The 144,179-nt window shown below is 38.2% G+C and overlaps 6 protein-coding genes across 12 annotated transcripts; 2 read left to right on the top strand and 4 right to left on the bottom strand.

Moving 5' to 3' along the window:
* Positions 1-58,862: 58,862 nt before the first annotated feature.
* LOC104090526 (large ribosomal subunit protein eL28z-like) lies at positions 58,863-61,289 on the top strand. The gene is made up of 4 exons (XM_009595638.3): positions 58,863-59,000; positions 59,099-59,267; positions 59,963-60,126; positions 60,988-61,289. Exons 2-4 carry the CDS (start codon positions 59,120-59,122, stop codon positions 61,105-61,107), a joined length of 432 nt encoding a protein of 143 aa, XP_009593933.1. The 5' UTR covers positions 58,863-59,000; positions 59,099-59,119; the 3' UTR covers positions 61,108-61,289.
* A 1,453-nt stretch (positions 61,290-62,742) lies between these two features.
* LOC104090525 (small ribosomal subunit protein uS8my-like) lies at positions 62,743-65,470 on the bottom strand. The gene is made up of 3 exons (XM_009595637.4): positions 65,245-65,470; positions 64,190-64,350; positions 62,743-63,143 (listed from the first exon to the last, which is right to left on the bottom strand). The coding sequence occupies exons 1-3, from the start codon at positions 65,372-65,374 to the stop codon at positions 63,045-63,047; spliced, it is 390 nt and encodes a 129-aa protein (XP_009593932.1). The 5' UTR covers positions 65,375-65,470; the 3' UTR covers positions 62,743-63,044.
* Positions 65,471-66,443: 973 nt separating this feature from the next.
* LOC104090524 (ubiquitin carboxyl-terminal hydrolase 6) lies at positions 66,444-79,202 on the top strand. Of its 2 annotated transcripts, none has more exons than XM_009595636.4 (18): positions 66,444-66,556; positions 68,536-68,681; positions 68,842-68,877; positions 68,963-69,070; positions 69,755-69,855; positions 70,527-70,653; positions 71,123-71,182; positions 71,293-71,360; positions 71,569-71,619; positions 73,779-73,887; positions 74,411-74,499; positions 74,807-74,876; positions 76,997-77,077; positions 77,195-77,290; positions 77,456-77,501; positions 78,396-78,515; positions 78,611-78,685; positions 78,857-79,202. In XM_009595636.4, exons 1-18 carry the CDS (start codon positions 66,547-66,549, stop codon positions 78,910-78,912), a joined length of 1,449 nt encoding a protein of 482 aa, XP_009593931.1. In that variant the 5' UTR covers positions 66,444-66,546; the 3' UTR covers positions 78,913-79,202. The 2 variants fall into 2 exon arrangements, with proteins under 2 accessions (XP_009593931.1, XP_009593930.1); XM_009595635.4 differs by having other exon boundaries at positions 66,446-66,556; positions 78,381-78,515.
* Positions 79,203-80,261: 1,059 nt separating this feature from the next.
* On the bottom strand, positions 80,262-83,702 carry LOC104090523 (probable pectate lyase 4). The gene is made up of 4 exons (XM_009595634.4): positions 83,243-83,702; positions 81,913-82,268; positions 81,340-81,475; positions 80,262-80,823 (listed from the first exon to the last, which is right to left on the bottom strand). Exons 1-4 carry the CDS (start codon positions 83,672-83,674, stop codon positions 80,596-80,598), a joined length of 1,152 nt encoding a protein of 383 aa, XP_009593929.1. The 5' UTR covers positions 83,675-83,702; the 3' UTR covers positions 80,262-80,595.
* A 1,029-nt stretch (positions 83,703-84,731) lies between these two features.
* On the bottom strand, positions 84,732-92,986 carry LOC104090522 (serine/threonine protein phosphatase 2A 55 kDa regulatory subunit B beta isoform-like). Of its 4 annotated transcripts, none has more exons than XM_009595630.4 (14): positions 92,515-92,986; positions 89,668-89,771; positions 89,478-89,576; positions 89,043-89,162; positions 88,308-88,520; positions 87,578-87,669; positions 87,361-87,479; positions 87,099-87,222; positions 86,745-86,868; positions 86,085-86,153; positions 85,902-85,993; positions 85,742-85,819; positions 85,582-85,652; positions 84,732-85,456 (listed from the first exon to the last, which is right to left on the bottom strand). In XM_009595630.4, exons 1-14 carry the CDS (start codon positions 92,636-92,638, stop codon positions 85,320-85,322), a joined length of 1,566 nt encoding a protein of 521 aa, XP_009593925.1. In that variant the 5' UTR covers positions 92,639-92,986; the 3' UTR covers positions 84,732-85,319. The 4 variants fall into 4 exon arrangements, with proteins under 4 accessions (XP_009593925.1, XP_009593927.1, XP_009593926.1 ...); XM_009595632.4 differs by having other exon boundaries at positions 88,317-88,520; XM_009595631.4 differs by having other exon boundaries at positions 88,314-88,520; positions 92,515-92,985.
* Positions 92,987-111,906: 18,920 nt separating this feature from the next.
* Positions 111,907-118,470, bottom strand: LOC104088075 (ABC transporter C family member 8). 3 transcript variants are annotated; one of them, XM_018768056.3, is made up of 13 exons: positions 118,315-118,470; positions 115,914-117,865; positions 115,513-115,833; positions 115,328-115,414; positions 114,625-115,239; positions 114,331-114,495; positions 113,759-114,053; positions 113,451-113,665; positions 112,938-113,243; positions 112,758-112,821; positions 112,426-112,665; positions 112,201-112,324; positions 111,907-112,069 (listed from the first exon to the last, which is right to left on the bottom strand). In XM_018768056.3, the coding sequence occupies exons 1-13, from the start codon at positions 118,382-118,384 to the stop codon at positions 112,063-112,065; spliced, it is 4,461 nt and encodes a 1,486-aa protein (XP_018623572.1). In that variant the 5' UTR covers positions 118,385-118,470; the 3' UTR covers positions 111,907-112,062. The 3 variants fall into 3 exon arrangements, 2 of the variants coding, with proteins under 2 accessions (XP_018623572.1, XP_033509834.1); XM_033653943.2 differs by having other exon boundaries at positions 111,907-112,324; XR_684470.4 differs by lacking the exons at positions 111,907-112,069; positions 112,201-112,324; positions 112,426-112,665; positions 112,758-112,821 and having other exon boundaries at positions 113,006-113,243; positions 113,451-113,559; positions 113,634-113,665.
* Positions 118,471-144,179: the final 25,709 nt, after the last annotated feature.

The following is a 144,179-nucleotide window of genomic DNA, read 5'->3' as shown; positions in this document are numbered from 1 at the left end:
GGGAAAAACAAAACAATCAAGACAAGTACACAAATAGGAAAATATCAACAAGGGCACTCCCGAGGTACCGCCTCATAGTCCCAAATCATAAATAAGTTCACAATATTTCTTTTCCCTATATCACCGCGAGAGCCTTCACATTTACAATAATAACAACAACAATAACAACAACAACCCCCCAGTAAAATCCCACTAATGGGGTCTGGGAGGGTAGTGTGTATGCAGACCTTACCCCTACCCCGAAGGAGTAGAGAGGCTGTTTCTGAAAGACCCTCGGCTCAAGAAAATAAAAAGACAAAAGGACAAAAGGAGATAATATTAGTATCACCACAACAATCATAGGAAAAATAGGAACACCATGAAATCCAAAAGAAAGATGCAAAGCAAAATCAATAGTAGTAAATAGGACCTCCACTGAAAAGCGAAATAGTAAAACACAACATTGTCACTAGCTATCTTAGACAAAAACCCTACCTGGCTAGTCCCACAATGGTACGAAGTAAGGCAAGACTCAACTACCTCCTAACCTACAACTCTAATACTCAACCTCTACATTTTCCTATCAAATGTCATGTCCTCAGAAATCTGGAGCCTCGCCATATCCTGTCTGATCACCTCTCCCCAATACTTCTTAGGTTGCCCTCTACCTCTTCTCGTGCCCTCCACAACCAGCCACTCATACCTCCATACCGGAGCATCCGGGCTTCTCCTTTGAACATGTCTGAACCATCTAAGCCTCGCTTCCCGGATCTTATCATCAATGGGAGCCACGTGCACCTTCTCCCGAATAACATCATTCCTAATCTTATCTATCCTAGTGTGCCCGCACATCCACCTCAACATCCTCATTTCTGCTACTTTCATCTTCTGGATATGTGAGTTTTTAACGGGCCAACACTCAGCCCCATACATCATGGCTGGTCTAACCACCGCATACATCTTCTGGATATGTGAGTTTTTTAGTATCGGTGGCACTCTCTTGTCACACAGGACTACAGATGCTAACCTCCACTTCATCCATCCTACCCTAATACGATGTGTGACATCCTCGTCGATCTCTCTTCCCCCCTGGATAACCGAACCAAGGTACTTGAAGCTGCCTCTACTCGCGATGACATATGATTCAAGCCTCACATCCATGCCCACTTTCCCCGGCTCAGCGCTGAACTTACACTCCAGGTATTCCGTCTTCGTACTGCTCAGCTTGAAACCCTTAGACTTAAGAGCCTGTCTCCAAACCTCCAACCTCTCGTTAACACCGGCTCGCGACTCATCAATCAGAACTATGTCATCGGCGAATAGCATGCACCATGGCACATCCCCTTGAATATGGTGTGTTAACGCGTCGATCACCAGGGCGAATAAGAACGGACTGAGCACAGAACCTTGGTGTAACCCCATTACAATCGAAAAATGCTCAGAGTCGCCTCCTACCTTCCTAAACTGAGTCTTAGCCATATCATACATGTCCTTAATTGCCATAATGTAGGGAATCGACACATTGTTTGCCTCCAGGCATCTCCAGAGAACTTCTTTAGGAACCTTGTCATATGCTTTCTCTAGGTCAATAAAGACCATGTGCAGGTCCTTCTTCCTCTCTCTGTACAGTTCCACCAACCTCCTAACAAGGTGTATAGCTTCTGTAGTCGAACGACCCGGCATGAACCCGAACTGATTGTCTGATACAGACATTGTCATCCTCACCTTCCCTCTCCAACACTTTCATGGTATGACTCACTATGATGACCCATAATGTCATCTTTAAATTTAATAATTAATGCTATGTTCTAAGACCTTGAAAAGCATTATTTATCATTCCTCGACTTGCGCGCGCAGTCCGTAAAATTTTCTGGAAAGTTTTTATATGGATTAAAATATGAATTAGAGCTTTAAAACTCAATTCAGTTGACTTTGGTCAATATTTTGAGCAAACGGACTCGAATCAGTGTTTTGACAGTTCCGATAGGTCCGTATCATGAATTGGGACTTGGGCTTATACCCGGAATCAAATTCTGAGGTCCCTAGCCCGAGATATGGAATTTTGATGAAAAATTAAAAGTTTAAGTTCAAATAGTGACCAGATGTAGAATTATGTGCAAACGACCCCGGAATAGAATTTTGATGATTCCAACAGCTCTGTATGGTGATTTTGAACTTAGGAGCATGATCGGAATTTTATTTGGAAGTCCGTAGTGAAATTAGGCTTGAAACGGCTAAAATAGAAATTTAAAATTTGGAAGTTTGACCGGGGACTTGACTTTTTGATATCGGGGTCGGAATCCAGTTCTGAAAATTTTCACAGTTCCGTTATGTCATTTATGACTTGTTTGCAAAATTTGAGGTCAATCAGACTTGATTTGCTAGGTTTCGACATCGAATGTAGAAGTTGGAAATTTTAAGTTTCATTAAGCTTGAATTGGAGCATAATTCGTGGTTTTAGCGCCGTTTTATGTGATTTGAGATTTCAAATAAGTTCGTATGATATTTTAGGACTTGTTGGTATATTTGTTTTAGGTCCCGAGGGCCTCGGGTGAGTTTCGGATGGTTAACGGATCAAAAATGGGACTTAAACTGCTGCTGCAAAAGCTGCTGCAAATTTTCTTCTACTGTGCAATCGAGCCCAAAAAGCGAAGGCCAGAAATCAAGCACAGAAATCAAGCCCAAAAATCTAGCCGAGGATCGAAGGAAGGCTCGAGATCCATGATTGAAGGCAGGCTCGAGAGCCATGATCGAAGGCAAGGCTCGAGGGCCATGATCGAAGGCAAGCTCGAAGGCCACTGATCGAAGGCCCAGGATCGAGGGCTATGACCAAGGCCAGAAATCAAAGGCCATAAAGATCGAAGCCATGATTGATAGGCAGGATCGATGGCTGTGATCGAGCCCCAGGGTCGAGGGCCATGATCGAAGCCATGATCGAAGGCCATGACCGAGGTCCATGATCGAGGACCATGATCGGACTTCCCATGATCGGACTTCCCATGATCATACTTCCAATGATCGGACTTCCCATGATCGGACTCCCCATGATCGAACTCCCCATGATCGGACTTCCCTTAATCGGACTCCCCATGATCGGACTCCTCTGATCGAGGTCGAGGATCGGACTCTATGATCGAGGTCACCCTGTACAGATCTGTAAGTTATAAAAATAGGGGGGCTTCGTCCCCTTTCGCCATTTTTAACAACTTGGAGCTTGAGCAGAAGCGATTTTTGACAGATTTTCAAGAAAAAACATTGGGGTAAGTGTTCTTAGCTCAATCTTGGTTAGATTACCCGAATCCATCACTGTTTTTAATATTTAATTGGTGATTTAAGTTGGAAATATTTGAAAACCCTCTTGGATAGATTTGAGGATTTGAGGGTCGAATCGTTATTGGAATTTAGTCATTTTGGTATGGTTAGACTCGTGGTTGAATAGGCGTTCATATTTCGTAACTTTCGTCGGATTCCGATATGTGGGCCCCACATGCCATTTTTGAGTTAATTTCGGATTTTTATTGAAAAATGTAGTATTTTCTTATAGAATTAATTCTATAATTTTTGTTGGCTGTATCGAATTAATTATGACTAAATACGAGTCGATCGGAATCGGAAAATCGAGGAAAAAGCATACTACTTGGTTAAATTGGAGCAAGTCGAGGTAAGTGACTTGTCTAACCTTGTGTGGGGAAATTTTCCTTAGGATTGGTATTGATTGTAATGTGATGAAAGTCGTGTACATGAGGTGACAAGTGTCTACACAGACTAAATGTGAAGGATTATATTTTTAAATTGTTAAGATCACTGTTGCATATTGATTAAATTATTAAATCTTGTTATATTCTCCATCATTGATTTGAGTTGTATACTTTAAATTTGCTTGATCTTTTCTTGCTAATTGTTTTACCTGTTTAGTTGAAACTTGGTTTCTTTTATTCTGTGCATTATTTGAAATTGATATTTTTTAATTTAAATATTATTAATATGAAGTATTTGACATTTTAAATTTGGTATTGAAGCAACGTATTAAAGATTTTAAAATGTTATTTTGCCCAATTATTTATTCCTGAATATTTGTGTAAGATTTTCGTACTCATTGTGATGGAGCCGTGAGCTCTTTATTGTGAGAAAAATATATATATTATTGATGATTTACTTTGGCATGAGCCGTGAGCTCTTTATTGTGGAAAACATTGTTGTTGAATTATGATGGCAAGTTAAATTATTTGAGCACCTGAGGTGCAAATTGTGATATATTGTGATATTGATATGCATGCGGTGGTATAAGATCTGGGTATTGAAATGCATGCGGTGAGATAAGGGTGACTTGATACGCGTGGCTAGTAGGGAAAACTACTAGAAGTCATGCGGTATGATAAGGTTGACTAAAACATGGGATGCTATTTCGGGAAAAATAATTTCTTTAAAATTAAATGTGAAGGCTCCCGTGGTGATATAAGGAAATGAGATATTGTGAATTTATTTATGATTTGGTACTACGAGGCGGTACCTCGAGAGTGCCCTTGTTGATATTGATTTATGGCCGCATTTGCCTTTGATTATTTGTTATGATTTTCTTGAAGTTGAACGGAAAGTTTGTTTTGTTTCCACGAGATATTAATTGCAATTATTTGGTGTCATTAAGTGTGACATACTACTTGATTCATTTCCATAGTCATTTTATTTTATTATATTGTTAAACATTTTACCATGAAGTTATTATTTTTCAGTAGGGCCTGACCTGACCTCATCACTACTCTACCGAGGTTAGGCTCGGCACTTACTGGGTACACTATGGTGTACTCATACTACGCTTCTGCATATCTTTTTGTGCAGATCCAGGTACATCTTACCAGCCTAGACGTCAGTGAGTTACCTACGTACGGAGACTTTGAGGTATATCTGCCAGCGTTCGCAGACTTCGGAGTCCCCTTCTATCATTTTTATGTTACTTCATTATTTTCTTTAGACTTTGTTATATAGAGACATTAAAGATAAATTCTTAGAAGCTTGTGACTTATTTCTACCGGGTTTTGGGAGTTGAAATTGTTTGAATTGTATTTTATTTATTTCAGATATTTATTATTATTCCGCATTGATAGGCTTACCTTGTCTTAGAGACTAGGTTCCATCACGACATCCGACGGAGGGAATTTGGGGTCGTGACAAGTTGGTATCGGAGCACTAGGTTCATAGGTGTTATGAGTCGCAAGCAGGTTTAGTAGAGTCTTGCGGATCGGTACGGAGATGTCTGTACTTATCTTCGAGAGCCTATGAAAATGTTAGGAAATATTCATTTCTTTGATTCCTTATCGTGTGCATTTATTTACTTCAAAGTTTTGAATCATTGTCTTTCTATTCTCTCACAGATGGTGAGGACACGCACAACTGGATCCGATGATCAGACACTCGTGCCCTATGTTGGAGTCGCAAGAGGCCGGGGTCGGGGCAGAGGCCGAGGAAGACCACGTGGTGCAACCAGGGCACCTGCACGAACTGCTGCACCAGAGCCACCAGTAGTTCCAGTTGGAGAGCAGGCACCTGAGACGCCTGTTACTACTCATGCACTTCAGGAGACTCTTGCCCAGTTTTTGAGCATGTTTGGCACTGTAGCTCAGGCAGGGTTAATTCCACTTGCTCCTGCCACATCTCAGGCCGGGGGAGGAGCACAGACTCCTGCTGCCCGTACTCCAGAACTACGGGCCCAAGTTGACCATGGCCTAGAGTTTATTCCAGTACAGCCAGTTGTCCCAGTTCGACCTGAGATTAGGACAACAGTTTTAGAAGGAGAGCAGCTCAGGCTCGAGAGGTACAAGAAGTACCACCCCCACACTTTCAGCGATTTAGCTTCAGAGGATGCTCAGGGATTTCTGGAGGAATGTCACCGTATCCTTCGTACTATGGGTATTATCGATTCCAGTGGGGTTTCTTTCACGGCATTCCAGTTTAGAGGAGCAGCCTACCAGTGGTGGCGGGCATATGAGTTAGATAGTCCCGCTGAGGCATCTTCACTCACTTGGACTCAATTTTTAGATATGTTCTTAAGGGAGTATGTTCCTCAGAGTCTTAGAGATGCATGGCGCGCAGAGTTTGAGTAGTTGCGCCAGGGTTCTATGACTGTGTCAGAATATGCGGTCAGATTCAGTGATTTGGCTAGGCATGCACCAGCCTTAGTTACTACTGTTCGAGAGCGAGTTCGCAAATTTATTGAGGGTCTTCACCCTAGTATCAGATACAGTATGGCCCGAGAGCTAGAGATGGACATCACATACAAACAGGTGGTGTCAATTTCTAGGATATTGGAAGGTATGCAGACTCGGGAGAGGGAAGAGAGGGAAGCTAAGAGACCCCGGGATTCTGGCACATATAATAATTCTCGTGCCCCAGTTGCAGCCCGTCATGGTAGAGATTATGTGAGCCATCCTATTCATTCAACACTTCCAGCTTCTAGTGGTATTCCGGCTACTCCCAGACCTCAGGTTCCATATTATGCACCGCTAGTGTCTTCTGTACCTCCTGTACAGGGTTCTTTCAGCGGACAGTCTAGTCGATCAGGCCCGAGCCAGTCCTAGTAGCCACGTCCTCCGAGGGCTTATTTTGAGTGTGGTGACACTCGTCATATCATAAGGGATTTTCCCAGACTTAGGAGGGGTGCACCTCCACGGATTTCTCAGGCCTCACCTATTCCACAGGGTCCTCAGGCTTCTCAGGCCATGATTACTGCACCAGTTGCCACTCCACCTGCACAGCCAGCTAGAGGTGGAGGTTGAACTGGTAGAGGTTGCCCTAGAGGGAGAGGCCAGGCCAGATATTATGCCCTTCCTGCTAGGACAGAGGTCGTTGCACCCGATTCTGTTATCACGGGTATTATTCTGGTCTGTCATAGAGATGCATCAGTCTTATTTGATCCAGGCTCCACTTATTCTTATGTGTCATCTTATTTTGCCCCGTATTTGGGCGTATCACGTGATACCTTGAGTTTTTCTATTTATGTATCTATACCCGTGGGTGAATCTATTATTATGTAACATGTGTATCGGTCGTGTTTAATTATTATAAGTGGTTTTAGGACCAGGGCCGATTTATTATTGCTTAGTATGGTGGATTTCGATATTATTTTGGGCATGGACTGGTTGTCGCCCTATCATACTATTATTGATTGTTACGCTAAGACGGTGATGTTGGCTATGCCAGGTCTACCGCGGCTAGAGTGGAGAGGTACCTCGGATCATGTTCCTAGCAGGGTTGTTTTATTTCTTAAAGCTCAACGAATGGTTGAGAAGGGGTGTGATGCGTATCTGGCCTATGTAAGAGATGTTAGTATTGATACTCCTAACGTAGAGTCAGTTCCTATAGTAAGGGATTTTTCCGATGTATTTCCAACGGATCTTCCAGGTATGCCACCCGACAGGGATATTGATTTTGGCATTGATTTATTACCGGGTACTCAGCCAATTCTATTCTACCATACCGTATGGCCCCAGCAGAGTTGAAAGAATTAAAAGAACAGTTACAAAAATTGCTAGATAAGGGTTTTATTCGGCCCAATGTATCGCCTTGGGGTGCTCCTGTCTTATTTGTAAAGAAGAAAGATGGTTCTATGCGGATGTGCATTGATTACCGCCAGCTGAACAAGGTTGCAGTGAAGAACAGGTATCCATTGCCACGTATTGATGACCTATTTGATCAGCTTCAGGGTGCCAGAGTGTTTTCTAAGATCGACTTGCATTCAGGCTATCATCAGTTTAAGATTCGGGAGCCAGATATCTCGAAGACTGCTTTCAGGACTCGGTACGGTCATTGTGAGTTCCTTGTGATGTCTTTTGGGCTGACCAACGCCCCAGCAGCATTTATGCACTTAATGAATAGTGTATTTCATCCCTATCTTGATTATTTTGTCATTGTGTTTATTGACGACATTCTGGTGTATTCCCGGAGTCGGGAAGATCATGAATAGCACCTGAGGACTGTGCTTCAGATTTTGAGAGAAAAGAAGTTATATGCAAAATTTTCAAAGTGTGAATTCTAGCTTGATTCAGTGGGATTTTTGGGTCATATAGTTTCGTGTATGGGAATCAAGGTAGATCCGAAGAAGATTAAAGCAGTGCAGAGTTGGTCCAGACCGTCTTCAGTTACGGAAATCTGGAGTTTCATTGGTTTGGCAGGGTATTATCGCCGATTTGTAAAGGGTTTCTCTTCTATTGCTGCATCTATGACCAAATTGACCTAGAAGGGTGCTCCGTTTAGGTGGACCGAGCTGTTACAACCCAAAATTCGCATACCATAGATCACGTCGTAAGTAGTCGATGTAAATCCAAGAAGATATTATCTTTGAGATGATAATAAGTTAATCCTATTGGTCTTAAACGATACAAGGGTGTATAAGAGTGGTTAACAAGTATTTGAAGTTAAGCTAATCAAGGATGTTGTAACCCGTATTTTCGGATAACACTAGAGGTGATTAACTGTCCCAAGAGGTCTTGTTTTAATGTATTTGAATCATATAATATCCGCATCATAAGTCTTGAAGTCAAGCGAGTTATGAAATAAAAGTCGATAAAAGTTGTCGCAACTTAGGTTTATAATTTTACTTAAACTTTAGGTCAAATGTTACTGCATTTTACTCCCAATGTGCTTGGAATTATGGGGTGATCTACCTATCAAATTGAAGATCTATGAGTCTAGTTTCCAACGCATTAAACCGTTCGTCGATACGATCTCGGAATAGAGAGATATTCGCGTTTTCGCGAGAGTGCGCCAAGCTGCTCTCTATGGGGCCCACAAAGGCGGTTTAAGACATTTGGACATATATAAGATAACTCAACCCCGTTTTAAGTCATTATTTTTCAGTATATTCAGACCTTATAACCCTAAAAACATTCTCTCAAGGTTCTCTCATGATCCAAGACCCAAACAAAGGGCAAACAACACAAATCAAATGTCGGGAATCCCGTGGTGCTAGTAAGTTTCTTGTTTTTCTTGTTGTTGCTGATTTTTGTGTTGTTCCAGCTCGTGTGGGAGGTTGTTTTAAGTGCTTTATGTTCTGTAAATACACCTTCAAGTTTTTAATATCAACCCTAGGTGATTTCAAGTCTTCTAAAGTAATTCTAGTGCCGAAAAACCCGAATTAATTGCTAGTTTCGCTTCCTTGTTCTTGTGGCAGAATTGAAGGGATATTTCGTGGAAAATTAAGGTCAAATTGGAGTTGTTCTTTCTGTTTAAAGGTGAGGAACCTCTTACTCTATATATATTTAAGATTATCCAAGTTGCAGCTAAGTCGTTGAAGCTAGAACTTGTGAAATATATATCGAAAAGCTTGGTAGTAATGTTGTTGGTTGGTGGACTGTTTTGGAGGCTCAATATGATTATTAATGATGTTTTTTGGGCTGTTTGGTGATTGTATTGACTTTGTGGGAAGTCATATAAATAGGGGAGGTGCTGTCCGTTTCATCGTAAAATAGGTTGTGGTCGATACATAATAGTTACGACGCTTAAACGATAATGATAGTGTCATTTATCTTATTGTAGACTAAGGAGTCGTGATATTTGCATAGCTTGAGGTTGGGCAGTATATACAAGGTATGTGAGGCTATCCCCTTCATTCTTTTGCACGACTCCAATTGTACATAATGTAATGAACGAGCTCCCAAAGATACTCTACTCTTAGAAGCTAGCAGTACTTACATTGCTGCCCTTCTTATGAAACGATTGATATTGATGTTACTTCTCTTATTCTTATATTATCAATGTTGTTGGTAGTTCCTGATTCTTATAAGATTCTTGATGAAGAGTTAATCCTAATAACGTGTACGAAGGATACCGACCTTACGTCACTCCGAAAGGTTCAAATTATGATTCCAACGAGTCCAGCATGCATCATATATATGTATCTATTTTACTCTACCGAGCCGCGCTATAGTCGGCCGGGTATGGCACCTATTGTGCAACCACTGATCAGTTGGGTTTTACCGAGCTCCACGTGGCCGGGTACGATTCTACCGAGCCCTATGATGGCCGGGTACGTTTTACCGAGCCTATTATGGCCGGGTACGATATGATGATGGTGATGCCCACAAAGGCGTATGTTTTAAAAGTTTATGTATATATATGTATGTATCATGTATTTCATGTCAGTAGCCCTCAGAGGTACCCAGATGTCACAGGTTATATATTCTCTATCCATGTTTACATTACTGTTCTTACTTATGCTTTCTTGCCTCACATACTCAGTACTTTATTCGTACTGACGTCCTTTTTATTTGTGGACGCTGCATGTCGTGCTGCAGGTCCTGATAGACAGGTAGACGTAGCTCCCCCACCACAGTAGGCTGTCCAGTTCAGCGGTTATTGGCGAGATCCCTTCTCCGGACTTGCCGTGGTCTTGGTATGCATTTTTGTTATAGACCTTATGGGTATGTCGGGGCCCTGTTCCGGCAATGTTGTAGCACTTATGTTCTTTTAGAGGCTCATAGACAGGTGTCGACTTATGTATGGTTTAGAATGCCTTTTCGGCTGATTTTTGTTGTATAGTCTTTCATGGCATCATGATAGCTCGTACCTTATATATAGTTTCTTGACAGTCTTGTCGTCCCATGTTATGTATGTTCATGACATTATCTTTCATTGTTGGATGTTCATGATCCATGTCTACTATTTATATTGATCTTGTCGGCCCTTAAAGATAATAAGGAAGGTTAGATAAAATGTACGTTGGTGCTCGGCAAGTATGGCCCGGGTGCTAGTCATGACCCTCCAGTTGGGTCGTGACAAACTTGGTATCAGAGCAAGTCTGTCCTAGGGGTTGTCTATGAGCCGTGTCTAGTAGAGTTTTGATTATGGATGTGTAGCGCGCCACATTTATAATCAGGAGGCTACGTGACATCTAGGGTTGTTACCTTCTTCCTGAATCTAGATCGTGCGTAGAGTTGAGTCGTAAGTGTTCATATCTAATATTCACCTTGTTTTCTTTTAGCGATGCCTTCGACTAGGAAGCAAGCGATTAGTAAACGGCTTGATACAGCTGTAGGAGAGGGTAACATTCAGGTGCCTCCAGCCATAGCAGGCCAAAGTGAGCCTCAGAGTGAGATGCCGTCTCATACCTCTCTGTCTCCTCCAGAGGATATTAGGAGGCACCCAGTACATCCAGTTCCTCCGTCTGGCACTACAGACCACGATATGCGCAGTGCAGTGCAGTTGTTGAGTAGCTTAGTAGCTGCTCAGGCTCAGAGGCAGAATACCGGTGCTGCTGATAAACCGGTTAGTGCAGGAGTTCGTGATTTTATTAATCTAGACCCTCCAGTGTTTACCGGATCAAGCCCCAAGGAGGACCCGCAAACATTTATTGATCAGGTTCATTGTACATTGCGTGTTATGCATGCTAGTGATACAGAGGCAGTAGAGTTGGCTTCTTATCGGTTATGGGATTTAGCGATTTTATGGTATGATAGTTGGGAGAGATCTAGGGGTCCGAACGCTCCTCCAGCCGTGTGGAAGGAATTTTCTGAGGCCTTTCTTCATCACTACTTACCAGCTGAGATACGATGAGCTAGAGCTGATAAGTTCTTGAACCTTCGACAGGGTAATATGAGTGCATGAGAGTATAGTATATAGTTTGATTCTTTATCAAGGTATACTCCCCATATGGTGGCCGAGATGAGTGATAGGGTGACCACATCTGATAAATGAGTGCACAACAGCCTCCTTGGTAGAGGGCATGGATATTTCCCGTATTCAGGCTTATGCCCAGACCCTTCAGGATCATAAGTTATATGCTAAGCTCTCTAAATGTGAATTCTTGCTGAACTCAGTAGCATTCCTTGGCCATGTGATATCTGATGAGGTTATTAGTGTCGACACTCAGAAGATCGATGCAGTGAAGAATTGGCCGAGATCTACAACACCGTCAGAAGTCCGCAGCTTCCTGGGGCTAGCAAGATATTATAGGCAGTTTGTAGAATGGTTTTCCTCTATATCAGCACCATTGACTAAGTTAACACAAAAAGCTACCAAGTTCCAGTGGTCTGATGCTTGTGAACATAGTTTTCAGGAGCTAAAGAATCGATTGACATCCGCGCCAGTGCTCACTCTCCCAGAAGGAACAGAAGGTTATGTGGTATATTGTGATGCCTCAGGTATAGGTTTGGGGCGCGTATTGATGCAACGTGGGAAGGTGATTGCTTATGCATCAAGACAATTGAAGAAGCATGAAAAGAATTACCCGACTCATGATTTGGAATTGGCTGCAGTAATATATGCTTTGAAGATATGGCGGCACTACTTATACGGCGTCCATGTTGACATCTACACAGATCACAAGAGTTTACAATACATCTTCAAGCAGAAGGAGTTGAATTTGAGGCAGCGTAGGTGTCTTGAATTACTGAAAGACTACGACATCGAGATATTGCACCATCCTGGTAAAGCCAATGTTGTGGCAGACGCTCTCAGCCGTAAGTGAATGGGAAGCTTAATACATATTGAGGTAGGTAGACAAGGGTTGACCAAAGAGCTTCACCAGCTGGCTAATATGAGAATCAGATTGTTGGACTCTGATGACAGAGGTGTTACTGTACAGAATACAGCAGAATCATCTTTGGTAGCTGAGGTAAAAGCACGGCAATATGAAGATCCTACCTTAGTAAGATTGAGAGAGGGAATTCAGCAGTGTAAGATTACAGCTTTCAAGATCGGAGGAGATGGGACACTGAGATACCAGGGCCGATTATGTGTACCTAGTGTGGCAGGGTTGCGAGAGAAGATTATGATTGAGATTCACCAGTCCCGATATTCTATCCATCCTGGCTCGACAAAGATGTATCATGACGTTAAGGAGCAGTATTGGTGGGATAACATGAAGAAGTCTATTGCAGAATTTGTAGCCCAGTGTCCTAATTGTCAACAAGTAAAGATCGAGCATCAGAAACCCAGTGGATTGATTCAGAATATAGAGATTCCGACCTACAAATGGGAGGTGATTAATATGGACTTCATTATTGGATTACCTCGCTCTTATCATAAGTTTGACTCCATCTGGGTGATAGTTGATCAACTTACAAAATCTGCCCATTTTCTGCCAGTTAAGACAACTTACACGGCTGAAGATTATGCGAAGTTGTATATCAAGGAGATTGTTAGGCTTCATGGTGTGCCGGTATCTATTATATCAGACCGAGGAGCTCAATTTATGGCTAACTTTTGGAGGTCTTTTCAGAAGGGTTTAGGCACACAAGTAAATCTCAACACTGCATTCCATCCGCAGACTGACGGACAGGCTGAACGTACCATCCAGATGCTTGAAGATATGCTACGAGCATGTGTTTTAGATTTCAAGGGAATTGGGATGACCATCTGGCACTTATAGAATTTGCCTACAATAATAGCTACCATTCCAGTATTAAAATGGCCCCGTATGAGGCACTGTATGGGAGGAGATGTAGATCACCAGTTGGATGGTTCAAAGTCGGTGAGACAGAATTATATGGGCCAGATTTGATTCACCAAGCCATTGAGAAGGTGAAAGTGATACAAGAGCGACTGAGGACGGCACAAAGCAGGCAAAAGTCTTATTCCGACGTCGTGATCTGGAATTTGAGGTTGGTGATTGGATTTTCCTAAAGATCTCGCCGATGAAGGGTGTTATGCGTTTTGGGAAAAAGGGTAAGTTGAGTCCGTGGTATATTGGGCCGTACAAAATTCTTCGACGAATTGGACAGGTTGCTTACGAGTTAGAATTGCCATCTGAATTGGAATTTGTCCACCCGGTATTCCATGTATCTATGTTGAGGAAATGTATTGGAGACCCTTCTCGGGTCGTCCCTATCAAAGATGTACAAGTTACAAAGGATCTATCATATGATGAACTGCCAGTGGCTATATTAGATCGACAAGTCCGCAAGCTGAGAACAAAGGATGTAGCTTCCGTGAAAGTATTATGGAGGAACAAGAATATAGAAGAAATGACATGGGAAGCAGAAGAGGAGATGAAGTCTAAATACCCTTACCTATTCCAGAGTGAAGATAACGAGGATGCCGGGGGAAAGAAGGACGCATTATAAGGTGAAACGGCTCTATGAGGTAAGCAATAGCTTGTGAATACTCTTTTTTTAATACAAAATGGTGATATGCAGATAATGTACATATCCATAATGCTTTGTATAGTCTTGTAAGGCCATAGGTTGGGTTTAACTGCTTGCAAGTTTGGCTAGTGTCCATTTTATGGGGGAAACTCAGCCGGAAATCTCCGTCGGAATCCACGATGAGTTAGACACCCCATAAACCCTTACATTCGAGGACGAATGTTCCTAAGGGGGAGAGGGTGTTACAACCCAAATTCGCATACCATAGATCACGTCGTAAGTAGTCGATGTAAATCCAAGAAGATATTATCTTTGAGATGATAATAAGTTAATCCTATTGGTCTTAAACGATACAAGGGTGTATAAGAGTGGTTAACAAGTATTTGAAGTTAAGCTAATCAAGGATGTTGTAACCCGTATTTTCGGATAACACTAGAGGTGATTAACTGTCCCAAGAGGTCTTGTTTTAATGTATTTGAATCATATAATATCCGCATCATAAGTCTTGAAGTCAAGCGAGTTATGAAATAAAAGTCGATAAAAGTTGTCGCAACTTAGGTTTATAATTTTACTTAAACTTTAGGTCAAATGTTACTGCATTTTACTCCCAATGTGCTTGGAATTATGGGGTGATCTACCTATCAAATTGAAGATCTATGAGTCTAGTTTCCAACGCATTAAACCGTTCATCGATACGATCTTGGAATAGAGAAGATATTCGCGTTTTCGCGAGAGTGCGCCAAGCTGCTCTCTATGGGGCCCACAAAGGCGGTTTAAGACATTTGGACATATATAAGATAACTCAACCCCGTTTTAAGTCATTATTTTTCAGTATATTCAGACCTTATAACCCTAAAAATATTCTCTCAAGGTTCTCTCATGATCCAAGACCCAAACAAAGGGCAAACAACACAAATCAAATGTCGGGAATCCCGTGGTGCTAGTAAGTTTCTTGTTTTTCTTGTTGTTGCTGATTTTTGTGTTGTTCCAGCTCGTGTGGGAGGTTGTTTTAAGTGCTTTATGTTCTGTAAATACACCTTCAAGTTTTTAATATCAACCCTAGGTGATTTCAAGTCTTCTAAAGTAATTCTAGTGCCGAAAAACCCGAATTAATTGCTAGTTTCGCTTCCTTGTTCTTGTGGCAGAATTGAAGGGATATTTCGTGGAAAATTAAGGTCAAATTGGAGTTGTTCTTTCTGTTTAAAGGTGAGGAACCTCTTACTCTATATATATTTAAGATTATCCAAGTTGCAGCTAAGTCGTTGAAGCTAGAACTTGTGAAATATATATCGAAAAGCTTGGTAGTAATGTTGTTGGTTGGTGGACTGTTTTGGAGGCTCAATATGATTATTAATGATGTTTTTTGGGCTGTTTGGTGATTGTATTAAATTTTGGGAAGTCATATAAATAGGGGAGGTGCTGTCCGTTTCATCGTAAAATAGGTTGTGGTCGATACATAATAGTTACGACGCTTAAACGATAATGATAGTGTCATTTATCTTATTGTAGACTAAGGAGTCGTGATATTTGCATAGCTTGAGGTTGGGCAGTATATACAAGGTATGTGAGGCTATCCCCTTCATTCTTTTGCACGACTCCAATTGTACATAATGTAATGAACGAGCTCCCAAAGATACTCTACTCTTAGAAGCTAGCAGTACTTACATTGCTGCCCTTCTTATGAAACGATTGATATTGATGTTACTTCTCTTATTCTTATATTATCAATGTTGTTGGTAGTTCCTGATTCTTATAAGATTCTTGATGAAGAGTTAATCCTAATAACGTGTACGAAGGATACCGACCTTACGTCACTCCGAAAGGTTCAAATTATGATTCCAACGAGTCCAGCATGCATCATATATATGTATCTATTTTACTCTACCGAGCCGCGCTATAGTCGGCCGGGTATGGCACCTATTGTGCAACCACTGATCAGTTGGGTTTTACCGAGCTCCACGTGGCCGGGTACGATTCTACCGAGCCCTATGATGGCCGGGTACGTTTTACCGAGCCTATTATGGCCGGGTACGATATGATGATGGTGATGCCCACAAAGGCGTATGTTTTAAAAGTTTATGTATATATATGTATGTATCATGTATTTCATGTCAGTAGCCCTCAGAGGTACCCAGATGTCACAGGTTATATATTCTCTATCCATGTTTACATTACTGTTCTTACTTATGCTTTCTTGCCTCACATACTCAGTACTTTATTCGTACTGACGTCCTTTTTATTTGTGGACGCTGCATGTCGTGCTGCAGGTCCTGATAGACAGGTAGACGTAGCTCCCCCACCACAGTAGGCTGTCCAGTTCAGCGGTTATTGGCGAGATCCCTTCTCCGGACTTGCCGTGGTCTTGGTATGCATTTTTGTTATAGACCTTATGGGTATGTCGGGGCCCTGTTCCGGCAATGTTGTAGCACTTATGTTCTTTTAGAGGCTCATAGACAGGTGTCGACTTATGTATGGTTTAGAATGCCTTTTCGGCTGATTTTTGTTGTATAGTCTTTCATGGCATCATGATAGCTCGTACCTTATATATAGTTTCTTGACAGTCTTGTCGTCCCATGTTATGTATGTTCATGACATTATCTTTCATTGTTGGATGTTCATGATCCATGTCTACTATTTATATTGATCTTGTCGGCCCTTAAAGATAATAAGGAAGGTTAGATAAAATGTACGTTGGTGCTCGGCAAGTATGGCCCGGGTGCTAGTCATGACCCTCCAGTTGGGTCGTGACACGAGCAATGTGAGGAGAGCTTCCAAAAGCTCAAGACAGCTTTGACTACAGCCCCAGTATTGGTATTACCTACAGGTTCAGGGTCTTATACTGTGTATTGTGATGTGTCGCGTATTGGTCTCAGCGCAGTGTTGATGCAAGACGGTAGGGTGATTGCCTACGCGTCCAGACAGATAAAGGTACATGAGAAGAATTATTCGGTCCATGACCTTGAGTTAGCAGCTATTGTTCATGCCTTGACAATTTGGCGGCATTACTTATACGGTGTCCATTGTGAGGTCTACACCGATCACTGGAGTCTACAGCATCTGTTTAAACAGAAGGATCATAATTTGCGGCAGCGGAGATTGTTGGAGTTGCTTAAGGATTATGATATCACCATTCTCTATCATCCCGGGAAGGCCAATGTATTGCCCGATGCCTTGAGTCGTAAGGCGGAGAGTTTGGGCAGCTTAGCATATTTACCGGTAGCATAGAGGCCTTTAGCCTTGGATGTTCAGGCCTTAGCCAACCAGTTTGTCAGGTTGGATATTTCCGAGCCTAGCTGAGTTTAGGCTTTTGCGGTTTCTCAATCTTCTCTTCATGATCGTATCAGGGAGCGTCAGTATGATGACCCCCCATCTGCTTGTCCTTAAGGATACAGTTCAGCACGGTGATGCCAAAGAAGTCACTATTGGAGATAACGGTGTATTACGGATGTAGGGCAAACTATGTGTACCCAATGTAGATGGCTTGTGTGAGTTGATTCTCCAGGAGGCTCACAGTTCGCGGTACTCCATTCATCTGGGTGTTGCAAAGATGTATCAGGACTTGAGATAGCACTATTGGTGGAGGCGGATGAAGAAAGATATAGTTGGGTATGTAGCTCAGTGTCTAAATTGTCAACAGGTAAAATATGAGCATCAACGACCGGGTGGATTGCTTCACAAGTTAGAGATTCCAGAATGGAAATGGGAGCGGATCACTATGGATTTCGTTGTTGGGCTCCCACGGACTCAGAGGAAGTTCGATGCAGTTTGGGTGATTATGGATAGATTGACCAAGTTAGCTCATTTCATTCCTATGGTTACTACTTACTCTTCGGAGCAGCTGGCTCAGGTCTATATTCGCGAGATTGTCAGACTCCATGGTGTACCGGTATCTATCATCTCTTACCGGGGTACACAGTTTACCTCACAGTTTTGGAGGGTTATACAGCGAGAGTTGGGTACTCGTGTGGAGTTGAGTACAACATTTCACCCTCAGACGGACAAGCAGTCTGAACGCACTATTCAGATACTAGAGGATATGCTTCGTGCGTGTCTGATAGATTTGGGGGTGCTTGGGATCAGTTCTTACAACTTGCGGAGTTTGCCTATAACAACAGTTACCAGTCGAGAATTCAGATGGCTCCGTATGAGACCTTGTATGGTAGGCAGTGCCGGTCTCCAATGGATCGGTACGAACCGGGCGAGGCTAGACTATTGGGTACAGACTTGGTTTAGGACACCTTGGAAAAGGTTAAATTGATTCAGGATCGATTTTGTACAGCCCAATCTAGACAGAAGAGTTATTTGGATCGGAAGGTTCAAGATATTGCATTCATGGTTGGTGAACGGGTCTTGCTTCGTGTTTCGCTATGAAGGGTGTGATGAGGTTCGGGAAGAAGGGCAAGTTGAGCCCTAGGTATATTGGACCTTTTGACATTCTTGAGAGAGTTGGAGAGGTGGCTTACAAACTTGCACTACCACCTAGTCTTTCTGCGGTTCATCCGGTATTCCATGTTTCTATGCTTCGGAAATATCATGACGATCCGTCTCATGTGTTAGACTTCAGTTCGGTTCAGTTGGACAATGATCTATCTTATGTTGAGGAACTAGTGGCTATTTTAGATAGGCAGGTTTGAAAGTTAAGGTCAAAGAACATTGCTTCCGTGAAGGTTCAGTGGAGGGGTCATCCGGTCGAGGAGGCAACTTGGGAGACCGAACATGATATGCACAGCCGTTATCCACACTTATTCACCAGCTCGGGTACTTTTTCTAACTCCGTTCGAGGACGAACGTTTGTTTTAGAGGTGGAGAATGTGATGACCCAAAATGTCATCTTTAAATTTAATAATTAATTTTGTGTTCTAAGACCTCGAAAGCACTATTAATCATTCCTCGACTTGCGTGCATAGTTCGAAAAAAAATTTCGAAAGTTTTATGTGAAAAAAAATGGATTAAAATATGAATTAGAGCTTTAAAACTCAACTGAGTTGACTTTGGTCAATATTTTGAGCAAACAGACTCGGATCAGTGTTTTGACAGTTACGATAGGTCCGTATCGTGAATTGGGACTTGGGCGTATGCCCGGAATCAAATTCCGAGGTCCCTAGCCCGAGATATGGAATTGTGATGAAAAATTAAAAGTTTAAGTTCAAACAGTGACCGGATGTATAATTATGTGCAAACGACCCCGGAATAGAATTTTGATAATTCTAATAGCTCTGTATGGTGATTTTGAACTTAGGAGCGTAATCGGAATTTTATTTAGAAGTCCGTAGTGAAATTAGGCTTGAAACGGCTAAAATAGGAATTTAAAGTTTGGAAGTTTGACCGGGGACTTGACTTTTTGATATCGGGGTCGGAATACAGTTCTGAAAATTTTTACAGCTCCGTTATGTCATTTATGACTTGTGTGCAAAATTTGAGGTCGATCGGACTTGATTTGATAGGTTTCGACATCGAATGTAGAAGTTGGAAATTTTAAGTTTTATTAAGCTTGAATTGGAGCATAATTCGTGGTTTTAGCGTCGTTTTATGTGATTTGAGATTTCAAATAAGTTTGTATGATATTTTTAGGACTTGTTGGTATATTTGGTTGAGGTCCCGAGGGCCTCGGGTGAGTTTCGGATGGTTAACGGATCAAAAATGGGACTTAAACAGCTTCTGTAAAAGCTGCTGCAAATTTTCTTCTGTTGTGCAATCGAGCCCAAAAATCAAAGGCCAGAAATCGAGCGCAGAAATCGAGCCGAGGATCGAAGGCAAGCTCGAGATCCATGATCGAAGGCAGGCTCGAGAGCCATGATCGAAGACAAGGCTCGAGGGTCATGATCAAAGGCAAGCTCGAAGGCCAGTGATCGAAGGCCCAGGATCGAGCGCTATGACCAAGGCCAGTGATCGAAGGCCATAAAGATCAAAGCCAGGATCTATGGTTGTGATCGAGCCCCAGGGTCGAGGGCCATGATCGAAGCCATGATCGAAGGCCATGACCGAGGTCCATGATCGAGGGCAATGATCGAGGACCATGATCGGACTTCCCATGATCAAACTTCCCATGATCGGACTTCCCATGATCGGACTCCCCTTAATCGGACTTCCCTTAATCGGACTCCCCATGATCGGAATCCTATGATCGAGGTCCAGGATCGGACTCCATGATCGAGGTCACCCTGGACAGATCTGTAAGTTATAAAAATAGGGGGGCTTCGTCCCCTTTCACCATTTTTAACAACTTGGAGCTTGAGCAGAAGCGATTTTTGACAGATTTTCAAGGAAAAACATTGGGGTAAGTGTTCTTAACTCAATCTTGGTTAGATTACCCAAATCCATCACTGTTTTAACATTTAATTGGTGATTTAAGTTGAAAAAATTTTAAAACCCTATTGGATAGATTTGAGGATTTGAGGGTCGAATCGTTATTGGAATTTAGTCATTTTGGTATGGTTAGACTTGTGGTTTAATGGGCATTCATATTTCATAACTTTTGCGGATTCCGAGACATGGGCCCCATGGGCCATGTTTGAGTTAATTTCGGATTTTTATTGAAAAATGTAGTATTTTCTTATAGAATTAATTCTATAATTTTTGTTGACTGTATCGAATTAATTATGACTAGATACGAGTCGACCGAAATCAGAAAATCGAGGAAAAAGCATACTACTTGGTTAAATTGGAGCAAGTTGAGGTAAGTGACTTGTCTAACCTTGTGTGGGGGAAATTTCCACTAGGATTGGTATTAATTGTAATGTGATGAAAGTCGTGTACACGAGGTGACAAGTGTGTACACGGACTAAATGTGAAGGATTATGTTTTAAAATTGTGAAGATCATTGTTGCATATTGATTAAATTAATAAATCTTGTTATATTCTCCATCATTGATTTGATTTGTATACTTTAAATTTGTTTGATCTTCTCCTGATAATTGTTTTACCTATTTAGTTGAAACTTGGTTTCTTTTATTCTGTGCATTATTTGAAATTGATTTTCTTTAATTTAAATATTATTAATATGAAGTTTTTGACATTTTAAATTTAGTATTGAAGCAACGTATTAAAGATTTTGAAATATTAATTTGCCGAATTATTTATTCCTGAATATTTATGTAAGCTTTTCGTACTCATTGTGATGGAGCCGTGAGCTCTTTATTGTGAAAAAAATATATTATTGATTATTTACTTTGGCATGAGCCGTGAGCTCTTTATTGCGGAAAACATTGTTGTTGAATTATGATGGCAAGTTAAATTATTTGAGCACCTGAGGTGCAAATTATGATATATTGTGATATTGATACGCATGCGGTGGTATAAGGTCTGGGTATTAAAACGCATGCGGTGAGATAAGGGTGGCTTGATACGCGTGGCTAGTAGGGAGAACTACTAGAAGTCATGCGGTGTGATAAGGGTGGCTAAATCGCGGGATGCTATTTCGGAAAAAATAATTTCTTTAAAATTAAATATAAAGGCTCCCGCGGTGATATAAGGAAATGAGATATTTTAAATTTATTTATGATTTAGGACTACGATGCGGTACCTCGGGAGTGCCCTTGTTGATATTGATTTATGGGCGCAGTTGCCTTTGATTATTTGTTGTGTTTTTCTTGAAGTTGAAAGGAAAGTTTGTTTTGTTTCCACGAGATATTAATTGCAATTATTTGGTGTCATTAAATGTGACATACTACTTGATTCATTTCCATAGTCATTTTATTTTATTATATTGTTAAATATTTTACCATGAAGTTATTATTTTTCAGTAGGGCCTGACCTGACCTCGTCACTACTCTACCGAGATTAGGCTCGAGACTTACTGCGTACCGCTGTGGTATACTCATACTACGCTTCTGCACATCTTTTTTTGCAGATCCAGGTACATCTTACCAGCCTAGACGTCAGTGAGTTACCTGCGCACGGAGACTTCGAGGTATATCTGCCAGCGTCCGCAGACTCCAGAGTCCCCTTCTATCATTTTTATGTTGCTTCCTTATTTTCTTTAGACTCTGTTATATAGAGACATTAAGGATAAATTCTTAGAAGTTTGTGACTTATTTCTACCGGGTTTTGGGAGTTGAAATTGTTTGAATTTTTTTTTTTTTTTTTAGATATTTATTATTATTCTGCATTGATAGGCTTACCTAGTCTTAGAGACTAGGTGCCATCACGACATCCTACGGGGTCGTGACACTCAGTAATTTAATACCCCTATAATTGTTACAACTCCGGATATCACCTTTGTTCTTATACAAGGGGACCACCGTGCTCTACCTCCACTCATCCGGCATCCTCTTCGCCTTAAAAATAACATTAAACAACCTAGTCAACCACTCCAAACCTGCTCTCCCCACACACTTCCAAAATTCCTCCGAAATCTCGTTCGGTCCGGTCGCTCTGCCCCTACTCATCTTACGCATAGCTCCCACGACCTCCTCAATATCGATACACCTGCAGTACCCAAAGTCACGGTGACTCTCGGAATGCTCCAATTCGCCTAGCACAATATCCCAATCCCCTTCTTCATTCAGAAGTTTATGAAAGTAAGTCTGCCATCTCCTCTTAATCTGGGCATCTTCCATTAATACTCTACCATCTTTGTCTTTGATGCATCTCACTTGGTCCAAATTCCGAGCCTTCCTCTCTCTCAACTTGGCCAATCGGAATAACTTTTTCTCCTCGCCTTTTTTCCCCAGTTCCTCATACATACGACCATAAGCCGCAGTCTTAGCCTCCGTGACTGCCAGCTTAGCCTCCTTCCTAGATGTCTTATACCTCTCCATGCACGCTCGCCTCTCCTCCTCATCTATGCTCTACACTAACTTCATGTACGCCACCTTCTTCACTTCCACTTTACCTTGGACCACTTCATTCCACCACCAGTCTCCTCTGTGCCCACTAGAGACGCCCGTCGAGACTCCTAACACCTCTTTCGCAACCTCCCGAATACAATATATTATCGCTGACCACATAGTTCTCGCATCAGCACTACTCCTCCAAGCTCCCATAGCCGACACATTATCCTTAGTTAAGGCTCCCCACCTGATTCTCGGTCTTCCTCGAGTAGACCTTTTCCTCCTCTTTAACATAATACCAACGTCCATCACCAAGAGCCTATGCTGCATCGCGAGTATCTCACCCGAAATCACCTTGCAATCCTTGCACAGCCCTCTGTCACACCTCCTGAGGAGGAGATAGTCAATCTGAGTCTTCACCACCGCATTTTGAAAAGTAACCAAATTCCCCTCCCTCTTCGGAAAGCTATAGTTGGCAATCACCAACCCAAAAGCCTTAGCAAAGTCCAACAACGATGTATCTCCTCCGTTCCTCTCCCCAAAACCGAAGCCTCCATGCACCTCGCCATAACCACCTGCATTCGACCCAATATGCCCATTGAAATCCCCTCCTATAAATAGCTTCTCAGTAGACGGAACCTGGCGCACAATCTCATCTAACACCTCCTAGAAGCATCGTTTAACCTCCTCATCTAGGCCTACATGCGGAGCATAGGCGCTAACGACGTTTAGGGTGCACTCTCCAACCACATACTTAATAATCATCAATCTATCATTCACTCGTCTAACCTCGACCACAGACTCTCTAAGTTCCCTATCCACCAAGATGCCCACTCCATTCTTACCTTTCTGGACTCCTGAGTACCAAAGTTTATACCTGTTTGTGTCCTTCGCCCTCGACCCTACCCACCTTGTCTCCTGGACACACGCTATATTGACCCTCCTCTTCTGGAGGATCTTTGCCAACTCTATAGACTTACCCGTCAATGTACCTACGTTCCCTGAACCAATTCTCAACCTATAGACACCCTTGTTCCCTTTACCTCCCTTGCATCCCGCCCCACCCCCTAACCCCTTCCCTACCTCCCAGCCCACCCCCCGTTCCCCCCGAGGACATGACATCACTCGACCATCCTAGACCACAGCCACTATACCTATGGCAGAGTAAGGGGAATCACTATCACACACAAGGCAACAGACCAAACCAGAAGAAGACAAGTTGCAACTACAGGCACACTAATACGGTGAATAAACTAATACGAACTAAGATGACAGCAATTTAACTAACACAACAAAGGGAAACTGGAAAACGGGAGGTACCAACTCCCGCGAGTAGAACCTTGGAATTGTCTTGGATAAAAGGATAAAAGGCAGCTGACCCAATATTAACAAATAGCAAATTCTAAGCAAGAACAATAGAACCTGAAGTCACAACGAGTGCCGAGAAAGGTGTTGTCCACAGCAGCTATGTTTTGGAAGTTCCCGCCATCTTCGCCCGAGGCTCGCTGAAAACTTATCTCAGCCACCACCGCCGCTAGGCTAGGTCAGTGCGCCAGAAAATAGGGGGACGGGGGTGGAAGAGACGAGCTATAGGAGAGAGAAAGAAGGGAGAAGAAGAAAAGGGAAATATAAAGGGGGGAAGATCTGGAAAGCAAAATGGGGGGAGGGGACAAGAAGACAAGAAAGAAAGGGAAGTAACGGGGAAGAAGAAGAAAGCATGAGAGAGAAGGATGTGAAAAGAAGACAAGGGATGGGGTGGGGTGGGGTGGGGGTCTTACCTGGTCCGGTGGTCGCCGGAGGTCCGGTGATAGGGATGTTGGAGCGATCAGAGAGAGACGTTAGAGAGAGATTCATTAATATTTTCATTTCAGCCTTCACATTTAGTTTAAAAGAAATCACTTTTTTCCGAAATAGCATCCTGCGTTTTAGCCACCTTATCACACCACATGGCTTCTAGTAGTTCCCCTACTAGTCACACGTATCAAGCCCACATTATCTCACTGCATGCGTTTCAACACCCAGACCGTATACCACCGCATGCGTATCAATATCACAATTCGCACCTCAAGTGCTCAAATATTTCAACTTGCCAAATAAATAGTCAACAATATTATTTTCCACAGTAAGGAGCTCGCGGCTCAATCACAATATATACAAAAATATCAATAAAATATTCGGGAGTGAATAACTCAACAAAAATAATATTTCACAATTTAACAATTTGCCTCAATACCAAATTAAATGTCAGATACTTCATATTTTTAATAATTCAATTAAGAAATTCAACTTTCAAATAATGAGCACAGAATAAAAGGAACAAGGCTTCAACTAAACAGATAAAACAATTAGCAGGAAAAGGTAAGGCAAATTTAAAGTATCAAGGTAGACCGATGATGATGAGTATAACAGGATAAAATAATTTAATTAATATGTGACAGAGATCTACGCAATTTAAAGCCAGAATTTTCCAAATTTAGCCCGTGTGCACACTCGTCACCTAGCGTACACAACTTTTAACACATCACAATTATCATAACAATACCAATCCTAAAGGAAATTTTCCCCACACAATGTTAGACAAGTCATTTACCTCGACTTGCATTAATTCAATCCACTAGTAGGCTTTTTCCTCGATTATCCAATTCCAAATGACTCGAATCTAGTCAAAACAATTAATTCGATGCAGTCAATACAAGTTATAGAAATTACTTCCATATGAAAATACTAATTTTTCCAACAAAAATCCGAAATTCCACTCAAAAATCGCCTGCGGGGCCCACATCTCGGAACTAGACAAAAGTTACAAAATATGAACGCTCATTCAACCACGAGTCCAACCATACCAAAATTACTAAATTTCGATAACAATTCGGCCCTCAAATCCTCAAATTTAACCAAGAGGGTTTTCTAAATTTTTCAACTTAAATCACCAATTAAATGTTAAAAACAATCATAGATTCGGGTACTTTAACCAAAATTGAGTTAGGAACACTTACCCCGTTGTTTTTCTTGAAAATTTCCCAAAAATCGCCTCTCCCCGAGCTCAAAATCATTAAAAATGGAAATTCATCCAATTTTTAAAACTTACACATTCTGCCTAGGCATTCCTTCTTCGCGAACGCGGCCATTGCCTCGCGTTCGCGAAGCACAAAAATGTTACTGCCCAATTTCCTTCTTTCGCGAACGCGAGGGTCCTCTCACGAATGCAATGACCAGGAATCCCAGGCCTCCGCGAACGCAGAGCCTCACTCGCGAACGCGTAGGCCAATGCGTGAGGTCCACCCCCTGCCCTCTCTCTTCTTTGCGAACACGGCCACCTTCTCGCGTTCGCGATGCACCATCTGCCCAGACCTTCGCGAACGCGAAGAGCAATTCTTCACCTTCCACCGGTCCTCTCGCGAACGCGTAGGCCAACGCGTGAGGTCCACCCCCTGCCCTCTCTCTTCTTTGCAAACACGGCCACCTTCTCGCGTTCGCGATGCACCATCTGCCCAGACCTTCGCGAACGCGAAGAGCAATTCTTCACCTTTCACCGGTTACCCTTTGCGAATGCGGGACTTCCTTCGTGAACGCGAAGAAGGAAACCAAAGCTGGACACCAGAAATCCTTCAACAGTCTTCCAAGTCCAAAATTGATCCGTTAACCATCCTAAATCAACCCGAGGCCCCCCTGGGACCTCAACCAAATACACCAACAAGTCCTAAAAAATCATACGAACTTAGTCAAAACCTCAAATCACACCAAACGACGCTAAAACCACGAATCATATCCCAATTCATGCTTAATGAAACTAAAAAATTCCAACTTCTACATTCGATTCCAAACCTATCAAATCAAGTCCGATTGGCCTCAAAATTTGCGCACAAGTCATAAATGACATAACGGACCTATGAAAATTTTTAGAATCAGATTCTGACCCCGATATCAAAAAGTCAACTCCCCGGTCAAACTTCCAAACTTAATTTTTTTCCTATTTTCGTCATTTCAAGCCTAATTTAACTACGGACTTCCAAATCACAATCCGGACGCGCTCCTAAGTCCAAAATCACTATACGGAGCTATTGAAATCATCAAAACTCTATTTCGGGGTCGTTTACACATAAGTCAACATCCGATCAACCTTTTCAACATAAGGTTCCAGTCATGAGACTAAGTCTCACAATTCCTTCCGAAATCACACCGGACCCGAACCGACTACCCTGGCAAGTCATATAACAGTTATAAAGTACAAAATGAGTAGTAAATGGGGGAATGGGGCTATAACTCTCAAAATGACCAGTCGTGTCATTACAAGCGAGGGGATAAAACCGAGGATTGCATCGCCTTAAGAAAGGAGGTCGTAAATATGCTACGACAGGGACACCTCAAAGAGTTTATAAGTGACCGGGGAAGGATAAACATTGCCAGAGGTCGTGAACAATATCAAGGACTGCAAAAACCACCCTCACTGACCCGCACCATCCACATAATCATTGGCGGTGGTGACGATGCTTCCATCAACAGTGTGAAGTTCACCACAACCCACAAGATTAAACGGTCGATCACCCACGAATGATATGATGAACTCAAAGAAAGTATCATCTTCGATAAGTCAGATACCAACGGTTTAGTTTTTCCTCACTATGATGCCCTTGTTATCACTTTACGAATTTTAGATACCGATATGAGATGCATTATGGTTGACAATGGGAGTGGCGCGTGCATTTTCCACCCTCGAGTACTTGCACAAATAAAACTCAATGATAAGATAATGTTGCGCTACATCACGCTAACAGGTTTTAAAAATGCAGTGGAGCGAACATCCGGCAAGATCACACTCCCCGTCCTGGCCGGTGGTGTCACTCTGGAAACCACATTCCATATCATGGACCAGGACACAACATACAACGCCATAATAGGGCGACCATGGATATACACCATGAGGGTCATCCCCTCCAGCTTGTACCAATTCATCAAATTCCCAACTCCATGGGGGATATTCAGTATATGAGGAGAACAACGCATATCCCGAGAATGCTACTGCATCGCTCTAGACTGCACAGTCACTCAACAGATGAAAGACAGAGAAAAAGAGGCATAGCAATCAACATGGTCGGGGTCGATGTGCGATGATAGCGAAAATGTCATCAGAGACCCTGATACGGTCGAAGCAGTTGGATCGACCGCAGAAGAACTCGACCCCGTTCAATTAGACAACAACGACCACAGCAAGAAAGCTTACATCGGCTGCAAGCTTCAGGAACTAGGTACATTTCGTCAATTCTTAATTGCTAACGCAGACTTGTCTGCTTTTAGCCATGCAGATATGCTAGGTATCCCAAAGGAAATCGTCACGCACAAGCTAAACGTCAATCCATTCCATCCCTCGGTGAGGCAGGTTAGGTGTCACGACCCAAAATCTACTATAGGTCGTGATGGCCCCTAATGCCGCCGTCATGCAAGCAAGGAAGAAGATTTACAATTTTAAATCCATGAAAACGTACAGCATTTGTAGTTTATAAAAGAAATGGAAGTCGATAATAATATACGAAACCGTAAGATCAACTAGTATAATCCCAAAACTCGATGTCACAAGTGCATGAGCATTTTCTAAGGAGTACAATAATAATACAACATCTGTCCAAAATGTAAATAAGATATGATAAAATAAATAGTACGATGGAGACTCGGTGGACTGCGATGCGTAGCATGGATTACAGCTCACATAAAGTCTCCTCAACATATGCGCCTACGCGCCAAGATGATCACCAAATGAACCTGTCAGATCCTACATATTTAGTGCAGAAGTGCAACATGAGACATAAATAAACGCATACCCAGTAAGTATCTAGCCTAACCCTAGAGAAGTAGTGACGAGGGGTCGACATCGACACTTACTAGAGGTCCAATAAAATAATATAATAATTCATAACAAATATGAAGTGCACATCGATAGTGGGGTAAATCTGTAAATTATATAATCTTCCAAATATTTCTTTTAGAGTATGAATTTCTCGATCTTGTATTCTACCTTAACAACTCAGAAAATGTCAAGTTCCAATATCAAATACATAAGAAATACCATATTAAATATCCGGCATCAGTGGAAAATTTATCTCGTGAATAATCAGGCTGTTAGCAATATAACGCACGATTCTGCCGAGGCCATTCGGCCCGATCAAGAATAATGTGTACACTACTGAAGGTCGACCGATACGAACCATAGATGCATCTATTATACTGTTGAGGCATTCAGCCCGCTCCACAAGAAAGGAAGGAAGTTACTGAATTACGAGACATATGCTTACAATGCAGTACATGAGCACAAAATGAATATAATCTTTACCGTTTCTCAAATAACTCGCCAACAATTCAAAGTGTTAAGGCTCGGCCTAGTATACATATATTTATTTCTAAATCAAATTCAGTTATATAACTTTAATTAATTAAGCCAGCAGAACGGGTTCAGATAATTCAATTATTCCATGATAAAGTCCTAAGTCTACCCGGACATAAACATGTTTTAGCTACGTATGGACTTTTGTCATCTCGTGCGTACTTAGCACCCACAACTAGTTGCACATAACAATAATTATCACCTAAGGGGTAGTTTCGCCCTCACAAGGTTAGACAGGAAACTTACCTCGCCCCGAAGTTCCATGACTGGCTCCAACGCCTCTCTGACACCTCAACTCAAAGACAAATGATCCGTAACTAGTCAAACAATGTGCAACTCAATCAAAATATACTCAAATGCTTATAATTAATCAATTCATAAAAGTCCCCAACTCCGCTCTAGAAGTCAATAAAGGCAACCCTTGGGCCCACTTGCCCGGATTTCGAATATTTTCGAAGATAAACTTACCCATAATGCCACGAACTCAAATATATAATTTATTCCAAATTCCATGTCTAATTTCGTGGTCAAAATCTAAAAATACTAATTTCTAGGTTTTTTACCGAAATCCTAAATTTTCTACAAATTCCCATGCCTAAATCCATATATAACCCATGTATTTAACTCACAATGTGAAGAAATCACTTACCCCATAATAGATGATGAAGATGGCACTCCAAAATTGTTCCAAAATAGGCTCTCATGGACGAAATGAAGTGGAATTGGGCCAAACCCTCGTTTTAAAAGAACCACACAGCCCAGCCCGACCTTCGCACCTGCGGAACAGTAGCCGCTTCTGCGGCTCCACTTCTGCGAAAGCTTCCTCGCAGGTGTGGTTTCCCCCAAGTCTAGCCTTTTCCGCTTCTGCAGTCATCCAACCGCAGGTGCGCATCCGCTTTTACGGAAATCCTCCGCACCTGCAAACTCCCCAGCTCGAGCACCACTCCGCACATGTGCACCCATGACCGCACCTGCGACTCCGCATGTGCGCTACATCACCTGTACCTGCAATCATCCAGCCCCAGGACCACTTCCGCTTTTGCGCTTCTCCGCCCGTATCTGTGGGCCCACAGGTGCGGCAAATTCCTCGCACTTGTGAATCCCATCCAGCCTCACTCCCTACTGTTTCTACGACCCCTGGGCCACTTCTGCGACCCCTGGGCCGCTTCTGCGGTCTCGCACCTGCCTCCATAACCTTGCAGGTGCGATCGCATCAGAAGCCTTACGCTTTAGCAGTTCTTCCAAGTCCAAACTCGATCTGATTTGCACCCGAGGCCCCCGGTACCCCATTCAAACATACCAACACATCCCATAACACGATACGGATTTAGTTGAAACCTCGAATCACCTCAAACAACATCAAAATTACAAATCGATGATCGAAATCCTTCTTTAAACTTTCAAACTTCGACGAACGCGTCCGAACTATACCAAAACATTCCGGAATAATACCAAACTGTGCGTACAAGTCACGAATCATGATACGAACCTATTCCAAGGCTCAGAACATCAAACGGACATCAAAAACACCAAAGTCCACTTCAAACCAAACTTAGGAAATTCTAAAGCCTTCCAAATGCCAACTTTCCACAATAAGCACCGGGTGATCCGATACTCAACTCGAACATACGCCCAAGTCTAAAATCATCATACGAACATACTGGAACCTTTGAATCCTGATTCTGAAGTCGTTAACTCAAACGTCAAACCCTAGTCAATTCTTCCAACTTAAAGCTTCCGAAATTAAAATTTTCTTTCCAAATCAACTCTGAACTTCCCAAAATTCAATTCCAACCACACATACAAGTCATAATACTTGAAGTGAAGCTACTCAAGGCCTCAAACCGCCGAATGACGTGCTAGAGATCAAAATAACTGGTTGGGTCATTATAGGTTAGGCGTAAGTTCAACTTCGAAATTAATGATGCGGTACGCGAAAAGGTAGAAAAACTATTGGAAAACAGCTCCGTCAGGGAGTCGAAATACCCCAATGGGTCGCCAACGTGGTCATGGTGAAGAAGAAGAATGGAAAATGGAGGATGTGCATAGACTTTATAGATTTGAACAAAGCATGCCCCAAATATTCATTCTCGTTACCCCATATTGACCAACTCATCGACGCAATGGCCGGGCATGAACTACTAAACTTCTTGGACACCTACTCGAGCTATAATCAAATCCTCATGGAAGAAGAGGATCAGGAGAAAAACACTTTCAACACCCATCAGGGGACGTACAGCTACAAGGTCATGCCCTTCGGGTTGAAAAATGTAGGGGCAACTTACCAAAGGTTAGTGACGAGGATGTTCAAAGACCAACTCGGTAAAATGATGGAAGTCTATATAGATGACATATTGGTCAAGTCCAAAAGGAAAGAGGATAACATCGACCATCTAAGAGAAACCTTTGACATACTCAGACGGTACAGAATGAAATTGAATCCTGAAAAGTGTGCATTCAGTGTGGCCTCGGAAACATTTTTAGGTTTCGTGGTGTCACAGCGAGGGATCTAGGTCAACCCTAACCAAATCAGAGCCAACGAAGGAATATTAGAACACCTAACCACCAAAAAATAGGTTTAGAGGTTAAGTAGTTGTATCACCGCCCTTTCAAGATTCATTTCGCGATCATCAGATAGGTGTCACAGATTCTTCGGCGTACTCAAGAAGGATAACGACCTCCAATGGACTTCTGAGTGCATCCAAGCCCTGAATGAACTAAAAACATATTTGTCATCGCCACCATTACTTTCAAAACAAGAGTCGGGGGAACGTCTCCTCTTCTACCTCGCCGTATCCGAAGTAGTTGTGAGTGCAGTCCTGGCTTGAGAAAATAAAGATACGCAGTCTCCCATCTATTACATTAGCAAAACACTAGTCTACACCGAGACGAGATACCCTCACCTCGAAAAACTAGCTCTAGCCTTAGTCGTAGCTTCATGAAAGCTTAGACCAAATTTCCAATGCCACCCCATCTCGATCGTCTCGACTTTCCACCTAAGAAGCATTTTACATAAACCCAGCTATCGGGCAGGTTGACCAAATGGGCCATCGAACTGAGCAAGCATGATATCACATATCAGCGCGAACATCGATGAGGTCACAAGTCCTTGTAGACTTTGTCGCCGACTTCAGCACAAAAATAATGCTCGAAGTTGAAAAAAAAGTCACCCACGACTCCACGCTTCTCCCCAAATACAAGACCTCTGGGTCCTGTACACTCACGACGCGCCCAACATGTCAGGGTCCGGACTGGGACTCGTACTTCGAAGTCCCAACCGGAAAAATGATTCGTCAATCCATAAGGTGCCCGGACATGACTAACAATGAGTCCGAGTATGAGGCCGTAATTGCAGGGTTGAGACTATCACTCAAATACGAGGCAAAATGTCTAAGACTACGTTGTGATTCTCAACTCGTTGTCAACCAAGACACAGGAACTTTCCAAATCAAGGGACAAAGGTTGCAAAAGTACCAGACCGAAATCTGCAAGCTGATGCCCGAGTTCGACGAATGCTAGCTCGACCAAATCCCCCGAACACAGAATACCGAGGCAGACGGCCTCACCAAATTAGTCGCGGCCACCAAAAACATTGCAACCGAAGACATAAATGTAGTCCACCTTCTTAACTCATCGATAGACCTAATCGAGGTAAGAACCATAAACCTGATTTGGGACTGGCACAACCGTATTGTCACATATTTATAGGACGGCGTGCTCCCAGATGATAATAAAAAAGCCAAGAAACTGAGAATGCAAGTGGCAAGGTATAGCATCATCCATAACGACCTGTATAAGAGAACGTACGGCGACCCTCTAGCGAAATGCTTGGGACCAAATCAGACGCGACGCGTTCTTAAAGAGGTCCACGAAGGCCATTGTGGAACTCATTCCGGCAATCAGGCTTTGGTCAGATGCCTCATACGGGCATGTTATTACTGGCCCACCATGAAAAAAGAGGCCGCAGGCTTCATGAAAAAATGCGAGCAATGCCAAAAGTATGCCCCAATGATTCACCAAGCAGGCGAACATCTTTACTCAGTCACTTTCCATTGACCGTTCATCAAATGGGGAATGGACATCATAGGCACCCTCCCGGCAGGATGAGGTAACGTACGATTCCTTTTGGTTTTGACTGACTATTTCTCTAAATGGGTAGAAGCAGGAGTATTTGCCCAAATACGTGAACAGGAAGTGATCGTCTTCATGTGGAAAAATATTGTATGCCGATTCGGCCTCCCCAAAGAGATCAGCTGCGACAACGGATCCCAATTTACAAGAAAGAAAGTCGCTGAATATTTTGAAAAATGGCATATAAAAAGAATACTCTCAACACCATATCATCCTGCGGGCAACTGATCCCGCCCAAATCACACCTCAGTTTATGGTTGTGAAGCGATCGATTGCAATAATACCTAACTAGGAGTCGAGATCGAATCCACAGAGAGCGTAGATGGGATTAGGTATATATTCGGACTAAGCACGTAAAGTGTCTAAGATGCACTACCACAAACTATGTTTTGATTCTACTTCTAAATTATGCTACGGTTTGCAAATGTAAAGCTAGAGAATAATATTGTTGGTGTTGTTTTTCAAGTATTTAAAAGATCTAGGGTTGTGACTTACACCTAGGTGTTTGGCTAACGGGGTGTGGGCTTTAAAGCGGGTTTTGTTGGTCGGGGTGTATTATAGCAATCAACATACAATTACACACTCAATACCTCTCGGTAATAGAGTGGTTTTGCCCAATTTGACTTTCTCAAGTCCAAATGGGTAATGCACAAAACAGTTGATAGATGCTCAAGTCGGGTTTTACTATCTCTAGATTCAACCCTTTAATTGGGACGATCAATTTCTTGAGTTCATCCCAATTTCTTGTTGGCCAAGTTTTCTTAGACTAAGTCTCTCTTTCTCAAGTAGAGACTAAGTCAAATAGGCTTGAATCAATATTTGCAACCATTAATTCTACAATTTTAACAAGAACTATGCTAAATATTACACACACACAACCATAAACAAGTCCTAAATCAAACACCCATTAGGTATCCACACTAGGGTTGGGTCACAACCCTAGCTAGAAATTTAGCTACTCATAATGGGTGATGAAGAAAATAAAGAAGAAAAGATGATTAAACTCATATTTAATGATGAATAAATGAAAATCCAATGTAAAATTGACAAGCTATGATAAAGTTTCCTAAACAGTAAAGAAAAATGGCTCCCAACTTTTTGATATTCAAAACTTGACCTAATTTCGTGAAAGTAGTCTATTTATACAAAGCTGGAATTTTCGGACAAAATTGCCCTTTAGGAGGTTCTGCGGTCGCACAATTCTGCGTACAGTCCGCACTTTGCTGCAGCTCTTGATAGGAGTGGTTTCTGCGGCCACACTTCTTGAGTTCTGCGGACCGCACAATTCTGGGTGCGGACGCACATCTTGAGTTCTGCGGACCGCACAATTCTGAGTGCGGCCGCACATTTGATTCTACGGCCGCACAATTATAGTGCGGTCTGCAAATCTTGATTGTCTTGAATTCCCAACTCTCTGAACCTTGACTTTTGCGGCCGCACAATTATTGTGCGGTCCACACTTTGCATTGCAGCACTGTCAAATTTTCTTTTTGTTCTGCGGCCGCAGACAAAATTCTGCGATCCGTACTTTAGCCTTTTTGCTTGATTTTTGTCCTTGTTCAAAATCACTTCTTCTTGAGTTGAATTTCATCACTTTGGCTCATTTTCCAATACTCCTACAAGTAAGCATATTTCATCAGTTTTCGAGAATACCATTAAGAATTTTTGAACTAAAACGAAAGTCAAAAGGAGCAAATAAGTAGTCAAAATCCCCACTTATCAGCAACGGACAAGCATAGTCCTCCAACAAGTCGATACTGAACATCACGAAGATAAAACTTGAAAACGCCAAATGGCTGAGGCCAGAAATATTACCAGAAGTACTATGGGCCTACCGAACAATGCCGAAGACAAGCACATAAGAGACACCTTACTCATTAGTCTATGGGACTGATGCAGTAATACCGGTCGAAATCAGGGAGACCAGCCTAAGATACTCCCACGAGAGCTTACCAGGGAATAACAAAAGCAGAAGGCAGGAGCTCGATGAAGCCGAAGAACGAAGAGATATGGCCTACGTAAAGATGATCTCCCCAAAACAACAAGCAGAACGCTATTATAACTAAAAGGCATAGGTCAGGCCACTCAAAGTAGGGGACTACGTGCTTAAAGCTAAAACACAAGCAACGAAAGACCCACGGGAAGGTAAACTGGGAACAAATTGGGACGACCCATACAAAATCACGGCAACAACGAACAAAGGGTCATTCCAACTAGAAACAATGGAAGGAAAGCTACTACCAAACAACTGGAATACTACCCACCTCAAGTACTTCAATTTTTAAGAAATAAAGCGTACCCCAAGTCGTACTCTTTTTCCCCTCACTTGAGTTTTTCTCCCAATTGGGTATTCTCAAGGAGGTTTTTAACAAGGCGATGAAGGGGACACTTCAGGTCGAAGTCACACGGATGAAGGCACAAGATATCTAGTTTATTGCCCAACCTCTCAAGATTTCTCCAAGCTGACCAATGAAGGGACAAGATAAGCTGGGACTAGAACGCTAGCCAATGCCCGAAAAAAGATGTAAATTTCTCCAAGTGTATGAATGCACGACCCAATTCTCCCTCCGTAAGATGCCGTGACGGCACCTAGTCTCTTTGATTAGGTAAGCCTAACAAAGATGCGGAAATAACAAAAATGGAAACAAAACGTAACAACTAACTGTAACAGATAACTAAATAACTGATAACAATGTCGCTCGGTATTTACAATAACCAACACTCTAATAATACACAGTATCCCCAAAACCCAGAACATCATAAGTCACAAGCTACAAAAGGAAACTAGTATCTCTATAAAACAGAGTCTAACAAAAGAAGTACAGAAGGTAAATGGCGTAGGAGAGAATAAAAGGGGACTCCGAGGTTTGCGGACGCGATAGATGTACCGTGAAGTCTCCGTACAATAGTAAGTACTCTCAACTAGTGGCGGGGCTCATAAGAAGCACATGGATTTGCACACAATACATGTGCAGAAGAGTAGCATGAGTACACCACAATGGTACCCGGTAAGTGTCAAGCCTAACCTCGGTCGAGTAGTGATGAGGTCAGGTCAGGCCCACTGGTAAATAATAAATAAGGTAGGAGAATATACAGTATAATAAGAGACTAGAATTTAACAAAAGGAAACATAGCAAGGCTGAACAGTACAACACACAGGGGTAAACAACATGGGATATCCCGAGATACCATCTCGTAGTCCCAAAATAAATATGCAGGGAGAACTCCCGAGGTACCGCCTCGTAGTCTCAAAAGTAAATATACAAGGAGAACTCCCGAGGAACCGCCTCGTAGTCTCAAAAGTAAATGTGCAAGGAGAACTCCCGAGAAACCACCTCGTAGTCTCAAAAGTAAATGTGCAGGAAGAACTCCCGAGGAACCGCCTCGTAGTCTCAAAAGTAAATATGCAAGGAGAACTCCCGAGCAACAGCCTCGTAGTCTCAAAAGTAAATGTGCAGGGAGATCTCCCGAGAAACCGCCTCGTAGTCTCAAAAGCAAATGTGCAGGGGAACTCCCTAGGAACCGCCTCGTAATCTCAAAAGTAAACACACTGCTCAAACTGATAAATATAACAGTTAACAACAAGGTTCTATAGTTATACTGATAAAGAACAAGGAAAAATAGGAAATCAACTAGGCATGCTTCACAGAGTTCAAATAAGCAGTTAAAGCACGTAGACATGCGATATTAGACTAAACAGATTAACTACACATATTGGGATAACTTAAATAAGAATGAAAACAGACTAATACTCATTTAAACAGTATAACTCAAATTGAAGGAAAAACAGGTTGCTACTCAGTAAAATAAATCGGGTTTTACAACAAACAGCACGTGTACGTACTCGTCACCTCACGTACACGGAGCTCACATATCACAACAGTACCAAATCCTAAGGAGATTTCCCCCACACAAGGTTAGACAAGCCACTTACTTCGAACCAAGCTCAATCAATAGGTAACAATGCCTTTTCCTCGAATATCTGACTATGAATGGCCCAAATCTAGCCAAAATCAATTACATACCATAAATACAACTATAAAAAATTAATCTAATTAATGAAATCAAAGCTAAAGCAAGAAATTAAAAAATCGCCCTAAAAAGCCTCCCCGGGCCCACGTCTCGGAATCAGGTAAAAGTCATAAAATATGAACACCCATTCACTCATGAGTTCACTCGTACCAAAATTATCCAAATCCGACGTCAAAATCTCAATCAAAACCCAAAATCTTAGTTGAAGAACTTTTTCCCATTTTCCCCAAAAATTCAACCCAAATCCGAAATTAAATGATGAAATCAACCATAGATTAGTTGAATATAACCATAAATGAGTTAAAAATCATTACCCAAAAGTTTTCTCTGAAAATCCATCAAATAATCGCCCAATCCGAGCTCTCAAAGTCCCAAAATCGAAATGGGAAATCAACCCTCGAAATTCTATTTTCTACTCAGCAAACTTGCTTCTGCGAGCCTTCGCCTGCACCTGCGAAAAACTCATCGTAGGTGCAGATTCCACTTAAAAACTCAGCGTCCACTTCTGCGATCAAAGGGTCGCACCTGCGTGTGTGCACCTGCGGACCCATGTCCGCTTCTTCGGTCTTCTTCCGCCCATGCGGGTCGTTGAGCGCTTCTGCGGGAATCACAGATGCGGCACCTCCTTCGTACCTGCGACCCCAGGCAACTCCTCTCCTTTTCGCTTCTGCGCTTGCCTCTTCGCACTTGCGGTCTCCCCACCGCTGGTGCGAAAACACCAGAACTCATATAGCTTCAACAATTACATAAGTCCAAAACTCAATCCATTAAGCATCCGAAATAGACCCGAGGCCCCCGGGACCTCAACTAAACATACCAACTAGTCCTAAATCACCATACAAACTTAATCGAACCCTCAAATCACATCAAACAATGCTAAAAATACGAATAACCCTCCAATTCAAACTTAATAAACGTGAAACTTCAAATTTCTACAACTGATGCCGAAACCTATCAAACTACGTCTGATTGACCCCAAATTTTGCGCACAAGTTATATTCAATATTACGGAACTACTCCAACTTCCAGAATCGAATTCTGACCCCCATATCAAAAAGTCCACTTGCGGTCAAAATCTCCAAAAATTTGACTTTCGCCATTTCAAGCCTAAATGAGTTACAGACCTCCAAAACACAATCCGGACACGCCTCTAAGTCCAAAATCACCCAACGGAGCTAACGGAACCGACGAAACTCCATTCTGGAGTCCTCTTCACACAGTTCCGACTACGGACAAAAATCCTAAGACTTAAACTTCCATTTAGGGACTAAGTGTCCCAAAACACCCCCAAAAACTAAAACAAAACCTCCCAGCAAGTCACATAAGCTGAAATAGATACGGGGAAAGCATTAAATAGGGGATCGGGGATATAATTCTCAAAATGACCGGCCGGGTCGTTACATCCTCTCCCTCTTAAAACAATCATTCGTCCTCGAACAAGTATAGAGACATACCTGAAGTGGTGAAAAGATGAGAATAACGGCTGCGCATATCCTGCTCGGTCTCTCAAGTCGCCTCCTCGACTGGCTGACCCCTCCACTGAACCTTCACTGAAGCAATGTTCTTTGAACTCAGCTTTCGGACCTGCCTATCCAAAATCATCATTAGCTCCTCAACATAAGATAAATCCTTGTTCAACTGGACTGAGCTGAAATCCAACACATGAGACGGATCATCGTGATACTTTCGGAGCATCGAAACATGGAATACTGGATGGAATCCTGCAAGACTGGGAGGCAAGGCAAGCTCATAAGCAACCTCCCCAACACGTCGCAACATCTCAAATGGGCCGATAAACCTTGGGCTCAGCTTGCCCTTCTTCCCGAACCTCATAACGCCCTTCATAGGCGAAACCCAGAGCAAGACTCGCTCTCCAACCGTGAATGCAACATCGCAAACCTTTCGATCCTCATAACTCTTCTGTCTGGACTGGGCTGTGCGAAGTCGATCCTGAATCACCTTCACCGTATCCAGGGCATCCTGAACCAAGTCCGTACCCAATAATCTAGCCTCGTCCGGCTCGAACCAACCCACTGGAGACCGACACCGCCTACCATATAGAGCCTCATACAATTCCATCTGGATGCTCGACTGATAACTGTTATTATAGGAAAACTCTGCAAGTGGCAAGAATTAATCCCAAGAACCTCCAAAATCTATCACGCACGCACATAGCATATCCTCTAATATCTGAATAGTGCGCTCGGACTGACCGTCCGTCTGAGGGTGAAATGTTGTGCTCAGCTCCACTAGAGTACCCAACTCATGTTGTACGGCCCTCCAGAATCGTGATGTAAACTACGTACCCCGGTCAGAGATGATGGATACCGGTACACCATGAAGCCGGATGATCTCGCAGATATAAATTCGAGCCAACTGCTCGAAAGAATAGGTAGTCATCATAGGAATGAAATGAGTTGACTTGGTTAGCCTATCAATAATCACCCAAACTGCATCAACCCTCCTGGCCGCTGATGCTCATACTTCACCCGCTGTCAATTTAGACACCGAGCTACATACTCCACTATGTCCTTCTTCATCCTCCTCCACCAGTAATGCTGCCTCAAGTCCTGGTATATCTTCGCGGCACCCGGATGAATGGAGTACCGCGAGCTGTGAGCCTCCTCGAGAATCAACTCACGCAACCCATCTACATTGGGCACACATAGCCTGCCCTGCATCCTTAATGCACCATCATCCCCAATAGTGACCTCCTTAACATCACCGTGATGAACCTGTCTTTAAGGATAAGCAGATGAGGGGTCATCATACTGACGCTCCCTGATACGATCATAAAGAGAAGACCGAGAGACCACACAAGCCAATACTCAACTCATCTCAGAAATATCTAATCTCATAAACTGGCTGGCTAAGGCCTGAACATCCAACGCCAATGGCCTCTCTGTTGCTGGTAGATATGCTAAACTCACCAAACTCTCTGCCTGGCGACTCAGAGCATCGGCCACCACATTAGCCTTTCCCGGATAGCACAAAATGGTGATATCATAGTCCTTAAGTAGATCCAACCATCTCTGCTGACGCAAGTTAAGATCCTTCTGTTTGAACAGATGCTGCAAACTCCGGTGATCGGTGTAGATCTCATAAGGGACACCATACAAATAGTGCCACCAAATCTTCAAGGCATGAACAATAGCTGCTAACTCAAGGTTGTGGATAGGATAGTTCTTTTCATGTACCTTCAGTTGTCTGGACACGTAGACAATTACCCTACCGTCCTGCACCAACACCGTGCCGAGACCAATCCACGATGTATCACAATATACAGTATAAGACCCCCGAACATGTAGGCAATACCAATACTGGAGCTGTAGTCAAAGCTGACTTGAGGTTCTGAAAGCTCTCCTCACACTCTTCTATCCACCTGAACGGAGCACCCTTTTGGGTCAGCCTGGTCATAGGTGCTGCAATATATGAGAATCAAAAAGACGGTAGTACCCTACCAAACCAAGAAAACTCCGGATCTCCATAGCTGATGACGGCCTAGGCCAACTCTGCACTACTTCCACCTTCTTTGAATCCACCTTGATCCTCTCACTCGATACAATATGACCCAAGAATTTCACTGAGTCTAGCCAAAACTCACACTTCGAAAATTTTGCATATAACTTCTTTTCTCTCAAAGTTTGGAGCACAGTCCTCAGGTGCTGCTTATGATCCTCCCGAGTCCGGGAGTACACCAGAATGTCATCAATAAACACAATGAGGAATGAGTCAAGATATGGCCGGAACACACTGTGCATCAAGTACATCACAAGGAACTCGTAGTGGCCATAACGAGTCTTGAAAGTAATCTTCGGGATTTCTAGCTCCCGAATCTTCAACTAATAGTAGCCTGAACGCAAGTCAATCTTGGAAAACACCCTGGCACCCTGTAACTAATCAAACAAGTCATTAATATGAGGCAATGGATACCTGTTCTTCACTGTAACTTTGTTCAGTTGGCGATAATCAATGCACATACGCATAGAACCATCATTCTTCTTCACAAATAAGACAGTAGCAACCCAAAGTGACACGCTGGTCCGAATGAATCCCTTATCAAGCAACTCCTATAACTGGTCCTTCAATTTAAGATGAGCCATACGATATGAAGGAATAGAGATGGGCTGAGTGCCCGGCAACAAATCAATGCCAAAATCAATATCCTTGTCGGGTGGCATGCATGGAATATTAGATGGAAACACATCTGGAAAGTCCCTCACTACTGGAACTAACTCAACTGTAGGGGTATCAATACTGACATATCTCACATAAGCTAGATACGCGTCACACCCCTTCTCAACCATTCGTTGAGCTTTAATAAATGAAATAACTCTGATGGGAGTATACTCTAAGGTACCTCTCCACTCTAATCACAGTAATCCTGGCATAGCCAGCGTCACGGTCTTAGCGTGACAATCAAGAATAGCATAATGGGGCGACAACCAGTATATGCCCAAGATAACATCAAAGTCTACCATACTGAGCAATAATAAATTGGCTTTGGTCTCAAAACCATTAAGAGCAATCAAACACGACCGGCACACGCAGTCCACAACAAGAGAATCTCCCACAGGAGTAGACACATAAACAAGGGAACTCAAAGAATCCCAAGATACGCTCAAATACAGGGGAAAATAAGAGGACACATAGGAATATATAGAGCCTGGGTCAAATAATACTGACGCATCTCTATGACAGACCGGAACAATACCTGTAATGATAGAGTCGGAAGCAACTGCCTCTGTACGAGCCAGAAGAGAATAATATCTAGCCTGGCCTCCCCCTCTAGGGCGACCTCCACCTCCCCGACCTCCACCTCGGGCTGGCTGAGTAGGTGGGGCGGTAGATGGTGCTGGAATCATAGCTTGAGGACCCAGTGGAGCACGCTGTGCCTGAGAAGTCTGTGAAGGTGCACCCCTCCTAAATCTGGCGGGTGTCGCCACACTCAAAATAAGCCCTCGCAGAGCGTGGCTGATGTGACTGGCTCGGGCCAGGTCTGCTGGACTGACCGCTAAAAGCACCCCGTGCAAGAGGTGTACTAGACACTGGCGGTGCATAACATACCTGTTAATCGGGCCGGGCTGACCCGTTTACAGCCCGGTTCAGCCCGGTACTGTAGCGTGGGGGCGGGCTGGGACGGGTTGGGCGGGGAGCAGGTTTCAAATGAACAGTTTTTTGATACCGGTGCACCGGAACCCGCTAAACCCGTTAACCCGTTAACGGGATGTTAACGGGCTACAGCCCGGTTTAGCCTGTTTTTTAACTTTTTTTTTTAATGGACCAACTGAAACTCCTGATATTGACACTTGTATTTCTGATCTACACAAACATTTAGAAACATTATATAATTATTATGCTAATATTGTTGATGTTTCTTCTGCTGTAGATGCAAATATTCCTTTAAGTTCAGTATCAACATCTGGGACCAGTGCTTTGGATGATAATGATGGTGTTGAAGATTATTTGATTTGGTCTACACTAGGGGAGCATCAACAAACCAGTAGCAGAAATATTGGTGAACTTCAATTCTACTTGCAAAAGTCAGCAGAGCCCCGCACAAAGGAATTTCTGCCACTGGGTTGGTGGAGGAGCAACTCAAATAAATTTCCTGTTCTTTCGGCCATGGCTCGAGACGTGCTAAATGTGCCGATTTCAACAGTCGCATCAGAGAGCGCATTTAGCCAAGCAAGGCAGCAACTAGGAGATACCCGTCATTCATTGGGTAGCAACGCTTTGGAAATTCTAGTGTGCTTCAGAGATTGGATAAGATCATAACGACGAAATCAAGGGCGTGACGAGGTAGATGAAGCGGAGGACCAAGAAATTGGAGATATAATGGTTTATGGTACTGATTCAACAAATGCCGGAAACCAAGAACCTCATGTTGACATGGATGAACTTACAAAAATGATAAAAAGTATGTGATGTACTATTTTTTTTTTATAATTGTTGCAAACTTTTAAATTGCAAGTTCAAAAATAACAAAATCAAAAAAGAACTTGCAACTTAATTTGAAGTATTATATATTATTCAATAAAAATATCAAATGAAAGTCTTCAAGCTTGATCCTTACATATTGCCTATTGGTCTTATTAAATAATTTTTTGTAGCCACTTACTTTCAAATTTCAATTTTAAAATTATAAAATTCAAATTTCAAATTTAAAACTTTAAACTTCAAAGTTTAATTCTAAGCCTTAAAAGTTTTCAAACACTTAAGTATCAATAACATTGAATAAGAAAAATAAAATTTACTTTTAAAAAAAAAATTCAATGGCCCGCTAACAGCCCACTAACAGCCCGCTAACAACCCGCTAAACTCGAACCCGGACGGACAAAAAAAACCCGAAAAAATACAGCCCGCTAACAGCTCGCAACGTTAAACGGACGAGCTATTTTTTTTTGTGTCCAGCCCGCCCGTTAAACACCCATAGTGCATAATAAGGCTCTTGGAGCCTAGAAGGGACCAGAATACCACTGGCGGCTGGAAGTGCTAAATGAACGGGGTGACTCACATAGCCCCTACCATGGCGAGCTGCTGAGACACGAGCACCAGAATAAGAACCAATCTCTCGAGACCTCTTGGCCTCTATCTCATCTCTATCCCGGGCAAGCATGCCCTCTAATCTCCTAGCAATATTCACAACCTGCTGATAAGAAATATCCATCTCCAACTCCCTGGCCATACTAATCCGGATACTGGGGTGGAGTCCCTTAATAAACCGTCGAACCCTCTCTCGAATGGTAGCAACCAAGGTCGGTGCATGTCGGACCAAATCACTGAAAAGGACTGCATACTATGACACAGTCATAGCACCCTAGCGCAGCTACTCAAACTCCACGCGCCATGTGTCCCTGAGGCTCTGAGGGACATACTCTCTCAAAAATATATCCGAGAACTGAGTCCATGTCAGTGAAGCTGCCTCAGCCGGACTACCCAACTCATAAGCATGCCACTACTAATAAGCTGCTCCTCTAAGCTGGAAGGTGGTAAAAGAAACCCCACTTGTCTCCGCTGCGCCCAAAGTATGCAGAATACGATGACACTCCTCCAGAAAACCCTAAGCATCATATGTAGCTAATCCGCTGAAGGTAGGTGGGTGGTACTTCTTGTACCTCTCAAGTCTGAGTTATTTCGCCTTAGAAGCGGTTGTCCTAGTCTCGTGCTGAACCGGAGCTACCAGCTACATCGGTATAATCTCTGGGACTTGGTCGGCCTGAACCCGCTACTCTGGAGTATCAGCGACGGGAGTCTGTGCTCCTCCCCAGGCCTGAGATGTGGCAGGAGCAAGTGGAATCAATCCAGCCTGAGCTAAGGTGCTGAACATGCTCAGAAATTAGGCTAGAGTCTCCTGGAGGGCTGGTGCAGCAACAGGTACCTCAGGTGCCTGCCCTCCAGCTGAAGCTACTGGGGGCTCCTCTGTAGCAGCTCGTGTGGGTGCTCAGGCTGCACTGCGTGGACGTCCTCAGCCTCTACCCCGACCTCGGCCTCTCACGGCTCTAGCAGGGGGCACGGGTGCTTGGTCATCAGATCCGTATGTACCTGTCCTCACGATCTGTGAGAGAATAAAATAGATAAGTTTATAATTTTGAAATCAACAATTTTGCACTACAGGGAATCAAATAAGTGAAATTTTCCTACAGTTCCATAGCCTCCCGAAGATAAATACAAACGTCTCTATACCGATCCGCGAGACTACTAAACTATCTTGTGACTCATGATACCTATGAACCTAGAGATCTGATACCAACTTGTCACGGCCCAATTCTCCCTCTGTAAGATGTCGTGACGGCACCTAGTCTCTACGACCAGGTAAGCCTGACAAAGATGCGGAAATAACAAAAATGGAAACAAAACTTAACAACTAACTGTAACAGATAACTAAATAACCGATAACAATGTCGCTCGGTATTTACAATAACAAACACTATAATAATACATAGTATTCCCAAAATTCGGAACATCATAAGTCACAAGCTACAGAAGGAAACTAGTATCTCTATACAACAGAGTCTAACAAAAGAAGTACGGAAGGTAAATAGCTTAGAAGAGAATAAAGGGGGACTCCGAGGTTTGTGGACACGACAGTAAGCACTCTCAGCTAGTGGCGGGGCTGATAAGAAGCACATGGATCTGCACACAAAATATATGCAGAAGAGTAGCATGAGTACACCACAATGGTACCCAGTAAGTGTCAAGCCTAACCTCGGTCGAGTAGTGACGAGGTCAGGTCAGGCCCACTGGTAAATAATAAATAAGGCAGGAGAATATACAGTATAATAAGAGACTAGAATTTAACAAAAAGAAACACAACAAGGCTAAACAGTACAACACATAGGGTTAAACAACATGGGATATCCCGAGATACCGTCGCGTAGTCCCAAAATAAATATGTAGTGGATAACTCCCAAGGTACCGCCTTGTAGTCTCAAAAGTAAATATACAGGGAGAACTCCCGAGGAACCGCCTCATAGTCTCAAAAGTAAATGTGCAAGGAGAACTCCTGAAGAATCGCCTCGTAGTCTCAAAAGTAAATGTACAGGGAGAACTCCCGAGGAACTGCCTCGTAGTCTCAAAAGTAAATGTGCAAGGAGAACTCCCGAGCAACCGCCTCGTAGTCTCAAAAGTAAATATGCAGGGAGATCTCCCGAGGAACCGCCTCGTAGTCTCAAAAGCAAATGTGCAGGGAGAACTCCCGAAGAACCGCCTCGTAATCTCAAAAGTAAACGCACTGCTCAAACTGATAAATACAATAGTTAACAACAAAATTCTACAGTTATACTGATAAAGAACAAGGAAAACAGAGAATCAACTAGGCATGCTTCATAGAGTTCAAATAAGCAGTTAAAGCACGTAGACATGTGATATCAGACTAAAAAGGACAACTATACATATTGGGATAGCTCAAATAAGAATGAAAACAGACTAATACTCATTTAAACGGTATAACTCAAATTAAAAGAAAAAAAGGTTGCTACTCAGTAAAATAAATCAGGTTTTACAACAAATAGCCCGTGTACGTACTCGTCACCTCACCTACACGGTTCTCATATATCACAACAGTACCAAATCCTAAGGGGATTCCCCCTCCCCCCCCCACAACCACCACAAGTTTAGGCAAGCCACTTACCTCGAACCAAGCTCAATCAATCGGTAACAATGCCTTTTTCACGAATATTCGACTCCGAATGGCCCAAACCTAGCCAAAATAAATTACATACCATAAATACAACTATAAGAAATTAATCTAATTAATGAAATCAAAGCTAAAGCAAGAAATTAGAAAATCCTCCCAAAAAGCCTCCCCGGGTCCACATCTCGGAATCGGGTAAAAGTCACAAAATATGCATACACATTCACTCATGAGTTCACTCGTACCAAAATTACCCAAATCTGACGTCAAAATCTCAATCAAAACCCAAAATCTTAGTTGAAGAACTTCTTCCCATTTTCCCCAAAATTTCAACCCAAATCCGAAATTAAATGATGAAATCAACCATAGATTAGTTGAATATAACCATAAATGAGTTAAGAATCGTTACCCAACATTTTTCTCTGAACAATCCCTCAAATAATCGCCCAATTCGAGCTCTCAAAGTCCCAAAATCGAAATGAGAAATCAACCCTCGAAGCCCTATTTTCTGCCCAGCAAACTCGCTTATGCGAGCCTTCACCCGCACCTGCGGAAAACTCATCACAGGTGCGGATTTCACTAGAAAACTCAGTGTCTGCTTCTACGATCAAAGGGTCGCACCTTCGTGTGCGCACTTGCGGACCCATGTCCGTTTCTGCGGTCTTCTTCCGCTCCTGCGGATCGTTGAGCGCTAATGCGGGCATCGTAGATGTGACACCCCCTTCACATATGCGACCCCAAGCAACTCCTCTCCTTTCCACTTCTGTGCTTGCCTATCTGCACTTGCGATCCCGCACCTACGGTCTCCCCACCGCAGGTGCGAAAACATCAGAACTCAAATAGCTTCAGCTATTGCATAAGTCCAAAACTCAATTCGTTAAGCATCCGAAACACACCCGAGGCCCCCGGGATCTCAACCAAACATACCAACTAGTCCTAAATCACCATACGGACTTAGTCAAGCCCTCAAATTACATCAAACAACGCTAAAAACACGAATCACCCTCCAATTCAAACTTAATGAACTTGAAACTTTAAATTTCTACAACCGATGCCAAAACCTATCAAACCACGTCCAATTGACCCTAAATTTTGCACATAAGTCATATTCAACATTACGTACCTACTCCAACTTCCGGAATTGGATTCCGACCCCAATATCAAAAAGTCCACTACCGGTCAAAATCTCCAAAAATTCGACTTTTGTCATTTCAAGCCTAAATGAGTTACAAACCTCCAAAACACAATCCGGACACGCCCCTAAGTCCAAAATCACCCAACGGAGCTAACGGAACCAACGAAACTCCATTCCAGAGTTGTCTTCACATAGTTCCGACTACAGACAAAAATCTTAAGACTTAAACTTCCGTTTAGGGACTAGGTGTCCCAAAACACCCCCAAAAACCAAACCAAAACCTTCCGGCAAGTCACATAAGCTGAAACAGATACGGGGAAAGCAGTAAATAGGGGATCGAGGCTATAAATCTCAAAATGACTGGTCGGGTTGTTACAATGAACAAAACACAAATGCATGAAGTTTATTTTTATTTCTCCAGATATACAACCAAGGCAACATCGCCTTAAAGTTCACAATATCGACAAATGTCGCACCTAGAGACATATCTAACTAAACGTATATTATATTCGACCTCATTCGAATTAACACCTAACTGGCCCTTGGCCATAATTAAATAGAGGTTTATATTCGACCTCATTCAAATTAACACCTAAACTGGCCCCCGACCATACCAAAATAGGTTATATTCGACCTCGTTCGAATTAACACCTAACTGGCCCTCGGCCATAACCAAACAAAGGTTATATTCAACCTCGTTCAAATTAACACCTAAACTGGCCCTCAGCCATAACAACATAGGTTATATCTGACCCTATTCGAATCAACACCTAACTGGCCCTCAACCGTAATTAAACTTAAGATGTGTTCAACCTCATTCGAGCTAAACGATTACGGCCAAGAAAATCAAAAATCATATAAGCACGAACCAAAGAAAAAGAATCAGGTACAAGTAAAAAAGTCGGTATTTCATACTTAAAATATTTTTACAAAGGCTTGTAAAGACGTTTACAAAAAACACACAAGTTTGCGGCAAAATAAGTTAAAGAACAAGAAAAACTATTGGTCACGACCAGGACCACCAGTGCCATCGGCTTAACCATCTACCCATTCACCATCACAACCGCCCTTAGGGTACGCGTCCTCGTACCAGGCGCCCTATTCAATCTGATCCATATTCGCGTCCCTCTCATCGTCACCAGCCTCCGGCATAGCAGGATCATATCCGCAAGTGATTCGAGCTTCACGGGCCTTAACACGAGCATCTTCAAGGGCGTCCCCAGGAACAGACTTTGCCACATACAAATCTTGAAACACGTCAAATTGGGCCTCAATGTGAATCTATTCCTCGTACAGGCCCCAGGGAACATTTGGGAAATCTGAAGTGTGAGAAGACGACGGTCGTGCAAACATCTGAGCCTTCTCGGCCTCTAAGGCGACCACCTGGTCTTGAAGGAGGGAGTTGCTTTTCTCCAACTCCCCAATACTCTCATCAAGCCGCTCTTCTTTAAGCTTGGCCATATCCAAGTCATTTTCTCGCTCAGAGTGAAGAATATGGATCACTACCTCCAAAGCTTCTACCTTCCTTAGAGCCCCCTGAACGAACAAACTTAGATTTCTCACGGTCCTCTGCCTTCTCGGCAATCTCGCCGCTTAGAGCATCCGCTTTGAATTGCCACTCCTCAAGTTGGGCGCGCAGAGAAGCCACTTGGGCTTGAAAGCAGCCGCACTAGGCTTCGACCCTCATGCTAACCTCAAGCTCTTCCTCTTTATTTCTTAGCGTCCCATCGAGGACGCTGCACTTTTCGATGACCCTCACCAGCTTGTCATCCTTCTCCTTCAGTTCATCTCGAAAAGCCTGGAAATTACCGCTCTCACCAAACCGCCAACAAATTTCCTGATGCTTGCCACGATACTCACGGTATTTTTGCTTCAACTTCAATAAAATAGCCTTACGCCGCTCCTCTTTTCGGGCGCTTTTAATTTCCAAGATCACGGTCTAGAAAAAAGAAAGAAAACAGAGTAAGAACAAAGCCTAAACATTGAGGATAACGAACAGAAGTGTCGAAAAAATTACCCTAAGAGCGAGGCCGACTATGCTCCTTAAAAGGTATAATCTTTTAGCTCTTGGAGAGTTCGACTCTCCACATCGGAAGAAAGGGGACCGAGGGCAGAAACCACATTCTCAGTACCTTTTAATAAATCCTGATCCATGGGGATCGCAATAGTCTGCGTGGACCCCTCCAGTCTCACCTCCAGTTGAGTAAATCCCTCCTCCATCATCCTCATCTCGCCAGCATCGAGATCAGAACCCGTCTCGTAGCCATCCTCGGTAATGCCTTTGCGTCTCTCCTTAGCCAATAAAGAAGCATCGTTAGCCGGCTGCGAAGTTGACACTCCCTCCTGCCGTAAATTATCAGAAGCCATAGCGGTCGGCCCTTCGGCTCCTACCGCTGACATCAGAACATCAGATGTCAACTCGACGTCGTCCTCGAGTGTTATGGTCGTCGTCTCACGGATGATAAAATCATCTTGTGATGAATCCACAGCTCGGGCGACCCCATTACCAACTTCCACCGATCTCCTCTTATGGGGAACCAAATTCCCACTGCTCAGCCCTCTTCCTGGTCCATTAGACGTTACAAAGGCGAAGACGGAAGCTCCGCTATCAAAATATCCGTAGGCGGAGAAGAAACCGATGTTGAGGCAGCAGTAGATGGGACTGACGACCGATCAGACCTGGCCGCGATTGAGAAAGGAACAAAGGCAAATGATCGAGCAGGTCTAGCCGTGGCCACATCGGGAATAGACACCGAAGATGAGGCAACCTTCCTCTTACGAAACACAGGAGGAGGAACCCTCGGCCTCCTCGAAGATCCTCGGGCTAAAAAAAAAAACCAAAGCAAGGTTATCACCACCACCAAGAGCAAACTACAATAAGTAGGCGACCATGAGGCCAAAACAGCAAAAACATATATAGAGAAACTCATCGGCCAAGGAAGGAGCAGGCCCGAACTTATTGAAAAAGCCCGACCACAGCAAATTCCCACGATGTGAGGCAGAATCTGGCCAATCCAGTCAGAAATATCTTCAACCAAAATGAGGAGGCATAGTCGTGGCTGCACAAGGAAGAGATAAAATTTCAGAGCCTACGACTAAAGCAGACAGATCAAATGTTTTAACAAGAGAAGAATAAACACTTACGAGTGTAGTTCCAAGTCTCAGGGAAGCCATTCGCGTTGCCACCACGTCTTCGGTTTTGACAAAGAAGAAGTTGTGTCAGAACTAACGACTTTCCTTGTCGTCCATCTTCACCACCAGGCATTTGCCTCCCCGATGGCGAAGGTTCAACATTGTTCCCCTATAGAAGCTAGGGGCGAAGAGATACATCAGATGTCGGAGTGTGATCTCGACCCCATCTAACTCCGCGAATTTAGTAAGCATCCTGATGAGCTTGTAGATATATGGGGCGAGTTGAGCCGGGCACACGCCATAGTAGCGATAGAATTCCTCCGCCAATGGGAGAAGAGGAAGAGCGTAGCCGCTCTGGAAGGGATATGCATAAAACGCGCAATACCCGGGGAAATGGACTTGTACCACATCACGCCCTGCTGGGACCAAATCCATAGTTGAATTTTGCCCTAAGCTCTGCTAGGTCGGCCCCTTTCATAGACGACTCAGAAACCTCAGGCTCGTCTTCAGGCGCCTTCGAAAGATCATACCTAACTTTCTCGCTACGAGGAATTATTTCCTTCACCGTAGGAAAGTTCTAATCTTCAATGGCGACAAAGACGCCATCAGCGTGAGGAGGCATAAATACCGCCAAAGGGACATGGTCAGTTCCCACACTAGAACCAGATGATACATTAGCTATATTTTCAATGAGAAAGAAGGATTAGAAGCAACGGGAAGCATTAAGACCAGGAAAAAAGACACACAGCGAGGGAGAAGAGAGAAGAAATCTCAAGGTTTTGATGAGGAAAACACGTAAAGAACAAATGAATACCATCGCATCTCTATTTATAAGAGTTCGGGCACCAAAACCAAAAGATTATCCCATCATTACCCAGCACTGGAATCGAAACCGCAGCTCCAACTAACAGTCACACGAATAACGACACAAAGCATCGGGAAAATACGCCATAATGACGCATGATGTCGTGACGTCATTCTAGCGCAGAAACGACGCAACCCCAAAAGTTGCGGCTCTCGAAAGGCCACGTTGCCGGCTCATCCCAAGCTTAACTGCCTGACCCACTCATCTACTTTCCTCGACCATAACCAACAAAGTCCGCTCATCAAGGTCTTCTGAGGACGGCCTCAATAAGCGGATGGACTAACTGTATAGGTCAAAATCTACTACGGAACATTTAGGGCGACAAAGTATTGAAGAAAAATCAGTAGAGGTCGATGAGGAAATGGCGAAACTCGTGGTCGGGATGCTTATAATGGTCAAGGACGAAGTCCGTGGAAGGAGCCGTAATAGCTAGTTTTTAGAATAGGATAATAGAGAGAATATTTTAAAAAATATTCTCTGCACATGTACTATTAAGGTTTGCTAGGGATGTGTCTCATATAAAGAAGACAAAAGATAAGGACATGGGATATGTAATATTGATCTGATAAGAACATTTTTCTAAGAAAGATTCTCTCTCTTTCTAGGAAAGATACAAACATTACATTTAATCAAGATTCTTGTTCATATTATTCCATACTTTTTCGTCAAATCCGAGAATAGTTCGAATATTTTAGGATTTATCTGCCACTCATCATTGTCAGGAGGAACAATCATCTAGTCCATTCTTTATTGGGTGAATCACTCTTCCTAGTTACTTAAATGCCATTTATTACTATTTATTGCTAGTTACTCTTCCATTATTGCTCATACTTTATGAATGTTTAATACGTGTTATTGTCAATCTCTTATTAGATATGTCCCACATTATCCACGCTCTCAAGATCCGCATTTAGAAATATTATCGTTAACTAGGTTTAACCCATCATTATATAAATATAATAGTTTTAACCGAAAGTCATACTTTTTGGTCAAACACTTGTCATCTTATGATTATGACAGTTAGCTTAATATGGTTTACTATATATAGATAGAAGATTCCTTTTGCCCCCTTCTTTTTTTTACCAGCCGATCACAGTAGCTTCAGTAATTGAAGGTTCTTCTAATACTCCATTATTTATTAATTAATCCGTTACAAAGGGAATGATATTTTTAAATTTAAATTAATATAATTTATTTTAATCATCAATAACAAGTTTTTATAATCATATAAATATACACATACATAAGATATTTCATATTACAAATTTCAAAAACTTTATAACCACATAAAATATTACCCATATGGTATATTTAAAACTAACAAATAATTGTTATGAATATATTATATTATGGATGTTTATTTAGTACTCTGTTGTAAATAAGCTTCCTGAAGAAGTTTATCCATATGAGACTCCCATAAATACATTTATCTATTTAGTACTCTATTGGAAATAAGCCTCCTGAAGAAGCTTATCCTTTCGGTACTCCGTTATGGATAAATATTACCCATGATAGAGGATTATTTATATCTGGTATAACAGTTTAGAGCAACAGCTTACAAGCAGCTTACACAATAGCTTACAAGCAGCTTACACAGCAGCTTGCAGTAGCAGCTTACACAGCAGCTTCCTTTCTTCTATAAATAGAGGAGAATTCAGTTTATTATGTACAGAAGTTTGAAGTTTGAATAATATATCAGTTTCTCTCTATGCTTGTCTTTACTTTACAGTCTTTATTTTATAACACGTTATCAGCACGAGACTCTACCATCTCGAGAAAATACTTTGAAAGTATCAGAGGTACGAACTTTCTTTTTCTAAATAATGTCAAATCTTTCTAAACTTGAGTTTGTAGCCCTGGATATATCGAGCAAAAGCTACATGTCTTGGGTGCTTGATGCCGAAATTCATCTTGATGCAATGGGTCTGGCAGACACCATCAAAGATAAAAATTAGGCATCAAACCAAGACCGTGCCAAAGCAATGATATTCCTACGCCATCACCTTGATGAGGGCCTGAAAATGGAATATCTTACTGTTAAAGATCCAGTCACACTGTGGAGTAATTTGAAAGATAGTTATGACCACCTGAAGATGGTCGTTCTTCCACAGACACGTTATGATTGGAATCATCTAAGGCTACAAGATTTTAAATCTATCAGTGAGTATAATTATGCTATGTTCAGAATTATTTTCCAATTGAAACTATGTGGTGATAATATTACTGATCATGATATGTTGGAGAAAACTTTCACCACTTTTTATGCCTCGAATATGCTCCTGTAGCAGCAATATCGAGAGATGGGATTCAAAAAGTATTCTGAACTTATCTCACATCTTCTTGTAGCCGAGCAACATAATGGGCTATTAATGAAAAACCATGAAAGCCGACCTTCTGGTTCTTGTCCATTCCCTGAAGTGAATGAGACAAACTTCCACCAAGCTAAACGTGGAAGAGGACGTGGCCCCAGTCGTGGTCATGGCCGTGGTCGGGGAGAAAACTCTAATCGTGGTAATAATAATGCACCAAAGAACCCTCCTCACCACCAGCAGTGGAAAAGGAAGGAACAAAAGCATGAAGCGGTGCAAGCAGCAAAGCCAGAAAATGCATGCTATAGATGTGGAGGAAAAGGTCACTGGTCACGTACATGTCATACGCCAAAGCACCTGGTTGAGCTATATCAAGCTTACCTGAAGAAGACAGAGAAAAATGCTGAAGCAAATTTTATTTCTGAAGATAATTTAGACTTCATGCATTTGGATGTAGCTGATTACTTTGCAATCCCAGAAGGAGAAACAAGTCATGTGATCGGTCTGTAGAGATGTAAATATTTTAATTTTGTTATTTGTAGTAGATAATATAGTTATGTAATTGTTGTACATAAATAAAAGTTATAATGTTTACTATCATATTTATTTTGTTTATGTCATTTTGAAGAATATGGATAATCCTCAAATTATGTTTGGATCAAAGACCAATCATGAAGATATTTGTGTAGTTGATAGTGGAACAACTAATGCCATATTCAAATATCAGAAATACTTTTCTTATTTGCATAAGGAAAAAGCAAATGTTTCTACAATTTCTGGTAATATAAGTTTGATTGAAGGCTCCGGAAGAGCTATTGTATTTCTATCTAAGGGAACAAAACTTATTATCGACAATGCATTGTACTCCTCCAAGTCCCGAAGAAACTTGTTGAGTTTTATAGATATCCACCGAAATGGGTATCACGTTGAGACAATAGATGAAATGAATGTGGAATATCTTTGTATTACAAAGAATATTTCTGGCCAGAAATGCATTGTAGAAAAATTACCAACTTTATCTTCTGGCTTATATTATTCAAAGATTAGTACAGTTGAAACAAACTCTATCGTAAACCAGAAGTTTACTGATTCAAATACTTTTGTGCTTTGGCATGGCCGTTTGGGCCATCCTGGATCAATAATGATGAGACGAATTACTGAAAATTCGAGTGGGCATCTATTAAAGAACCTGAAGATTCTTACAAATAATGAATTTTCTTGTGATGCTTGTTATCAAGGTAAAATGATCACTAGACCATCACCAATGAAGGTTGGCATTGAGTCCCCTACCTTCTTAGAACGTATGCATGGGGATATATGTGGACCTATTCACCCACCAAGTGGGTTGTTTAGATATTTTATGGTCTTAATAGATGCATCTTCAAGATGGTCTCATGTGTGCCTATTATCATCTCGCAACCTGGCATTTGCAAAGTTATTAGCCCAAATAATTCGATTAAGGGCACAATTCTCAGATTATCCTATAAAGGCTATTCGCCTTGATAATGCTGGAGAATTCTCATCTCAAGCTTTTGATGATTACTGTCTATCAGTTGGGATAAAAGTTGAACATCCGGTAGCTTATGTTCATACTCAAAATGGCCTTGCAGAGTAATTTATTAAACGACTACAATTGATAGCAAGACCACTACTTATGAAAACAAAATTGCCCACTACTGTTTGGGGCCATGCTATCTTGCACGCAGCATCACTTATCCGTCTCAGACCAATACATTATAATAAATATTCTCCGTCACAATTAGTTTTTGGTCATGAACCAAATATTGCCCATCTACGAATTTTTGGATGTGCTGTATATGTGCCAGTAGCACCACCACAGCGTAGTAAAATGGGCCCCCAAAGAAGGTTAGGAATATATATTGGGTTTGAATCACCCTCTATTATTCGCTATGTTGAACCATTGACGGGAGATTTATTTACTGCTCGGTTTGCAGTTTGTCGATTTGATGAAACAAATTTCCCACAATTAGGGAGAGAGAAAAAGGAAATCAAAAGAGAAATTGTGTGAAAAGTTTCATCATTATCTCACTTTGATCCACGTACCGCTATATGTAATCAGGAGGTCCAGAAGATTATCCATTTACAGAATATAGCAAATCAAATGCCAGACGCATTTACTGATTTGAAAAGGATAACTAAGTCACATATCCCTGCAGAGAATGTGTCTATCCGAATTGATGTCCCAGCAGGACCATCTATTAGCATGAGAGCTAGTGAACCTAAAGCACGCATGAATCGTGGTAGGCCTATGGGTTCTAAGGATCGAAATCCTAGAAAAAGAAAATCGACAAATGATCAAAATGATATTATGAAGGGATCTCCTGAAGAGACCCAAGATCTGATTAGTTATGAGATTCCTGAAGAAATCAATAAACCCGAGACTCAAGTGAGCGAAGAACTTTTAATAAGTTATATTGGTGATGGGATTAATTTAAATCGATCTGAAATAGTGGTGGATAATATTTTTGCACATAATGTTGCACTTAACATTATGCAAGATAGTGAGGATTTTGAACCCCGATCTGTCGAAGAATGTCAACAAAGATCTGATTGGCCAAAATGGCAAGGGGCAATTCAATCAGAATTGAACGCACTTGCTAAAAGAGAGGTCTTTGGACCAGTAGTCCAAACACCTACTGGTATAAAACCAGTTGGTCATAAATAGTTTTTTGTGCGAAAAAGGAATGAGTAAAATGAAGTTGAAAGATACAAGGCTCGCCTTATCGCACAAGGATTCTCACAACGACCTGGAGTCGATTATGAAGAAACATATTCACCCGTTATGGATGCCATAACATTTCGATATCTCATCAGTTTAGCCTTACGTGAAAGGCTTGAAATACATATGATGGATGTGGTTACAGCTTATCTGTACGGGGTCATTTGATAATGAGATTTACATGAAAATCCCTGAAGGATTTAAAATGCCTGAAGCATATTCAAAATCTCGGGAAATGTACTCAATCAGATTACAAAGATCTTTGTACGGTTTAAAACAATCTGGGCGCATGTGGTATAATCGCCTCAGTGAATATTTGTTGAAAGAGGGTTACATAAATGATGTTATTTGTCCATGTATTTTTATAAAAAAAAATGGCATAAGAATTTGTTATACTTGCTGTTTATGTTGATGACATAAATCTTGTTGGAACTCCAGAAGAGCTCCAAAAGGCAATTGAATATCTTAAGAAAGAATTTGAGATGAAAGATCTTGGAAAGACAAAACTTTGTCTTGGACTGCAAATTGAATATTTAGCAAATGGGATCTTTATGCATCAATCTGCCTATACAGAAAGGGTCTTAAAACGCTTTTACATGGACAAAGCGCACCCATTGAGTACACCAATGGTTGTTCGATCACTTGAAGTGAATAAGGACCCGTTCCGACCTCCAGAAAGAGGATGAGGAACTCCTGGGTCCTGAAACACCCTATCTCAGTGCAATTGGTGCACTTATGTATCTTGCTAATGCTACAAGGCCTGACATAGCATTTTCTGTTAATTTACTAGCAAGATATAGCTCTTCTCCTACACGGAGACATTGGAACGGGATTAAGCATATGTTGCGATATTTAAAAGGAACTCTTGATATGGGTTTGTTTTATGCTAACAAAGATAGTGCAGAGCTTGTTGGTTATGCAGATGCAGGTTATTTATCTGATCCCCATAAAGCTAGATCTCAGACCGGGTACGTGTTTACATGTGGAGGTACTATCATATCATGGCGCTCCACAAAACAATCTATTGTTGCTACTTCTTCAAATCATGCTGAAATAATAGCCATTCATGAAGCAAGTAGGGAATGCGTATGGTTGAGATCAATAATTTATTTTATTCGAGAAAAATATGATTTGGAATGTGAGAAAAGACCCACAATTTTATACGAAGACAATGCTGCATGCATAGCCCAATTGAAGGGAGGATTTATAAAAGGAGATAGAACAAAGCACATTTCACCAAAATTATTCTACACACACGATCTTCAGAAAAATGGTGACATTGATGTGCAACAAATCCGTTCAAGTGACAATCCGACAGATTTATTCACCAAATCTTTACCAATTTCAACTTTTGAGAAGATGGTATACAAGATTGGAATGCGGAAACTTAAATATTTGAAACAAGGTTTTCATCAGGGGGAGTAAAATATGCGATGTACTCTTTTTTTCTTATTAAGGTTTTTTCCCACAGGGTTTTCCCTATAAGGTTTTTAATGAGGCAGCTAGCAATGCGTATTACTAAATATGTGTACTCTTTTTCCTTCATTAGGATTTTTTTCCACGGGGTTTTTCCTAGTAAGGTTTTAACGAGGCACATTATCTTTTAATGAACATCCAGGGGAGTGTTATGAATATATTATATTATGGATGTTCATTTAGTACTCCGTTGTAAATAAGCTTCCTGAAGAAGTTTATCCATATGAGACTCCGCCATAAATACATTTATCTATTTAGTACTCTATTGGAAATAAACCTCCTGAAGAAGCTTATCCTTTCGGTACTCCGTTATGGATAAATATTACTCATGATAGAAGATTATCTATATCTGACACAACAGTTTAGAGCAGCAGTTTACAAGCAGCTTACACAACAGCTTACAAGCAGCTTACACAGCAGCTTGCAGCAGCAGCTTACAAGCAGTTTACACAGCAGCTTACAAGCAGCTTCCAGTAGCAGCTTACACAGCAGCTTCTTTTCTTCTATAAATAGAGGAGAATTCAGTTTATTATGTACAGAAGTTTGAAGTTTGAATAATATATCACTTTCTCTCTATACTTGTCTTTACTTTACCGTCTTTATTTTATAACAATAATACGAATTTCCACATTATTCTTGAAACATAACGAGTTTTAAAAGGTGGGAAAAAAAATTATTAGCCTGTACTGTAAGTAAAAATGGCGTGGGCAGTTTCGGTAATTGAGGGTTCCCCGCCTAGGGTTTTATTAGATGGTCAATATATAAACAAAATGATCACACAATTCTTCTTCCTCAGCTGTCTGCATCTCCTTCTTCAGGCCGTCAAAGTAAAATCCCAATTTGGTGAGTCCCAAAATCTCTTTTTTCCTCTATAGTCACTATTTTTCATTAGGCAATCAGCTTAACTCTTGCGATATTATTTTTGTAACTGGAAACGACAGGGTTGTTTGTGGTGTGAAAAAATGGCAACAGTACCAGGGCAATTAGTGTGGGAAATCGTGAAGAAGAACAACTCCTTTTTAGTGAAGGAGTTCGGCAATGGTAGCGCCGGTGTTGTGTTTAGCAAAGAGCCTAACAATCTTTACAATCTTCACTCTTACAAGCACTCTGGTCAGTGCTTCACTACTTTCAATATCTGAAATTCATTTAGTTACTCAAATATTGAACGTTGATGTGATGTTCACTTTTTATTAGACTAATTTTGGACCATTAAAAATTTAGTTATTAAAGCACATAAAAGATAGGGCACAATGGGTGATACATATTAGTTGAGAATATGTTTGAGATTTTAGCACTTTTACGGCAGGTCTTATGTTTTCTAGGAGTGGTTTAACCTTTCAGAAATTTATGAATTTCTAATGCTTTTTATTGTTATTTGCATAATAGTGACATGAGATGGTTCAAAATGGAGTATTGTGGTTAGTGAAGATTCATATGGCCAATCCCAACTTGTTTGGGACTGAGGTGTAGTTGTTATTGTAATAAGTTTTTCCATCACAACTAATATAATGCACGAGTCAATTTATCATATTAATTTCGTGTTCAGCCAAATGCCGTGGATATTTGGTATGAGAATGAAATGGATGTGGAAAAAGCAGAATGTATATAGAGCATTATAGCCGACCCCAACTACTCTGTGATTGACCTTTAGTTGATTGATAGATTGCCTTTGAACCTACTTATAGGCACTAAAACTTTTAGTTGCATTGTGTGATTTGATATATTATTTTTGAAGTTTTAGAAATTTTGGTTTGCCATGCCTCGAGTTACAGTATAGTTGAGCTGTTGTTGTATTGAATTTGTAGGCCTAGCAAACAAGAAAACTGTGTCTATCCAGGCTGGAGGCAAAGATCAATCTGTGTTGCTTGCTACAACGAAGACCAAGAAACAGAACAAGCCTTCAAGCTTGCTAAACAAATCTGCAATGAAGAAGGAATTCCGCCGCATGGCCAAGGCCGTAACAAACCAGGTAGCGATTTGATTGACCTTTTCTGACCACTGGGCAGGAGCAAATTTACTGCATTATAGCTACTTTATAACTGGAAAATGTCTTTCAACAATAACCTAAACTGGGTTCTTTATGTGAATGAAATTGCTTAGGTTCTCTCTGTAATGTAACCTAAACTGGGTTCTTAGTTTGTTAAGTTATATTGTGAAGAGATTGTACGTATCAACAGTAAAATTTACTTCCCAGAGAGCTAGAGAAAATTGCTCATAAAGTCGATATGTTGGTTATTATCTATTGTTTGCTTTCTTCCTCACTAGTTATAGTCCTCTTGATGTTTGTTCACATTTTGAAATTCCTCAATAAACACTAAAGCATTAAGATCTCTAACCTTAGTTTGCTTTCTGGGATGGACGGATGGTCAATTTCTATCAAAGTGTTCTTTTTAAAGTATTTTTGTAATTTGAAGACTGGTTCTAATGGTTATTTGGGTGAGAACTATCACTTCTATATAGTAAGCAAAATGCTAGTGATTACTGAAATTCAGGCCAACCAATCCAAACCAAATAGCCCTCAAGAATCCTGATGTGGAATCTGGTCTGATACTTGACTTTTAGAAAGCTTTAATGAACCGTAAAGAAAATATCCGAACCATTTTGACTTCCTTCAATATATTCCTCACTGTTTTATCTCTTAGCACTCTCTCCTCATTATTGTTATTCGATGTGCTGCTTGTTGTATTGCCTGAGTTTATGAGGCTTTTGCTTTAGGAACTCTTCGATAATCAATGCATTTATCCAAAAAATCGTCAACACGAATATCCTTAGGTTATTTCGATAAAGTGCGGTACTTTCTTGGCTCAATTTATGATTGGTCTTTATACAGGTTGCAGACAACTATTACAGGCCAGATCTGAAGAAGGCAGCTCTTGCACGGTTGAGTGCAGTGAACAGGAGTCTCAAGGTCTCCAAGTCTGGTGTCAAGAAGAGGAACAGGCAGGCCTAGAATATGAAATGTTACATTATATGAGTTTGATGCATTGTTCTCCTCTTGTTAACTACCAAAGTTTTGCTTTTCAATTTTATGTTTTAATCTTTCTTTTCAAAAAGCTGTCGGGAATGTTGCCCCTTGCTTTTGGATTAAATAGACTTTATGATCATTTAGAAAGATCCATTCAATTTGTGGAAGCTGTGGTATAGTGGACGTTTATGAATGGCCCGTTCCGTAGTTCTGCCTGGAATTGTCGCATTTCTTTCTTAACTATAGTTTAATTGGATCAGCTGCTGAGTTGGTATGGTTTGCATGTGGTCTGGAATTAAATAAACTATTGTAAATATGAAAATTCAATTTTCTTTTTAGAGCAAATTAAGAACGAAAGTGTGTTTGGTACATGGGGAGTAACAGAGACCTTAAATATGTCATTAAGTAGCAAATTAAGAACGAAAGTGTGTTTGGTACATGGGGAGTAACAGAGACCTTAAATATGTCATTAAGTCTACTTATCTGATGCGTAGAATAGATGTGTTAAAACTTGTGAAGGGGGAACTTTTTGTTTCCATCACTGAAGAAACAATTTAGGTTGTTTATAACTAAATTTCCTTGTGGTAAACCATAATTGTTTTGAGTTTGATAATTCGAGCAGCTGTGAGCTGCATTATTGGATGTCTTACATGCACATTGTCTAAGGCTTTCCAAATTTCAATGCTTTTTCATGTTAATCGTGCTGCTCGCAAAAGATGGAGTATTTTGGAACACCATGTATCAAAACAACTAATAGTTGCTTAACTGGATTTATCTTAACTTGCATAATCTTAAGGTTCTCTAAAATTTAATGTTCGAGACCCTTTAAAACAATCCTGGTCGATTTTCCACTTCTTGATGGAACTCCACTTGCCAATTATCCCCCTTTGCGTCATTCTGTGTCTTTCAGACGTTCAGATGAATTCTCTGTTCGTTTTTACTTCTTCAAAGTCACTCCTTTATCCAATTTGTGAGCAGAAAAAAGATTGTGGTTGGAAATTGTCTAATTTGGCTTTTGTAGCCACCCTTGCCTTGTTCCAGGCCCGTGTCGTACCGACGACTTTCGACTGTAAGGGCACGGGTGAATGTGGGTGCCACGCGAAGATTCATATCAATCAGGAGGAAGGGATCTAAACAGCTTATAAGCTGCCCATAACTCTTTACCTCACGAGCTAACTTAAGTGCCACGATATGTTACTCTAAACGGTTGATACGTGACTCACTCAATTCCCAGTCAGCCAAAATTGGACTTTGCCTGGGGCCAAGATCTCCACGATATGCATTGTAGCAAAGTGCATTCTTGCAGCTACTGCTATTCGAGTATTGCATACCCGGCGTGACAGAAAGCAGTTGCTAAAAGGCAACTGATTTAAATTCTGCTATGTCCATTCGCAAACAAGAACATTTGTCCTGAATAGCTACTTTTTTTTTGCCTCTCAGGTAAACACGGCCCACATGTCAAGATCCTACTACAAACTTACTGTCCTAAAACTTTTGCTGCAGTCCCCCTCTTATACATATCAAAATCCACAACTACATTATAAGACATTTAATCCAAATTCTCCGAGCTTAGGCGCCAGATCACCTTTGCTACAGCAACAACATCAGTAACCAACATGATGAAAAAAGGCTTTTACCCCTTCATATGCTGAGGTAAACATAGTCTAAAGCAGTTACCATTAAAGAGGTAAGAGAAACTGGTTTTGCTTAGAGCCAAGTTAATGGGGGAAAACTTGGCAAGGATTAATAACATGAATTCTAGTTTTTTCCCCCTATAGTCCATATAGAGGACAGTGAACTTCCATCTAAGGCTTTAGAGAAAGAAACAAATGCTAAGCTAGCAGCACGTCACCGTGTAGAAAACAAAGAACTTGCAGCAATAGTCTTCCAGTCTTGAACCTTGAACCATGGCCGGAACTTGTTCAATAGAAGTAGCCAATAACTTGACCACCCACATTTTGCCGCATTGCTTCTTCGTGATCCAAAACTCCATTTGGTGTTGTAATAACAACATAGCCCCACTGCATAAATATGAGTAAATCAGTTCCTTCTACAGGAAATAATAGAAAGGAAATGGAGGTATAATGGACCTGAGTTGGATGTTAAAAGTAAATGAACCACAGTCATGTAGGACTTTAACGGGGAGGAAAGAAAAAGGATAAATAATATTTTTACTAAACAAATATATATCCAATGCATGGGACTAAAAAAGGTCCAGATTGGTCTAATGAATTATAAAAAAAAACCGCTCTTTGCATTGCTTCGTTGCTTCAAGCGACAAAGCGCTAGCTTTTATAACACCGCCAAACAGGGCAAATTAGGGGAACAGACTCTAGTATAAAGACCCATATATAGGTCCACGGGCATGTATCTACAATCAAAGGAATTGCAAGAACTGCCAGAAGCATATAGGTGGCCTGTATTTTGATACAGATCCATTTTTCGGGCATATATACCGGGATAACATACTGATTGCAGTCAAAAACAAACCAAAAAAAAAATCTAGTGCTTTTATTTTCAGAAATCTCAAAATAGAAAAGGAAGCCAAAATAGAGTAAAAGGACCACCACCCCTACTTTTATAATTTTCCAATGAATCACAAACTTTCCCTATTGGTAATATAATGAAGAAAAGAACTAGACTAATATAAACTAGAAAGAAAATCAGAAGCAGGAATGTTAGGGGAAAGACATGTAAGTTATAGTAAAAATATATTAGAAAGAAAATTGGTAAAACAAAGTAAGTTAGGATAAAGGGGTGATGGGGTCGAAATACAGATTCAATCAGAAAAAAGAAACAAGATCAAAGGTTAACAGGTTAGCATTGGTGAACCATCCAGATTCAAACGGAGAAAAGATAAGAAATGGGAATACTTATAACAATACATCACAATGAAGTACATCGTAACGAAGACGTCTTTTTCCCCCTCTTTTTTGACAAGTGATAAAGACAGAGATCTCAAAATTCAAAACTCATGAACAAGACGTCAGTTAGTGTTCCTTGTTTCTATATCTGATGAAAAATCATGTTGAATGAGAAAAAGAAGCATTAGAGGGAGCAAACAAACCTGACGTGTCGGTAGTGCGCGTGTCTTGTAATTCTCAATGCTTGCAGCCTTGATGTCTTGTCTGTAGGTGAGAGCACGACAATCATTGACCCTTCCAAGCAATTGGACAGTTATCTTGCCAACTCTATGAGGATCATGCACATGAAAGTCTTTGATATAACCTGAAAAACCAGTTCAAATTTAAGCAGCATGCAAAGCTTTATAACTTCATTGACTTAAGAGTTTTTCCAAATGCTTTGTAATAAAAAATTGATCTGTAAATTCTATTTAGAAAAGCCCAAAGCTAAAAAAAAGTCCTCACTTTCTCTTGAACAAGGGAAGGGCATCATAGCTTTAGCAATTGAACAAGCTCAACCTTTAAAAAAGGGGTTAGGCCGAAGAATTGTTGAACACTTCAACTTGGCCACTGAAGAATGCGAAGGGCGGGTGAGAGATTAGGCTATCTTACTGATTACTGCCATGCCAAGGTTTAAGCTTTAGGCTCCATAGACAGAACTCTGTTTAGGTATTAGGGAGGGGAAGACACCACTCAAGTCTCAACACCTAAGGTGAGGTTCATTCTCTAATGAATTACTCCATCGTGGAAAGCACAACAAACATAAATTTAGGCATTGGATGACAGAAAACGTTATTCCTTTGCTTAGAATTTTTTTTACAAACACTTTGCAAATACTTCTAATTGTACAAACTGTTACTAATAGTCTCTCTGTCCCAATTTATGCGATATACTTTCTTTTTTAGGTTATCCCAAAAAGAATGATATTTTTCTATATTTAAAATAATCTAACCACAAATTCCAAAAATCTTTCAAAGTATGCATTGCTACTTGTTTAAAATAGGTACTAAGTTTTTCCTAAAGAAAGTCCGAAATCATCCAGACAATTAGACCCTTTAACTCTTGTATTCCGAGCCCATCATTCTTTTTGGGACGGATGGAGTAATAAAAACAACATTGGTGCGGAATCATATTATAATGAATTACTCCGCCATGGGAAGCTCAAAAAAACATAATTTACAGGGAATTTGTCTTATTAAGAGATGTGGTATATAATTACCTCGATATTTCATGATTTGTAGAAAATTAGCAATGACATTGGAGACAGGTTGGAGCTGAGCTGAAGCGAAACCTCTCTTTTCAGCGTTCACAATTGTCCTCAACGCATCGTTCAGTATTCTCCGGCCCATTTCCGCCGCCGCCGCCGCCGCAACTGATTCTTCTCCGGCGACTGTAAAACCCCTTCTGTTGAGGAAAAATAGAGGCCCAATGGAAATGGATCAGAGAAGAAAAGGAAAGCCCATCAAATAGTAGTCCATATAAGGGCCTGGGAAGCCCGTGTGCTATTGGAAAGTTCCTTTTTTGGGAAAATAACATTCTCAAAATAATAGCAAAAAAATATATTTTTTGGATATATATACATTATGTATGTTATACCAAATATTATACAAATTTTATATATTTTTTCGGCTACAAATATAAATAGTTTCTGGTACGGACTAAAATTGAAAAAAAACATCTTCTTTTTTTCTTCATTTTTCATTTAATTACTGAGTCTACCAAAATTAAATGACAAAATAAGTCAATTAAAAATATAAGAATAATAAGAAGAACAATTTACTAAAAATAGAACTCATCATATATATATATCTATTTTATTTTTATTTTTACTCTTTGGACTAATTTAATTGAGGAAAACTTATGCTATAACTTTCCTAAACTATCTTCCATACCATAATTTTCTAATCACTAATACTAATAATTATGCTAAATTAGCATTTTAATTTTGCTACTTGAAACAGCAATGTCTCAGGAATGAGTTTGCTTACACTATTGGTCTTGTCTGTACATAAATAACAAAGATCATAATAGGTTTACCGATATGGATAATATAATAATAAATAATTTAGGAGAATTATTAAAATATATTGCCATATTAGACGTACTAAAGGAGCGTTTGAGAGTGAAATATGTTTAAATGAAATAAAATGAAGATTCATTTAACCAAATCCAACAAACTTATATGCATAATTTTTGTTGTTTTTGTATTTTGTAGTACTTGAAAAATCAACATTAATTTCAATTACCCTTTTAATTTACCGGAAAATATTAGACAGGTACTTAAAACAATTAGAACGAAGCGGTAACTGGAGTTATTACTATACACTTTTACGAATTTTACATTACATTTTTTACAGTAGTTAGATAATATCTCGGAATATACGAGTATAAAATAATTAATCTGTGGCATTTGCCCTTCTCTACAAGCAAACAGCAAGCGCCCAAATTCCAAACAGAGGAGTAACGAGAGAGAAACCTATTCCCCAGTCCCGATCCTGCCAACGCCGAAGCTCCCATAACCATGGTCACAGGTCTGAACTTCCGCCATAACTTTCTTCGTCTCAGCTTTACTATACTCTAAATTTGAACTATAATGCCACATTGATGTGAAAATTCATACTTAGGTATCGATTTTCTAAAAAAGAGATTTATTTTGTGTTCATGCTTCGGTTTCAAGTATTGGAGAACCTCGTAATCGTGCTCTGTAAGCTTCTAGTTTAACCGATCCTAATTTTTCTTAGAAGCTCGGATTATTTAGTATTGGAATGAAATGAACCTGAATATTGTGGACGATACAGAGGAATATTGAGGCGTAGTTGATTGATTGATTGATAGTTTTAAGTAAGAAGACCTATTGGAGATTGTGGTGAAGCTTATACAGGTCCAGCTGGACTTTGTTTTCACAATCTCTTTTTGTTAGGGTTAAATAAACCTGCTAGAATGTTTTACGTGTCAAAAAAATCAACCTGCTAGAAATTTTTCAATTTGGTGATTGGGGGGTGAGTTGGATGAAATGGAGGTTAGCATCTGGAGTCCCGTGTGACAAGAAAGTGCCATTGATACTCAAAGGTAAGTTTATAGAGCGATGTTGTATGGGGTAGAGTGTTGTCCGGTTAAAAACTCACATATATAGAAGATGAAAGTAGTAGAGATGAGTATGTTGAGGTGGATGTGTGGGCACACTAGGATGGATAAGATTAGGAATGAAGATATTCGGGAAAAGGTGGGCGTGACAAGATGCGGGAAGCGAGACTCAGATGATTTGGGCATGGGCGGAGGAGAAGCCCTGATGCCCCGATAAGAAGGTGTGAGCGGTTGGCTGTAGCGGGAATGAGAAGAGGTAGAGAGCGGCCTAAGAAGTATTGGGGAGAGGTGATCAGGCAAGACATGGCGTGGTTTCAGATTTTCGAGGACATGGCCCTTGATAGTAAGGTGTGGAGATCGAGCATTAGGGTTGTAGGTTAGGAGGTAGTTGAACATTTTTCTACTTCGTTCCGGGTGTGAGGATAGACTGATAGGGTTTGTCTTAGATTTCTAGTGGTTTATGTTGTGTTCTCTCTATTCTCCTGTTTTTCTTTACTGGTTATTGTATTGCGTTTCAACTATTTTTTGGTTTCTTATAATGCTTTATTATTTCTATGATTTCTGTTGATGGTACTGATATATTGTCTTTTTCGTCTTTTTCGTTTTCTTGAGCCGAGAGTCTATCGAAAATAGCCTCTCTACTCCATGGGGTAGAGGTAAGGTCTGCGTACACACTACCCTCCCTAGACCCCTTACTTCTGGGATTTTACTGGGTTGTTGTTGTTGTTGTTGGTGATTGTTTAAGTTTGTCGAAGTTTTTTTTTTCCTTCTCGCAAAAACGTTTTTGCAAGAACTGTATTTTGAAGTTGTGGTTTGAGAGTGTTTGTCAAATAATCTTTCAAACAAACTCTCTTTTACTAACGATACACTTATCCGAAAATCTTCAACTTCCGCGAAATAGTTGACAACTGGATTAAATTTTTTTTTTTTTTTTTTTTGGTGGTTGGGGGGGGGGGGGGGGTGTTGGTCTGATGGTGTATTAAAGTTCAAACATCATTTATCTTTGCTCTAGGAGCAGATATTTTTATCATTATAGATACAGATTTCCTCCCACTAGGATACCCCTTTTTTCATTTTCTTTTGATTGTACCTCCTGTTTATTTTTGCACTTGGACAATTACGGGCTATAATTCTCTCCTTGCAAATCTGGTGATTGGTTGCAGTAAGTGTAAAGTGGCAAAAAGAAGTCTATCCTGCTGTGTGTGGGGTGGGGGTGGGGGGGTGGGGGCGTCTGATGGTGTATTAAAGTTCAAACATCATTTGTCTTTGCTCTAGGAGCAGATATTTTTATCATTATAGATACAGATTTACTCCCACTAGGATACCCCTTTTTTCATTTTCTTTTGATTGTACCTCCTATTTATTTTTGCACTTGGACAATTACGGGCTATAATTCTCTCCTTGCAAATCTGGTGATTGGTTGCAGTAAGTGTAAAGTGGCAAAAAGAAGTCTATCCTGCTGTGGAAATTGACACTAGCCAGCCTCCTTATGTTTTCAAAGCCCAGCTGTATGATCTAACAGGGGTACCACCTGAAAGGCAAAAGATAATGGTCAAAGGTGGTTTGCTTAAGGTATAAAATTTCGTTTCACTTAGCTTGTTATGCCATTTTTCACTTTGCAAATGAAGCACAAAACTCATTTGTGTTTTGAGGAACGCTGAAATTCTCAGCATCTGATGCTTTGCTTGTTAATTTTGTTGTTTACTCTTCGGTTATTTCCATGGTTGTTTAGGACGATGCCGACTGGTCGAAAGTAGGAGTAAAAGAGGTACACGGCTACTCACTGAATTACTCTCTATTTTTATGCAATGAAGTGCCAGTTATCTAGAAGCATCTGTTATTTATTATTTCAGGGTCAAAGGCTGATGATGATGGGAACTGCAGATGAGATTGTGAAGGCCCCTGAAAAAGGTCCTGTTTTTGCTGAAGATTTACCTGAAGAAGAGCAAGTGGTTAATGTGGTAAGTTTTTTGACACTGCTGTTGTTGCATCAAATCGAATGATCGGGAGATGTGTGATTCCTTATGTTTAACTGCTTACATAGTTAGTCTTATCTCATATGCTGTACTTATACCAGCACTGGATCCCTAGTAGATTTATTGGTAGAATTTTACAGCACTTGCTTTGTTCATTTTTTTTTAAAAAGCAGTTGCTTTGTCCAACTTCTACATGCAAATAAGCTTTAATATATAATTCTCTATTCTTGTTCCTCTGGCACAAGTGATTTTGTGGATGCCAAGGATGGTGTAGTTTATGGATAAATCTTAACTCCTCCAAAAAGAGGAAAAAGAAACCAATGCTGGAGATGAAAGGAGTGAAGTTAATAGATTCGACACTGAAACACAGCCTAGTGGAAAGAATACTCTGACCTTCAATGATTAGATTGGGGTTTCGGGTGGCTTGTCGAATGCGTTTCTTGTTCCGCTGGCACAAGTGATTTTGTGGATGCCAAGCGCTTGTCGAATACGTGATTTCTTCATTTACACGTTGTGAATCGGATTACTATGTTGTTTTAGAATCAGATTACCATGTTGTTTTAGAGTCCTATCTAAAAGAACTGCTAACTTTTATAATGGCAAGGCTTAGTTTTGTACTTTTAATCAGTAAATGAGGGATGAGAATTTTTATAATTTTGTTTCCTCCAGGGTCATTCTGCTGGATTATTTAATCTCGGAAATACATGCTACATGAACTCCACAGTACAGTGCTTGCATTCAGTTCCGGAACTGAAGTCTGCTCTAACAGAGTGAGCATTTCCATTTTTCATCCTTTCCTCCATTTTTGGGAGTCTTTTTGTTTAGGCTTTTTTTTGGTCCTTTTGCTTTAGCCTTGATTTCCCAAAACTTGATCAAATTCAATATGGTTGCTTTTAAGTCTAGGTCTGAAAAGATTTAGGTCTATTTTGATTCCTTTGCACTTTTTTGGTTAGGCAATTCGATCTATTTGCACCTAATCCGTAATTCCTGTTTTCGCTAAAATTGATAATTTTGATTTTACTGTTTATATTTGTCAAATCTATTAATCATAATTTAACTTATATAATGTGTCGCATTGTATACACCTAGATAGTATGTACTTACGGAGACAAAGCGGAGAAAACAGTAATTAGTAGAGGAGACGTAAATTATCCTGTTTTAGTTCCTATTTATCCTCCCTTTTATAAATGTGGACTCGTTTCACGGCATGTGCTCCTTTGGATGAAATCAGTCCAAAATGTAATCCACTTTGAATCAATTTGGATTCCGAAACTGTGGGTCTTTCCCGAACATTATAAGAAAAAAGATCAAAATGGCTCCTGCTAAATACCAAGTGTAGGAGTTCCAAAAACAACTCCATTAGGTACATGTTCTTCATACATGATTAATTTGTATTCTCTTGTGTTCCTGAGATTTTGAGTTTGTTTATTCTTCCTGTTAGGTATAACCAGCTCGGTAGAAGCAATGATTTGGATCACTCATCTCATCTCTTGACAGTTGCAACAAGAGATCTGTTTAATGACCTGGATAAAAATGTCAAACCAGTGGCGCCAATGCAATTCTGGACGGTACTTTTTTTTGTCTTTATTCTATTTCCTAATATTTTCTTCGGTTATGACTTTGTATTCTTACAAAATGTCTTTGGATTTTGAACAAAGTTACCATACCTTTGAAGAAGGATATGTATGCTGAGTAGGAGACAGTGTTTGCCAATAAATTCCTGTTGGCAGACTTCAAAATATACTCGTTTAGCATTGAACACTGAAATTGATATATTTTGTCATGACTTTTGTGCGCAAATGGATTTTCTCTTAGAGAGCAAGGATGAAGTACTTTGTATAGAATGCGAATAGAATGACTTAAGCTTGGGTCTGTTATCTACTTGGTCAAAACTTTGTGCATTATCATTCTTGCACAAGGTTACTCGGATTTATATGAGAACTATAGATGTAGCCTATGTTGATATGGTTGTCTTTTTAGTGTTTTCGCCATGTGAGCTACTCTGGCGTCAACATTTGATTAGGTTTATGTTCACAGGTTTTGCGGAAGAAATATCCTCAATTTGGCCAGCAGAGCAATGGAGCTTTCATGCAGCAGGTTCCAACATTACCTAAGCTACCACAATGCTTCCTTGTTATAAAAAAAAGCGTACCACTATTGCAATTGCTATATTAGAGGTTCTACTGACATGTCCTGAATAATCATAGGATGCTGAAGAGTGTTGGACGCAACTACTTTACACCCTTTCTCAGTCTCTTAAATCACCGAACTCTAGGTACTACATCTCCTCTCTGGATATTTCTTGCAGATGAAAGTCCCTTTTCTAAATAATTTCCATGTTTTGTTTCGCTAGTTGTTTTCTTTGTTTCAGTTTGGACATATAGTCCCTATTTTGTAAAAGTGTGAAGGAAAACTCTCCTATATGCACATTGTTCTTCTTTATGTCATGATTTTGTGACTGCTCTTCATCTCGGTACTTGCAGTGAAAGTCCAGATATTGTGAAGGCTCTCTTTGGTATTGAGTTTGACAACAGGTATTTCTGCAGTCAAATGTTGTTTACCTTCCAGTTATTCTGTTATCTTTTCCGCTTTGCATGGAGTTAGTTCTGCGCCTAAATATCATAAGAGGCATGTGAACTTACCGGTGTATATGTATTGACTATTGAGATAGGAAGGAATGCAGCTAGTGGTCCTAGGATGTTCCCTGTTCTGACTTTGAGTATCTTCTGAGCAACTTGATGAGAATCAACATCCTCAACTTTTACTCTGTCATATTGTGAATCATGTAGTTGACAATAAGAGATGAATTACTGAAGTTGCTTTGAAAGGTGAAACTAAAAATCATGTTTATGTTAACTTCTTTTAGTTTCTCCTACTGTTAGTCTACTATTGACTGAAAAGGTTAAAATTGAGGTTGTTTCTAGTTTGCAGTTCTCAGAAGGAATCGATAGTCTAAAATGGTATTCATTGACCAATTGTTTCTTTGGCTTTGTATTGTAAGCATCCAACCTTCTCCTTAAGGAGCATTGAATGCTTAAGTAAAGCGTTCAAGGCATATAATTTATTTCTACATCATTATCTCCTTAAGGCTTGCATCCCTATGAAGTTACCATAGAGGGAAGAAGTTTTGGATAGTATACGAGGGCTAGGAGGGAAGATAAGAAGGCTATTAGCAAAGTTCGAGGGAAGCCAAGAAGGCTATTAGCAAATTTCGAGGGAAGCTAAGAAGGCTATTAGCAAAGCTCAAGGGAAGTCCTGGATCGTTAGTAACAGAAGCTAGTGACACGAGAAGGGAAGAAAGAAATGTATAAACTAACATACCTGAGAGAGAAGAGGAATAAGGACTTAAACCTAGTGAAGTGTATTAAAGACTATTTTAAACAACCATTGACGGGAGATAATGAGATCAAGGAGAGATGGAGATATTGTCTTGATAGAAGGATACATGTCAAAGTGAACGATAAATTCTGCAGAATAGTAGCAAGACCTGCCTTGCTATTTGGGAGTGAATGTTGCGCCGCCAAAATCCAACAACATCCATAAGATTAGTGTCGCAGAGATGCAGATGCTAAGGTGGATGGATGATCAAGATTAGACGAGTAAAAATTTCCACATTCAAGAAGGCGCAAGTAGCACACATCGCGAGTAAAATGAGAGAAGGTTATTTGAGATGGCTTGATCATGTCATGCATAGAGTTTTAGATGTACCGATATTTAGGTGTGAATCCTGTGTGAGAAGGTGTTAAAAAGGGGACGAGATAAACGTAAAATCATATGAAAGAAAGTTGTTCCAAAAGACCTACAATCTTTTTAAAACCATGCAGACCTAGCAAAATATAAGACAAAATGGAAGAAAAAGATCTATATAACCAATTAGTTGGGTATAATCTTAGTCATGCTAGTTCGTTTATTTAAGGTCCTAGATTTTCTCATCTTTCAGTCCTCTCGAAAATATAGAGAACTTGTAGTACTTTATTTTTATTTATTTTTTGGATATTATTGGTTTGAGATGTGATTAAATAAAGCGACATGGTCGGTGAGAATTCATACCGCTGACGTCAAAACAAATTTTAAGATATGATAGGGTAATGAAACAAAATGTCCCCCTATATTTGGATAACTTCATAGAGAAAAGAAAACTAAATCATAATGACACCATAATAGAATAACATGAAACTATTGAGATTTTTGTCAGTGTACAGACAGCTAATGATCCTTGTATAGTGTCGTGTTGCATTAGTATGAAATGTTTGGCACCACCAGGTTAAATTCCTGCCGTGTATTTTTAGATGATCTAAATCTTTTGGCCTATATGAGGTCCATGGGAAGTACAAGCCTTGACCAAGAGGAATGCTGCCGACAGGTGATCTTTGTTGACTTTTGTACTAGTGTGTACCTTTGTATTATATTACTACTAATGAAAGGTCTGGCTGGTTTATGCCATTCTAGGGTAATTTCAACAGGCTATGCTTTTCTGCTGTAGTTTAGACCTCTGGGCTAATATTTCTCGTCTAGGCCCTCCAATGCCCATCCCAGAGTTCTCATGTGCTCAAACTCATCTACTGATATACAACATTTAATTTTCGATAGAGGCCACTCTGTGCCTATGCTCCATATCTGATATTAACTGCTAGATACTGAAGAAAAATGACTTGACTCTGCCCCTTATTCTCATGGGACTGATGTGGACCAGGATTCATTGTGCTGAAAGTGGTGAAGAAAGCACAGAAACAGAAACTGTTTATTCCCTTAAATGCCACATTTCACAGGAAGTGAACCATTTGCATGAAGGTTTGAAACGTGTAAGTTCAGTTCTTTTCCTCCATGTATGTCCTAACTTCTAAGTTTAGTCTTGTTTCCTCAGTGTTTCATATTACTGCTAAGTTCTGTCTCAAGTTCTTCTGTTGTGACACTCCAGTAATCATCCAATTTATAAAGAGGACAGTCCCAAAGTGAAAAATGACGTATCTAATTCATAGAAATTCCTTTGGCAGCTGTAACCTGTAAGGATAACTAACGGTTAGTCCTGAAATGGTTGGTTGGTTGGAGAAACTCTTATATAAGACGCCACGGGGGGGGGGGTCTTTGGCTTCATGATTTTTTTCATGCCATGATCTCGAAATGTGGGGCCTACATGTTGAGGTTCATGCAATAGTTTTACATCAGAGGTGGGCTGAGTCATTGGAACCAACTCATAATGCTTTGGGTGGGAAAAGATGCTTTGGAGATTTTGTGTAACTTGGTGCAAGATTGTTGATGATGTTTACTGGATTATCCCCTCAAACTAATTTAAATGCTCTCATGGCCATTGCTTTTTCTGGACAGGGTCTGAAATCAGAACTGGAGAAGGCGTCCCCGTCACTTGGACGGAGTGCAGTTTATGTGAAAGACTCCCGAATCAATGGCTTGCCAAGGTATTAACTGGCTTGATTAAATTCCATGGCGATGTAGCGACATATGTATGATCCGTAGCTACTGCATATAGACTTTCTGAATCCACGTCTCTCACATAACAAAAAATGTCTTTTGATGTGTTGAAGTAGTTCACCTCATTTCTGGCATGACTTCTTTCTCATTCTCCTTTCTGGGGGTGGGGGGTGGGGCAGCTTTTAATTCTCACACTTTTCTGGATCGTTTCTTTACTATTCTGTGCTGATTATTGACTGGTCTATATCAAAATCTTCTCCTATTTTTACTATTTCCTTTTCATTTGATGAATAGATACTTGACCATTCAGTTCGTCCGGTTTTTCTGGAAAAGGGAATCAAATCAAAAGGCAAAGATTTTGCGGGTATGTTGACTTTATCGTCTTCCTTTTCACATTGATCAAATAGTTGGTCCTCCTTGAAAATGTATCGAAAAGGGAAAAAGGATCAGGTTACCATGTCCTGAATTAAGAAAGGGGGATGGAGAAAGGGAGTTCACTGTTTTACTTTGTTTTGTGAGGATGAGCGGTTCTGACATGTTTAGGTGCTCTAAAGTCTCGCCTACTCTCTCGATTGTCAAATTCTGAACTGTATATTTTAACTTTAGACTGGTTTGTGGTGGTGTCGTTGTGGGAGTCTTGGTCTATAATGTCTTTGCAATAAAAAATTAACTGAAACTTCTCTTAAGTTTCTGTTTTGATCTTGGAGTAGGTGTAACTTGGGCATAATTACAGAGGAGTTCCTATGCTTCAATGACTAGATTTCAGCTACTAGAAATAAATAGTAAGAGAAGGATGTGATATTAATGCTTTGCTTTTCTAGTGAGATAGTACGTACATAATATTTTTTTTGAAAAAGAGTTCTGGTGAGAAGCTGATTTTTTTTTTTTAATTTTTTTTGTCCCTTTTGTGTTGATACAAGATAAGTAGAGTTTCTTAACATTCAAAAATATCTGAAAAGCTTCTTCCTAGATTCGGCCTTCGGGGATAAGAGCCCACCCATTGCCATAAGTTCTGGGATCTGCAAAGTAGTTCTACTGGGTGTTTCAGATATCTTAGATTCAGGATATTGTGTTGAACATGGGTAACCTGGGTGGGGTGGGTGTCCTTACCTATTCCAAAACTGAAGTGAAAAGAGGAAAAAGAAAGCAGGCTTGTGAGGTTCCCAGCTTCTCTCCATCTGATGACCTTTTTGTATACGTATTTCTCTCTTCTTTTTTTTAATGGTGGTGTCCCGACTAGCTTTTGCGCACTTCGATTATTCCATTGAGTACCTACTACTTCCCACCAGCACAGGTATTTGGGTAACTCTATCCATCAAGGCTTAGGCAGATAGAAGATATCGCCTAGTATTTGTCTACGCTGGGATTTGAGACTGAGACCTCATGGTTCTGTATGCATAATGTTGTGTTGTAGTTCCCTATCTGTACTATTTAGATGGTTGATTGGAAAGTAGTAAGGTTTTTTTTTAAACTTACCAAAATAAATTTTCTTTTATTTAAGTTTATGTGACTTTATTTCCTTTTTAGTTTGCTTATTAAAGTATTACCCCTTTTTAAATTTGGAAATAATTTAACTAAATTTTCTCATTTTTACTCTTAATGGAAAGCGATATAGCCACACATTTGTTCTGCATGTTTAAAGCCTGAAATTTCAAAAGTCTTATATAACTATACAAATGTTATGGCATGTTTAAGACCACAAGTCTCAAAAGTCTTCCCGCCTAGTCAAATAGGGTCACAATAAAACGAAATTGAGGGAGTATTATGTAAGAATGGTATCATACTTGGTAGTTTTTCTCTTTTTGTCTCTCCTTTTTTGGGTAGGGGATGCATCAAGCCGTAGGTTCAATTGGTTATAACTTTTAAAGAGCTAAAGAGCTTATTCTAGTAGTGTTTTCGGTGTAACATAGTCTTTGTGGTTAAGAATCCATTGAATATGGGAATAATAGAAAAAAGAAAAGAAAAAGAAAAAGAATGCATTGGATTAGAGATCACAACCATTTTTAGCCAATATTGGCTGGGATATGTTCTGGCTAATTTTTTTTTGAAAGGTAACAGAGGATGGGTCCTGGCGAATTAACTAAGGTTCATGTTAATGTCACCCATATCCAACCTAGACCACCCATTTGTCACGTATAAAACTTATTGTGGACAAAAATAGAATGGTCACTTCCTTTTCCACCCACCGCTAGTAGTGATGTGACAACAAGTTGTAAATGTGACGTGATGGATTTTAGTTATATCAGGAACTTAAATGATAATGTCTGAAGCTATTCTTAAAAGAATGATAATCTAAGAAACTACAATTTTGCTATGCTTCAAACAACAGTCATATCTCGTATTAAAACTCAGCAAGTCTTGCTTTTTTAGTAATACAGGTTTGCTAATATTTCAAATCGTAATTCATATTTTGTGCATGTATTGGATCTCTCGTTGCTTAAAGGTATAAGAAATGGTAATCTTAAACTATGTCTATGCCATCAGAAAGTGGATTACCCGCTGTCGTTGGATGTATATGATTTTTGTTCGGAAGACCTCCGCAAGAAACTGGAAGGTCCTCGCCAGGTAATGTCCTTTTCCCCATTGATCAATGTCTTTAAGAAATGAGGAAAAACCAGACCCCCTTTGGCCCCTCTTTCTCTTTCTTGTTCTATTATTACGTGACTCTAAATTTGCTGCTAGGTTTTGAGGGATGCTGAAGGTAAGAAGGCCGGTTTAAAAACCAGTGGGAAAACTTCAAGCTCAACTGACGGCGACGTTAAAATGACTGAGGCTGAGGTATGAATTAATCTTTGTAATGTAGGAGTGACTCAAGGGGGATAAAGACGGACCTTCTGGGCCCACCTATGGCGGACTGTACAAGGTGGTTTAAAGTGGGAAATTAAGAATGTCTAAAAGTAACTTCTGCCTTTTCTCCTCCTTTTTTTCCTATTGTTTATGCAGGAATCATCTAGTGGAAGTGGAGAAGCATCTAAAACAACCCAAGAAGGTAGAGAAACGCTTCCTTTTCTTGATGACTTAATAAACATATGCTGCTGCTGTATTTTAATTGGTAACAATGTCTGCCGTTAAAATTGTAATGTTTGGGAGAAAAATTATTTTCATGGAATTACCTTCCAACTCCATAGCATTTTCAATGCTTTAAAGGAAACTCTGTTAGTTAATTGTCAGTTATAATTCTGCAGTAATATTAGGATTCCATGAGGTTTTGCAGTTCGTATGACAACAATGTTCTGCGTTGCGTATGCAAAATTCTTTTCACAAAGTCACTGGGATACAAACTTCTTTTCACAAAGTCACTGTTAATATCTTTGATTACGAGCGATTGACCTTCTATTAACAATTTTGGGATCCCATAAAGATTATTACTGTAGCGGATTTTTTCCTTTTTAAATTACTCTATGTCCCTAAACACCAGCCAGATGTTTTACAAGTTTCTATTGAAGGGGATGCCTTTTAATTTATAGAACTGTGGAAGATCCTTAAGGTTTAGCTCTGTTGATACACTTACATTAAGTTGATGTTTTCTTGGAGTCCTTTAATTTGTTTAGACATTTGTTTGTATGTTGAAAATGTGGAGAACCTCTAGCATTGGATAACACCATAACTTGTCTTTTAAGAAAATTTCTGAGTATTGGAATGAACTAGGCCCAGATGGAGCAGAATGAATGTCGGGGATTTATATGAGGGACTCTAACTAGTTCTGGATTGGGAGCAGTAGTTGTGAATGATCAATATTTATCAACAGTTTAGTGTTTCTGATATAGAAGGGGAGGTTAGTCTAAGAGCTCAATTTTGGACTTCTGTTATGAATGAGGAGTCACAATGATTAGTTCTATTTTTTTTTTTTAAATGATGCCCAATTATGTAAACTCCATTTCAGGTGTTCTGCCTGAGAAGGAGCACCACTTGACTGGAATATATGATTTGGTGGCCGTGCTGACTCACAAGGGAAGAAGTGCAGACTCGGGGCATTATGTTGCCTGGGTCAAGCAAGAAAACGGTCAGTTTAACTGGGAAGATATTTTGTTCTGAGTAATTGTTGCTCTTGGACTACCGTCTGATACAAGATATTGAAAATCTCTTTGTAAACCACAGGAAAGTGGGTTCAATTTGATGATGACAATCCAATTCCGCAGAGAGAAGAGGACATCCCTAAACTTTCAGGAGGTGGTAAGTGAATCACTAGTGTATTACGTCTTCGGCAAATTTTCAGTCTGGCAAACATATCCATTCTTGTAACATCAAGATGTAAACCAGATGGAATAATTTGTTGCGTGTGCGCCTGAATGTGTTTTTCTTTCCGGCAGTTTATTGATAAAAGTGCTTTATTTTTGGTTTCAGGTGATTGGCATATGGCTTATATTTGCGTGTACAAGGCCCGTGTAGTTCCCATGTGATTGAAGTCGTCCGTTTGGGTTTGTTTCACATATTGGACATTCATGTATTAGAGTGGGTCGCGTTACACATGATTATTCTGTTACGTTTACTTCGACGTCTGAGTGTAATTTATTACACTTGTCCCTCCTTGGAAATTCAACGGGAAGACTTTTTCGGACGTACTGAATGGTTTATTTAGGCAAATATAGACTATTATTACAACTGGTTATTTTCTGGACCAAAGGGCTTTTGTCCTTTGGTACTGACTATTTGTTGTTTATTGGCATCTGGTTTTTGTTTTTCACCAAAATTGCCTCCTGGCCTGTTAGATTCTTTCATCGTTTTACGGTTTACAATCTCATAACATCAAGACGGATATAAGCCTGCGTAATTTTACGTTGAATATTTTGCTTGGCAATTATCCAGTTAGATGCACAAAGAAGGTGCGCTAGTGCTGTCTTCAAAAATTAGAATGAGCTCTGAGTTTAAGAACTTTGATAAGGAAAGCCAAATGGTTCACTAAGGAAGAGAATACTTGAAGTGATATTCCTGTCGTCTTTTTAAATGAAATTCATGTGGAAGTCTCCAATCCAAAATGCAATTGTAGTTCGTAAGGCCATAGCTTAATAAAAACTAATGCTGCAGAGAGATCCTTTTATGGAAAGCGAAGAGCGATTGGTATAGTTTGACTTGGATTGAAGTTTAAGAAAGAAAGGTAGACTTTTGAAATTTATAGTCATATATATGCCATAACATTTGTGTAACTATAAGGTTTCTAAAACTTATGGTCTTAAACTTGTCATCTATGTTGCTTAGACTCTTTGAAAATGTCGTCTGGTGCGTATCGGATCCTCCAAAAGTAGTATATTTTTAGAGAATTTGACACACAGCGACAAAGCCACACGCACCGAAGGGGTGTCAACTGATACCCCTTCGTCAGAAAATTACACTATGTAGTTTGGTAATTTCTTTTAAAATATGTATATATATATATATATACTAAATAATGACACCATTTGACTTCTTGGTGAGTTTATTTCTTTATATTTTGATTTCTCTTAATGAAAATCCTGGCTTCGCCACTGTCGATACGGGTGGTATAATATTTTTGAAGAGTCTGAGCAACATAGCTTGCCATAATATTTGTGTAATTATAGAAGTTTTTTATTAAAAAAATATAAAAGTGTGTGATTAAACGAACTAATAAGGAAATAATGCCAAACAAAATGGAACAAAAGGAATAACAGAATTTCATTATTGGGATCTTGCAATACATGAGGGATAAGTTCAAGTTAAAAAACCCGGCCGATTAAGGTTTCTTCTGATGCTGGCACACACATAATACAAGTGTGAATATTGGTATGTGTAGTTTTTGCTAACTTTTTATGTATTTTGAAAAATCTGCACGAAATAACTACAGATCCAAGGTATTAAAATCCATACAACATAGCTCATCACCTGCATATAATTACTACTCCATTTTGAGGTTAATTCCCTACACACACACACACACACACACACACACACACATATATATATATATATATATATATATATATATATATATATATATACAACAACGTTATTCCCTTCTCAATTCTCAGAAGAGATTTTATATGGACCGTATATCCATTTTCCAAGTAAAGAATACTACAGAAACACAATAAATAAGACAGCCAAAGATGTGAACATTAGCAATGTACTCAGCAGTTAGAAGTAGAGGAACATTTTAGAGCACCAGCATTTCTAGTCAAGGCCTTGACATTTTTTCCTTCTTCCACTGGAAAAGCTTGATCTGGTAGATAGTTAGGCTTCACGGACTCACGACCCGAACCCGATTCGCTGAAAGATGCTCCGTTCTCAAATACATCTTCAACAGATTGGAAATTCCATGAAACTTCACCAACTCCACCCTGCTTTCTCCATGTTATCTGTAGCACCATCATTTTCATCAATTAATTGTAACACCCCAGTGATATTATCCGCTTAGAGCTTAGGCCCGTACGGCTTTAAAACGCGTCACTAGAGTATATGGCATGTCTATTTATATACCCAACTTGTGGGATTCACATATCACATCAATCAACTTCTAAACTAGTAGGGGTCAATTGTCTCAATCTGGTTTATTTCATTTTGTTCTGACCATCTCATCTAAAATTTTAAGTTATTATAAAAGGAGCACTTCATTTTATTTATTTTAGATAATTAGATCTGAGACACCACCTTGTAGTCCGGCGTTTCCTCGAACCTCGCGCATAGCTAGAGCTTATCGTACCGGACTGCCTTTTTTTTTTTTGATCTGAGACACCACTACTAGACGTACCACATTTTCATATTTATAAAAGAAAATTATTTGATGTTGTTTAAGAGAATCACCGAATAAGAAACCCTAAAAATTCGAGACCATATTAACAAGAATGAAGAAAACTGAATGTTAAAAGGTTTACCTCTTTCTTTCCTCCTTTAGGTGCAATGAAATAATTGGCTTGGCTTTTAATGCTTGGGTTCATGCTTCCCCCTATTGCGTAGTTTCCCCATCCCTTGTATAGATTGTTTACCACATGTGCATATCCATGGCGAACCCTACAAAATTAATCAATGGAAATTCCAAAAATAATATTAAGTAAAAACAAAAAAGTTAAATTATTTTCAAATATAAAAATGTATCACTCGTTTTAGAACAACTAATAAGAAAATAGTGTCAAACAAATTAGATTATATAGGGGAATACTTTAAATGCATACATTCCTCTTTCCTACACTGGTCAACTCTCCTTCTTTCAGAGAGAGAAGAACGGGTTATTCACATCTCATTTGATGGTCGGAGATGAATTGAAAGATAAGCAGCGGAAATTTTCAATTTATTTTCGGTGGAAAAATAGAAATGTCTCCTGAGTTACTCATATATGTGGAGCACTTCATGTTCAATATAAAGATAAAGTCATTTATCTTGTAGTTTGAAGAAACTAAAAAATCATAAAATTCAGCTTGAATGTAACAATTATTTAATTTGTAGAGTACCTTGGCATTCTCTGGTTGCAATTAGGACCAAAATAATTGAATGCAACAGTAACCTTCATGTTCTTGTCTCTTAGAAATCCATCATCATGACCTAATAACATAACCTTATTTTGGGTCCTAAACCAATTATTGGAAATGGTAATATCAGTAGAACCACGAGTGACATCAATTAAACCATCTTCACAATCGAAAAGGGTATTGTGGTCAATCCAAATATTGGAAGAAGTCAACATTCTAATTGCATCTCCATCCACTGGACCCACATTTACTATTTTCTTATCAGGTCCTAAGACTGTTGATGCTGTTTGTGCCTTGCAATGGTGGATTTTTAGACCATGAATTATCACATTTGTCACCTAAAAAAATCATGTGAAAAATCATATTATTTACTAAAAAACAAAACAAAACATGACAGTCAATTACATACATATAGTAGTTAGAGACGTATCCTGAATTTAGAACTAGTGAATTCGTGTGTGCTACTGTGCTATCTATTTGTATATTATATGTATACTATGTATATATGGGTGTCAAATGTGTGTGTTGGGTTGATTTTTGGCAGGACAAAATGGGCTAAGTCAATAAATGGTCGGGTCATTGACCCATCCAAAAGTAACTTGGGCTTAGATGAGTTGAGTTAAGTTGAGCTAAAATTTGGGTCATAGCCCAACCCACCCAACCCACTCAACTCTTACCAAGTTTTAATTAATGTGTATTGTTTTCTTATGGATTGTTTAATTATCAAATAAGACTTTTTTCTTTTATAATTGGTCAAATGTGACATATCAAATAAAAAGAAAGTTATTTTAAAGATATTTTAGCAAAGTTATTCATGGATCAATTTGGGCTAAAAATCAGCCCAACTTTAAATGGGCTAAATTATGTTGGGTTAAGATGGGTTGGGTTCAACAAATGGGCGGGTCAATGACCAACATAACCTTGGACAGATTAGGCGAGTCAATTGGGTTTGGGCTCAAATTGCCACCCTTATATGTATGTATACATAAAATTCGAGCCAAAAATTGTAGGATCCACTTGGAAGGACTAGTTCCTCCTATGTCTAATATCTATTAGGAAAACGGTTTAATATACATGGATAGTGTAGATTTTTTTATTATTAGTGTATTTTAACATGTTATAGAAGGCAACTTGTCTTATTTTCCAGGTTAATAATCTCATTTTCCATGTTATTTTTCAGGTTACTAATCCCATTTTTTGGGGACAAACCTATAGTTAATTATCTTATAATTAACCTGATAGTGTAAAAATACTTTTATATTGTCAGAATATATATGTTAAACTCTTAGTAAAATTGTCTAGTGGTACATACCCTTTGGAGCATTAGACAAGCACCATCAGCAATGTTAACCTTAACTCCACGGCCATCAATGGTTGTGAAACTGCTAACTAAGAGAGGGTTTTGGAGCCTAATAGTCATGTCTCTTTGGAAAGTTACCCAAACCTTTCCATTGATATGTGTCATCGCATATCTGAGGGTTCCGGGTTTAGGGTTTAGGGGATCGTCACTAGGATCTGTAACCATATATTGTACCACGTCGGGTCCAATATTATTAGTCATCTTTCCAGAATAACCCACAGAACATTTAGCTAATTGTTGCCTGTGATTCCTCCAATTTGGATCTGTTCTCCAACATTTATCAATCACGTTAAATCCATGCACAAAACTTGTACTTGAAATTGTTATTAGTATAGTAAATAGAAGAGTTAACATGAAATATGAAGGCTTGTTAGTTTTCATCATTCAGAACAGCTTTTTAAACTTTCCTTGTTCCAAAGGTAGATTGGAACTGTTTTTGAGAAGGAAGAGTGGAGATTGTAGGTATTTATACATGCAATTTCCATTTTGGTTTGTGGTAGATGAGGAGAGTATTGATAAAATAATAAAAATGAATGGAAGAGGAATAGAGTTTACTATATTTATACATTAACGTAAATATTGTAGAGTTGCTACATCAATGTGTAAATATAGTAAACCCTTCTCCTCTTCCATGTTATTCTTTCGTCTCTATTTGCAAAAAATAATCTGTTAAAAAATCTTTTTTATTGTGTTTCAACGAATTGAACCCGCGAAAGGAATTAATAACTCCCGATTTCAGATAATTAAGATCGACTTGATTTAGATCTAAAGGGGTCAATTAACAAACCAAAAAAAGAAAATATCTAAAGGGGTCAAACTAGGGATTCAAAATTATAACTTACTTCCAGGTGATACGTATCAAGGAATTATACTCGTAAGTAAATCTCGAATAAAGCAATTTTAGATCTTCAAGGGATATTGACATAATCCCAATTTATTAAGTGGAGTATGTGTTACTTATTGACGATTAATTTGATTACCTTTAGACTAATAGAATCAATTTTTTATTTGTAAATTAGTATTCAGAAACAACGTAGAAGTTGCTACTGTCATTTTCTTCATCAAAATAGTTTGGCTATAGGTATTGAAACATGTTTACCGATCTATGTTCTTTACAACCCATAGTTTGGCTACAAGGTGTTGAACGTTATCTTGGTATATATGAAGTGAGTTTTGAAATGTCATGTTTGGTAAAACGGCAAAGTATAACAGCAACTTGGACCATAATTTACTCCAAATATGCAATTTTTCTGATGAGGTTTTGATACACCGAAGTCAAATGGGGCAAGAAACTGATCAACACTCTAAAGATAAACAATATTACAAAGGTTTCTTCCCATCTCAGAAAATCTTTCCAAGTTGATTCCATTACATGGCTCCAGAAGCAAAGTAAAACTAGAAACTCTATCAATTAAACTGTTTAAACACAGAGATTCTGAAGTGACCGAAGTTTAGCAGTTCCAGCTTCACTTTACCAAAGTTAAAAAATACAGGTAAACAAATGCAGTTGCTCTTGAATTTCTTTTACAGAAGGGAAAAAATTTACTTCAGTTAATAATCTATAACAAAAAGCACACTATGTTATCCTACAAAAAATAATGCTATCCAAGGAAAAAGGCGTAACATCCTGCCAGTTAGCAGTAGCTCCTTCTCGGCAAGATTAGGATAAAACTACATTTACCTTAGAACTAGTGGCAATTTTGCACATCCAACAGTTTTGCTTGTAGGAGAATAACATTCTTTCCCAACTTCAACCCAACAAAATAGGAGATTTAGAGAAAAGGGTGAAGCAGAAACGGGAATAAGGGAGCGAGAATCCCAGGCCATCCGTCTACTCAAAAAGACTATGTCGCTCTGTTGGTGATCCTTTCAGCGACATCCGGACCTTGACATCAAAAGCATGTACTACACCTTTGCAAGGCACCTGGAAGTGAGAAATGGTAGAACCTCAAGTTGCTGCGAGAGAGACCTTTCTCGAAAAGCAACCCAAAAATGCTAACCAAGAAAACTACATCTCCCCTGTTATGACTTATACGTAATACATGTACAAGCTGTTTGCAGCAGCACAGGCTATGGAATTTTCAGTTGGATGCCATGCCAGATGAAGCAGTTTTGTTGTGAAATCAAATGAGTTTCCATTTGCATCAACACCTGCACTATCTGCTCCTGTAATGCGTACATAAAATATGACGTATAACTCAGAGCAGTGGGCAAAAAGTTCATGCATCAAAAATAACTTGCATAACACAAACTAAAATACATGCATATAATATATGTGTGAAAATGCAGACCTCTCCGGACAACACGTGTTATACTGCTGCTCACAGACCTGGAAGGCCTTGAAGGAGTCTGGACTTGCCTTCTGGAGGGGCACAATCAACGCCATCAGAAACCAAGGCATGTTACCACACAAAATCAAATGTGTTGCCAAAAATATTTTGATTTAGGTACCTCATAGGGTTTTTGCTTGCTTCCAGGGTAATTGCTTCAGTGCTCCCCGGAGGACAACCAAACACGCGGAAAAGATTGCTGATATGATAGTAATCATTTGTTTAAAAAATGAAGAGGTGGAAAAATGATATGTAAAACAAAGCTGAAAAATTCCAGAGACCTGTAAGATCCAGTTGCTACTCGCATACCATCACCACTAAGGCAACACTCGAATTTATCAAAGATGGAATCATTCTCGTATAAGTCACAAAGCTGCACAAAATAGAAAATGCATTAATTATCAGCTCGACCTGTAAAAGGATAACCAAGTTCACATAACACTTTGATGGGGAGGGTAATTCACCTTTGGTCTTAAATATTCATGAACCTGGAATGTTGAAACTGGACCAGAATCCATGTTTATGTCCCATAGCTGATAAAATAAAGCTTGCTCAGTATCAAAAGGAACAATTTTTGTTGATAAAAAATGAAATTTCACTGACAAAGATGGAAAGAACATAAACTTCCTACACCATAGCTAGAAAAAACTAGACCTACTCCGTGTAGGCGTGTCACACACACACACAGAGAAACTGCTTTTCGGATATGTTAAGTTTGCCAATGGGACGGAAGGAACAGAAAGTACCATACACAACGACGTAGAACAGTCTCTAGAAACAATAAAGACATTTTTTAAAATTAGTACCTCAAGAAAAACTCCAAATGTAAAGAGTACTTTCGCATTTTAAAAAGCAATTGACGCTGTATGGAGTTTACCATGAGGCATACTATTAATAAGCATGAAACCCCAAAACAACTGCTTGTAATGTGTCCAAGGAAGGACATGGCCATTCTTACATCACCTTCTCAAACTCTGCTTTACATAGGCACTCTTTTACAGATCAAGACATGCCTTCTACTGATTTAATAATATGAACGCGAAGTGCATAAGCAATTAAGCTGTGCACCTCTCCGTTCACTGACTGGAATATGGAAATCCAGAAAAAAACAAACAGAAACAAACCTTAAGGGTCATGTAGTCACGACTAAGTATGTATCGTCCATTCTTTGCAAATTTAATATCTGAAATTGAAGCAATTATCTCAGTGAAAAAAGATCTTGAACCAGGTGCTTCCTGTTCCTCAAACCTGCATACAGGGAACACCAGAATTCCCAATTTATCAAAAGCTATGAAAAACTAATTCAAAATACAAACTCTGAACTTGAAAAATACATTTTCCAGTGCTCCCACGCTGACAACACCTAGATCTTCCAGGATACTATCATGTGCAGTTAAAAGTTCGTTTCAATGTAGAGACAGCGTAAGAGAAATACGCCCAGCAGAACAGAAAGACAAAACAATTGCTGTGATACTCACAATTTAGAATGTGAGTCACACAATGCTGACTGCCGCAAATCTATTAGACGAACTGATCCTTTTGAACTACTATAAGCTAACATGTTACAATGTGTAGGATGGAATTCTGCTGAAGTTATCACCTCTGCAATAACAAAAAACATCTAATTAAGGTCTAAGTACCTGCCGAAAAACACAAGCATATTCTATAGTAGTGAAAGTCAAAGGGGGCGAGGGGGGGGGGACTATGATCTAAGTCAAAATCAACACATGAAAAATGTACCAGTAAGATCTTCCATATTTGTTGGCTTGACATCCACAATATTGAAACTTTGATTACTTATTTCCAAGTTCCAAAGGTTTATTCGGAGATCATCGGCTGATATGAATGTTTCGCCATCACTAAATAGAAAAGAAAAGGACAGAAATTTTCATAAGCTCTGATAGACTGGACTCAGAAGAAGGTGAAGCAGATTTACTATTGTAAACAGGATCTTCACCTGTTATTTGATATAGAATTGATATGATAGTCATGAGCATGTGCATACACTCTTCTACACCTCGCAACAAGGCTGGTCTCGTTGCTTGTAACCTACAAGTTCACATACAAAGTTTTTAGATGCAGATGCAAGAGTTAAAAAGATATTCAAGACAATTTCATTAAAAAACAACGCCTATCCTAGGGAGGAGGTAGGCTACAGTCATTGGAAATTCCTAATACCCACAAGAAGAGATTCAAGGCACAAGGGAGGTGAATGTTAAGATAATCCATGCCTGACATTTCAAGGACAATAGCACCTGTGTGTGGGCCGATATTCGTGCAAGCACATATGGACATTTAAAAGTGATGTAAAGGGCCTATGCATATAAAGGCTAGCTTGTATATTTAATTCCAGCTTTAATAAATAGACATACATAAATGGCCTAATCTTTCTGTTATACTCTGCCTCATAGTTAAAAGAAGTTGCAGACATAGTATAAAGCATCCTTCAAATAACCTAGAGTATAAAACGATCATATACATCAATCCAGTAAAACTACAGCTCCATGGAATTTTTTTAAATCTAAAATACCTTAGTTCGAACATATATTTTATAAAACCGAACATTATGATTAGACAAAGTCTAAAGACACCAAAGAAAAATGCACATAATTGATAGGCTAAAGATTAACAAACTTGACATGTCATCAGCATCATAAAAAACATAATATAAAAGGTTAAGCAAGTACAACAACCACCGGCAAACGTAGTGAGGGGATTCCCCCAGGTGGAAAGGACAAATCATTGCCCAAAGAACTGTACGATTTATCTCCATAGCCCCCATTTGCAAGACACTGGTTTGGGCTGGAACATACGCTCGAACTGGTTACACTGCCATTTCCAGCAGCTTTGGAAGGGTCAATATTCATTTCAGATATTTTCTTAACTTTCTTCTCTTGGATCTGAAATATTCAGGAAAAAGCAATTTGAAAGGAAATCAGCAAAGTGATACACAGCCGTGACATAAGATAGCCACATTCAGAAGTAGATGGTTTAAGAAATACATCATATCTTGATTATTTTACATTTATATCACGAACGAAGGAGTTGTTTCATCGCTGATACAAAACTATGAGCAGAAAGATATTTTGCAAACAATTCGGGCAAACTGTTCAGCCAAATCTCACTGTTCAAAGGCATTACACCAACAAACAAATTCATATCATGTATCAACATTCCATTTACCACAACAGTGTTTTAATACAACAACGAAGTTGAAAGAGATCGTGTCAAACTACAACCTTGAAATTAACTATTAATATCGTTCCCCAATAAAGCAGTTATGTAGCTTAAGCTAGAAAATAATTTACAAAAGATTAAGAACTCATTTTCATTTAACTAGATAAACTGAGCAAGCAACCAAAACTCTACAATGCATTAATACCCAAGAATCAGAGAGAAGCGAGTCAATAAAAAGATTTTACCTTCCAATACTTGATAGTTTTGTCATTAGTAGATAGAAGAAAGAGGGCACCATTTGCTGTTTGGCACCATCGGATCTTGTTGATTTTCTCCTCAATCTCCAAACTCTTCAGATAATCAAACTGAATGGAAAGATGCGGCAGAAGAAATTATAATTCTACTGAAGCAATAAAAAAAAAAGAAAACAGAGCAGATGGAGGAATGCGACATAGCATAGAGGAGGCATTCAGTCCACAGTTGCATCTTGACAGAGGAATCAGGCAGCTTGAAGGACCCCTTCTTTCCAAAGTCATGAAATAGAATAATAACATCATCCTGAAGTTCTTTTGTATGATTGTTTCCAGGAAAGTTCATCATTCATGAGTTTCCTATAGAGAAATTACACCAACAAATACGGCGAAAAAAGGAAGAGCAAAGAACAGAGAAGAGGTGTGTACCTCAGGCTCGTGGCTTTGAAATTCTGTCTTGTAGCGAAACTCAGGATGCCGACTGACTGGATAGTCCACTCTCTCTAACTCTCGTCGACTTCCAACATGCTAAAGAAAACAATGCATGCAGAAGAATGATCATCAAAACAATCAATTCTACAGTAACTAAACATTCTAAAACTAAACAGAAGAAACCCACCTCCTTGGTATCGGTCCTTTCAAATAATACCACCCTACCCCCACGATCCCCGGTGGCAAGATGGTCACCAGTTTTATCAAACTCAATTGCTGAAATGATATCAACTGCAATCACGAAGACAAATACATACATCATGAGAGTCAAAGAAAGGCGTGCATTAAACAATCAAACATAGTGAGCCTAATAGAAGTTCTCCACTATTTGTGGAACTTGCATAAGTTCAGGCACATTAGCTGCATTTCTAATGCATTTTGATCTAAGGATGCTGTTTTATAATATTAGGCCCATCTACATTATAGCTTGAAACAAAAGGCTCAACAAGTACTTTCTGATAACATGAAGTACCTATTATTAGTAGTCAAACTATGTTATACAATGCAGGGCACCGGATTATGAAGATGAATCATTGCACAGTTTTGAGTAACGCATTCTCAATTCCTTGCTTTTTCATTCTGGATTTCTCTATATCAGCATAAATTACTAATTACCCGGAAAATATAAAGTCTACTAAATGAACTCACTAAAAGCCTTCATGATTAAATGCCTGAGAAAATGAATATTGGCACCCATAAAAATAACTATAGAGTCAATCAGTCAATCAACAATTCAAGCTAATTGGCATCCTATATGAATGCTCTATATCCATTCTGCTTCTTCTTGAACCCATTTCTTTCTATTACGCGCTCTGTTCCATTTTAAATATCTTTTCTTTTTAGTCTCTTCTAAAAGATAGTATCTTTCTATTTTGTACACTCTTAAACTATAGACTTCCCATTTTATCCTTAATGACATGTTCAGATGTTCTTATAGGCATAGAAGTGTTGTGTCATGTTTACATAAAACAAGTTCCAAGGGTACTATTTTAGTTCAAAAGTCTTCTTTCTTTCTTAAACTCCATGCCTAGTCAAACACCAACATATAAAATCTCACTTACCCCTATATTGATATGCAAGTATCTAACAAGACTAAGAAGATTCTGTCCTCGACAAATACCAACCAAAAGCTTTATGTACGTGCAAAAACAAATAAGCTTTAATCCCAACTAATTGGTAATACCTATATGGATTCTCCCACTGTATTCTACTTTTAGCTAGGTCCACGTGGAGATTGTAGGTCGTTTGAAACAACACCCATCCATATGGATAATACGATTGCTATCTCGTGTCCTTTAAGTATCTTCAACCATCATAACATGGTAGCATTCAGAAATAGCTCTGGAATAATGCGTAAAATAAAATCTTGAGTTGCTTGAGGTAATATTGAACAGATTTTATTTCAAACATATACAAAAATCTCACCCGAAACTCTATATATAAATAAGGTTGCTACTGATGGGATTTGACTCATGAATTTAATTTAGGGCATAAATGCTAGTAATAAATAAAGTTAATCTGAATTTGGTGTTTCCATAGACAGGGCTATCCAGAGAGCTAGAGATACTATGAGCAGTCATTGTAGATGAACATGGTTTAGACGCAATAAGAAGACAACCACGAGTCAAGAAAACTAATTTCATGTACAAGGACTTCTCTGATTAGCGGTGTTGATATTTAGCCCTCTTTGAAAAACTTCAACTATCCGTCTAGAATTCATACCTTCTTTAGTTCCAGTGCCCACAATCTCCATGCTTGTAACCACTAAACCATGTGGCAAAAGAGAAGGAAAAAATGCAAGCCAATAAAACATCTTTAAGTGTGGTTTAATTTTAGATGGACTTTGATGACACTCCATACCCTATGAAGAGAATCAATTAGTTCACAAGTAAAATCCTAAAGTCAATTTCATGCTATGACAGACTATAATTCAAGCCTCGTCTCTTAGAAACACGCATCAATTAAAACCAACTTCCAAAGAGATGTAATACATATGGTTTTAATGCTAATACATATTTGAATTATATTTACCCTGCGCCCTATTTTAGCCGTATACTGAAGGTCATACTCTCACATTGATACTCATCCTTAGGCAATAAAATCAGAAAATTTCTACACAAGGGTATCAAAGCATAATCTAGTATCTGTAGAGAGCAACACGTATTTGGCCTTTACCTACTTAGCCTGGGACCCTTCTTCAACCAATTTTACAGTTGGATAACCTTGACTTTAGCACTCTAGCTTGATGTGAAGTACTTATGCGAGAGCCTATATAACATACTACAGAACTCAGTAAGCTTCTGATGAATCACTTGGCCTAATCCAAGCCTAAATCCCCATGGAAATCTCGAGCCTTTCCACAATTTACAGAAAGTGCTAGTCCTACCTTCACCATTATTGGCCCTGACTCTAACTCCCACCTCAGCCAATACAAATTGGTAAATAGAACGTCCAGTTCACGACAATAATAAACTTTTCCAAGACAGAAGTAGAAGTACCACATACTGACATACATATGCACATTGCAAATCTAGGGATTTGTACCCTTCTGATTTACATTCAAGTATACATGCTTCAACACGTACACTCTATGGCAATACATGACCCAAATTAACAATTAAGAAGCTCACACTACAAATTTAGTAATTTACTGCTGATGCTTGCAAGCAAAGTTCAAAAAAGAAAAAAGAAAAATATTACCAGCACACTACAGTTAAATAAACTTGGTTGAGTTCACTACAATACTGTTCATAAATTCGATTGATCAAAATCAACATGCAAATCAATCAATCAGATCCACGATCAGAATCTATCAGATTCGCTCTACTCACATATTAACAAATTATATTTCACGCAATTGACGACCAAATAACAGATCAAAATCCTATAAGCAAACCCTAATATGTACACGGATACCAAAATGAGCACGGATCCAGCAGGAGTAAAAAATGAAGTGCGGCAATAACAAAATTACCTTCCTGCACTTCTTCTCCAGCCGTACGTTCACCGAAAACCTGAGAAAATTTCCATTCCAGAGACGGCGACGGTGGTGGACCCGCCGGAGCTGCCGCGACATCTCCACCAACACCACCTTTCATTATAGTTTCCCCCAAAAAAATCAACAGCCAAAAATAAAAACAATCAAATATCTCCGAATCAAATGGAAGGTTCTAGAATCGGAAGGACAAAACAGTCACTTCATCAAAAAGCGATCGTCAGAAGAAGATCGTAAAAACTTCATAGGAAAAAAACATTTTGGATTCAGATTCAATCATTACGAAGTTCCAAATCAAAAACGACGACGTATAATCTTTCAATACAGATTCAGATTCTCTCTCTCTCTGTAATGGAGTAGTGAACCGTTTTTTGCCATCAGAAAAACAAAGGCACTGTTATTTTATTTTATTTTTTTTCTAAGTTCTATCTATGTATAATGCATTCTTCTTCTTTTTCTCTCTCTTCATTTTTATATATTTTGTACAAGGCTTGTTAGGATTACATGTTGGTGATATTATTTGACGAAACAGTAAGTTTGATTGGTTGAAAGTTGTGTGACGGTGAATGGAGGGTGAGAATAGTGAAAAAGGTAATTGGGGGAAATTATGTTATTGAAGTTCAGTACACGACCGGGCGCTGTTGAAGCCTGAAGGTAAGGTTGTCTGAATTCATGATTTTACGTTTATGTCCTTGTCTTTAATCTCTTCTTAAGATCTTTAATTCTCAAGATTATTGAATTTTATATTTATAAATATATTTGTATTACTATGCATTTGTTTATTACTACTAATATGAGCTGAACGTGAGAGATGAAATAGTAGTATTATTTTTAGGAATCTTTAGTAAAGTAGTGCAATTTAGAGCCTAATTATCATATGTAACTATATTTTATCTAATTACCATTTGTAGCTATTGTTCAATTGTTACCAATTTGTATCACTTATTTTCGGACGCACAACAAATACATGTACGAATACGGCTTGTGTCGTATGTATTCGTTCGTGCAACGAATACAACCTGTATCAATTGTATTCGTTCGCGCAACAAAAACAATCTGTATCGACTGTATTTGTTCGTGCAACAAATACAACCAAGACGAAATATAAGGGTGTATACAAGGAATACAATATGTGTGGATTGTATTCATATAAGTTGTATTTGTTCGAGCAACGAATACAATCAAAATAAAATACAGAAAAATCGAATGCGGGTGGTCTAAGCTAGGGCTGGGCATATACAGAAATACAGAAAATTCACGACCTCAGCTTACTAAGCGGGTGGTCTAAGCTAGGGCTGGGCATATATCGGGTATAACTGATAGCCTGAACCGATAAAATGCTATTGGGTTATCGATATCGGGTTATTGGGTAAATAGCTCAATAACAGTTTAATATTATTCGATTATTGGGTTATCGATATCGGGTTATTGGGTAAAAAGTTCGATAACGGTTTAATGTTATTCGATTATTGGGTTATCGGTTCTTGTCACGACCCCAAATTCCCTCCGTAGGATGTCGTGATGGCACCTAGTCTCTAAGACTATGTAAGCTTATCAATGTGGAATAATAATAAATATCTGAAATAAATAAACTACAATTCAAATAATTTCAACTCCCAAAACTCGGTAGAAATAAGTCACAAGCTTCTAAGAATTTATTCTCCATGTCTCTATACATCAGAGTATAAAACAAATAAGGAAGACAACATAGTAAGATAGAAGGGGACTCCAGAGTCTGCGTACGCTGGCAGATATACCTCGAAGTCTCCTCGTACAGTTAGTTTACTGATGCCTGGTTTGATAAGATGTACCTGGATCTGCACAAAAAGATGTGCAGAAGCGTAGTATGAGTACACCACAGCGGTACCCAGTAAGTACCAAGCCTAACCTCGGTAGAGTAGTGACGAGGTCAGGCCAGACCCTACTGGAGAATAAATAATGACATGGTAAAATGTTTAAACAATATAATAATATAAAATGACAATGAAAATGAATCAAGCAGTATGCCACATTTAATTATACCAAATAATGGCAATTAATATCTCGTGAAAACAAAATAAAATTTCCCTTCAACTTCAAGAAAATCACAACAAATAATCAAAGGCAATTGCGGCCATAAATCAATATCAACAAGGGCACTCCCGAGGTACCGCCTCGTAGTCCCAAATCATAAATAAATTCATAATATCTCATTTACTTATCTCACCGCAGGAGCCCTCACAATTTATTTGAAAGAAAATATTTTTCCCGAAATAGCATCCCGCGTTTTAGCCATCTTTATCACACTGCATGACTTCTAGTAGTTCCCCTTACTAGCCACGTGTATCAAGCCACCCTTGTCTCACCGCATGCGTTTCAATACCCAGACCGTATACCACCGCATGCATATCAATATCACAATTTGCACCTTAAGTGCTCAAATAATTTAACTTGCCAAAATAATTCAACAACAATATTTTTTTTACAATAAAGAGTTTATGGCTCCATCACAATGAGTACGAAAATCTTACAAAAATATTCAGGAATAAATAATTCAGGAAAATAATATTTCAAAATCTTTAATAAGTTGCTTCAATATCAAATTTAAAAATGTTAAATACTTCATATTAATAATATTTAATTTAAAAAAAATCAATCTTCAAATAATACACAGAATAAAAGAAACCAAGTTTCAACTAAACAGGTAAAAAAAATTAGCAGAAAAAGGTCAAACAAATTTAGGGTATATATTTCAGATCAATGATGAAGAATATAACAAGATAAAATAATTTAATAAATGCGCAACAGTGATCTACACAATTTAAAAATATAATCTTTCACATTTAGCCCGTGTACACACTCGTCACCCTGTGTACACGACTTTTAACACATTTCAATAATCACATTAATACCAATCCTAGGAGAAATTTCTCCCACACAAGGTTAGACAAGTCACTTACCTCGACTTGCTCCAATTTAACCAAGTATTATATTTTTTTCTCGATTTTTCGACTCCGATCGACTCGTATCTAGTCATAATTAATTCGATACAGTCAACAAAAATTATAGGAATCAATTTCATAAGAAAATACTATATTTTTCAATAAAATCCGAAATTTGCTCAAAGATGGGCCCACATCTCGGAATCCGGCGAAACCCACAAAATCCGATAACTCATTCAATTACGAGTCCAGCCATACTAGTTTCACTCAAATCCGACTCCGGATCGACACCGAAATCTCAAAAATTCATTTTTATGAGATTTCTAAATGTTTCTCAAATTTCTATCTCAAAACACTAATTAAATGGTGAAAACAATGATATATTCGTGTATATTGACCAAATCCGAGTTAGAATTACTTACCCCAATATTTTTTCCTTGAAAATATATCAAAATCGTCTTTCCTCAAGCTCCAATTCGTCAAAAATGGCAAATGGGACGAAGTCTCCTGTTTATATAACTTATAGATATGTGAGGGAGCCCAATTTGTCAATGAGCCCGATTTTGACAGGGAGTCCGATTTTGACAGGGAGCCCGATTTTGACAGGGAGCCCGATTTTGACAGGCAACTCGATTTTGACAGGCAGCCCGATTTTGACAGCATTTTCAGCAGAAAAGTTGCAGCAGCTAAGTCCCACTTTTGATCCGTTAACCATCCGAAACTCATCCGAGGCCCTCAACCCAATACACCAACAAGTCCTAAAATATCATACGAACTTATTTGAAACCTCAAATCAAATCAAACAACGCTAAAATCACAAATCAGACCCTAATTCAAGCTTAATGAAACTCAAGAATTTTCAACTTTTACACTCGATATCGAAACCTATCAAATTAAGTCCGATTGACCTCAAATTTTGCACACAAGTCATAAATGACATAACGAAATTGTGAAAATTTTCAGAACTAGATTCCAACCCCGATATCAAAAAGTCAACTCCCCGGTCAAATTTCCAAACTTAAATTCCTATTTTAGTCATTTCAAGCCTAATTTCACTATGGACTTCCAAATAAAATTCTGGTCACGTTCCTAAGTCCAAAATCACCATACGAAACTGTTGGAATCATTAAAATTCTATTCCGGAGTCGTTTGCACATAATTCGACATTCGATCACTATTTGAACTTAAACTTTTAATTTTTTTCATCAAAATTCCATATCTCGGGCTAGGGACCTCAGAATTTGATTCCGGGCATACGCCCAAGTCTCAAATCACGATACGGACCTACCGGAACTGTCACAACACTGATCCAATTCCGTTTACTCAAAATGTTGACCAAAGTCAACTCAGTTGAGTTTTAAAGCTCTAATTCATATTTTAATCCATTTTTTACCTAAAAACTTTTCGAAAAATTTTACGGACTGCGCACACAAGTCGAGTAATGATAAATAGTGCTTTTGAGGTCTTAGAACACATAATTAATTAATTAATTTAAAGATGATATTTTGGATCATCACAGTTCTGGTCTTGCTTTGTCCAATTTTATTAATAGTTTAACTGATAGCCAATAAGTTTTAGCAAAATTATAATTTTACTCACTAAGTATATAAAGCCACCTTATGGCTTCATTTTCTCAATTCTTTCGGTAGTTACTCTTCATTTTCAGATCTTAATCTTTAGAATAAGTTTTAAACTTCTCTTAATTTCTCATCACAATTATTCAGTTAAGATTTTTTGTTTTAAACTTTAAAGAATTAATTGTTCAGATTTTTAGTTTTTCTATTTGTTTCTTTTGTTGCACTAATTCTTTAGTATTTACAAGATTAGAATTTTATTATTTTTTGGTAAATTATGTCCGCCCGCAATGAGATAGTTAATAAGATCATATTATTGAATGTCTTATTCCTTACTCCTGCTAACTTATAACTTTGAAAATTGAGATCATTCATTGGAATTTTAAAAATGCAAAGAAAATTTTCTTTTTTAAAGAAAATTTAATCCCTCTTTTCTTAACAATATGATCATGATTTCTACAATAAAAACATAAATTTTTTGGATATTTTTTATTTTTATCGGGTAAATCGATAACCGAACTGATAAGGATCGATAACCGACTAACCGATAATCGATATCTTATCGGTTTAATATATTTATAAATCGATAACTGATATGCCGAATTGATAACATTCACAACCGAACCGAACCGATCGATGGCCACTCCTAGTCTAAGCAACTAAGCTAGGAAAGCTTGTTGCTATTTCATTTCAGTTCAAAACAATTAAATCTCTTATTTCATGACTACAGGTGAATTTATAAAATTCAAATATAGTACAAATCATGAGCTTCTAAGAATTGAGTATACGAGTCGAAAATGAAATAAATACATAGTCTGTTTGAATAATACATAAACAGAGCCTTTATAAATTTAAGGCTACCCTAAACAAGAGGCAGCTACAACAGGAGCGCAGGTACATCTTCAAATCCCGCAACCATCGAGCACATCAATAACATCAGCCAACATCTGCACGCAATGTGCAGAAGTGTAGTATCAGTACAACCATCCCAATGTACTGAGTAAGTAACCAACCTAGCCTTAGGTTAAAAGTAGTGACGAGCTTCTACCAAGGTCGGGTCCAAAATCACTAGTCCCCAACAGTCCATAACAACATAAAGCAAATAATACCAGAAATAACTCAGAGATAAAATGCTCATCCAAATCATGATTTCAAAAATAATAATTCTTCCTTTTAAGTACATCAGTGAAAACCCAAATCGTTTGCCGAAGTTGTCAAAAAAAATGAATAAGTTTGAAAACAATAATTTTTTCCAAAAATCCTTTCAATAATAAATGAGATGTTTTATTTTTCCTTCCAGATAACCCGTGTAAAAACAAATGCATCACTATGCCCATCTGTCAAAATGTGTGAGAAATCATGAATGATGTGATTTTGTACAGCATGAGGAAAATACATCTCTATGCCTGTATGTCATGTGTGCATGCCAATGCGATGCAACTCAGTGATAAAATCATAAACAGCCCCTCGGGCTTACCTCACAATCACTCGTAAACAGCCCCTCGGGCATGCCGCACCATCTCTCATGCCTCCTAGTCACTCAGCACTCGGCACTCGCACTCAGCAGGTACCTGCGCTCACTGGGGGTGTGTACAGACTCCGGAGGGGCTCCTTCAGCCCAAGCGCTATAATCTGCACGGACAACTCACGTGTTATAATATCATATCAGAATCCGCACGGACAACTCACGTGCCATAATAAGCCAATAAGGCCTGCTGCAGATGGGCAACCCCGATCCATATAATAGTAATAATATATATAAAGCCAACATGGCCTGCTGCGGCGTGCAGCCCGATCCCAAAAATATCCTCACAATCAGGCCCTCGACCACCCTCAGTCATCAATCTCTCCAGTCTCTCTCTCATGGGCTCACAATGTCATGAGAATAGCCCAAAATGATGATATGATGTATCAATAAATAACAACATAGACTGAGATATGATATGCAATGAAATGAATATGACTGAGTATGAATTTTTAATTTAAACAAATAATTCACAGCAATATGACCTCCGTGGGTCCCAATAATATTGGCACATAGCCTCAACATGATTTTTAATATCCTTTTCAGCTCAATTTCTTTAACATATAAAACTGCATGGAAAATGCCAAGATTATTTAACTACAAAATTTCACAGAAATAATTATGTCACAATTTCTATAGTGCACGCCCACATGCCCGTCACCTAGCATGCGCGCCACCTCCCAACGATTTACATAATACATATATGCAAGGTTCATACCCTCAGCTCCAAGATTAGAAGAGTTACTTTCCTCGAACAAGCCAAATCCAATATCGAGCAAGCTAAGCAATGCTCCAGAAATTCCATTCTGCGCGTATCAACTTCCAAACGGCTCGAATCTAGTCCCAATTAATTTGATTCAGCTCACAAAAATTATCGAAATTAATTCCATATCAAATTACTAATATTTTCCAAAAATTTAAAATTACGCCCCAAAAATCACCCATGGGGCCCACGTCTCGGAATCCGACAAAAGTTACAAAATATGAACGCTCATTCAACCACGAGTCCAACCATATAAATTTTACTCAAATCTGATATCAACTCGACACTCAAATCTTCAAATTAAACCAAGAGGGTTTTCACAAATTTTCAACTTAATTCACCAATTAAATGTTAAAAACAACCATGGATTCGGGTAATTTAACCAATATTTAGTTAAGAACACTTACCCCGTTATTTCCTCTGAAAATCTCCCAAAAATCGCCTCTTCCCGAGCTCCAATCCATCAAAAATGAAAAATTGGACGAAGTCCTATTTTTAGAACTTAAACTCTCTGCCCAATCATTTGCTCTACTCGATCGCGAACATCCCCACGCGATCGCGAAGGATAGTTTTCCACTGCCCAGATTTTTCTTAATCGCGATCGCGGAAATGGCCTCGTGATCGCGAAGCACAAAGCAGACTAGCCACACATTTTACCCTACGCGAACGCGAAATCACTCACGCGATCGCGGATCACTGCCTCTCAAACCTACGCGAACGCGTTCAGCCCCATGCGATCGCGTAGAGCAATTGCCTCCCTTTATCTACTGCTCAAATCCTTCTACGCGAACGCGACCTCATCTACGCATTCGCGAAGCACGTCTTAATACACTTACGTGATCGTGTTCCTTTCTCTGCGACCGCATAGAACAAAAATACCCCTGCCCCAAATAAGCTTACTCGAACGCGAAGAAGGTTTGGAACACCAGAAATCAGCAGCTACCAGCAGTGCAAAAATAAAGGAAAAATAATCCGAATACCATCCGAAACACGCCCGAGCCCCTCGGGACCTCAACCAAATATATCAACAAGTCTTAAAACATAATACGAACTTAATCGAGTCTTCAAATCACATCCAACAATACTAAAAACATGAATCATATCCCAATTCAAGCCTAATGAACTTTGAAATTTTAAGTTTCCACAAACAATGCCGAAACCTATCAAATCACGTCCGATTGACCTCAAATTTTGCACACAAGTTATAAATGACATAACAGACCTATTAAAATTTCTAGAATCGGATTCCGACCTCGATATCAAAAATTTAACCCCCGATCAAACTTCCCAAAAATTCATCTTTCGATATTCCAAGCCTAATTCCACTACGGACCTCCAAATAATTTTTCGGATACTCTCCTAAATCCAAAATCACCATAAGGAGCTATTGGAATTATCAAAATTTGAATCCGAGGTCGTTTACACATAAGTCCATATCCGGTCACTATTTTAACTTAAGTTTTAAACCTTGAAATTAAGTGTTTCAATTCATTCCAAAACCTCATCGGACCCGAACAAATTACCCGACAATTCACACAACAATTGTAAAGTATAATTTGAGCAGTAAATGGGAAAACAGGGTTGTAATACTCAAAACGACCGGCCGGATCGTTACATTCTCCCCCACTTAAACATATGTTCGTCCTCGAACGTGCCAAGAGTTGTTTCCAAGCCATCAAATCACTATTCCATCTTACCACACACGTACCCGGGGGTGATCTCACGTCACCCTATTCTATATAGTCTTGACAACACAATACCACTGACATAATCGCCTAACATATTACACAACTCGCATACTCGTAGCACCATTCCTGATCACAGTGACTACTCCAAAACCAATCATATACTAGTATTAAACCCATATCGAACCAAACCTCATCCCAAAACCTTCGTACCCTATTGATAATAAAAGAAACACGCAAAATTTCATGAACACTTACCAGATCAACAAGTCACAGAGCTCTCTCGCCCCAACCAGAACCATAATCACTTTCTGAGCCGACTTTCAATATTATACTGCCGAATATACCGAAATCAAACCTGATAGTACCCATTCTAGGTCCAATGGCCTTATATTACTAAACACAACTGTTCCACAGATATGCCGTACCAATATAGCTTAGAGCCATAACCCTTGCCATCCGTGTACCCATACACAACAATTCAAATGTACCCAGTCATGGAATATGACTCAAATGAGAGAACTGCCCTGCCAGATTAACAAGTACCGCCACAACGAAATGCTGAAAATTCATCATACACCGTAGAACCATCACCCGATTCTAGCACAAGGTTCATACCTTAATATAACTCCGCTGCAATACGTGGCCCCATCCAAACGCTGGTCCATAATATACCTTGAGCCACCCCGCTCAACATCAATATCCACAGAGAGGCAAAGGACAAAAAAAAATGCCACACAAAACCTGAAAGATCATAACCATTACGCAATCGATCATGCAATACCCAAATACTCATCACGCTCAAATTCCGCTATAAAGCTCAAATAGAACCGCACCATCTGTGCACATAACCAATGAATCACAACTCCTCGTAGCATAAAGGAGTAACTCACAGATAATTCCAGAACACGAATAATTTAACATCAATCGAATGACACATCCCTCAATAATAGCAGTATGGAGCCAACCATTCTGGCTCGGTGTAGGATACACATCTTAATTGGGGCCTACCAATGGACCCCCAAATCCATTCGGGTTACCCACAAATAGATAAAAATCCCTCCAAAAATCCATAATGACTGAATCATAACACATTCTATCATCTAGCTAGCTCCAGCCACAACTTCACAGTCCACAATCATGAAACAATCTGCTCCAAGTCTATAGAACACACGAATCACCATTTCTGATTCCATCTCCACCGCCTGAATGTCTAACACATCTCTCATGCACGATCCTCCCACGAGGAATATTTCTCCCATTCTTTCATGGCACATAGCAATGTCTTAAATTAGTAGTCAATCAGCCAGGAAAATGTCGCAATACCTATGAAATATCCATAATTCAAAACATAGTACGTCTTCTGAAATGTACACCCTACTCACACAATACCAAATAGTTATAGCATTCATCTAAACATCGAAAATTGTTCATGCCTTCTAAGAATTTATGACCTCCCTTTCAAAGCTAAACCGTGACCTTGCACATGCCAACCTTAATCCCACACAACACACCGCATATATCATGCCATCATTTGAAAATTACAAGAACCTCATAATCATTCCGAATCACCAGTAGAATACATATCCGATCGGCTCGAAGCCTTCCATTTGATCCCACCCGGTATAAAATCAAAATACTCAACATGCTTCTCAGGCCAGTAGGAAAATACCCATCTCAAACCGTGGTAGAAATCCTCGAGAATGCTTTGGAATCCATTTGCACATAATCAAGCCATCAAAGTTGAATCCCTCTAAATCAACCAAGCCACGCAGGTCGCCAAGCCCAGGTGTATTGCCATAAAGCACCTGTAGAAAACCCCCACATCATAAGCACCCAGAGAACCAATCATATCCCTTACCATACTGATCCAACCTACTACCCATTTGTCTTATTTTCTCTGAGTTTCTTCCGAATTTGTCTTCAGATTGATACTTCTCCTTTCTAAAATGCCACGATCTTTAGCCACAACTCACCTCACAAACCTAGCATGAGACCACAACGCTCTACGACCCATAAGCAACTGTATTCTTCTTAAGCACTTTCAAAATACCAGAACTGTAACACTTACTCTTATGTGAATTTGAAATTGTTCTTCTTACCTTTCTTATACTAAAATGTAGAACCCATAGTCATACAGAATTTTCGCAAGTCCAGGCACCATCAAATGCAAATCTCAAATTTTATCCATACGCAAGTCCGGAAACATTCTCAATCGCTATATGTAAACCTCGGACCTATTGGAACTTTCTCGAGAGACTCCCTATTTGTTCAAATCCCCATTACACCACCCAAATGGGCCCAAAGATACGTGCCTCGTTAGTACAACAACACTCCAAGAAGTAACTCTACTTTAACACTACCTATCAAATTCATACTCCGTGTGCATTACATGATTCACCAATAACAACTTACTCACCCCACGATTTTCATATACTCATCTGTGCAATATAATCCGTAACTAGGAATTTTCCTTATTCGAGTCATCCTCGATCTCAACTTCTGCAAGTCATAGCTAACCCACAAGTATGCCTCAGACCAAAATTAAAATTTAACACCTAACTATGAAATCAAATTGTCAATAGCAGATATCCCCACTTGGCCCAAATTCATAGATTAAAACACTCCATAATCCACCATACCCATACTCTATTACTGTCATAATAACGTAGTCGGTGCAACAAAAATTCTTCTCAAGTTCATACAATGCCAACCATAAAATTACCCCAAATCATCCGCTAAGCTCGCAATCATTCTCTTGACACTCAAGTCAACTTTCTCAGCCAGATTTAAATTCAAATCTCCACACATATGCCCCACTGACAGAAAAGAAACCCTCCACTCACATTACAAGAAACACACCTACGTAGATTACTTTTCAGGAGATAACCCACCTCCCTAGCCTCAAATTGGCATCTTGTTATATCCTTTCGCAGTCACAATTACTACACAAACACTTAATCGTTCCAAGTTCAAACTTATTAACAAGACATGAGAATTTAGTTTTACCCCAAAATTTAACAATGTGAAAGATCCTTCAAAACATTCATACTAGATATTGTACGCCATATCAAATCGAAAATCAAGCACCCAATGGCCTTTCCTTTACATTTTAAGGAAACACTTCTCGTCATATTCAAATTGTCTTAACATATCTCGCATTTACATCATACTCATCACAAAGCCATTCCATCGCTCATCGAGCCACAACTTCCACTCATAGGGATATTACCGGACATATGAGTCAAAATGTACAGGTTACAACTGAAGCTACCGAGCCTAAGTTGTGGTCTAAACCTGGCCTCAAGCCCTCCATACTGGCCCATCACCAAAACACAGAATACACATCTTAAACCTCATTCATAAAATCACAAGCCGGCAATGCACAGCTGATGCCGAGCGCTCATGTGCACATACGAATACGTGGAAGAAATTTAAGGAGTTATGTCCCAAGCTGAATCAATCCCGCACGATAAGGAAAGAAAGATAGGAAGTATATATCCTAAATGCCCTATAGCCTCTCGAAGATAAGTATGGACGTCATCATACTGATCCGCAAGACTCTACTAGACACTTGCTCATGACTTGTAGAACCTATGAACCTAGAGCTCTGATACCACCTTGTCACGACCCAAAATCCAACTAGTCGTGATGGCACCTAACCCAACCTTCTAGGTAAGCCAACTTTCAATTATCCAATTCCAATAACAATTATTAAAGCAATTTAAGTGAATATAGATCTTAATCTTATACATCCCCCAAGAACTGGTAGTACAAATTATGAGCTTCTAAGAATAGAGTATACAAAGCGGAAATAAAATAAATACATAGTCTGTTTGAATAATACATAAAAAGAGCCTTTATAAATCTAAGGCTACCCTGAACAAGAGGCAGCTACAACAAGAACGCAGGTACATCTTCAAATCCCGCAACCATCGAGCACAACAACAACATCAGCCAACATCTGCACGCAATGTGCAGAACTGTAGTATCAGTACAACCGACCCCATGTACTGAGTAAGTAACAAACCTAGCCTTAGATTGAAAGTAGTGACGAGCTTCTACCAAGGTCGGGTCCAAAACCACTAGTCCGCAATAGTCCATAACAACATAAAGCAAATAATACCACAAGTAACTCAGAGATAAAATGCTCAGCCAAATCATGATTTCAAAAATAATAATTCTTCCTTTCAAGTACATCAGTGAAAACCCAAATCGTTTGCCGAAGTTGTCAAAAAAATGAATAAGTTTGAAAATAATAATTTTTCCCAAAAATCCTTTCAATAATAAATGAGATGTTTTATTTTTTCTTCCAGATAACCCGTGTAAAAACAAATGCATCACTATGCCCATCTGTCAAAATGTGTGAGAAATCATGAATGATGTGATGTTGTACATCATGAGAAAAATACATCTCTATGCCTATATGTCATGTGTACATGCCAATGCGATGCAACTCAGTGACAAAATTATAAACAGCCCCTCAGGCTTACCTCACAATCACTCGTAAACAGCCCCTCGGGCATACCTTACAATCACTCGTAAACAGCCCCTCGGGCATGCCTCACCATCTCGCATGCCTCCTAGTCACTCAGCACTCAGCACTCACACTCAGTAGGTACTTGCGCTCACTGAGGGTGTGTACAGACTCCGGAGGGGCTCCTTTAGCCCGAGCGCTATAATCTGCACGGACAACTCACGTGCTGCAAGGACAACTCACGTGCTATAATATCATATCAGAAACCGCATGGATAACTCACGTGCCATAATAAGCCAATAAGGCCTGCTGCAGGCGGGCACCCCCGATCCATATAATAGTAATAATATATATAAAGCCAACATGGCCTGCTGCGGCATGCAGCCCGATCCCAAAAATATCCTCACAATCAGGCCCTCGGCCTCCCTCAGTCATCAATCTCTCCAGTCTCTCTCTCATGGGCTTACAATGTCATGAGAATAGCCCAAAAATATTGATATGATGTATCAATAAATAACAACAGAGACTAAAATATGATATGCAATGAAATGAATATGACTGAGTATGAATTTTCAATTTAAACAAATAATTCAAAATAATATGACCTCCGTGGGTCCCAATAATATTGGCACATAGCCTCAACATGATTTTTAATATGCTTTTTAGCTCAATTTCTTTAACACATAAAACTGCATGGAAAATGCCAAGATTATTTAACTACAAAATTTCACAGAAATAATTATGTCACAATTTCTATAGTGCACGCCCACATGCCCGTCACCTAGCATGCGCGCCACCTCCCAACGATTTACATAATACATATATGCAAGGTTCATACCCTCAGCTCCAAGATTAGAAGAGTTACTTTCCTCGAACAAGCCAAATCCAATATCGAGCAAGCTAAGCAATGCTCCAGAAATTCCATTCTGCGCGTATCAACTTCTAAACGGCTCGAATCTAGTCCCAATTAATTTGATTCAGCTCACAAAAATTATCGAAATTAATTCCATATCAAATTACTAATATTTTCCAAAAATTTAAAATTACGCCCCAAAAATCACCCATGGGGCCCACGTCTCGGAATCCGACAAAAGTTATAAAATATGAACGCTCATTCAACCACGAGTCCAACCATATAAATTTTACTCAAATCTGATATCAACTCGACACTCAAATCTTCAAATTAAACCAAGAGGGTTTTCACAAATTTTCAACTTAATTCACCAATTAAATGTTAAAAACAACCATGGATTCGGGTAATTTAACCAATATTTAGTTAAGAACACTTACCCCGTTATTTCCTCTGAAAATCTCCCAAAAATCGCCTCTTCCCGAGCTCCAATCCATCAAAAAAGGAAAATTGGACGAAGTCCTATTTTTAGAACTTAAACTCTCTGCCCAATCATTTGCTCTACTCGATCGCGAACATCCCCACGCGATCGCGAAGGATAGTTTTCCACTGCCCAGATTTTTCTTAATCGCGATCGCGGAAATGGCCTCGTGATCGCGAAGCACAAAGCAGACTAGCCACACATTTTACCCTACGCGAACGCGAAATCACTCACGCGATCGCGGATCACTGCCTCTCAAACCTACGCGAACGCGTTCAGCCCCATGCGATCGCGTAGAGCAATTGCCTCCCTTCATCTACTGCTCAAATCCTTCTACGCGAACGCGACCTCATCTACGCATTCGCGAAGCACGTCTTAATACACTTACGTGATCGTGTTCCTTTCTCTGCGACCGCATAGAACAAAAATACCCCTGCCCCAAATAAGCTTACGTGATCGCGAAGAAGGTTTGGAACACCAGAAATCAGCAGCTACCAGCAGTGCAGAAATGAAGGAAAAATAATCCGAATACCATCCGAAACACGCCCGAACCCCTCGGGACCTCAACCAAATATACCAACAAGTCTTAAAACATCATATGAACTTAGTCGAGTCTTCAAATCACATCCAACAACACTAAAAATATAAATTATACCCCAATTCAAGCTTAATGAACTTTAAAATTTCAAGTTTTCACAAACAATGCCGAAACCTATCAAATCACGTCCGATTGACCTCAAATTTTGCACACAAGTCATAAATGACACAACAGACCTATTAAAATTTTCAGAATCGAAATCCGACCTCGATATCAAAAAGTCAACCCCCCGGTCAAACTTCCCAAAAATTCATCATTCGGCATTTCATGCCCACTTCCACTACGAACCTCCAAATAATTTTCTGGACATGCTCCTAAGTCCAAAATCACCATACGGAGCTATTGGAATTATCAGAATTCGAATCCGAGGTCGTTTACACATAAGTCCACATCCGGTCACTATTTTAACTTAAGCTTTAAACCTTGGAACTAAGTGTTCCAATTCATTCCAAAACCTCACCGGACCCGAACCAATTACCCTGACAATTCACACAATAACTGTAAAGTACAATTTGAGCAGTAAATAGGAAAACAAGGTTGTAATACTCAAAACGACCGGCCAAGTCATTACAGTTACGAATGATAATTTTTTGAAAGTATAACTAATAATGGTAAATATAATGTATATGTTTGCATCGCATAATTTTTTATTATAATTTTCCTATTTTTTACATCAAAATGGAAGATGAAAAACTCGAATCAAAGTCATTATATTTGAACTTGTAATATCATCATTTTTTTAATGATCGACGATCACTTATGGGTCAAATATATTTTTGTTCAGTGGAATAAGTTTTGATTAACGAAAGAGGTCTCTTGCGCTTATATTCTCCAAATACAATTATATAAAGTTGAAATTGTTATGAAATAAAAGTAATTTAGTGCGATATAAATAAGAAACAGAAATAGAAAAAAGGAGCTTTCCACTTAGCTTCTTTCCATCGTCATTTACATAGCATTTTATAGGCATAAAAGGTGAATAGTAAAATAGCGCAGGGGATAGACATAAATTATGGAAATCCATTCACAAACTATTCTCTTTACAACATAAGCTCTATATAGTTAATTGTTTTCAAATTATTCTATACTTGATACGTGAAGCACTATTTGTAATGTTTTTTGGGATTTTTCGACAGATCAACTAAAACATAAATAAGAATGTTATTAATTGAGCTTATCTTTTTTTTCTTCTTCTTAAACTCTCTGAGGAATAATTTATTTTGAGAATTCTTTCATCAAGTACCTTGAAATTTACTTAAGCTGAGGCTTTTCTTTTTCATATATAATAATCTTTTTATTTGTTTGATTTCTTGTTTGAGTCTGCAGAGCAATTTATTAAGAATAAAACTAAAAGAGTATGTAACGTTCTAATTTGATCATAATATGTTGTTTGAAGAGACAACAAGTATACTAACCTAATACATGGATTGAGCAACTAAAAGTTTTATATGAGTCAATAAAACCAAATTAAAAGAAGAGGAAACAAAAAGACAACAACAACAAAGATCTCATGTGATAAGTAAGTAAATGTTTAACATTCCCCTGTAACGGTCTGTTGGTTGCGAGTTCAATTTCTGTTAATGATGAAAGTTTGCTTAAGTAATAAAATTGAGATTTCAATAATTTGGAGATTGTGAGTTCTGTCTTATTACTCGTTGAAATAACAAGGCTAATCACTAGTTAGATTCAAGCACTTTCTTCTAAAAATATGATTTTTTTCTTTTGTGATATATCAATATAATATGATCTCCGGTTAATAGTTTATTTATATTTTTTTTGGCGTGCATGCATATAATATAGTTGACACAATACTACCTAGTTTGTTGTTTTCTCAAAAATAGATTGTGACTTTCATATATTTATTTTGTAAGCACATGTGTCCCTATTAATATTATTGCTTTTCCATAGCTATATTTTAATAGATATTATTTTCTATTTTATACTTTAATTTAATAAAAATAAATAAATAATTAAAAAATTTTATAATAAATATTTAAATATTTATTTTTTGTAAATAATACTAATTGTAAACTAAATTTTTACTGTCTTTTTTTTTTTCTCGTAATTTGGCACTCAAAAATACTTTTTGAAAAATTGACCAAACATATTTTGCTTATCAAATATCGCAAAAAGAAAAAAACACTTCTTAAACGAATTGGCCAAATACAAACAACTAACTTCAAAAAATACTTTTTTGAAAACATTGTTCAAAAATAAGTACTTTTTGACAGCTTAGTCGAATATGCTCGTAGTATGAATCATACCAAAAGAAGCGGTCTTTCTGGCCAAAGTGAAGTATGTTTATGAAAGAAAAGAGAAAAGAAATGATATTTCACATTCTATCAAAAAGTTTAAACTATTAGAGATCACACACTAGTTATTCTATGCATTCTCGCTCCCATTTTATCATTTTAACCACAAATTTAGATTCCAGACTAAGACTATCTAAAGACAGTAATACTATCGAATTGGGTTTATCTAGTGGAGTCGCACTTAATTAACTACTTAAATTAAGATTTAAGATTATCTTGAGTTCCAGAGGCTAGTCTTTAATTTTACACATGACTATTTGTGTTCTATAAACTCGATACTTCTACAGCCCTCTGTAGACTTGGAATTTAGAAACATCAACTATTATGAAAAGCTAGTAAAAATAACGGTCACGTATTTAATTTTTTAGTTCACATTATGTACTTAATGACTAAGAGAAAACTAAACACAAAAGTTATTATGTTTTTTCGTTCGGACAAAACTATAAAAATAGAAAGAACAATCGTTATACAAAAGACGTTCGTTTAATTTAGGAAAAAATCAGAAATAGCCAGATTTACAACTCGTAATTGAAAATAGACACAGTTTCAAAAGTAATCGAAATTTAACCACTTTTTCATGTAAAGATAAAATCTGAACAAAAACACATTTACAAATCAGAAAAAAATCAGGAGTTCGAATTTTTTACATATGAGATTCCAACATAATGTACTGGAATTTCATACTGTGCTGGAGTTCCAACATAATATGCTGAAAGTTCATACGCAGGAGCTCCAATGTTCAGCATATTATGCTCAAACTTTTCGTGTGCTGGAGTTCCAACATAATATGCTGGAATTTTATGCGCAGGAGCTCCATAATCCAACATATTATGCCGGAATTTTTCGTGTTTCGGCAAAATAATGGCTATTTTTAGCGACTTTGCAAAGGCTAGCTATTTTTTAATTACCAGTTCAAAAACTGGCTAGCCTGTGTTATTTTCACTTTTAATTTACCTCTTTTTATAAAACTGATTATAAATATAGAAAAACAAACATGGTATAATGAATACAAATTTTATCAAGTGATATACTCTATTAAAAGAAGGAAGAAAAATATAAGAGAAAATAAATGATTATTATAGAGAAAGAATTTAAATTGATTTGATAGAATTTATTGAAGTCTGTGTACTCTTCAATCACCATCATTTGAAAATATATGTTTGTGGGCGATTATGGAGAAGCTAATTTTTGGTTCGGGAATTTATTGCTACATATGCTCTCTTTGATCCATAATAAGTGACGTTTTGATCTTTTTATTTTGGTCCAAAATAAGTATTTTTTTACATAATCAAAAAGGAATTAATTTTATTTTTTCAAAATTTGCCCTCATTTGCATATCCCAATATGTCAAAGTAACAATATGCAAATTTTAATTAAGGGTAATTTAGTCAATATATCTTTTTTTCTCTATGAGCTAGTATTTTCTTAAGGGGTGTGCCAAATGTTAAAAGTCACTTATTATGGAGGGAGTAACTTATATCCATTGGATGCCATTGACAATGTAATGGATTTTTTACACTATCAATGCAATTTAATTTGTTATAGAAAGTTAGCAATATTATTTTAGGTTATTAATGTCACTTATTAATGGTAGTTACTACTCTCTCCGTTCACTTTTACTTATTCACTATGAACTTTGCACACCCCTTAAGAAATAATAAATGAAATGCATAATTTACTATGATACCCATATTAATTGATGCATATTTTTAATGGATTTGAGAATAATGAAATAATGATTTGAAATGAGTAATTAATACTGTGGGTATAACAGGAAAAAAGAAACTGTCTTATCTTGATATGCTAAAAATGACAAGTAAAAGTGAAAATATATTTTTAGAATGTGGACAAGTAAAAGTAAACGGAAGAAGTACATATATTACCTTTTAAGTGATATGATAGCTTTTAAACTGTGTTAAACTCTATTGTTAATGTCACGCATACATTACGTATGAGATTTAACTTATTTATACTGACATGTAAATTTTGTTTTCCTCTCAATGTATTTTAATTTACTCCTTTTCAAGTTACCACATTAGACTTGAAACTATTGAATAGTTTCATGTCGTACACAAAAGTTAATCTCTTATGTTTATGTCCAACTATATGCAAAGCCTTAGCATATTCATATGCATGTCTTCCTTAACATGAATATCTATTTGGACAATTCTTTGCTTTGCAAAACTTTCATAGGAAGTTCTCTTTCAAATTTTGGAATGTTATTATGTTAATCTTCACACAAACAAGAAGCACATTGCAAACAGCAAGCAGATCCTAATCTTAGCTATAGATGAGAACAAAAAGAAAACAAGAAAAAGGAAAAAAGAAGACAACATTCTCACTAGCTACGTGGAAGCAGTCACTAATGTTTGCATTAGGGTAGACTGTCTATATCATACCCCTTGGGGTGCGGCCCTTCCCTAGACCTTACGTGAACGCGAGATGCCTTATGCACCGGGTTGCCCATTCTCACTAGCTAATGTAGCTATCCATTTTCTGAAGGGAACTCCTTCTGCAGCTGGACCAATATTCAGCCACAAGTTTAGCAAAAGAAGAATTGGTTTGCATGAGTTTTGAGGGCTGATCATACTCCACAAGTTCCCCTACACCAATACCAAATTTGCATTTAAATCTTGTTAGTCATTTCTAAAATAACAGTAAGATTGAAACTGATGCTCCAACTTTAGAACTTAAAGAAACATACCAAAAGAGAGGACCATGACCATATTGCTGTCTATGACAGTAGGAACTCGGTGAGCAACAGTTATTACTGTGCAGTTTGAGAATTCTTCTCTAATAATTCTTTGCAGAATGGCATCAGTGGCCGAGTCGATAGAGGCAGTTGCTTCATCCAATACTAGAATCCTGTTCCTCCTCAAAAGGACCCTGCCTAAACAGAAGAGCTGTCGTTGCCCCATACTCCAGTTTTCGCCTTCATCACTGACTGTTGAAAGTGAAATCAAACATCATAGTACATAATATATAACACATAAGAAAAGATAATAATTGTTACATTTTGTTGAAAATTTTACTCACCAGATGAGTCTAGCAAGTTTGGCAGTGTACTAATAGTAGCCTTAAGCTGGCATTTCTCTAGAGCCTGTAAACCAGATATCAACTAAATTAATAGAGTATGAACCATATGTATTTGTTCAAAGAAAAGGACACTACTGTAAATTATTAATAGAATTCTATCAATTTACAGACTAAAGTTACCTTCCATATCTCATCATCAGAATAGAGACCTAAAGGGTCCAAATTTGTTCGAACGCTCCCCTTGAAAAGTGTTGGTTCTTGAGGGATGATGCTAAGTTTTGACCTTAAATCCTTGAGGCCTATAGAACAAATGTTAATACCGTCTATCGTAATATTCCCACTGTAAGGCTCTACTAGGCGAAATAGAGCGCTTATAAGTGTTGTTTTGCCACTTCCTGTCCTTCCTACTACTCCTACTCTGGTCCCCTCGCTGAAAGTGCAAGTTATCCCTTTGAGAACTAATGGAGCATTTGGACGATATCTAATCTGCAATCGAACAAGAACTACAGTGGTTAAAACAATATATGGAGTGTTTGGAACTGCATTCTAAGCATAGAGGCATCAGATGAATGTTGGGATATCTCCAAGTTTTCAGTTTCACAACATTTGTTAGATGATAATATTCATATTTCCAACGAATAATTTGGATATATGTTAAATATATGTAAGAATACAAGTTGTAATTACCCCCACCTTTAGATCCAACAATTCTATTCTACCGTTGGTAGGCCAAGAAGATGGTGGCCTATTCTTTTCCACAATTGCTGGAGGCTCGGGAGGTATATGCATGAACTGTTTGATCCTTTCAGCCGAAATCACATAGTTAGCTAAGCTGCTATACCATCGGCTTAAGAAAACTTGAGTATTGGTAAGTGCCAACGCATAAGAAAGAGAAAGTCCGATAAGACCTGAATGGAACAAAGAAAAAGGCTATCAACAACAAGAACATAGGAAATTGAAAGTTGTTAATATCAACTAGCACAAAATAATAGCATGAGTACCTGTAGAGACAAAACCCTTTGGGATCGAAACTAGGAGAAAAGCAGCAGTGAATAGGGTGAGGTTTTGAAGTGCTTCAGTTCTAAAAACTAACCACTCCATTGCTCCATTGGAGCAGAAAAAGACTTTTGCATCTGCATCGACAAGTTTTAGGTAGTTTTGGAAGAATCTGTCGACTGCTCCAAATGCTCTTATTGTGGCAACTCCAAGTGATGTCTCGGTTGCATAATTCATAACAGGAGCCTTTGTTGTCCCGTTGATCCTCATCAGCTCCTTGGCAGAAGGTTGATAATGTTCCTTCAGATAAAAAGGAAATATTTCAAATTAACAACTTTGTCATAGTAGTAATTACTATTTAAAAAGGACAACCTGGTGCGCTAAGCTCCCGCTATGCGCAGAGTCCAAGAAAGGGCCGGACCACAAGGGTCTATTGTACGCAGCCTTACCTTGTATTTCCGCAAGAGGCTGTTTTCACGGCTCGAACCCGTGACCTCCTGGTCACATGACAACAACTTTACCAGCTACGCCAAGGCTTACCTTCGAGTATTTACTATTTAGAGGAAAATAATTTCACCTGGACATATTTTGAGCCTACTGTAGCAACAATGCCCACAAGGAGAACCTGCCATGTCACCGAGGCCATAATGCCGATTGTTGCAAGCAATTCTATTCCAGCAGCCATCACATATGCATAGGAGAATGGCATGTCAAAATCTAATACGCTCAAATCTGACGAAGCCTGAGGATTCAATAATAGGCAAAAATCAGTGAGACCTGTTTTGCGACATACTATAAGTTGTTCAAAGGAAAAGACAAGTGTTTTTCATAGTCAGTTATTAAACACAAGTGCAAAAGAACAAAGTCTTACTCGGATCAATATCCGCCCAACGGGAGTAGAGTCGAAGAACAGCATAGGAGCATTGAAAATGGAATTTGTGAAACCAGAAAAAAAGGCTTTAGAAGCTTTTAAACCGAGGAGAGCTGCAAATAGAGATCTGAGATACACAAACAATGCACTAACTAGTGATACTAAAGTATAGACACCAATAACCATGATATGGCTAAATTTAGGACTTTGAATTGCAATTGCAAGCCAGTAACTTGCAGCGGCCTGAAAAGCAACAAAGCCGGCCTGAGTAAGTATGTTGTAACAAAGGAAGAGTGATCCTTTAGAGATTACAACATAGTCTAGGAAGAGCTTCCACATAGCAGTTTCAGTTTCCTTTTCTTCCTCCTCTGTCAATTGTATTCCCGGCTTTAAGGAAACCTCTTTTTGGCTGTTTTCTTTTACAATGTAAGGCTTCTTAGTCTCTTCGAGTTCATTTCCAAGTCCTATATAAGGTTCACTTTCATCTTTATAGGCCAGAGGATCAAGCCCAGCTACAGCATTTGTGTGAGCATTCACAAGCTGCTCAAAGGCCATCCCAGACATCAATAGCTCATTATAACTTCCCGATTGAGTAATTTGTCCGCTCTCCATTACCTGGAAAAATAATTAGCATAAATAATTGACATAATGCGATTAATGAATAAGAACCGGAAAGAGATTCTAACTAGTCAAAGTTAGTTACCAGAATTTGGTCAACCTCAGAGAGGAACTCCACTTGATGAGTAACAAGGATGACGGTTTTATTCTTCAGAGCAGTCATAACACAGTCCTGCAATTATGTTCAAAGTACTATAAAATACTAGAGTATGTTACTTCGGTCTGTCAAAGTTGACATGCATGATACCAAGTTTTCACAGTTAACCTCACATTAAAAAGAGTTGATGCTGTATGTGCATCTACAGCGCTAAAAGGATCATCAAGAATATAAATATCAGCATCACTATACACAGCTCGAGCAAGTTGAATCCTCTGCTTCTGTCCTCCACTCATATTGAGCCCTCGCTGACCTATCTCCGTGAGGTCACCATGGGCAAAACTGTCGATATCTTTGTCTAGAGCAGATACCTTAACCGCCTCATGATACTTGTTTCCGTCCATTGACCTCCCAAACAGTATATTATCACGGACAGTTCCACTCTGGATCCAAGCAGTTTGAGAGACATAAGCGATGGATCCAAATACATGTACCTAGAAACAATTGCAAGCAGAATTTAAGTCAATTAATTATAGGAGATATTTCATACAAATATCTTGATATGATGACTCACTGTTCCTGCGGTTTTTGGTATTTCTCCAAGTATGGCATATAGAAGAGATGATTTCCCACCTCCAACTGACCCACAAACTGCAATCTTCTGTCCTCTTTTTGCTTGAAAATTTAAATTTTTAAGCAATGCATCAGGTGACTGCGGATCCCAGGTGAAATGACCACCTACTATACAGACACTATGATCTGAATCCCCAGGAGAAAATGTCACCACATCCTCTGGTTTGACTTCATCTTCGAGTAGGAAACTATTGATCCTATCAAAAGAAACTTTGACTTGAATCAAAGCTGAAAGAGCCTCTGGTATCATTCTAACAGGTTCTGACATGCACCTCAACGCCGCCAACACAGTGAAAATCGTAGCAGCATCAAACGGGGCACTCCCCAAAAGGACAAGCCCCAAAAAGATGACACATGAGACGATAGTTGGGGACATCCAATATAGTAAAGTGCCATAAGCCTTCTTAATCTGAATTTCAGCCAACCACTTAAATTCATTCTCCCGATGCGAGCCAATTGAGTCCTTGAAGTTTTCTTCCCAGGATTGCAACTTGATTATCTTCATACTATTAAGAATCTCAGACATACATCTCAGTCGTTTATCTTGAGCAATCATAAATTCAGATTGACATTTCTGAAGTAACTTTGCAAATGGCACATTCAGCAACCCACAGATAACGAGGGGTACTAAACCTGGAATTGCTCCAAGTCCTACAACCCCGAAAAGAACAATAACAGCTAAAAATACTTGCAGGCCAAAGCCCCATGCGCTGTGAAACCACATCGGAGATTCTCCCATTCGGTAAGCATCCACAGCAATGTAGTTCACTATCTCTCCAGTTGAGTGCCTATGCCTTCCTAAACTTGAGAGCTTGAGCTGTTTATTATAAACTGCCACCATTAGAGCTGATCTCATTCTCATACCAATCCTCCTCGAATAGAAAAGGAAATGTCGAGAAGAAAAAGAGTCAACAAGCTTGTCAACAACCAAGCACCCCACTAATAGAACACCTTCAAGAAAGGTTCTTCTCTCGCGACTTGAATAAGCCACAAATGCATATAGCATTAAAGGAGCAATTACAACGGCAACAATCCTGAGAAGTACTAATGCTCCAGCAATAACCATTTGTTTCCAGTAAACTCTTGCTATGGCCTTAATGAGTAAGTTCTCCGAATTGTTCTGATGCTTCTCCCTTTGGAGTGCTTGCCACTCACGGGAAAGTTGCTCGTATGCTAAGATCGCTTCATCCTCAGATCCTAGACAAGGAATATCTTCAAGAGCTAATGTTTTCGAGTTTCCTAAGCGAAGCAAACCATTAATCCAAGAAAATGACAACTTGCCAAAAAGACCGGCCTGGCTTATACTAATTTGGTTGTGATCAGGTTGATCAACTAGTAGAGGTTCTAACAAATTCTGTTTTGAAGAGGATTGAGAAATGATGTGATAAAAGGTACTTAAGGCAGAAAGGAAAATCAAGAAAGACACTAGCCACGTCACCACTTCCAGAGCCGGGATGCTGTGTGTTTTTATGGAAACTTCAATATTGAGAGTGGAAATCAACACAAAGAAAATGACCCACCAAGCTGATATCAAGATTTGGATCCATTTGAATCCTTGAACAAGCAATGATACAGTTAAACTAATCCAAATCAATCCGCGAACAAGGTATTGTAACCAACTTAAATGACTTACACCACCATCTTTACTACTAGTAAGTTCCCATAAACCAAGACCAAAATACACAATGCTTACAAGAGCACAACAAACAGAAATTCCTAGAGTTTTCCAATCCCTCCTATAACCACAAAAAATTCTAATTTTTCTCACAGAACTTACAAGTAAGACAAGAAGGAAAAGAAAGACTAACAAAAGATTCAATGCATCTACTATTGCTCTGTGGATACATAATGAACCCCAATTGAATTCTCCTCCACATATCCACAAGAATTCTCCTGCAGTATCATTGTATTCAAATGTATGATAAGTCATCATATTTTGAAAACAGATAACAAGATAAAGAAGGCATTAATACAAAATGAACTTGCTAGATAACAGAGACGCATTCGGCATTTAAACTTGACAGGTTCAACCTCTACGGTTCTTAACACTAAGCTCATTGTACTTTTGAGAGCCAGCTTTCTGCTGATGGTCAAGAAAGTAACAAGATTCTAAAACACAAACATTTATCTTCGTAATAATACTTCACTCTATATTTCTTTTCTTTAATTTTTTTTTTGGGTAAAGAAGCAAGCTAACAGTTTTCTTCATTGAGGAGCCAGCAACAATATAATGTAAGTACTAAAAATCAAAGGCAATGATAGAAAAAGCTGCAGTTAGTTCGTTCAAATGGAAACTAAGATGTTAACAGGGCAAAGAAAATACAAGTAATTAAATAGTATACCAAGTTGAACAGCATGTGGAGAAGCCATTGTTAGAGGGATGCCTCTAATCAGATGATGCAGCTTATTCATATATGCAAATTAAACCTACAGCTACCTATATATAGTTGAACATTCATATATGCAAATTAAACCTACAGCTACCTATATATAGTTATTTGAGAAGTGTATATTTATACTAGGATTTAATTTATATTTATTAGTATTAATTAATAATTTTATAAGAGATAGCAGCACGGCCAAAGAGATGGTGATGACAATGAGAACGCAATGATGTTAAAGTATGAGGAGTATAAGTGTTTGTATTGTCCTATTCTGTCTGCTCTGAATCAGTCAGCTGACCACGACCTCTAGTCCAGTAGCACAGTATCACAAGTTTTTTGTTTCTATTGGCGATGTTTTCCTCAATTCTAACAGTATTGTATTTTTTTTTTTTTGCATGTGCGAATAAATATCATATTTATAGCCGAAAAGATTGAAAATCGTGCAGATATTTTTTAACGGGGTGAGACCTTTTGGGCAAAATCATATGGGCTTGGCCTAAAACGAACAATATTAAAAGTATCTTTAGGCTGGTCTAGCCCAATTGTTAGGGATATATTATATATGCCCTATATCCAATCTCATATTTGATTATTTGAACATATTTTTGTGAATGTTATTTGATATAAAAATATATGGCATTTGATATTCATTTATCATAGTTATTATTAAATGCTTGATTAATTTAATAAGGTACTTGATTAAATTTTGAGACTTGTCATCATGATGGAGATCATGATAATGAGAGTAAAGTCTCTTACAACTTAATCTAAATTTTGTTAGTAATCCGGTTAGATCAATATTTATGTGATCGCCTTTATGGGATAAAGATTAGTTAATCTCATTAACTAAATCACATAAATAGATGATGCATATAGAGATATGATCGTTGAACCGATTCATTGGATAATTCCTAATGATTAGAATTATCATAAACTGTTAATAAGATATTCTCTCGAAGAATGTGATGTAAGAGTTTCCTTTGACCTGATATCATCATAGTAATTGCCAAGTTATTTATTGTGCTTTGATACTAAACACCTATGGCCCTAGGGCGATAGTTGAAAGGATATTGAGTACGATTAAATACTTGAAGAATTAGTGATTGACCAAGATGGAATCTGTCAACTCTTGGTAATGAATTTAAGTTCCATGTTGTCATGAATTATAACCGACCAAATTAAGACCTTGGCCATGGCGATTGAATGAAAGAAGAAAGAGTTTCTTAGGTCACTCAATGGTTGATTATATTTGACATGAACACATAGTTGGTCGCCTATTAGGATTTGACAGTTGAACCATATCCTAGGGTGACCCAGAGCTACAAGGACAGAAGGAATTAATACATTATTCTTCTACGTGTTCATAAGAGTAAATTGTATATTTCATGCTATCCGGTCGTGAAGGAGTGTTGCTAGACGCCACCCTTGATTAGTATATTGATGTGATCAATTTACTACCGGCTTAGTATTGAACCTATGGGGTCGCACACTAACGAGTGTTCTGATCTTTGCTAACGGATTAATTATTTTATTATTTGATAATTAAATTAAAGAATTTAATTAGTTAAATAAATTTAGTTATTAGTCCAAATAAAATATTATTATATTCTTTGCTAGCACAGATGATATAATTAATATTGTGGACAAGTTGAAATTTTCTATTTGGAATAAAAATTTAAATTATATCTCTTGGTTAAAATATGTATGTGATATATATAATTAATAGTTATTTATATAAGGGATATATATAAAAATATTATTAAATACTTGATTGTGAAATTCAATTAGGAATTGAATTCCTAAAGAGTTCGGCAAATTCAACTCATTAGATGAGATTTGAATTTTATAATAGTAAAATATTTCTAAGTTAGAATCCAAGTTTGAATTGAAGAAGTAAGGTCAAAGTCCATAAAAGGACGTCGACAACTCAAACTTGTTTTCTTGTTTTCAATAGGAAAATTCCAATGTTTTGAATTGGACTTCATGGAAAGTCCATGATTCTCCGCAGACACCAATATGGAATAGAATTGTATCTTTCCATTAGAATATTATAAAAAATTCCAATTATAGAATTGATCTTCACGGTTGGTAAGTTTTGTCCTTAACTTAATGGAATTTCAATTTCAATTGAAAATTTATGTCTGGTATTAGACTTGCAAAAAATGGCCGCCTCTAACTTTTCCTCAAAGTACTGGAAAAAGAATTACTGAAGCAATTTATATATATATATATATATATATATATATATATATATATATATATATATATATAAAAACTTTTCCTCAAAGTACTGGAAACACAACTTATGAATCAATTTTTATATATATATATATATATATATATATATATATATATATATATATATATATCAGTACTGATATGAAGAAGGTGAGAAAAAGAAAGAAATGAACTACAACATATAATAGGTTTGCCACATCAAGAGATATTGAAAGAGTCAAGAAATATTCTTGACAAGAAAATTTAGTTTCTTGGTCTTTCACATATGAGCTAAAGTTTTTGAGAAGAACTTTAGCACAATAATTCGTTCAATTTGTTCGCGAGTTTTATTGATCAAAGAGTTGATAGCAATGATCAGTCTCGGTGTGGCTATGCATAGAGTCTTCGCACTATCGAAGAAATTTTAAAACAAGACTCTTTTCACCAAGTACGTCTTAGATCCGATTTTTTACATGTAAATAAATTTTAAACACGAAAGGTTCTGCCTAGGATTGTTATTGTCTTCCGCTGCGTGTTATGAACACCTCTACGCAATCCAACACCAATAACTGATATCAGAGCTCGAGGTTCAGTGGGACGAGTATCGCGATGGCAAATAATGTGGGGCTCGATTTTCTTACCATTACGAGCTTGGAGACACACACAAGAAGAAGCTAGTTGAGGGCTTCGAATGCCATAAATATTCTAACGATGTGAGTGGCACATAAAAAATATCAAAATTGATCAGGGAACTTAATTCGAGAGGGAGATTATGGGGAATGCAAATAAAGTCCCACATTGGTAGTCCAAAAAATTGGGATCCTACATATAGGGATCTCTTAATGATGGCGAGACCTTTTAGAGTAAACCGTGTAGGCTTTGCCCAAAGTGAATAATATCACACCATGTTAAGAGTAGTATTAGGTCGTTTTAACCTAACATATTTATTGCTAGCTAGAGATTTAAGCAGGACCGGCTCTAACAGTGTATGGGGTAAGGCAAGTGCCTTAGGCCCCCAATTTTGGGGCCCCATTTTTTAGGAATTTTTAGAAATAATATATATTTTATAGGTTTTTCTTAAAATAAATAAATAAATATATATATAGTACTTTTGTACTTTTTATATAAAAAGAAAGATTTTTTTTTAGATATATTAATAAAGTAAAGCTTAAAATAGTAGAAAAATAATTGTCACTTTGATTTGATTTGACAACTTTACTTTTTATTCTTGTTCTCAAAACGTTTCAATTTCATTTCATTCTTTATATTCGAGAAGACATATCTTCTTCATTCCTCTTTATTCATGCTCATCTTCTTAGTTCTTTCTATTATATTTCTTTCTTTCTCCAAGATTCCAACAAGCCAACAACTAGATATTTTGGAATCAAAGTCTTCAAACTTCTTGAATCAGTCAGTCATTGAGTAATATCATTCTAACTTTCTCTAGTGTTATTTTCATTTGTTATTTATTATTTTATTAATTTTACTATGTACATATTGTTTAATTTTAAAAAAAATATAAATATGTCAACAAGAAAATATGCATCCGGTTATTCAAAACCATCGTGGCACCAATAGCTAGATTCTAGGAGAATAGATTTTAAATAAAAATATATATTATAACGTTCCTATAAATACTTAGGCCCCATATTAAACTTTCGCTTTAGGCCTCACGTGTGCTTGAGCCGCACCTGGATTTAAGAATGGGTTCATTTTCATGAAATCTCAATATTGAACCTACTCTATTTCTAGGCATACTGTTCACCTTCTTGAGGTTATATAACATTTCATTTTTTAGTATAAAGTTTACAAGTTAAGAAAATCTCGTTGAAAGCAGAAACTCAATCTGTAACGATTATTTTCACTGGTTTAAAAGGCTTGACTGATCTGATAATTATGAGGTGTTTGAATCTCAATCTTATTCTATAAGAATTTGGTTGTATTACCTTTTTATTGAACAAGATAAAACAGCCTTGCTTTTTCTTTAATTTCAGAAAATTATAAAATAATATCTTTCTTTGAAATTGTAGGTCACTGTGCAATCGCTTTTCGGTATTACATGATTGCTTAAGCACAAATATCAAGTTAATGGAATTGTGAAAGTGAAATGTCAATTATATTTTGTCCAAGTCGAACCACTCCCCGCCAGAAATTTAAGAGAAAATAAAATGAAAATAAACTCTATTAATAATGTTTCTTGTAATCTACTTAACTACTACCTACATGCAATTCTACAAATGTTTTGTATGACATCAGAAAGAAACCCAAAAAGAAAGAGAAGAAGAAAAAACAATAAAAATCTTCTTCGCTAAACCGACAAGAGTAAAATAATAAAAAATAAAAAAAGAAAAATAAAAAATAATTGGCGAGGTTGGAACTTTTTATCGGTTAAGTTTGAGATTATATGATAAGAAAGTCATTAGAGAGCCTTAAATAGGGATAAGAAATTAGGTCAGAAAATGGCAATAGTTACACTAAATCAAAAATCTGTCATATATTGCATGAGAATAGCCACGTTGTAAAGGATGAAGCATAACTCAAAGACATCCCAACAACCTAATTGGCCATTTGTTCCTTTTATCCATTTAATAACCAAAAAAAAAGAAGAAGATGGAGTAGAAGTATATATATTGTCAAACTTCTATATAACAACCTGTTTGTTTCGGTAATCTTTGGTTACTGTTGTGAATTGCTGTTATAGAGGACATATATTATAACATAATATAAAAATCGATTTCGAGAAAAAAATGGCTTTTATAGTGAATGAATGTTATATAGGGATCATGGGCGGCCCATCGGTATTTGGGGCCTAAACCAAAACTTCAACGAGGGCCCCTAAATTTTTTCATATTAAAAAACTCATTTAATAAAATTTTATTTGAAGTTTATTTTTCTAGCTTTTTAAATATTATTAATAATTTATTTATAATCGATTTTTGACTAGGATTATATATGTTTTTACTTTCTAGGATTAACGTTCAATTCTTTCGGGATTTCTTGATTATCTAAAAGATTTATGTTAGACTCTCACCAACTTCTTCTTCTTTCTTCTTCTTGGATTCCATTATCTTCCAACTCAATTTTATTAGTGACTTGTTTATCTACCCTAAATTATTCCTCCTTTTGGAGATTGTATTGAACTTTAAATTCTTCTCTCTTTTTTGGCAATTTTAATATGCGATATCATATTTTCTTGTTGACATATTAAAATTTTAATAAATAAAAAGATAATACATATACTCACAAACAAAGATATTAAAAAATAATAAATTTTAGATGCAAAATAATAAAAAAAGTACAAAACAATTGAACCTGATTTAACAAACATAGATAACTTGGTATTACTTTTGGTGCTTCAATATTTTTGTTGCAATGCCACCAAAAAAGAGTTCGCTGCTATGTTTTGAGAGAATGTTTCGTGAGAGAGTGGACTTGTAATTCGGGAGAGGCTAAAGGAATATTCCTAAAAGTGAATTCCAAAAGTGACTATGCCTATTCTCAAATTATCATCATGGGTCCCATCTTTTCCTTTTTTATGAAAGATGTACTTTTTCTTTGATATTTTTTAAAAATCATTTAATACAACAATTTAATATTAGAAAATGTTGGCACCCTAAATGTAGGGCCTCAAGCAGTTACTTGAGTGGCTTTACCATTGAGCCGTCCATAATAAGAATGTTGTTATAAAAATATTTGACTGTACTAATATAGTAGAAGAATGCTACTAAAATTAAATCACCTAAAGATATCTATAAGTAACGGTTTTTAATAAGTGAAATCATACAATATATATATGTAAACGTGTGTATGTATATATGTGGAGCTACATTGACTAAAGGGTGGTGGTCAGTTTTCAAAAACCACTTGATATCCAAATTTTGTTTCATAAGAGTGACTTTTGATTAACGGACAATCATAAGTTTTCTGCTTCTAAAGAAATATCTTGAGAAATGTATATATTTAAATAGCTATTTTTAATTTAAGAGATTAGGTGGGTGCTTTTTTTTGGTTAACATGGATCTTTGCACAAATAACCAGTTTTGAATTTACTGTTTATTTTTTTAGCCGATATACATAAATTATATATTAATTATATATATATATATATATATATATTATACTCTAAATTACATATCTCCTAATTATTTTTAATTTAACCGATTGGATGGACGACTATTTGAGTTAATATACTATTCCATGACTTTTAAAAAAAATCCAACTTATGGAAAGTCCTGAGATGTTAGAGAAAATGGTTGTATTTGCGAGAGATATGACAGATGATTAATGCAGAAATTCCAAGTGCTATAAGTCATGGCTCACGTAACAATTCTTGGCAACAAGTAAACAGTTAAAACTTAAAAGTAGGTATCTATCAAGATTTCTGAGCCGAATTCAAAATTTAAATTTAATTAATAGGTTCGACACTTACGTTTTTACACTGAATCATTGTACTTTTTAATATAAGTTCAAAATGCAATTAATGTTGAACTATTAATAATTTTTTTTTACAAATATATTCATACTCCGACCCAAAAACAATGAATTCGGTTGAATCCAAATAATCGTATTCTCCCCACATCACTGAATCAAGTGTCAGTTCTTCAGTCTCAGACCATTTACGCGAACATGTCTTTTGTAATCTTATGGCTTGTTTGATTATTACAATTTATAATTCCCTTGTCCTGTCTATTGTACTTGTTTGTCACCCTTATTCTATACTTTCATCGTTTCTATTTTATTTTTTTCATTTAAATACTTTTTAATTATCTTTATTTCAAATATGTGTAGACTAAATATTTATACAATGAATTTTTTTTCTTATTTTTTGGTACGAAGGAAAATGTTTTCCTAGAAAATGTTTTCATGAAAAATGGCTGATTTTATCACTTATTTTTCCTTGTTTGGTTGGTGAGTAAAAAATATTTTTCGAAAAATATTTTCTAGTGTTTGGTTAGAGAGTAAAATTTTATTTTTTCTTGAAATGAAAAAAAATACTTTTTCTACATGAAAAGAAGTATTTATTTTTGTTAAAATAAAAAAAATACTTTTTTATATCATAAAAAAAATACTCATTTGTTGAAATGAAAAAAAAAAAATCTATCTATTACATGAAAAAAAAGTACTATTAATAATATTTTTATTTAGGATGGGGTGGGGTGGAGGGGTGGGGAAAAGGGGTGGTGTTGGTGGGATGTGGGGATGGGTTGGTAGGTGTTGGTGAGGATGAGGAATAAGATGTGGAAGATTGAGAAGGAGTCTTGGAGGAAAATATTTTTTAAAATATTTAATCGTACCAAGCACACCTAGAGTGACGAATTCTAATCCGATGCCGGAAAATTGGTCTTTTGGTTACTTTTATCTTCTAAGAAATTCCCGCATGGTTCAGTTATTTTAATACGATAAAAACATATTTTTGACTTACAATTCAGTAACCATTATGTGAAAATAACCCACAATTTCACCTTCGATCACCTAACCAAAGTTTGATTATCTCTTCCTTACTTCCTTATAACCAAATTTTTGATGGTCTATAGATCACTTTCTCTATACCTTCTTTTAATGAATGAGTCAAATTCCTTCAAAGAAACACTTGATCTTGGTAGCCAAATTATTATACTTCAGATACGAAATTTTTAAAATTTTCATTTGATGCAACATTGTTTTTGTTTTTTAGCCAGTTCCGAAAAATAACAGTTTTTATATTTAATATTAATAATTTAATTTTAAAGTATTCATTTTACTCTTAATAAGATAATTTATATCAATAAAAATATTTATGATTTCTTTAGACCGCAAATTAAATCTTTATTTTTCTTAAACTTGGTCCTCCGTCAAATATCATTACATGACAGAGGGAGTAGGACTATATGAATTGTAGATAAACCCAAAGCTTAATAATGCAGGCAGACTCTCAATTTTGAAAACAAATGCAGTGGGGAGTCCATTTTTGAATCTCAGGATCCTAGGTGTTTCACGTGCTATGTGGGCTGCCGTCCAATTTCAACATTTAATTTTATTGAGGAAAAATCATTTGTAGCACTCGCGAGAAATTTATATAATTTGGTAGTCATAAAATTTCAAATGATTTATTATATTAAAACAGTCAGCCCAAAATTCCGCCAACCACATCCCATCCACTTTCCTCTTTCACCATTTGTTAGACTATACAAAAAAGCTCCACCATTACCCCGTCGCTATTGCACTGCCACTGCTGCTGCACGCGTACAGCTGCCACCGCATTGCTTTACCCGTAACTCTAAAAACAGATTATAAAAATCAAACTTATCCTCCCCTGGATTAGTCATCCACACCAAAATTTCACCACTAACCCTGTTACATCCGCACTACCGCCACCATACCATCCTACCCACACCACAAAAAAGACAGATCAACAAAAATTAGGCCAACCCACTCCTGGACCAGCATCATCCACCCTCAATTTCACTACCAAATCTAATCAAATAAGGACAAATCTAATCAAATAAGGACTAAAAGAGAAGAAGAAAAAAGAGTGAGAATTAATACAAAAAAAATTATCACAAAAAAGAAAGAAGAAATAGTAAAGTAGGAATGAGAAGAAGAACAAAACAAAAGGTCATGGTTTTTATATATTATATAAACATACTATTAAACATAAAGAATAAGATCTAAAAGGAAAACAGAAAGAAACATCAAGAGTATTTGTGAGAGAAAGATTATACACTTTATATACAAAAGATATATTAATTATTCACGTTATATACATATTATAAATTATATATGCACCTCATATATACATTATACACTTTATATACATTTTATATACAAAATTGTATGAATTTGAATGTGTATAAATAATGTTTATGTATTATATCAGTATAAATACACCTTTCATACAAATATGTGTACATAATTATACACTTTATATATAATATTGTCAATGCTCACCATCTTTCACGTTCAATTTTGTATAATACATGTATAATAAATATATTATTAGTGTATAATGTATGTCACACCTCCTTTTTATGTGAAAAAATACTTTTTCTAATTAAAATGACATTATTTGAAATGATTTATTTATTTTAATTAGAGTCGCTACTTGAAATAATTATTATGGTGTCCTAAATCACCGGTTTATTTGTAAAATCTCAAATCAATGAAATTGACTCTGTTTAAGTCCGCGAAACCAGAAGAGCGGGCAAGGAATTCTGCTAACCCGGGAGAAGGTGTTAGGCACTCCCGAATTTTGTGGTTTTAGCATGGTCACTTTTAATCATACCTGGCTTAATAATTTTATTATTACGTATTTTTAAAGCCTATGTGCGTCTTTACCTTTTACCGCTTTTTAATTACTTGATTATGACGTTATTGAATTATCTTGAAACGAACCACGTGTGCGTGAATCTGTTTTGTTTAGTGTGCTAAAATCATGTCACGCGTACGTGTACACAATTAATAACACTTTATTATTTTTATTAAGATTGTTTGGGCACGAACGCGTACTTTGATTTATTTTGAGAATCATAATTGTGCCACGATCCAATTTCTCCTATAGGTCGTGATATCGCCCAATGTCGCCGCTAGACAAGCCAACGGTGAACTAACTACGTGATTACTCCTTTTAATAAGTTTCCAAGTAATTAAATTTCATTTATTAAGAGATTTAAGAAGTAGAAAGTTTAATGAATAAAATGAAAACAACTAAGTGCAATCATAGATATATAAGTACTCCCAAACCATAAAATCTACTAGAATGCGTGCCAAGACCTGGTGTCACAACAACGCATTGCCCTCGGTTCAACAACACTGAATACAACAGTTTCAATATCACAACCACGCATTAGCACAAATGACTCAAATCCTAAGGGGTGGTTCCCCCACACAAAGTTAAGCAAGATACTTACCTCAAGGAAGCTAGACCGTTACTCAAAAATGACCTTCTCGAGTGAAATAACCTCCAAACGACTCAAATCTAACCAAAATAACTTCAATTCATAAATAAAACTCATCGAAAACAATTCCGGATAATAAAGTTTCAATCTTTAACAAAAACTAAAAAGTCAACCCCCGGGCCCGCACCTCGAAATCCGATAAAATTCAAATAAACCGAACACCCATTCCGATACGAGTTCAGTCATACCAAAATTATCAACTTTCGATATCAATCCATCGTTCAAATCATCATTTTACACTTTTGAAAGATTTTACAAATTTTCCCAGATTTTCAACTAAATTCTCTAATTTAATAATGAAAACAAAGATAAAATTATGAAATAAAATCAAAATCGGGTAAATATCACTTACCCCAAACAACCACGTGAAGAACCCCTAAAAAATCGCTCAAATCTATGGTTGTCCAACAGGACAGGACAGGACAAAATTAACAGGCCGGGACGGGACGAAATGGTAGGTCTATCCCGCCCCGCTAACAAACGGGATGGGACGGGACAGAACGGGACGGGACGAATTCGCGGGCCTTAAGTGCCGTTTTAAAAAAAAAATAAAAAAAATTAAGCATTAAGTTTGGTGACGACCAATTTTTCTGACAATGACTAAGTTTTTAAAGTTTGCAACGGCTAGTGACTTATTTAATAAACTTAAAAGTTAAACAAAAATTAGAAAATTAAGTAAAGAATTATAAAATATTAAAATAAAAGACTTGTAATAAAATATTCCAGTAATTATAAATTTATAATAGAGTTATAATTTATTTAATATAATTTCAAGCCATTAAGTAACTAAGTAAGAGTGTAAGACAATTCATAAAAAAATAAAATCAATGCTTAGGGCCTTTTATTTTATTAATAGAACTTTCAAATCTTACATACAAATATAATTCTTTTGAAGAGCACCTAATCTACGTAGCCACCTCCAGGAAGGGTTCTGTTTGAACTAGGCCTCTTAGTAGCCAATTACAAATTATCATACTAATATTTGTAAGCTCCTATATAATTTCGTTGTAACTTATCTATAATTTCTCTTAGACTTTGTTCTAGAATTGGCAATGTTGATTGATGTTCCATGAGTTCCATGCCGTCATCGCTCCCAGTGCTAAGTATCTCATTGTATTCTTCTTCTTCCCTAGTGGTTTATTTTTCAAAACCAAGATTTTTTCTTTCTAAATTAATCCAATCTCTGAATAATACAGAAATCTCTAGGCTGTCCTCCACTAATGAATGTCTATGATCTCCGATTTGAAATCTTGCCACGCTAAAAGCACTCTCCGATGCTACTGATGATGCTTGAATAACCAGGATATCTCGGGCCATTATTGAAAGTGTTTGGAAAAGCCTTGCATATTAAATACCTTTTGTATAGGCACCCGATAATCATAAGCAACTTTAAGCATTTCATAAGTAGAATTCCACCTAGTACAAACATCTTTTGGAACTTTTCTATATGGAAGGTTAGCACTAGCACATTGTTGAGCAAATTCACGAATTCTATTCACTTTATTAGCACGAAAAATATAGCCGCAAGCATGTTGTACTTTACTACAAGCATCAGAAAATAAATTAATACCATCTTTTACAACCAAGTTAAAAATATGGCATACACATCTAACATGAAAAATTACTGGATTAATTGGACAAAGTCTAGTTCTTAAGCTAGTTGTTGCAGTTGTGTTAGCAGAAGCATTATCTGTAACAGTTGTACTTTGCATGTTCCAGTGATGATCAACCCAATGATATGTAACAGTTAAATAATCACAACCATTAGGACTACAACCTATATCAGATGTGATAGACACTTTACAATCCAAGTGAAAAATATACAACGAATATACTGAAGATATTCAGTTTGAAATTTAAAAATATTATTTCTAACCGTGGTCTTAGGAAAACCTTGAAAAGCAGGATTATAAGTTTCTTGTATATAATGCACAAAATCAGGGTGAGAAGAAAAAGTAAAAGGTAAGCCACAGACAACCACCATTTTTGCTAAGTTCTCACGATCTCTATCTTTGTTATCGGGGCGTAAAACAGTACCAGAAGCAGGGTCAAGATGTTGTTGTAAAAAATTAGAACCCCCGCCAGATCCATTAGGAGTGCTAGTACCGGTGCTAGGATTCGGTATTTGTCCGGCTTCTATTTTAGCTTGTATCCATAAAGTTTTATGGTCCCTACCTAAGTGCCTAGTTAAACCCCCCGTCCCACCATTTTTGGCGTGCGCAAATCGTTGCTTACATATTTCACATGTAGCACGTTGATTGACTTTATCATGTTTAAAAAATTTCCATACAAGTGATGTTTTGGGACGTTCACCCTTAGGCTTACCCCTTATAGGAGGTACAGGGGGTAAAGCTCCAGACCGAGATTGACTCTGAGTTGGAGCTTATATTGCGGGACTAGTGGGTGTTTCATTTAATTTTTCTTCCTCATTTTCTTTGTCCTCAATAAAAATATCATTGCCAAATTATCTTTGTAAAGTTTCATGATCTAGTTGTTCTTCGAAATTAATATTATAACATGCGGGGGGTTGAAAAAATGAAGTTTCATCAACATGAGTCATTTCATCTATATGTTTTCTAATTCTAGGAGAAGGGTTAGAAATAGGACTAGGATTGGGATTACTATTACTTTCACCTTTACTATTTTTTTTACTAGTTTTTTTAAATACGCCAAATATATTTTTAGGTGCCATAATTTAAATACAAAATTAAATTTAAAAAGTTAACACAAAAATTAAACACACAAATGAAATACGAAAATAGAACACGTAAAGTAAACACAAAAATTAAGCACTAAAATGATGCGCAAAAATTATATATTAAAATTAGGAGATGGAACGAGTGCACCGTGATTAAATCTTGAAACTTGAAGAAATTGCCCAAACTATTGCTCCAAATACTTGACGAATTAATTTGAAGCTTGAAAGTTGCTCCAAAAATTTGCCCAAATACTTGAAACTTATCACTTGATTGTGAGAAAATTGAGAGAATAATATAGATAGAATGTAAGAGATTTGAGAGAGAATGATTGATTTTTGTGGAAAAAAAATAAAGAAGGATGGGGGTATTTATAGTAGAAAATAGGGCTAAAGTATAATTTAATAAACATAGGGATTATATTAAAAGTTTAGGGGGTGTTTTGGGGGTGAGTGCGGGGTGGGGTGGGGGCCAAATATGCCCGTTTTTGGCTGTTGGAAATGACTATTTTTGCAATTGAAGCCGTTGCCCAACGTCTATAATTCAAAAAAAAAAGGACGCGAGACAGGCGGAACGGGACGGGATGGGACGGAACGGGACGAAACGTGATGGGATAAACGGGACAAAATGGCCATTCCGTCCCATCCCGTATCCCGTTTAATATGAGCCCATCCCTTTTAGAATTAAGTGAGCCGAGACGCGGGATGGGACCGGGACAGGACGAGACGGCCCGTCCCGTTGGTCAGCCTTACTAAAATCCGAGGTCTCTAGCTCAAAAGATGAAAAAGAACAAAACTCACAATTTTGAAAAATATATTCTGCTGCCCTGGCATTTGCACATCGCGTTCGCGGAAGAGATAATGCGATCACGAAGAAGAAAATAACTAGTGCACCAAAAATATACTACGCGATCGCGGATGAACTCATGCGATCACTAATAAAGGAACAACTGATGCCCCCAATAAATGCACTACACGATCGCGAAAGAGAAAATATACCAGCTGCTGAGCTGTGCTACGCGAACGCGAAATTGTGAACGCGAACGCGATGAAGGAGGATACACACGTACGCGATCACGGGTAGAATTATGTGAACGCAAAGAGAAAAAGGTCCAGCCACCAAAACTCCCTACGCGAACGCGGAATAAACTTCGCGATCGCGTATAAGGGGACATCAGATATCAGAACAACCATCCAAAACAGGCCCGTAGCCCACCTGACACACGCCCGAGGCCCCCGGGACCCCATTGAAACATACCAACAAGTTCCATAACATACCATGGATCCGCTCGAGGTCTCAAATCACATCAAAAAACGTCGAGACTACGGAACGCACCACAGATCGAACTTATAAACTTTTAAATCTTCCAACTTCCAAAACTCGTGCCGAAACATATCAAATCAATCCGGAACGACGCTAAATTTTGCATGCAAGTTCCAAATGACATAACGTAGCTAATCTAACTCTCGGAATGACATTCTGACCCCAATATCATCAAAGTCAACTCTCGATCAAACCTCTCAACCTTCCAAAACTTTAATTTTTCAATTTTTGCCGAAATGCTTCAAATTACCCTACGGACCTCCAAATCCAAATCTGAACGCACGCCTAAGTCCAAAATCACTATACGAAACTATTAGAATCATCAAAATGGCATTCTAGAGTCGTCTACACAAAAGTCAAATTTCGGTCAACTCTAACCGCTTAAGCTTCAAAAACAAGAATCTTTCTTCTAAATTTACCCTAAATCATCCGAAAACTGAACTCGGCCACACACGCAAGACATAACACATAAGACGAAGCTGCTCGAGACCTAAAGCCGCCGAATGGGACACTAATTCTCAAAACGACCGACCGACTCATTACATTATTTTTTGCTCCTTTCATTTTCTGTTATTTACCCTTTAACACCAGCACCCGACCCCCTTTTCTTTCCTTTTCTTTGCACTTTAGTCCTTTCTAGAAGCTTCCTTAATCAGTTACCGAAAGATTCTTTTAATTGAACTTCCCCAATTAACCCCTGTATTTACTGTTATTTACTACTTTACTATTACTTCTTCTTAATTTCAAATATAAGAAATCCTAGAATGGGCCCAGATCGAATGACCTCAAACTGCTGCCCAGGCCCAACCTTTAATTTCTCTCAATCAAATCCAAATCAAGATACCAATAAATCAAAATTTATTATTATTAAGATTGTTTGGCCAAAGTCGTGCGAGTGCGTACTTTGATTTATTTTGGGAATCATAATTGTGTTACGCGAATGTATACACAATCACTATAATAAATCAAATCGCGCCTAAAGCAAATTACGATGTTCAAATTGATCTTCTAAGATTTGAGATAAAGTGTTAAGGCCAAGAGTTATAGATTTATTTGGAGAAGCATGTTCACTGATATGTTGCTAAACTAATTTAGAGTATGGTATTTCTTTGATTTCAGATGTAATGTATCCAAAATAGTGTTTTAAAAGTGAGTGCATAGTCGACGCCATAGTAAGCCTATTACTAAGTTTTATACTAGATTTAGTGGTCTTAACGAATTAATTGAATGGAAATCAATCTGGCCCAAGGCGTTATATAGACCAGTAGAAAATAAAGAATGTGGCGTTGGCCTGTGAGTTAGATGGATTCCAATGGATGGAATCCAAAATCCAAGTAGCTTTAGAAAATTGGCCTAGCACGCATAACCCCTTTATTGGGTCATCTTCGCAAGTCTAACTCAATTATAGCTTCAAACATATTAAAACAAATCTAAAATTTAAACAACCCTTGCAAATCAAACTTCAAACATTGATTACAATTAAACATGAAGTTGAATTGAAATTACTACTTTACAGATCCAGATTACTCCTACAATTTCTAACATTGTAAAACTACTATTTCCTTCACTAAAATGCAGCAACGGAATTGCAAATCCAGGGTGTGATTTGGATCCCTTCACATCACAGATTTGACCAACTGGTGGTCAAAATCATGAACTCAGCTGTCCAATTATCAACAAAAATAGTAAACTAATTAATTCAGATACCACTTGATTTTAACTCATCACTGAATAATCAAACTGAAGTATTTAAAGTGCATGTGCCATACAAGTAATGATAGGCCTAGGAAATCACAAGTAGCAACAAGCTAAGAGATGAATCAATATACCAAGCTAAGATCAACACTTATTCGTTGATTTCAAACAGATAATCACTGGTTGTGCTTATGCGACATACTATCAATTAAATTTTCAAAGTGTCCAATGGATTCAGATTTGACTATGTAAGGTCTTCACATATCTATGGCAAATAACAAATTAAAACAAACAAATCCAATGAAACAATGATGAAAATAGCAGGAAAACAATAATGATTTTGTATTAACTCAATTCTGAAGACATTAGTGTAAAGAAATATACCTAATTATGCAAATACTAATTTAAAGAGTAAATAATGCCAAATAAAGGCTGAATCAGATATATCTGAGCTAGAAGAAGCAGAGATTAGCAGCTTCACCAGTAAGGCAGCAACAAATAACTTCAATTCCAGATAAAAAAATCAACTTTGGAACCCAAGAAGACAATATAGATACCTTTTTCAATCAATAGCAACGACTAATTGATTCTCAGTATGAAAATCAGCCTAAACCTTTTTATTTTGTATTTTTCCTCTCAATTTTTTAAAGCTAGAAAAATCAGATCTTATAAAAAAAATTAAGCATTAAGTTTGGTGACAACCAATTTTTCTGACAATGACTAAGTTTTTAAAGTTTGCAACGGCTAGTGACTTATTTAATAAACTTAAAAGTTAAACAAAAATTAGAAAACTAAGTAAAGAATTATAAAATATTAAAATAAAAGACTTGTAATAAAATATTCCAGTAATTATAAATTTATAATAGAGTTATAATTTATTTAATATAATTTCAAGCCATTAAGTAACTAAGTAAGAGTGTAAGACAATTCATAAAAAAATAAAATCAATGCTTAGAGCCTTTTATTTTATTAATAGAACTTTCAAATCTTACATACAAATATAATTCTTTTGAAGAGCACCTAATCTACGTAGCCACCTCCAGAAAGGGTTCTGTTTGAACTAGGCCTCTTAGTAGCCAATTACAAATTATCATACTAATATTTGTAAGCTCCTATATAATTTCGTTGTAACTTATCTATAATTTCTCTTAGACTTTGTTCTAGAATTGGCAATGTTGATTGATGTTCCATGAGTTCCATGCCGTCATCGCTCCCAGTGCTAAGTATCTCATTGTATTCTTCTTCTTCCCTAGTGGTTTATTTTTCAAAACCAAGATTTTTTCTTTCTAAATTAATCCAATCTCTGAATAATACAGAAATCTCTAGGCTGTCCTCCACTAATGAATGTCTATGATCTCCGATTTGAAATCTTGCCACGCTAAAAGCACTCTCCGATGCTACTGATGATGCTTGAATAACCAGGATATCTCGGGCCATTATTGAAAGTGTTTGGAAAAGCCTTGCATATTAAATACCTTTTGTATAGGCACCCGATAATCATAAGCAACTTTAAGCATTTCATAAGTAGAATTCCACCTAGTACAAACATCTTTTGGAACTTTTCTATATGGAAGGTTAGCACTAGCACATTGTTGAGCAAATTCACGAATTCTACTCACTTTATTAGCACGAAAAATATAGCCGCAAGCATGTTGTACTTTACTACAAGCATCAGAAAATAAATTAATACCATCTTTTACAACCAAGTTAAAAATATGGCATACACATCTAACATGAAAAATTACTGGATTAATTGGACAAAGTCTAGTTCTTAAGCTAGTTGTTGCAGTTGTGTTAGCAGAAGCATTATCTGTAACAGTTGTACTTTGCATGTTCCAGTGATGATCAACCCAATGATATGTAACAGTTAAATAATCACAACCATTAGGACTACAACCTATATCAGATGTGATAGACACTTTACAATCCAAGTGAAAAATATACAACGAATATACTGAAGATATTCAGTTTGAAATTTAAAAATATCATTTCTAACCGTGGTCTTAGGAAAACCTTGAAAAGCAGGATTATAAGTTTCTTGTATATAATGCACAAAATCAGGGTGAGAAGAAAAAGTAAAAGGTAAGCCACAGACAACCACCATTTTTGCTAAGTTCTCACGATCTCTATCTTTGTTATAGGGGCGTAAAACAGTACCAGAAGCAGGGTCAAGATGTTGTTGTAAAAAATTAGAACCCCCGCCAGATCCATTAGGAGTGCTAGTACCGGTGCTAGGATTCGGTATTTGTCCGGCTTCTATTTTAGCTTGTATCCATAAAGTTTTGTGGTCCCTACCTAAGTGCCTAGTTAAACCCCCCGTCCCACCACTTTTGGCGTGTGCAAATCGTTGCTTACATATTTCACATGTAGCACGTTGATTGACTTTATCATGTTTAAAAAATTACCATACAAGTGATGTTTTGGGACGTTCACCCTTAGGCTTACCCCTTACAGGAGGTACATGGGGTAAAGCTCCAGACCGAGATTGACTCTGAGTTGGAGCTTATGTTGCGGGACTAGTGGGTGTTTCATTTAATTTTTCTTCCTCATTTTCTTCGTCCTCAATAAAAATATCATTGCCAAATTATCTTTGTAAAGTTTCATGATCTAGTTGTTCTCCGAAATTAATATTATAACATGCGGGGGGTTGAAAAAATGAAGTTTCATCAACATGAGTCATTTCATCTATATGTTTTCTAATTCTAGGAGAAGGGTTAGAAATAGGACTAGGATTGGGATTACTACTACTTTCACCTTTACTATTTTTTTACTAATTTTTTTAAATACGCCAAATACATTTTTAGGTGCCATAATTTAAATATAAAATTAAATTTAAAAAGTTAACACAAAAATTAAACACACAAATAAAATACGAAAATAGAACACGTAAAGTAAACACAAAAATTAAGCACTAAAATGATGCGCAAAAATTATATATTAAAATTAGGAGATGGAACGAGTGCACCGTGATTAAATCTTGAAACTTGAAGAAATTGCCCAAACTATTGCTCCAATTACTTGACGAATTAATTTGAAGCTTGAAAGTTGCTCCAAAAATTTGCCCAAATACTTGAAACTTATCACTTGATTGTGAGAAAATTGAGAGAATAATATAGATAGAATGTAAGAGATTTGAGAGAGAATGATTGATTTTTGTGGGAAAAAAATAAAGAAGGATGGGGGTATTTATAGTAGAAAATAGGGCTAAAGTATAATTTAATAAACTTAGGGATTATATTAAAAGTTTAGGGGGTGTTTTGGGGGTGAGTGCGGGGTGGGGTGGGGGCCAAATATGCCCGTTTTTGGCTGTTGGGAATGACTATTTTTGCAATTGAAGCCGTTGCCCAACGTCTATAATTCAAAAACAAAAAGGACGCGAGACAGGCGGGACAGGCGGAACGGGACGGGATGGGACGGAACGGGACGAAACGTGATGGGATAAACGGGACAAAATGGCCATTCCGTCCCATCCCGTATCCCGTTTAACATGAGCCCATCCCTTTTAGAATTAAGTGAGCCGAGACGCGGGATGGGACCGGGACAGGACGAGACGGCCCATCCCGTTGGTCAGCCTTACTAAAATCCGAGGTCTCTAGCTCAAAAGATGAAAAAGAACAAAACTCACAATTTTGAAAAATATATTCTGCTGCCCTGGCATTTGCACATCGCGTTCGCGGAAGAGATAATGCGATCACGAAGAAGAAAATAACTAGTGCACCAAAAATATACTACGCGATCGCGGATGAACTCATGCGATCACTAATAAAGGAACAACTGATGCCCCCAATAAATGCACTACACGATCGCGAAAGAGAAAATATACCAGCTGCTGAGCTGTGCTACGCGAACGCAAAATTGTGAACGCGAACGCGATGAAGGAGGATACACACGTACGCGATCACGGGCAGAATTATGTGAACGCAAAGAGAAAAAGGTCCAGCCACCAAAACTCCCTACGCGAACGCGGAATAAACTTCGCGATCGCGTATAAGGGGACATCAGATATCAGAACAACCATCCAAAACAGGCCCGTAGCCCACCTGACACACGCCCGAGGCCCCCGGGACCCCATTGAAACATACCAACAAGTTCCATAACATACCATGGATCCACTCGAGGTCTCAAATCACATCAAACAACATCGAGACTACGGAACGCACCACAGATCGAACTTATAAACTTTTAAATCTTCCAACTTCCAAAACTCGTGCCGAAACATATCAAATCAATCCGGAACGACGCTAAATTTTGCATGCAAGTTCCAAATGACATAACGTAGCTAATCTAACTCTCGGAATGACATTCTGACCCCAATATCACCAAAGTCAACTCTCGATCAAACCTCTCAACCTTCCAAAACTTTAATTTTCCAATTTTTGCCGAAATGCTTCAAATTACCCTACGGACCTCCAAATCCAAATCTGAACGCACGCCTAAGTCCAAAATCACTATACGAAACTATTAGAATCATCAAAATGCCATTCTAGAGTCGTCTACACAAAAGTCAAATTTCGGTCAACTCTAACCGCTTAAGCTTCAAAAACAAGAATCTTTCTTCTAAATTTACCCTAAATCATCCGAAAACTGAACTCGGTCACACACGCAAGACATAACACATAAGACGAAGCTGCTCGAGACCTAAAGCCGCCGAATGGGACACTAATTCTCAAAACAACCGACCGACTCATTACATTATTTTTTGCTCCTTTCATTTTCTGTTATTTACCCTTTAACACCAGCACCCGACCCCCTTTTCTTTTCTTTTCTTTGCACTTTAGTCCTTTCTAGAAGCTTCTTTAATCAGTTACCGAAAGATTCTTTTAATTGAACTTCCCCAATTAACCCCTGTATTTACTGTTATTTACTACTTTACTATTACTTCTTCTTAATTTCAAATATAAGAAATCCTAGAATGGGCCCAGATCGAATGACCTCAAATCGCTGCCCAGGCCCAACCTTTAATTTCTCTCAATCAAATCCAAATCAAGATACCAATAAATCAAAATTTATTATTATTAAGATTGTTTGGCCAAAGTCGTGCGAGTGCGTACTTTGATTTATTTTGGGAATCATAATTGTGTTACGCGAACGTATACACAATCACTATAATAAATCAAATCGCGCCTAAAGCAAATTACGATATTCAAATTGATCTTCTAAGATTTGAGATAAAGTGTTAAGGCCAAGAGTTATGGATTTATTTGGAGAAGCATGTTCACTGATATGTTGCTAAACTAATTTAGAGTATGGTATTTCTTTGATTTCAGATGTAATGTATCCAAAATAGTTTTTTAAAAGTGAGTGCATAGTCGACGCCATAGTAAGCCTATTACTAAGTTTTATACTAGATTTAGTGGTCTTAACGAATTAATTGAATGAAAATCAATCTGGCCCAAGGCGTTATATAGACCAGTAGGAAATAAAGAATGTGGCGTTGGCCTGTGAGTTAGATGGATTCTAATGGATGAAATCCAAAATCCAAGTAGCTTTAGAAAATTGGCCTAGCACGCATAACCCCTTTATTGGGTCATCTTCGCAAGTCTAACTCAATTATAGCTTCAAACATATTAAAACAAATCTAAAATTTAAACAACCCTTGCAAATCAAACTTCAAACATTGATTACAATTAAACATGAAGTTGAATTGAAATTACTACTTTACAGATCCAGATTACTCCTACAATTTCTAACATTGTAAAACTACTATTTCCTTTACTAAAATGCAGCAACGGAATTGCAAATCCAGGGTGTGATTTGGATCCCTTCACATCACAGATTTGACCAACTGGTGGTCAAAATCATGAACTCAGCTGTCCAATTATCAACACAAATAGTAAACTAATTAATTCAGATACCACTTGATTTTAACTCATCACTGAATAATCAAACTGAAGTATTTAAAGTGTATGTGCCATACAAGTAATGATAGGCCTAGGAAATCACAAGTAGCAACAAGCTAAGAGTTGAATCAATATACCAAGCTAAGATCAACACTTATTCATTGATTTCAAACAGATAATCACTGGTTGTGCTTATGCGACATACTATCAATTAAATTTTCAAAGTGTCCAATGGATTCAGATTTGACTATGTAAGGTCTTCACATATCTATGGCAAATAACAAATTAAAACAAACAAATCCAATGAAACAATGATGAAAATAGCAGGAAAACAATAATGATTTTGTATTAACTCAATTCTGAAGACATTAGTGTAAAGAAATATACCTAATTATGCAAATACTAATTTAAAGAGTAAGGAATGCCAAATAAAGGCTGAATCAGACATATCTGAGCTAGAAGAAGCAGAGATTAGCAGCTTCACCAGTAAGGCAGCAACAAATAACTTCAATTCCAGATAAAAAAATCAACTTTGGAACCCAAGAAGACAATATAGATACCTTTTTCAATCAATAGCAACAACTAATTGATTCTCAGTATGAAAATCAGCCTAAACCTTTTTATTTTGTATTTTTCCTCTCAATTTTTTAAAGCTAGAAAAATCAGATCTCAGAAAAAAAGATTTTGAATTCTAATATTCTCACTTTCAGTTCTGCGTATGAAAAGAATGAAGAGAGAAGAGTCTGAATTCTGTCTCAATGAGTGTATGCAGATTGGGCCATAAATTGAGGGTGTGAGTCTGTCTAATAAGCAAAATAAGAGAATATGTCAAAAAAAGTGTCAGCAGTGAATGTGGGAAAAAGGCATCTTTTGAACAGATTTTTGCATAGTTGTTTTTCAGATTATTCTTTCCTTATTTTTTGCTCCTTCCCCCCTGTTATTTACACTCTAAGACCAGCACCCGACCCCCTTTTTCTTTCCCTTTCTTTGCACTTTAGTCCTTTCTAGAAGCTTCCTAAATCAATTACCAAAAGATTATTTTAATCGAACTTCCCCAATTAACTCCTATATCAACTATTATTTACCACTTTATAATTACCTCTTCTTAACTTCAAATATCACAAATCCTATAATGGGCCAGATCGAATGACCTCAAACCCGCTGCCCAGGACCAACCTTCCATTTCTCTCAATCAAACCCAAATGAAGCTATCAATATTAAAACCTTGTCTTAAATAATCTATAGATATAGTAGAACAAAATGAAACAGAGATTCAAATCAAATGAATTGCAAATCAGCGATTAAGACAAATAATCAAACAATCAATACCTAAGAATATACATGTGGGCCTAGTTGACTAATAATTATGAAAACTATGAGCACCTAATATTTTACCATAATCGAATTTTTGACTACTTTTTAGTATGTAAATATACTTTGATTTTAATCTGCATATTTTAGCATTTGTTTCACCTTTTTATAGGTTTTTACTTAAAAAAATTTAAAACCACAAAAGAGTTTAGTACAAGTTTCTGTGCTTGTTTGCCAAGAAAAATTATTAAAAAATATGTCTTCTTTTAATTTTAGATTTTTCCTTTTAAAGAGTATTTAACTAAAGATTAAAGTGAGTAGCAATCTCAAGTTTTTAGGCTTATCAGAATTTATGTTACTATTTTGGTTGTTTGTTTATAAGAAAGAAATGAATGTAAATAAGGAAATCAAATTTTATTCTCATTCACGTGCCTCTAATTTCTCCTTTGTTTTCAAGTGGGGGCCACCTCCTTGATTTATTTTGACATGCATATCCTTATGTTTTCAGTGGGCCCCACCTCTTTAAATTTATTTTCTTCACATTCCTCCATACTTTTCACCTTCTGATTGAGAGAATCTTTCTATGTTATTCTACTTTATTACAATTATGATTTTAGTATTTTGTGACCTTCACCAAAAATTCACTCGGCATTTATTTACCTTGGGGGCCACGCATTTTCTTTCTCACTCATCACTCACTTTGCATACAGACACTATTATAGAGATAAAGGGGACAAAAAAAGAAGGGGCTGGGATTTTTAAGGAGCAGTAGTAAAAAAATGAGTGGAATCAAGTTTTCTTCTCCAACTAAAACAATAAAAAACCAACAGCTTTCTCCATAGAAATTAGCTGAAAGTTCACCCAAAACACCATTAAAGCTAACCCATAAACCTCCAGTTAAATTGGAAATTCACCACTAAACCTACCCGAAAACAGCCTTGAAACAGCCTTGAAAACTAACTGAAACTTCACTCGAACCTACACCTGAAACCAGCCGTGAAACCACTAAACTTCAGCCACCAAACAACTTCAAAAACAACTTTAAACTACCTTAAGCTGTTCCCGTCTTCATCGGTCAGGCGAGGCTTCTATGTCGAGGTTTCGGTTCGTAATTTTGGCATTTCAGTCCGACGTGTTGCTTTGTTATTTCGATTGAGTTGCAAATTTTCAGCTTTATACATCAATATAAAGGTCCATTCAAATCTATTTTTCTCAGTACTTGTTTATATTTTTTGTATACACTTGCTTTGATATATTAATATTTCTATTTGCTCGTGATGAATTTCATTTGCTATATGAAAAATACTTGATCTCTTTCGTTTTAATTGTGTACGGATTGTGTATTATTTGGTTTATATATTGGTTTTAAAGATTAATTCGTTTGAGTACATGTAATTTTGTTTTGGACTGTAACGATCCGACTTATCGTTTAGAGAATTTAAGCTCTGTTCGGCAGCATAAGGTCTTGAACAACTTCACATTATGTGTATTGACTTGTGTGCGTGGTTGAATTCAGTTACCGGATGATTCAGAGTGATTTGGGATACTTAGTCCCTAAAACGGAAGCTTAAGTCTTAGGATTTTGACAGTGATCGGAACTGTGTGAAGACTACTCTAGAATGGAGTTCCGTCAGTTCCGTTGGATAATTTTGGACTTAAGAGTGTGTCCGGACTGTGAAATTGAGGTATGTAGCTAGTTTGGGCTTGAAATGGCAAAAGTCAAAATTTTGAAGATGTGATGACCCAAAAGGTCCGGATCCATATTTTAACAATCTCGGTGGTTCCAAATCGAATTATGGGACCTGGGCGTATGCCCAGAATCGAATTCGGAGGTCCCTAGCTCAAGTTATGAATTTTTGATGAAAATTAAAAGTCTGAAAATTTAATTATTTTTAAGAATTGGTTGATGTTTGGCCTTGTTGATACCGGGTCCGTATTTTAGTTTCGGAGCCCGGTATAAGTCCAATACAATATTTATGACTTATCTATGAAATTTGGTGAGAAACGAAGTTGGTTTGACGTGATTCAGACGTCTAGTTGAGAAAATAGAAATTTTAAAGTGTTCTTGAGAATTGCATTTGATTTGGTGCTAAATTCGTAATTCTAAGTATTATTTTGGCAATTGGATTGCGCGAACAGGTTCGTATGATGTTTTTAGACTTGTGTATATGTTTGGTTTGGAGTCCCGAGGGCTCGGGTGAGTTTCGGATAGGCCACGAGATATTTTGGACTAGGGAAAATCTGGTTTTCTGCATGTTCTGGTGTTCTGGCATGTCCTTCTTCGTGTTCGCGAAGGTACTCCTGCGAACACGAAGAGTAAACTGGTGAGGCTGAAATTTCTTCTTCGCGAACGCGAAGTGATGGAGGATTTACCCTTCGCGAACGCGACCGGCTCATCGTGAACGCGAAGCACTTGGGGACCTAGGGGAGGGTTGGTCGTTCCTTCATCGCGAACGCGAGCCATGTCTCGCGAACGCGAAGGCTAGGGGGAGTAACCATCGCGAACGCGAAGGCTTGGCAGCCGATACTCTTCGCGAACACGACAGTGGCCTTGCGAACGCGATGCACACTGTTGCCTAGTGCATAAAACAAAATCAAGAACGGGAATAAGCTATTTTCCAACTTTCATAAAAACAAACGGGCTAGAGGCGATTTTCAAGAGTTAATTTCTTCCCCAAAGTGTTGGTAAGTGATTCTAAACCATTTTCTTTCAATTACCCATTACATTTCATGAATTTTTAACCTAAAATCTAGAGTTTTCATGGTAGAATTAGGGGTTTGGGCAGAAACTAGGGATTTCGGAAATT

The sequence above is a fragment of the Nicotiana tomentosiformis genome, chromosome 12 (assembly GCF_000390325.3).
Source record: "Nicotiana tomentosiformis chromosome 12, ASM39032v3, whole genome shotgun sequence".
NCBI lineage: Eukaryota > Viridiplantae > Streptophyta > Magnoliopsida > Solanales > Solanaceae > Nicotiana > Nicotiana tomentosiformis.
The sequence above is the reverse complement of the archived record's forward strand: the minus strand, read 5'-3'. Positions and strand labels throughout refer to the sequence as shown.

Coding starts and splice junctions, on each gene's coding strand:
- LOC104088075 (XM_033653943.2), bottom strand. CDS start 118,384: ATGAATAAGCTGCATCATCTGATTAGAGGCATCCCTCTAACAATGGCT. Junction 117,866..118,314: donor TCCACATGCTGTTCAACTTG/GTATACTATTTA, acceptor ATGATACTGCAG/GAGAATTCTTGTGGATATGT. Junction 113,244..113,450: donor TAGAATTGTTGGATCTAAAG/GTGGGGGTAATT, acceptor GTTCGATTGCAG/ATTAGATATCGTCCAAATGC.
- LOC104090525 (XM_009595637.4), bottom strand. CDS start 65,374: ATGGGCCGGAGAATACTGAACGATGCGTTGAGGACAATTGTGAACGCT. Junction 64,351..65,244: donor ACAAATCATGAAATATCGAG/GTAATTATATAC, acceptor CTGGTTTTTCAG/GTTATATCAAAGACTTTCAT. Junction 63,144..64,189: donor GCGCACTACCGACACGTCAG/GTTTGTTTGCTC, acceptor ATATTTATGCAG/TGGGGCTATGTTGTTATTAC.
- LOC104090526 (XM_009595638.3), top strand. CDS start 59,120: ATGGCAACAGTACCAGGGCAATTAGTGTGGGAAATCGTGAAGAAGAAC. Junction 59,268..59,962: donor TCACTCTTACAAGCACTCTG/GTCAGTGCTTCA, acceptor TTGAATTTGTAG/GCCTAGCAAACAAGAAAACT. Junction 60,127..60,987: donor CCAAGGCCGTAACAAACCAG/GTAGCGATTTGA, acceptor GTCTTTATACAG/GTTGCAGACAACTATTACAG.
- LOC104090522 (XM_009595630.4), bottom strand. CDS start 92,638: ATGAAAGGTGGTGTTGGTGGAGATGTCGCGGCAGCTCCGGCGGGTCCA. Junction 87,223..87,360: donor AAATATGGAAGATCTTACTG/GTACATTTTTCA, acceptor TTGTTATTGCAG/AGGTGATAACTTCAGCAGAA. Junction 86,154..86,744: donor GTGACTACATGACCCTTAAG/GTTTGTTTCTGT, acceptor TTATTTTATCAG/CTATGGGACATAAACATGGA.
- LOC104090524 (XM_009595635.4), top strand. Junction 74,877..76,996: donor AAAAGGCAAAGATTTTGCGG/GTATGTTGACTT, acceptor CTATGCCATCAG/AAAGTGGATTACCCGCTGTC. Junction 77,291..77,455: donor TTAAAATGACTGAGGCTGAG/GTATGAATTAAT, acceptor TTGTTTATGCAG/GAATCATCTAGTGGAAGTGG.
- LOC104090523 (XM_009595634.4), bottom strand. CDS start 83,674: ATGATGAAAACTAACAAGCCTTCATATTTCATGTTAACTCTTCTATTT. Junction 81,476..81,912: donor TGCAACCAGAGAATGCCAAG/GTACTCTACAAA, acceptor TTAATTTTGTAG/GGTTCGCCATGGATATGCAC. Junction 80,824..81,339: donor CTAAAGGAGGAAAGAAAGAG/GTAAACCTTTTA, acceptor ATGGTGCTACAG/ATAACATGGAGAAAGCAGGG.